Below are 144,179 nucleotides of genomic sequence, written 5' to 3'. Positions count from 1 at the left end.
GGCCCCCAGACCTCACCTGAGAGACGGCAGGCCCCCAGGAGAGGGAGGGGTGTCTCTGCCCCACATTTTCCCATCTCCGTGTCTGCTCAAGGGTCTACTCCACCTGGACAACCCTTTCTTGATTTTTTCTATTGATTTTCCACTTTTCTCTGAAAGTCCAACCCCAGTGCTAATGGTGGATCCCTCCAATAGCTAGGCAAAACTTGACTGCTTGGTTGGAAACACTTTGTCCTGGCCGTGCCCACCTACGACACTCCTTTATTCATCACAAACCTATAGATTGTCTGCCAGGTGCCGGCAGCTTTCCTGGGCTCTGGGGATGTAGCAACACAACATCTCTGTACACAGGGTGGACAAGGTGGCTTGCTGTTCCAGCCCTGGTTTCATCCTGCCCAGAATTCTAGTTAACTGTGTTCCTATTGTTCCATCTGCTAGTCTGTAAGCTCCAGGACCACGGGGCTGTGACCCCCTCATCTCTCTACCACCCCGACACTAGCACAGACTTGGCCAGGGCAGGTGCTTGATCACTGGATTCTGCCCAAAGCCACACACCCATATCCTCACCTCCCAGCCCCACAGACAGTAGCCCCCCCGCACCAGCCTAGCCCGTACCTCCTCGGAGTGTCTCGAAACACTCCTGGCTGACAGGCATGGGGCTGGGCTTGGAGAGTGTGTCAGAGATGACCTCAACGATGCACTTCATCACCTAGGAAGAGAGTGGGGGCAGGTTGGGCCTGGCTTGTATATGGGGCTCAGCCCCTGAGACTCCAGGGCAAATTTCTAATGAGACTATAGGGACATCTGCTTTTGTCTTCAGGAGCCCGTGGATTCCTGTCTCAGGGGCACAGCTCTGCATTCTTAGCCAGACAATAATAGCGATCATAGAAACCCCTTATATGGTGTTTACCACATGCCAGGTGCTCTAATCTTCTGGCCAGCAGCTACCCCTCTAAGGTGGGACATGGTGGGGGTGAGTACCTGGTACCAGGTACCAAGTGTTTCTCTAAAGATGGGGGAGCTGCTCCTGGGCATTAAGGTATGTCTTGCAGAAGTACTTTAGTCTTGCAGATGCCTCAAAAGTCAACTGTCGCCAGGAAGTATTTCTGGACTGCCCAGAGAACAAAGACCTTCCCTGGCTCTACCCTGCCTGAAAAGAAGACTTGGATCACTGTCTCCCAAAACCCATGATGTTGTCACATGCAGGGAGTGACAGCCTCACGGTCTGGCTGTGTTCCCCCATGGGATGAATCCTGTGGCTGGATGTGGGCACACATCAGCTACATCTGGGTGTCCATCCCAGGCCAACAGAAGTCAGATCTCTAAAAGTTTTGTCCAGTGCCCAGCAAGGTGCTGTGGATAACCAGGCAGCTGATAAATGGATCTTTGAAGGTAGTGCCAACTGCAGTGCAGTATCCTAGCTGAGTGATCTTGGACACATGACTTGACCTCTCTGAGCCTCAATTTGCTCATTTGTAAAATGAGAGCGAGAAGACTTTCCCAACTCCCCTCCCAGGGTGATCAGAAACAGATGGGAAAACACTCTACAAAGCGTGAAGTGCCACACACACCAAGGGAGGGATTCACAACTTTCAACCTGCTTCAGCTGCCTAGAGCAGGACAGGAAACCAGGAGGTGTCAGACATGCATCAGGCAATGCTGGTGGGGAGTGAGGGGGTGGCAGGCTGGGTCGATGGGATGCCAAAGCAACCCATCCAACAATTCAGGATGGCAAACTGGCAAACAGGCTCTACAGTAGTCACAGCATCGTAGGATGGAATATTTAGGTCTTTACCAGATGTTATGGTGCTCCTGACCCCAGGCTGCTGGGTAGAGTGTGGGGACTGAAGTGTCTCCCATAAAGGATCTGGGAAGAAGGACCCTGCAGCCTGCACCCTGCATCCCCCTGCATTCGTGGACCTTACACTGGGAATGTCAGATAACCACCAGTCCATGAGGACAGATTTTGGGAGAGAGGAATTGGATATGGATAATAATAATAATAATAAGGAGCTCTGAAGGGAAACTCTGAGGTGCCCATTAACTGAGGACCTGCTATTTGCCAGGTGCCTTACATCTATGATTCCTACTCTCACAACTTCCCTCAAGGGAAATACTATAGATGGGAAGAGGGGAAGCTCAGAGAAGTTAAAGAATTTTGCTAAGACCACACAGTATAAGAGTGGTAGAGGCTTCTATACAGGCTTGTCTGCAAGTAAAACACAGGAAATAAAATTGAGCAAACAGAGGTTGGAATTGCTTTGATATTTTGGGTTGAACCACAGCCTCTCCAGAATGGAAGAAAACAGCTCCTGAGAAGGTGAGGGGTAGAAATTTCTCTGGGTCACAAGTGGGGGTATCCGCAAGCACCAGAGACTGAAAAAACAGCCCCAGCCCAGATGTGAATGAATTCCAAGTATACACCCAACAGAGAGTGTCTCCCTGGCTGCAGAGCCCCCCACTAGTATCTCCTAAGGCCCTTTCCTGAGGGACATCCACCATCAGCCCCAAATGGCGAGGACCCTGGGTGAAGAAGCCATGATCAAGAGTGTTTTCATTGTGAGATCGAGGGCTCTGAGTGCCTAGGGGGTGGGGGTGGGGGTTGCTAGCTGAGCCTTGGGAGGAGGGGAAGATCAAAGAGGGAGGCCAGAGCCAGAGAAGTGAAGACCGTCCTTGCAGATCTGTGGCAGCCACAACCCACAACCACAGGAAGTGCCCCCCTCCAGCAGCTCAGCCTGGGCCTGCCAGATTTGGAGCGTTCAAGGCTATAGCCAGACACCTTGGCCCAGTAGCTAAGGCACAGGCCCCATGGGCAGCATACCCAGCTCGGAGGAAGCTGGGGAAGTCCCCACAGCAGGATGGCAGGGAAATCTAGCGATCTTTGATATCTTCTTTTGCAAGCTGTCCCCAGGCTCAGCAGCCGCAGTGCTGGCTCTTGGCTTTATGCCAGACTCACTCCTGCAGCTGCCCAAAACCTGGCTGTGAGGTGTCCACTGGAGCCTCCTACCCACCATCCCGGGGCATCCCCATACCCCTTCTTACCTCGGTGTCTCCTTTATTCATAGGGCTGTTCACAGGAAGGGCAATGACTGGGAAGAAAAAGAGAGTGCTGGGGTGACTCCTCTGCTCCAAGGGGCGAGCACAGTCCTTCCCTGGCTTGGGTTTACAGGGGACCCATTCACCCCAGTGTCCCCCCAAAACTGCCCCCACCCAATGAGACGCTGGGGTTGATCTTGTTTCCCTTCCCTGGCGGCTGCCCCCACGGGAATGGTCCCCAGCGGCTTCACTGAGCTCCCTAACGCTTCCCTTTGGGAGAGCTCCTGCTGGGGGGGGGGGGCGGGGAGCTGAAGGCTAGTGCCACGAAAACAAGGCCAGCGGCCGAGTGGGACTGGGGTGGAGAAGGAAGCGGGGAGAGGAAGAGAGACCCCAGAGGTGTGGGGAAAGAGACGACGAGGAGGAGGAGGATTGTGAGAGATGATACGGAGAGAAAGAAGTCAAGGGCGGAAAGATGGGGTGAGCAAGAGGAGGGAAGAGAAAGAGGGGAGAGTGGGAGCCAGCAAGGGTTCTCCCATCTCCCCCAGTGACCTTGGCCAGCCATGGCACGGGGCCAGAACTGGCTCAGATGCAGTCGAGATGTCGAGCCCAGATATGGAGTGGGGGCGCCAGGGGTCCTGCGCCGCGGGGTCAGGAGTCAGGCCCAAAGAATCAGGTCTGCGGGTTTGGGGTCGAGGAGGCTCTGCGGGGTCAGCAGGGAGGCGGAGGCGCTGTCCGCGGTGCTGAAAGCTCGCCGCGCCGGAGGGGAGGGACGAGGGGCGCGCGGCGCTGCGTGGGGCCTGGGCCTCAGGGCAGGCGGGAGCGCCGAGGACCGTCTCCCACGAGACCCCGCGCTAGCTCACCTTGCCCGGCGCAGAACAGAAGCGCCAGGACAGCGGCGGAACGCATGGCGATCCCGAGGCGCCGAGCAGCTGGCGGTCTGGGGCCGGGCACGGCAGGCACCCTGGCTAGCTCTGGCTGGACGGGCGGCCTGGGGACGGGTTGTGGCGGCGCTGGCGCGGATTGGGGGCGGAGGTCTCAGCTTTCCAGTCTGCGTCCTCCTGCCTGTCCACCCACCAGCCTCTCTTCACTGGGCTCTGGTACTGCAGGAATTTATATACCCCCGGCCCCGGAAATGACGTCATCGGGACCGCCCCTGCCCCCTTTTCCCCACCCCTCTGGGGGTCTGGCTGCAGCTCGCTCCGCCCTCAGTCTCACGCCTCTCGCTTCTGGTCTCCGCCTCTCATCGCTCTTGGGTCTGGCTGCGAGGCGGTTATCTGGCTTCCAGGAGGTGGCAAGGGGCCTCGGCGGACCCTCCACCCCTCGAAGGTTCCACCGACTTGCTGTCTGTGGACAAATCATTCCCAGTCTTTGGGCCGCGTGTTCCTCCGATGTACACTGAGGTCCCTACCAGCTCTAGAGCGCCACTTCACGCTCCTGAGGTTCCCTCTGCGGGGACGCCCCTCCCCTGATAGAGTCTGGAGGCTTGCTCACCGCTCAGGGCTCCCTCAAATATCTCGGGAGTCCTAGAGAGGCCTCCCGGCCCCCTGTTTGAGGAAGGCCTTCCTCTCTCTGACAACCCAGTTTTGTGCCTTCACAATTTATAATGGTGTATGTATGTATTTACTTGAAAATGTTTGGTCACCATTGCTTTCACAGCGCTGAGTTCGGCAGCTGGCAGAGTAAACACATTTAATAGAGAACTGTTGAAGGTACTGACAGAAAGGCCAAGCCAGGGATGAATGAGTGAATCCTGGGCTCTGGCCCTTGTTGGACAGCTCTCATGGGGGTGGGGGTGAGGCGAGGCAGGAATGGGGGACAGCTCTTTGTATCAAACCAAAACAGGAGTTGTAAATTGGACTCATTAGCCCTAGTTCAGTCCGGTAGGATCACCTTCTTGCTGCTGGTAACCCGCTGTGTCTCACGTCTCTTTGAGTGTTCTCAACATCTGGGTGTTTTGTGTGTCAGGTTGGTTTCTTGGTTTGTGTCCCTCTGCCCTGGGGCCACATTGCTGCTCCCAACCTGGATGACACATTGGAAACCCTTTGCCACCTGACCCCAGTGTCGTAGTGAACCTGGTATCTGGGCTAGAGTTTGGCACCAGTTGGCATTGTCCAGAGCCGCCTTCTTCCTGCGATGCTCTCCCCACAACTGCTCCTGCTATTTCCTACTTCCTGCCCCACCTGTGCCCACTCCTGCCCCTAAAGGAAGACCTGACAGGAGTTCAGAGGGCACTGAAATGATCCTTTTCATGTATTTATTCTTTCATTCAGCCACTATTTGTTTAGCACCTACTATGTGCTTAGAACATCCTAGAACTGCACTCAGCTATTCTAGGTGCTGAGGATACGGCAGTGAACAAACAAAGTTCTGATTCTTATGGAGTTTACATTCTAAAGTGCGAAGACAGGCAACGAATAGTAAAGAGGTGAAATACACAGTTGTCAGGTGGGGACAAGGGCTATGGACAAAAATGAAGCAGGGAAGGGGGGTGAGTGTGTTGGGGAGGGACAGGGCTATGTTTCAAATGGGGTGGGTCTGAGAAGTCTTGACCAAGGAGGTGATGTTTCAGCAAAGATCTGAAGGTGATGAGGAAGGAGGTTGCATGTGTCCAGGGGCAGGGGGCTCCAGGTAGAGGGAATGGCAAGTGCAAATGTCCGGTGGAGGGAATGTGTCTGGCACGTTCAAGGAGTAGCAAGGAGATAGGGTGAAAGGAATCTGGAAAATATAGCTGAATAGTAACACACAGTCCAACTCAAAAACTTGGAAAATGCACAGAAATGCAGGAAAATGCCATACCGGCACCCCCCAGAGATAAGCATCAATGATTTTAAAGTATATACAGTATTCTGTAGTCTTTGTTGAGGTGGCTCCCTTGGTAAAGGGCAGTTCCCAGCAAAAGACCTCAGCTGAGCACTGACAGATTACATGCACCAGGCCCTTCTGATATGGGGTCACCCTGAATGGCGGCAGATTCCTCTCCAGAGCCCGATCATACAGACTGAGTATAGCCATCCACCACGATCTATTGTGTGCCCCAATTAGTTTTACTAATGTACAGATAGATTTCCTGGTTTGCTTGCTCGTCTGTTTTTGTTTCTGTTCTTGCTATTTTAAAAAACAGTTGTATACACATACCTCTGTGGCATTTGCAATTATTTCATGTAATAGTAGGTGAATTTCTCCAAGAAAATGGATATTTTTAAGACTCTTGGTACGCACTGTCCAACTGCCATGAAGAAAGTTGAACCACTTCCCAAGCTGAGTGGATTTCTCTCAAGGGAAATTTCTGAGCCCCCGCCACCCTTCCAAGGGCCTGAGTTCTCCAGGAGCCTGATCCTGTTGACTCCATGAAGCTGGGCATAGCCAGCCAGGAAAACTGTCCCAGACTAGGCTTCTAAAATGACAATGCCAGTAACTAGTATTTGCACTATGCTTTATACCTCTTCCAAATGTTCATCGTTGAGCCCTTATGGCACCTTGAGGCCTAAAGTAGAACAGAAGTGTTGTTTGTTTTGTTTTGTTTTTAAAGATTTTATTTATTTATTTGAGAGAGAGTGAGCAAGAGCACAATTGGGGGAAGGGGCAGAGGGAGAGGGAGAAGCAGACTCCCTGCTAAGCAGGGAGCCCTACGTGGGACACAATCCCAGGACCCCGGGATCTTGACCTGAGCTGAAGGCAGATGACACTTAACTGGCTGAGCCACCCAGGTGCCCCGAACGGAAGTTTTGATCCTACTTTGCAGATTTGGAAAAGGAGACCCCAGATGTTAAAGTGAACCTACCAAGTGAACGGTAAAGTTGGGCCTAGAGCTTGTTTTGCCCAAATGCTTATGATTCCCCATCTCATGATTTCTCACATACTGTTAGCTCTCCTGGAATGCCTCCCAATCACCATCCCACTCCCTCCTCTGTGGCCTGACAAACTCTTCCTTACCTTTTAGGACCTGAAATAATTTCTCCCTCCTCTCTGCCTCCACAACACTTATCACAGAAGGCTGAAATTTTTGTCTTTAGATCCTTCTGTCTCATTGCACTTTGAGCTTCATGGTGTTTGGTCTGCATCCTGCTCATCTTGTGGTATCAGCTCCTGGCCTGGTGCCGGGCATGTGGTAGGCACAATGAAGAATTAAAGAAGGAAAAAACTCCCATCCCATGATCTCATCTTTGGGCTTTGGGCTGGATTAGTTAGGTAAGGATACGCTGCTGGGAAAAAAAAAAAGGACCCCAAAATACAGTGGAGTAAAACAGGATCTCGTTTCTGTCACATACAACAGCCCAGAAGTACACAGTGGTGTGGTTCTGCCATTGTCAATGTGAGATTTCTGTCTTTGATACCAAGGTAGCCTACTTCAGTTCCCGATATCTCTCTACCGTGGCAAAGGGGGCAAAGGGTAGATGGAGGCCAAGCAGCTTCTTTGTAAGGGTATGACACAGAACTTGCCTGATCACTTCTCACAACCCCATTGGCTAGACCTCAGGCACGTGGACATACCTTGTTGAAAGGGAGGCTGGGGAGCCATTGGGAGTGGTTCTGATTACTAAAAGAAGAGGGAATACTGGAGGACAATTAATATTCTGTACTACACAACCCAGGGGGATGATGATAAAAACTAACCCTTGTTGAAAACTTGCTAAGAACCAGGCACTGTCCTAAGAGTTTTACATTAACAGCCCTATGAGGTAGGTGCCATTATTATACTTGCTTACAGATGGAGTTCTGTAAGAGAAGTAAGCCTGTCTACAGGTAACCTCCAAGGTGGCCCAAGGGGACATAGGTGGGACACTGACATCTGCTCCAGGGCTTTATATGTGTTATTTCATTTCATCTTTACAATGAACTTGTGGCTAAGTTATCAGTATCTCTCTTCGTCATATGCAGAGGCCAAAGCTCGGAGAGATGGAGTGACTCTCTCAAGGTCACATAGCTAGGAAATGGTAGAGTCTGGGGGGCCAGCCATCTGTCTCTCATCACTCTCTGCTCCCCTTCCTAGGCCCCAAGCCTTCTACTAGCATATTCTAACAGATCCCCATCAGCCACCCCCATCCAAAAAATATTACCTTCAGGTTTTCTTGGACTTCTCATTGACAATAGATGTTTTTGCAACTTTAAGTGGGTGAGGCTCGGAGGAAGCTTATTTTTATTGCTGTAAGTGTACACATACAATCTCCATCAAAGTCATGTCCTTGCTTTGTATATTCAGCTTTGGGACAAGTTCCTTAGCCCCCATTTCTAATCAGGTCACTGCCCCTGAGCTCCTCTTATCTTGACATTCTGGAGCTACCTCTGGTTATAACAAATACCTCTCCTCCAGGACTCATGGCCTGGTCCTTATTTTTTGCCCCCAGACAAATGTTCTTACTGTGACTCACTCCTACTGAAATGCAAAGACCTGGGACAGAAAGCCAAGATGTGGTTAACTCTTCATTAATTATGCAGGAAGAGGGAATCAGAAGAATATGATATGCTCCAAAGGTGGGCTTAGCAGCCCAACTTAGAATCATGTTTGAGTTCCAATGGTTTGGGCTCCAGCGGCATAGGTAGTTCTCAACCTACTCCCTGCTCACTGGTTCCCCTTGACAGTTTCCCAGATCTGCTGCCAAATTTTGATTCATGCATCAAATGTGTTTTGGTTATAGCTAAGTATATACAGGCATACCTTGGAGCTATTGTGGGTTCAGTTCCAGACCACTGCAATAAAGTGAGTCAATGAAGTTTTTGGTTTTCCAATGCATATAAAAGTTATGTTTGCACTGTACTGTAGTCTATTAAGGATTCAATAGCATTCTGTCTAAAAAAAGAAAACCCATGTATATACCTTAATTAAAAAATACTTCATTGCTAAAAAGTGTTGACCATCATCTGAGGTTTCAGCAAGCAGTGGAGGGTCTTGCCTTGATGTCGATGCCTATGACTGATAAGGGTGGTGGTTGCTGAAGGTTGGGGTGGCTGGGGCGATTTCTTAAAATAAGAGTGAAGTTTGTCTCATCAATTGCCTCTTCCTTTCATGAATAATTTCTCTGTAGCACGTGATGTTGTCTGGTAGCATTTTACCCAGAGTAGAACTTCTTTCAAAATTGGATTCAAGCTTGGAAGCAAGATGGCGGAGGAGTAGGAGACCTAGATTTTGTCTGGTCTCAGGAATTCAGCTGAAAAGGGATCAAACCATTCTGAACACCTACGAACTCAACAGGAGATCTAAGAGGAGCAACAATTGTCTGAACAGAGAAGCGACCACTTACTGGAAGGTAGGACATGCGGAGAAGTGAATCTGAGGCGATATTCGGGAGGATAGACGGCGGGGGAGGGGGCCTCCATCGGCCGCTTCTGGCAAGTGATAGAGCCGGAGCACAAAATCGCAACTTTTAGAAGTTGGCTCCGCTGAGGGACGTCGCTGCAGTGGCTAAGCGGGGGGTGGAATCCTCCCGGGACAGTGTGGTCTCAGGACCCTTGGGGTCACAGAAAGACCGGGGGTGCCTGAGTGCGGCAGAGCTCCCGGGTATCGGAGCGGGGAAGCCGGCTGCAGAGACGGAGCCGAGGCGCGCGGGCTCTCAGCTCGGGGTTGCCATAAACTGTGATCCGCGGCCCAGTCGGGCCACTGCTCCTCCAGCAGGGACCCAACAAGCGGCAGAGCCGGGGAGACTCCCCTTCCTCCCCCGGGAGGAGCGGCGCGGGAGCACACCGCAGGGATCTGCTGGGTTTGCAGACTCCACACGGGGTCGGGTGCCAGAGATAGAAACGCTTGGTCACAGGCCGGGTGAGCATGGAGTGCGGCCAGAGACCAGGGAGACGGGAGTGACTGCTTTTCTCTGGGGGCGCACTGAGGAGCGGGGCCCCGAGTTCTCAGCTCCTCCGGGTGGAGATTGGGAGGCCACCATTTTCGCCGTGGTCCTCCAGAGCTGTGCCGAGAGCTTGCAGGGAACAAAAGCTCCTGAGAGCAAACCCGAGCAGCTTGCTTAGCCCGGACCGACAAGGGCGGGGCAATTCAGCCTCGGCAAAGACCTTTGGAAACCACGGCAACAGGCCCCTCCCCCAAAGATCAGTACGAACAGCCAGCAAGCCAAGAGCAAGTTTACCAATCAAGGAGAACGGGAGAACTCCAGCGCTAAGGGAATATTGCACATAGAATTCATGGCTTTTTTTTTTTTTTTACCATGATTCATTAGTTCATCAAAGTTAATTTTTTTGACTGTCTTTTTTTAATTTTTCTTTTTCCCTTTTTCAACCAACATCTTATGGATCCCTTTTTTTAAAAAAAAAAACATTTTTTATTTTTCATTTTTAGAGTCAAATTTTATCCCTTCATAGTAGTTACCCTTATTTTTGGCATATATATATAAGTTGTTCTCTCTTTAAAATTTTGAGATACAGTTTCTTCTAACAGATCAAAATATACCCTAAATCACTAGTGTATGGCTTTGTTCTAGTCTCCTGCCTGATCACATTCTCTCCCTTTTTTCTTTTTTCTTTTTTTAATCTTCTTTCTTTTTTCAAACAACTTATCTTAAATTCCTTTTATAAAATTTTTTATAATTTTCATCTTTACAGTCATCTTCCATCCCTTCATTGTATCAACCCTTATTTTGTACATATATGTCTTTCTTCCTTTAAAATTTTAGGAGGCACTTTTTTCTAACAGACCGAAATACGCCCCAAATCTAGTGTGTGGCACTGATCTATGCACTAGCCTGATCGTATTTGATCATATTCTGCTTTTTTTGTATTGTTCTGTTTTTTTTTTTACCTTTTTTTCTTTTTTTTTTCTCTTTCTTTTTTCTTTCTTTCCCTTTCTTTTCCCCTGGTTTCAGGTCTTTTCTGATTTGTATACAGTATATTTGCTGGGGACGTTGTTAACCTGTTAGCATTTTGTTCTCTCATTCATCTATTCTCCTCTGGACAAAATGACAAGATGAAAAAAATCACCTCAGCAAAAAGAACAAGAGGTAGTACCGTCAGCCAGGGACCTACTCAATACGGACATTAGTACGATGTTGGACCTAGAGTTCAGAATCATGACTTTAAAGATATTAGCTGGGCTTGAAAAAAGCATGGAAGTTATTAGAGAAACCCTTTCTGGAGAAATAAAAGAACTAAAATCTAACCAAGTTGAAATCAAAAAGGTTATTGATGAGGTGCAATCAAAAATGGGGGCACTAACTGCTAGGATAAATGAGGCAGAAGAGAGAATCAGTGATATAGAAGACCAAATGATGGAAAATAAAGAGGCTGAGAAAAAGAGAGAGAAACAACTACAGGATCGTGAGGGCAGAATTCGAGAGATAAGCGATACGATAAGATGAAACAACATTAGAATAATTGGGATCCCAGAAGAAGAAGAAAGAGAGAGAGGGGCAGAAGGTATATTGGAGCAAATAATAGCAGAGAACTTCCCTAATGTGAGGAAGGAAACAGGCATCAAAATCCAGGAGGCACAGAGAACCCCTCTCAAAATCAATAAAAATAGGTCAACACCCAGACATCTAATGGTAAAACTTACGAGTTTCAGAGACAAAGAGAAAATCCTGAAAGCAGCTCGGGAGAACAGATATGTAACCTACAATGGTAGAAATATTAGATTGGCAACAGACCTAACCACAGAGACCTGGCAGGCCAGAAAGGACTGGCAAGATATTTTCAGAGCACTAAACGAGAAAAATATGCAGCCGAGAATACTATATCCAGCTAGGCTGTCATTGAAAAGAGAAGGAGAGATAAAAAGCTTCCAGAACAAACAAAAACGAAAGGAATTTGCAAACACGAAACCAGCCCTCCACGAAATATTGAAAGGGATCCTCTAAGCAAAGAGAGAGCCTAAAAGCAGCATAGATCAGAAAGGAACACAGACAATATACAGTAACAGTCACCTTACAGGCAATACAATGGCACTAAATTCATACCTTTCGATAGTTACCCTGAATGTAAATGGGCTAAATGCCCCAATCAAAAGACACAGGCTATCAGTTTGGATTAAAAAACAAGACCCATCCATATGCTGTCTGCAAGAGACTCATTTTAGACCCAAAGACACCCCCAGATTGAAAGTGAGGGGGTGGAAAACCATTTACCATGCTAATGGACACCAAAAGAAAGCTGGGGTGGCAATCCTTATATCAGACAAACTAGATTTTAAAACAAAGACTGTAATAAGAGATGAGGAAGGACACTATATCCTACTTAAAGGGTCTATCCAACAAGAAGATCTAACAATTGTAAATATCTATGCCCCGAACATGGGAGCAGCCAATTATATAAGGCAATTAATAACAAAAGCGAAGAAACACATTGACAACAATACAATAATAGTGGGGGACTTTAACACCCCCCTGACTGAAATGGACAGATCATCTAAGCAAAAGATCAACAAGGAAATAAAGACTTTAAATGACACACTGGACCAAATGGACTTCACAGGCATATTCAGAACATTCCATCCCAAAGTAACAGAATACACATTCTTCTCTAGCACCCATGAACATTCTCCAGAATTGATCACATCCTAGGTCACAAATCAGGTCTCAACCGGTACCAAAAGATTGGGATTATTCCCTGCATATTTTCAGACCACAATGCTTTGAAACTAGAACTCAATCACAAGAGGAAAGTCGGAAAGAACTCAAATACATGGAGGCTAAAGAGCATCCTACTGAAGAATGAATGGGTCAACCAGGAAATTAAAGAAGAATTAAAAAAATTCAGGAAACCAATGAAAATGAAAACACAACTGTTCAAAATCTTTGGGATACAGCAAAGGTAGTCCTGAGAGGAAAGTATATAGCAATATAAGCCTTTCTCAAGAAACAAGAAAGGTCTCAAATACACAACCTAACCCTACACCTAAAGGAGCTGGAGAAAGAACAGCAAATAAAGCCTAAACCCAGCAGGAGAAGAGAAATAATAAAGATCAGAGCGGAAATCAATGAACTAGAAACCAAAAGAACAGTAGAACAGATCAACGAAACGAGGAGCTGGTTCATTGAAAGAATTAACAAGATTGATAAACCCCTGGCCAGACTTATCAAAAAGAAAAGAGAAATGACCCAAATCAACACAATCATGAATGAAAGAGGAGAGATCACAACCAACACCAAAGAAATACAAACAATTCTAAGAACATATTATGAGCAACTCTATGCCAGCAAATTAGATAACCTGGAAGAAATGGGTGCATTCCTAGAGATGTATCAACTACCAAAATTGAACCAGGAAGAAATAGAAAACCTGAACAGACCTATAGCCACTAAGGAAATTGAAGCAGTCATCAAAAATCTCCCAAGAAACAAAAGCCCAGGGCCAGATGTCTTCCCAGGGGAATTCTATCAGACATTTAAAGAAGAATTAATACCTATTCTTCTGAAACTGTTCCAAAAAATAGAAATGGAAGGAAACTTCCAAACTCATTTTATGAGGCCAGCATTACCTTGATCCCAAAACCAGACAAAGACCCCATCAAAAAGGAGAATTACAGACCAATATCCTTGATGAACATGGATGCAAAAATTCTCACCAAAATACTAGCCAATAGGATCCAACAGTACATTAAAAGGATTATTCACCACGACCAAGTGGGATTTATCCCTGGGCTGCAAGGATGGTTCAACATCCGCAAATCAATCAACGTGATACAATACATTAACAAAAGAAAGAACAAGAATCATATGATCCTCTCAATAGATGCAGAGAAAGCATTTGAGAAAGTACAGCATCCTTTCTTGATCAAAATTCTTCAGAGTATAAGGATAGAGGGTACATACCTCAATATCATAAAAGCCATCTATGAAAAACCTACAGCGAATATCATTCTCAATGGGGAAAAGCTGAGAGCTTTTTCCCTAAGGTCAGGAATGTGGCAGGGATGTCCACTATCACCACTGCTATTCAACATAGTATTAGAAGTCCTAGCCACAGCAATCAGACAACAAAAAGAAATCAAAGGCATCCAAATCAGCAAAGAGGAAGTCAAACTCTCACTCTTTGCAGATGATATGATACTGTATGTGGAAAACCCAAAAGACTCCACCCCAAAACTGCTAGAACTCATACAGGAATTCAGTAAAGTAGCAGGAGATAAAATCAACACCCAGAAATCAGTGGCATTCCTATACACCAACAACAAGACAGAAGAGAGACAAATCAAGGAGTCGATCCCATTTACAATTGCACCCAAAACCATAAGATACCTAGGAATAAATTTCACCAAAGAGGCAAAGGATCTGTACTCAGAAAACTATAAAATACTCAGGAAAGAAATTGAGGAAGACACAAAGAAATGGAAAAACGTTCCATGCTCATGGATTGGGAGAACCAACATTGTGAAGATGTCAATGCTACCTAGAGCCATCTACACATTCAATGCAATCCCCATCAAAATACCATCCACTTTTTTCAAAGAAATGGAAAAAATAATCCTAAAATTTGTATGGAACCAGAAAAGACCCCGAATAGCCAGAGGAATGTTGAAAAAGAAAAGCAAAGCTGGCGGCATCACAATCCCGGACTTCCAGCTCTATTACAAAGCTGTCATCATTAAGACAGTATGGTACTGGCACAAAAACAGACACATAAATCAATGGAACAGAATCGAGAGCCCAGAAATGGACCCTCAATTCTATGGTCAACTAACCTTTGACAAAGCAGGAAAGAATGTCCAATGGCAAAAAGACAGTCTCTTCAACACATGGTGTTGGGAAAATTGGACAGCCACATGCAGAAGAATGAAACTGGACCATTTCCTTACACCACACACAAAAATAGACTCCAAGTGGTTGAAAGACCTAAACGTGAGACAGGAGTCCATCCAAATCCTAAAGGAGAACACAGACAGCAACCTCTTTGACCTCAGCCGCAGCAACTTCTTCCTAGAAACGTCGCCAAAGGCAAGGGAAGCAAGGGCAAAAATGAACTATTGGGATTTCATCAAGATAAAAAGCTTTTGCACAGCAAAAGAAACAGTCCACAAAACCAAAAGACAACCAACAGAATGGGGGAAAATATTTGCAAATGACATATCAGATAAAGGGCTAGTATCCAAAATCTATAAAGAACTTATCAAACTCAACACCCAAAGAACAAATAATCCAATCAAGAAATGGGCAGAAGACATGAACAGACATTTTTCCAAAGAAGACATCCAAATGGCCAACAGACACATGAAAAAGTGCTCCACATCGCTCGGCATCAGGGAAATCCAAATCAAAACCTCAATGAGATACCACCTCACACCAGTCAGAATGGCTAAAATTAACAAGTCAGGAAACGACAGATGTTGGCGGGGATGTGGAGAAAGGGGAACCCTCCTACACTGTTGGTGGGAATGCAAGCTGGTGCAGCCACTCTGGAAAACAGTATGGAGGTTCCTCAAACAGTTGAAAATAGAGCTACCCTACGATCCAGCAATTGCACTACTGGGTATTTACCCCAAAGATACAAATGTCGGGATCCGAAGGGGTACGTGCACTCCAATGTTTATAGCAGCAATGTCCACAATAGCCAAACTGTGGAAAGAGCCAAGATGTCCATTGACAGATGAATGGATAAAGAAGATGTGGTAGATATACACAATGGAATATTATGCAGCCATCAAAAGGAATGAGATCTTGCCATTTGCAACGACGTGGATGGAACTGGAGGGTGTTATGCTGAGTGAAATAAGTCAATCAGAGAAAGACATGTATCATATGACCTCACTGATATGAGGAATTCTTAATCTCAGGAAACAAACAGAGTGTTGCTGGAGTGGTGGGGGGTGGGAGGGATGGGGTGGCTGGGTGATAGACATTGGGGAGGGTACGTGCTATGGTGAGCGCTGTGAATTGTGCAAGACTGTTGAATCACAGATCTGTACTTCTGAAACAAATAATGCAACATGTGTTAAGAAAAAAGAAAAAGAAGAAGATAGCAGGAGGGGAAGAATGAAGGGGAGTAAGTCAGAGGGGGAGATGAACCATAGAGACGATGGACTCTTAAAAACAAACTGAGGGTTCTATAGGGGAGGGGGGTAGGGGGATGGGTTAGCCTGGCGATGGGTATTAAAGAGGGCACAGTCTGCGTGGAGCACTGGGTGTTATGTACAAACAATGAATCATGGAACACTACATCAAAAACTAATGATGTAATATATGATGATTAACAACAATAAAAAATTTAAAAAAACTGGATTCAATCCTCTCAAACCCTGCCGCTGCTTTATCAACTAAATTTATGTAATATTCTAAATCAATTCTTGTCATTTCAACAGTCTTCACAGCCTCTTCACCAGGAGTACATTCCATTGCAAAAAATCACTTTCTTGGGCACCTGGCTGGCTCAGTCAGAGAAGCATGCCACTCTTGATCTCGGGGTTGTGAGTTTGAGCCCCATGTTGGGTGTACAGATTGCTAAAAAATAAATAAATAAACTTTTAAAAATTACTTTCTTTGCTCCTCCATAAGAATCAACTCCTCATCCATTACAGTTTTTTTTTAAGATTTTTTTTATTTATTTATTTGAGAGAGAGAGAGAGAGAATGAGAGAGAGCACGAGAGGGAAGAGGGTCAGAGGGAGAAGCAGACTCCCCGCTGAGCAGGGAGCCCGATGCGGGACTCGATCCCAGGACCCCAGGATCATGACCTGAGCCGAAGGCAGTCGCTTAACCAACTGAGCCACCCAGGCGCCCCCATTACAGTTTTATCATGAGATTTAAGTAAGTCAAATTCCACTTGTAATTCTAATTCTCTTGCTCTTTCTGTCACATCTGCAGTTTCTTCCTCCACTGAGGTCTTGAACCCCTCAAAATCATCCATGGGGGTTGGAATCCACTTTTTTCCAAACTCCTGTGAATGTTGATATTTTGATCTCTCCTGGTGAATCATGAATGTTCTTAATGGCACCTCAAATGGTGAATCTTTTCTGGAAGGTTTTCAGTTTACTTTGCCCCAATCCATCAGTGGAATCCCTATCTATGGCAACTCTAGCCTTCTGTCATGTATTTCTTAAATAATAAGACTTGAAAGTCAAAATTTCTCCTTGACCCATGGGCTACAGAATAGATGTTATGTTAGCAGGCATGAAAACAACATTCATCTCATTGCACACCTCCATCAGAGCTGTGGGTGTCCAGGTGCATTGTCAATGAGCAGTAATATTTTGAAAATAACAACAACAACTTTTTTTTTCCTGAGCAGTGAGTCTCAACAATAGGCTTAAAATATTCAGTAACACCTTGTTGTAAAGAGATGTGCAGTCTCCTAGGCTTTGCTGTTCCATTTATAAAGCATAAGCAGAGCAGATTTAGCATGATTCTTAAGGGCCCTATGATTTTTGGAATGGTAAGTAAGCATTGACTTGAACTTAAAGTCATCTGTTGCGTTAGCCCCTAAAAGAGTCAGCCTGTCTTTTGAAGCTTGGAAGCCAGCAATTGACTTCTCTTATCTAGCTATGCAAGTCCCAGATGGCATCTTCTTCCAATAAAGGCTGTTTTCATCTACACTGAAAATCTGTTGTTCAGTGTAGCCACCTTCATTAATTATTATAGCTAGATCTTCTGGATAACTTGCTACAGCTTCTACATTAGCACTTGCTGCTTCACCTTGTACTTTTATGTTATAGAGATGGCTTCTTTCCTTAAACCTCCTAAACCAACCTCTGCTAGCTTCAGACTTTTCTTCTGTGGCTGCCTCACCTCTCTGAGACTTCACAGAACTGAAGAGAGTTAGGGCCTTGCTGTGGATCAGGCTTTGGCTTAAAGGAATGTTGTGGCTGCTTTGATCTTCCACCCAGACCACTAAAACTTTCTCCATATCAGCGATAGGCTGATTTTGCTGTCTCATCATTCATGTGTTCACTGAAGTAGTACTTTTAATTTCCTTCACTAACTTTTCCTTTGCATTCCTAACTTGGCTGTTTGGCACAAGAGACCTAGCTTTGGTCTATCTCAGCTTTTGACGTGACTTCCTCACTGAGCTTAATCATTTCTAGCTTTTGATTTAAAGTGAGTGACGTGCAACGCTTCCTTTCACTTGAACACTTAGAGGCCATGGTAGGGTTCGTAATTGGCTATTGGTTAGCAATTAGTTTCAATATTGTTGTGCATCTCAAAGAATAGGGAGGCCTGAGGAGAGGGAGAGAGATGGGGGAATGGCTGGTCAGAGGAGCAGTAGAACACACAGCATTTATGCATCCAGTTTGCCATCTTGTGTGGGTGTGGTTTGTGGTGCCCCAAAACAATTACTATAGAAACACCAAAGATCACTGACCACAGATGACCATAACAAATATAACAGTAATGGAAAAACTTGAAATATTGCAAGAATTACCAAAATGTGACACAGAGACATGAAGTGAGCCAATGTTGTTGAAAAGTTGTGCCAGTAGACTTACTTGACATTGTAGGTTTGCCACAAAGCTTCAATCTGTAAAATATGCAGTATCCGCAGAAGTGCAATAATGCAGAGCACAATAAAACAAGATATGTCTGTATAGTGTCTTGGTGTTTTATGTCAGGTGAAGCATTGTGCCGTGGGTGGTGGGAGCTGTTGCTCACTGAGAGGAGGAAGTGAGGGGCAGAACACAGTCAGGAAGTCTTTGCCTTTTGAAGACAGCATGGATTAGATTGCTCAACATCCATCCCAACCCTCTTTCTGGTGGGCAGAAGTAGGAAAGTGAAAAACTACATTTCCCAGACTGCCTTGCAGCTAAGGACCTGGAAGTGATTTTGAGTCCACTAATCAGAGGTACTTGCACAGGAACTAGAGTTGGAGTCATGTGTGGGGAGAGAGAAGGTGCAGAGCAATCATGTTGCCAGTGTGGACTTGGGAGAGGTGGGTGGGTCTGGTGACAGCATCCCTATTGGCAGGCAGTTTCCTGATCCTGGCAGGAGTACCAGTGGCAGCTCAATTCTGAGGTGTGGCTTTGCAAGCTGTTTCTGGAAACAGCTGACCAAAGTTGATCCTCTACGGTCAACTTCTTCAGTTCTTCCCACGATCGTGTAAGCCATTTAACATTCTGTTTACTGCAGCCGAACCCCAACTGAAACAAGGAAATGTCCTGTGAGGGCAGTGAGCACTTTGACAATAAACAGCAACACTGGGGTGAGCGTGGCCAGGTGTATTTACAGATCCTCTTGTCACTGTGTCAAAGGAAAGGGACTGGTCAATGCCAGGCACTATTTATTTCCATAACCCAGACAACACTGTTCAAATTCATTCAAACTGGGGCACCTGGGTGGCTCACTGAGCGTCCGACTCTTGATTTTGGCTCAGGTCATGATCTCAGGGTCATGAGATCGAGCCCAGGGTGAGGCTCCGTGCTCAGCGTGGAGTCTGCTTAAGTCTGCTTAGGATTTTCTCTCCCTCTGCCCCTCCCCCACTCACACTTTCTCTCTCTCTCTCTCTCTCTCTCTCTCTCTCTATATATATATATATATATATATAAATTAATTAATTAAATCTTTTTTAAAAAGGGGGCACCTGAGTGGCTTAGTTGTTAAGCGTCTGCCTTTGGCTCTGGTCATGATCCTGGGGTCCTGGGATCGAGCCCTGCGTTGGGCTCCCTGCTCCGTTGAAAGCCTGCTTCTCCCTCTCCCACTCCCCCTGCTTGTGTTCCCTCTCTGGCTGTGTCTCTCTGTCAAACAAATAAATAAAATCTTAAAAAAAAAAATCTTAAAAAAACCCCACAAATTCATTCAAACTACAGGCTTTATAAAAGGATGCCAGGCCTTCAGGATGTCATCATGGGGGTAGAAATCTCCTGGTTAGTGGGGAGTTTTTTGAATAACTGCCTTAGAATGATCAATTTCCCAGTCTGTAAGAAACTCAGTGAATGATACCAGTGTGGCCTAGAATCTAGTACCATTCGTGAGTTTCAGAGATGGCAAAGGACTTACCCAAGGTCACATAGCAAGTTGTAAAAGCCAGAACTGGTTCTCTGATTCTAACTGAAAGTTTCCACTGCTCCAGTGAATGCCAAAGGAATGAAGAAACGATGACAGAGGTATGGGACTAGCAGCCAAAATAGTACCCCTGACTCCAGAGTCCAAGGGCCAACCTGGGGGTGGGGGCAGAGAGGGAAGAGTGGAGAAGGTAGATTTGGACAGTATAAACCACGCTGAAATGCTTTTTATTTATTATTATTATTTTTTTAATTTAAATTCAGCTAACCAACATAGAGTTCATCATTAGTTTCAGATGTAGAGTTCATTTATTCATCAGTTTCATATAATACCCAGTGCTCATCAACGCTTTAAAAAAAAAAAAAACCACTCTTTGGTCAAATGCATAGACAAAAAACAGAATGGCGGTTTCCAGGAGGAGTGGGGAGAGGTGAATGGGGAGTTACTGCTTAATGGGACAAGCATTTCTGCTGGGGAAGATGAAAAGGTTCTGGGAATGGATGGTGGTGATCTTTGCCCAACAGTGTACTTAATACCTCTGAACTGTACGCTAAAAAATGCTTGAAATGGTAAATTTAGGTTATGTATATTTTACCACAATTTTTTTAAAAAGCACTCTCTCTGCCCACTAACGTGTGATGGTGTTGGCTGCAGAAGGCTGTCTGCTAACCTGAAGGGTGGAGGGCAGGGGACAGAACAGTGTCCCGGTCTCACTGTGGGACAGAGGCTGTCCATCCAACTGGCACATGTGGGAGCACTCCAGGCACTAAGCCGGGACAATAGGAGTCCCGCTGGGGGTGCACACCAGGGAGGGGCACCAGAGCCTCCCCCAGAGCTGCTCTCCCAGGATGCTAAGGTGGTTCCCACAGACATGTGGCTCCCCGGAGTGCTGATACCAAGAGAGACCCCAGAGGAGGCCCCATCTGTGCCCACTGGGGGCTGCAGGCTCAGAGCTGGCTGGAGCCCCTGGCTGCTTCCCAAGCGAGCCGCGTCCAACTAGGAGGCTCAGCCTGAGTTCTGCCTGTGTCTCTGGGACCTTTCATGATCCTAGCCCACCTCCCACCCCTCCTGCTGCCAGGATCTACCCTCAGTGCCCACAGCCTTTTAATAGACACTCCGAAGGCTTCTCTGCTCACATTCACCAGACGCCGAAAGCTCAGGGGTTTGCCCTCTGCCACCCAGTGTCAGATGTTCATTTAGAAATACCCCCACTTCCTCATCCCTGGGTAGGATCATTCTGAGGAGAGGTTTCTGGTACCATTTCCCTGTGGCTCCCTGAGGAATTAAGCTCTGTTCTCAGAGCGGTGTCTGGCTTCATCTCCCACACTTTATTAACTTCATCTTTTCTCCTCTCCCCTCCTCCTTCCATTCCATCTTCCTCCCCTCACCCCCAGCCAGGGATTCCTGATAAACCATGTGTTCTCACATCCTTGACTCAGGGAACCCAAGCCAAGAAGCTCGCCCCCACTGGCTCTGTCTGGGGTGTGGGTTGCCTGACAGCCTCCAGATCTCTCTATGGTCCTTGGTCCTAAGCCACATGGAGCTCAGTGCCTTCCAAGCCTCGCCCCTTCCTGGGCCTTGATAGATTTTCCTCCATGTCTGGTTCTGGGACTTGATCCTTCTTTGCGTTAATTTGCGAGGTGGCTCCTTGGACTCCTGTCTTAGTTGGGAAGTGTCTTGGCAGTTCTAGGCCACATCAGGGCCTGTGGCCAGGTGAGGCCCAAATGGTGAGGATGGGCCAAGGCCAGAATCTACCGGGTTGGGGAAATCCACTGCAGCGATGGAATGAGGAGGTGGGGAGAGCCCTGGGCTCCAGGGTCAATGAGACATAGAGTCTACCCTGGAGCTACCATTGACTTGCTGAGTGACCCTGGCTAGCCACTTTTCCACTCTGTGCCTCAGTGTCCCCACCTGAAACCTGGCTCTGAGGACACAGGGCACAGCTGTGCTCAAAGAGTATAAATTAAATCTGAACCATAGTAGCGGCCCTTTGGCATGTATTGACTGCTTTACTCTTCACAGAGGTGTGACACATTTGCTATCATTATCCTCATCAGTAGATTAGGAGGCAGAGGTTAGGAGAGGTTGCCGAAACTGCCTAATGCCACACAGCCTAATCAATGGCAGAGTTAGAATCTGACCTCAGGCTATAGTGTGAAAAGCCGTAATGTGGCAGTTTATTGATTTTAGAGGAAGAGGGTAAATACTAATATTGTCTGACAAAAGAGGAATTTGAGACTCAGAGATGAACGGTGGCTTGTCCCGAGTTGCATGGGAGGGCTGTGTGGGAGCCAAGCTCTCCTGGTACCCAGCCTTGGGTTCCTGGACAAGGCTGCTTTCCTCTGGCGGTCCCCCGTAGTGGGGCTGTATGGGGATGGCTGCCCCAGGCCTTTCCCAAGGGGGCTCAGTTACCTCGTGCAGGCACATTCTGGCCTCTCTGGACCCAGCCTCTTTCCTACCAGTTCCACCAGACTTGTCAGGGGGAGGCATTGGGAAGGTGAGACATTCCTCCATTCGATGTTTATTGAGTGCCTCCTGTATTCCAGGTTCTGTTGTCAATGCTCAGAATACGCCAGTGAAGAAAACAGGAAAGACCCCTGCCTTCTTGGAGCTCGTCTAGGCTCGGGAGCAACAAACAATACGCCATAATAAACAAGTACATTATATAGTAGGTTAGAAGGTGCTGATGCTGTGGGAAAAAAGGAGAAGCAGAGCAGGGTAAGGGACTTGGGAATAGGGTGGGAGGGTGTGGCCTCAGCAAAGAGGTGGTCAGGGTGGGCCTCAATGACATGATAACTTGAGTAAGGATTTGAAGGGGTTGGGGGAGAGAGCCATTGAATATCTGGGAGAAGAACATACCAGGTGAATGAACAGCCAGTGCAAAGGCCCTGGGGCAGGAGTATACCGGACAGGTCCGTGGCAGATCAAAAAGGCCCAGGTGGCTGAAAGAGAGTGAGCAAGCAGAGGGTAGTTGGAAATGAGACAATATTGGGCCAGATGATACAGGGCCTTATGGGCCTTGGTGAAGACTTTGGCCTTTACTTTGAGGAAAACAGGAGTCGCTGGGAGAAGATGGGAGGTGGTGGGATGCTCAAGGGCATTGTATGGTTGTGTGCATCAAACCGAGCTAGCTCCCGGCAGCCCCAACACCACACTCCATCCCCAGGGCCCTGCAGAGATGCTTCTGAGCCAGGCGGCAGGGAGAGGAGAAGAGAAAGCCATCGCCATCACTTGCCCATGGTGGCCAGACACGTCCCTGTTGATGAGCATCAGCTCCCCGGGAGGGACCGGCTGCTCCTCTGGCTAGTGCTCAGGACATCTCCATTTGGGAAGTCCCTGACAGGGGGTCCTTGGGAGCAGCTTTCTGCCTGTACCTCCGGGAAAGTGGCAGCTGCTTATCTGATGGGGGGGCCCAGGGCACTGGACAGCCGAGTCAACACACCCTCGGCCCTGCTTACAAAATCACATTTTCCAAACACTCAGCTCCTCCAAGCCCCTTATCAGGCCTCCAGGTGGCAAAGCCCTGTTGCTGGGCAATGTTGTTTTATCTGCAAGGTCTGCCCGGAGGCCAGTACGAGGTGATTTCATTAGATCCTCTCCCATCTGTCTCTGCAAACATCCCCAGGGGCCTCCAATTAAGGTATTGCTTTTCTTCTTTGGCAAATGTTTGTTTTAATCTAACAAAGCGGTTTACAGGCCTGGGAGATGGTAGCAGAGGTGAGGGGAGGGTGTGTGGGCACCAAGCCCCGGACGCTGAGGCTAGCTCACTCAGAGCACGAGGCACAGCAGGAAGGATTGAAGGACCAGGCCTGGCCTAACTCAGATGGAAGAGGTCTTCACTGTGGTCCACCTCCTTCCCAGGGCCATCTTGCCACAGGAGTCCCACAGGGGTGCCTCACTCCTGAGCACGATGTCTTCTAGGGAGACACCCTTGGGTCAGAAACTCCTGTATCCAAGAGGGACATCACCGGGAAGGTGGGTCTGCAGAGGCTCCACAGAAAAGGTGCTCGGCAAGAATTACTTAGCAATGTGCAAGCTCCAAGGCCATGCCGAGCAGACCAGGCCATTGGGAACTAGGCTCTGGGGGGAGAGAAGGCTGAGCGTGAGGCCCAGGGCAGAGAAGACAGGGGCTGGTCTGACCGCTTGGCCAAGGCACTGGGGAAGACAGGAGGTGGAAGGCACCCCTGCCCTAAGAACAGGGTCAAAGCAACACAGTGGGGCTTCTAGGATGGGGCCAGGTAGCCAGGACTCGGAGGGAGAGAGGACCCCTTGCCCAGGCACCCTCCCAGCCCCCAAAAGCCTGGCTTTCAGGGCCTTCCAGGGAAGAGTCATCAGTGATTTCAGGGTGATCCTTGTCCCCAGAGCGCCTCGCCAGCCGGGAGAAGCAGCTTAGGCTGGTCAGAGGAGCTGCCCTTCACACCAAGAAGACCTGGGCTCCGATCCTGACTTTACCCTGTATGGCTGTGTCACCTGGCAACAGGCACTTAACCTTTCTGAGCTTGTTTCTTAGTTTATTAAATGACCAAAAATAATCTGTGCGATTTCTATGAATTTAACTGAGAGAATTCATTTGCCAACAGTTGTCAGCACTTACTATGGCTGGGGCAGCTCAGGGGTGCTGATAAAAGGACAGAAAGCCCAGTACAGTTCCTGGGCGCTCAGCATGTGTGAGCATCCCTCCCATGTCCCAGGTGGCCGTCAGAGCTCCCTCCCTTCCCTCTCTCCTCCCTCAGGCTCTGTCCTCTGGTGAAGCATTTGTTTGTGTGGTTTCATGTTGCAGCTGACTGGCTGACCGAAGCCTTAGCATCATCAGGGCTGGGAAGCTCAACTTCCGGGGGACTCTCAGTTTTCCCATCTGTAAAATGGTGATGTTGGTAATACCTACTTCCCAGGGCTCTTGTGAGGGTTCATGGAGTTTCTTTGTCAGGTGTTTTCACACAGGGCTTGGCCTAAAGTGAGTGCCAAGTCGATGTCAGCACCTACCTGTTATCGTAGAAACTTTAGGATGTACTTTTCCTTCAGGTGATTGAGTAGCTCCGATGTCTAGGGCAGTGGAGCTCCCCACAGCTGTGTCTAGGGTCCCACAAAGTTGAACACTGGAAAAGGGATATTGTGGTGTGTGTGGGGGGGGTGCCCTGGAGACCTGAGGGCATGCTGATTCTGCTTCCACAGAGGGGGAGGTAGTGAGCTGATCCCCCCACCCTCAGACCCCTGACATGTCGGGGGCACAGGCCAAGGTGTCTTTGGGGGAGCTCTGGCCTAGAGAGATAAAGAGGGAGATCCTACATGTGTGGGTCCTGCAAGGCAGCACGTGAGTTTCTTACCTTCTCCAAATGCATGGCTCAGTTGGCTGAGCAGCCTTCTCCCCTAGAGAACTGGCTGTTCTCTTACCCAGCTCAGAGACTGAGCAGAACCGTTTCTCCTCGTGCCTTCCCGTCCTGCAGGAGCCCAGGGAATCCTGAGCCACATGGGGCTTAATCATGGACCTTCCTCCTTACCAAGACCTAAGGTGCTCCAGGTGCTGACTGGTGTCCTCAGCTTCGTTCACCTGCACAAGGAGACTTCTCTTCCTTCTCATTCCATTATCAGTGCTCCATCCTTGTGGTCAAAGCTCTGCTCCCTCCACTTTCACCTCCAGCAGGAGGTACCAGGCATTTGGCTTTCTCGGTCATTTACTCTGCAGTGGGGGGGTGGGGGTGGGGATCCATGCCAGTAGGGTGACAGATACCAAGCACGCATAGAGATGAGGAGGTATTACTCAGGGGAAAAGGAACTATGAAAAAAATATGAGATTCTGCCACAGTTTTACCTTCCAGAAAAGTGAGGAATTCACACTCTCAGAATGGTGCCTTCATATTTCTTTGGTTTTTCTCTCTTATTCCACTCCCCTCCCCCCACCGCTGACTGCTTCAGCCACAACAGTCCTGACACTTGTCCACCTTCCCTGTGTCATATGTAGGTGTCATGCATACTGCTGCCTCCATACCTGTTTTATACATCTGCTTTCCAGGAATGCTTTTTCTTGCCTCTTGGTCTTCCCCAGCCTTTAAGCCTCAGATCAACTCCACTCAATGCCTTTCACCCCAGGGTTTTTGACCAGCCCCACCCACCCAGATCTCTATCCACAGAGATCTTTAGCCTTTACTATCAGCAACAGTGTTTGACCATTATCAAATATTATCCTGGGCATTAACCTTAATGCAAATATTCTGTCTGCTCAACTAGATTTCAAGGCTTTTGAGGAGAAGAAGGACATTGTTTCACACCATCCCCAACCCTGCATTCATAGGAACAAGATCTATGTTTTTTCATGGAGTGAAAACAGCTTAACCTAAACGTGAGGAAGCTGGCAGAATTTCTGACAAAGTAGAAGACCGGTTGGGGAGACATTTGGGGAGATAGGTGCTTCCTGGACCCCATATCTGTGTGTGTCGCACTATGAATAGTATTCACCCTGGATCCTCATGTACAGGCAGGTGAATTCAAATGATGTTTCACAAACTCTCTGGTTTACTTGACCGCTGTGGATGGGAGGCAGTGCCAACCAAGCTCAGAGGCACAGATGGTAAGATCAAGTGCTGCTGTCCGTGGTCCTGAATCATCACCTCCCACCAGAAATCCCAGGATGCTGGGTAGAGAACTTGTCCAACATGTCCTAGGGGTCATAGCCGAAAGATCTTATTTTTTTTTTCAAGCTTACTTAAACTTTTTATATTATGACAAAATCATTGGAATCATGGTTGTGTTTATCAATCGATGAAGTTGATTTATCTCATGGCATTTTACCTTATTTCTAACGGTTAGATGCTTTCTACATCTGAGAAAATGGAGGGTGGGGGAGTCATTTGTCTACTGTATCAAGTCTCTCAAAACTATATTTTTAAGATTAAGAATGCTCATTATTCATGGGAACTAATGCACTCCCACCTTTTTGCTTCCTTTTAGAGACATTGTTTCAACTCTACCTCATACTGACTGACCTTGGCCAGGTCCATTCACCTATCTGGACCTCAATTTTTTTCCTTTACAAATAGTTGAAGTGATGAGGGGGTTGGAATTGATTATATGAGAGATACCTTTCTTTGTTGAAATGATAGCTCCTGAGTCACTGGCCCTGTCTCTCACATCTCTGTGAAACCTTCTTCTCAAGCCCTTTAAAATAAACAAGAAGATCTAGGACATTTCCCACATCAAACCCAAAAGACAGTTTTTTGTGGGTGGACTCACTTCCCATTGCTAAGAATAATGTGAAGGCTCTTCCAATGATACCATCTTAGAAGGACATCCAAAACACCCAGGCTTCTGTTCTTATACAGAGGTGACTTTAACCATATCTCAGCTTCCTCTGGTGGAAATCATGTAGGTGAGAAGGATTTGGACCCTAATGTAAATGATGCACTTTATTCTGTGCATGCTAGCTCTTCCAGAGAAGATCTGTGCTTACCTAGGAGGTTTTAGAGACGACCAAAAAAAAAAAGGCCTACTGTTTTGGCCTCTGAAACAGAGAACCTCCCAGCTTAGAGCGAGGGTCTCAGAGGCCTTCAGCTGCTGTCATACCCCTGATAAGGGCATCGGAAGAAGCCAAGCACCACTGCTCCCAGTCCTCTTGGCTCCTGTCTCCAGGAGAAGTGGTTCAGGACAGTGGTTACACGATGCTCTCTCAGGTCTGGACCATCTCTAGACTACTTAACCACCTCAACCCTAGAGATCTTATTCTTGAGGCATTGAATGCTAATAAATATTAAATGCCAAAGGGGACACAGGACGATGATACTGAGAAGCTAGAGAATGTTTACCAGAGGTGATAGCTGAGGCTCAAATGCATTTGTCCCAGAATCACAGGCTGCAAATGTCCTTGGGAAGTCACCTTGTGTCCCCCACAGCCTCTCTAATAGCAGAAAGGGAGAACAAATGATGCACACAGAGAACTTCAGGGGTCCCCAAGCCCTGCCTTGCCTCCTAACTGAGAAAGAAACCCTGGTGCTGGACAGGGGGCCTGGGAACCTAGGTGCTTCTCTGAGCAGAGTTCACTATGCAATGAGATATCACCACACACCTACTAGAATGTCTAAGATTAGAAAGACTAATGGTACCAAGTGTTTGTGACAAGGTGGAGGAACTTGAACTCATACATGGCTGCTGGGAATGTAAAATGATACAATTACTTTGGAAGCAACTTGTCAGGTTTTCAAAAATTTAACGTAAACCTACAATATGATCCAGCCAATCCACTTCTAGGTATTTACTCCAGAGAAATGAAAGCATTCAACACTTGTATGTGAATATTCATAGCAGCTTTATTTGTAATAGCCCCAAACTGGAAACAACCCAAGTATCTACCAACAGATAAATGAATAGAAGGGTTGTACTGTATCCATATCAAGGGCTATGACTTAACAATAAAAAGAAATAAACTATTGCCATACCAACAATACGGATGGATGAATCTCAAAATAGAGGCCAGACAAAAAGAGTACACACTATATAATTTCATTTATATCAAATTCTAGGGCATGCAAATGAATCTATAGTGACAGAAGGCAGATCAGTGGTTTCCTGGATTGGGGAGGAGGGAACATGAAGGAGATGAGGGGGATGGCAGATCACAAAGGGTCAAGAGAAAATTTGGGGAGGTGATGGGTGTGGTCACTATCTTCATTGTGCGGATGGCATCGTGGGTGTATGCATATGTCAAAACTCACCAGATTGTATATTTTAAATATGTGCAAATGTATGTCAATGAAGCTGTTTTTAAAAAAGAAGCTGCCCTAAGAATACAGAACACACGGAGACTACATGGAGCTGTGGATGTCTTCCAGTCCCAAGCCGACTTGATTTTCATGGGGGCAAGAGTTATTGTCCTCATCTGACAGGAGGAGCCCAGTGAAGGGCCTAGGACCCAGAGAGGTTAAATGCTGGGCCTGAGGTCATGCAGCAAGTCTGGAACGGACACCTCCTTCTGGCCCCCCTTCCTCTTCCAGATCCAGTGCTTTTTCTGCGGGGCACTGGCTGTGCTCCTGGCTTCGCATGCCCTGAGCCGAGGGACAGGGTGTCCCTGCCACCTGAAGATATAATCTCCCCTCCCCACCATGCTCCTCCCCTGATAGCTGTCCCTTAGCTTGGCTTGTGCTTGCAGCCAGGAGACTGGCTTAATTTGCAGAGAGAGGCCATGGTTACAGCATCTCCCCGGGGAAGTAATAAAGAGGAGAATGAGATAAGGGACAAATGCAGTTACTTAATGATGCTGTTATCGGTGGCAGAGAAGGACACAGGCCAGGCTGATGAGTCCTGCCACTGTTCCAGCATCCTGGAGAAGCTGACAGGGCCACGCAGCCCAGGAGAGTGCCCCGGGACAAGGGGTCATAGTTAGGGGGTGGAAGGGATGGGGGTGGGTAGGTGTCAGGGGGGGAGGTGGGGATGGGGTTGTCAGGCTGGGCCAAGCACCCATTTGGTTTCTGTCCCTGTGTTCTCCCCTGACCCTGAGGATCCACACAGTGCTTGGGGTCAGAGGCGGAGAAGGACCCTGAAAGAGCTGAAATAGCGTCAGCTTTGTGCATGGACAGACCTGGACCTGTGAAATGGGGGTAACAGTTGTCCCTGCCTCACGCAATAATGGCCTGTCCCGTAAGGCTGGGTCACTGTGCTTCCCCCTCCCTTGCTGTCATTTTGGTTTATTTTCTCCTCATACTGTGCACAGCAAAGATAGGACAGTGGAGAAAGAAGGAGTTGCTGGCCCTTGAGAGTGGGAGCCTGAGGTTGTAGAGAAATTCAGGAGGACACATTTGCGGAGAGCTTGCTGCGTCCCAGGCACTGGCCTGAGCACCTCGCAGGCTTGATCCCATTTAATCCCCACAACGAGCCCGTGAAATATTTACTGTCACACCACATTCCCAGCAAGGACATCGAGACCTCTCTAGATTGTCCCTTGCCCAAGGTCACAGAAAGGAGAAAGAGGCATTGGTGGCCCTCGAGCTCTGACTCTCAAGTTTATGGCCTTGTGGATGAAGTTCGCTACTGGGTTTCTGGGGTCTTCCCTTTTCTGACTTCTGCCCTCCCGGGACAGGAGGAGGCTGGGAGAGTGGCCCTGGCTAGGGTCCAGGTTCGGGTGCTCTCTGCCCGTCTTCATGACCTCGGGTATGCGCACCGCACACTACAGTTTACAAACTCTCCCATCACTTACACCATTAGTGGTTTTGATGTCCCTAGGAGAGGAGAGGGCTGCTACCATCCCCACTCCCTAGAACCTTGGATGAGATGGTGTGGCTCCCTTCCCAGGGGCAAATGGCTCTATACACATTGGACCACTTTTATTGTACAACAGCCCTGCGAGGTAAATATCATTAGGCTCAATTAATAGATGCTGAAACTGAGTTCCAGAGAAATTAAATAACTTGCCTAAGCTCACAAAGCTAGAGAGTGGCTGGGCTGATATCTCCCCCCAGGTTTGATGGACCCCCAAATCCAAGCTCTTCATCACTTTGAACTTGAATTTGAACGAGGCCCAATTCTGTTTCAGTGAACAGTGTTAATCATCCTAGCATCTAATCTAGTCGATCTCAGAGGTGATCATTAACTCCTGCTTTCCCCAGCCCCGCCGGGGGGTGGGGAGGCTCTGAGGTCCTTTAATAAAGGCCCAGTCCTGCCATTTTCTGAGCCAGTCAAATGATGTTCATTCATCTGTTCCTTTAGCAAAATGCATGAGCTCTTGTGTCCCAGCCACCACGCCGACGCTGGTTTCTGAACATGTCACGGGCCCTGCTTGGAAGAGTTCGGTGCCTGGTGAGGGGGGAGATGAACAATGGGGGTGAGGAACCTGCCCTCCTCATGGGTTGCAAAGTGCACAAGCCCCACGTGGACCTTGGTGTACTCAGTGCAGAGGAAAACTGCCTCATCTGAGCCTTGCCATTCAGCAGTTTCCATGGATACCGGATCACAATAACTAATTAGACCAAATCAAGTGCAAATTAAGTGTCTATTTCAATCTTTGATGTCATCTCCTTCCAACCTTTTATCCACTTGCATTGATTTCAGTCATTCATTCAGCACTAACAGAATACCTGTAAGGTTCTCTGCCTGAACAAATGAGTTAATAATAATCATGGAACCGCCACCCAAAATCACTAGCCCTCCCCGAGCCTTTCTCACGTGGTAGGCACTGTTCTAAGTACTTCACATATATATATATATATATGTTTTTCATTAGAGATGAGGATGGGATGATGTATTTTATTTTATTTTAATTCCAATATAGTTAGTATTATCTTAGTTTCAGCACTTCACATGTATTAATTCATTTCCCCCACAACAGCCCGATGAGGAAGGTACTGTTACAATCCCTGTACAGGATGAGAAGACAGAAAGGGTAAGGATTTTGCCCAGTAAGAATGGCATTGGGCAGATATGTCATTGTAGGATTTCTGGGTGATTCGAATATAACCAGATCGAGGAGTTAAGACCCTCCCCCAGGGCAGGCCACCTCTTCTCCGAGGTCCCGGATTCTAGCATCAATCTTCACATCCTTGTGCCTTTTATGTGCAGCTCCATGAAAATAAGCACAGGCCCACAGGCTGCCTCCGAGGCACAGGCTAGCGGCACTAAACACTCAGAATCGAAGTGTGCGGGCCCTGCCCCGTGGCTCTTAGGATAAGAGGAGATCTCTGAGAAACTTTGGGGGTGGATACGTGACTCCTTCCCCCTCCCCCCCGCCCCGTCCCGGCCTCTACCCACACCCAGCACACCCTTTCCCTCATATGGAAGGTAGGAGCTGAGCCACATGGGGATGTCATGGGGTTTGAGCAGGGGAGGGAGCCACGATAGCCCATTTCTCATCCAGAGGCAGTAGAAGTTAGGGGTTGGAGTAGGAAGGTCCTCACTGCTGAAGTAAGGGTGGGCTAGATCCATCTGTTACAGTATCACTATGCCCTGGGGACAAGAAGGTCTTTCTCCACCACCTGTCCAACCCCAGGGGTCAGCTCCCTTCCGAAGCCTGCCCTAACTCTCCAGCCTTCACTGACCTCTCAGACCTTTTTGACCATGTCACAGACTCCAAAGGAACCCCACAGATCACCTTGATGGGAAAACCAAGATCAGCCTAAGGGCACTTTGGCCCTGACTTTCACTCCCTGACTCCTTTGGATACCCTACAAAACCTTCTGCACTTTTCCAGGGACACGTCCTGGTCATGTGGTCACTCCACCTGCCTGCTTTTATCCTGTTCCTTCATATGCTCATGGAGCCATATTGAGAGAGTAGAGGTCTTTCTATGGGTGTCCCCAGCTGGAGTGCTGCTTCTGGGTTTCTTCCAAAAATATGGGATCAGAGGAACTTTGGACTAGAAGTGCCCTGCTACAAGTCTGGGGTCCAGTGCTTTGCAGGGCAAGACCGAGAACTTACCTCTGACTTTAGGTACAGTGGCTGCTGAGCCTAGCTCTGGCGAGGTAAGGATCACGGACAACCCCTACTGCTGCTCTGGGCGCAGCACCAACAGTATTCTGGTCTCTATGTCAGCCTTGGCCAATGTGCAGTGAATGGTGGTGTCAAGACCTGAACTCAGAGCATCTGCTTCCAAGCCTGGGACTATTGCTTCTGCACCCAGTTGCCTCTTGCCATGGAATGTTCTTGGAGAGACTGGAGGCTTTAAAGACAGGGGTGGTGTCTTCTCTCTCTCCCGAAAGTCCTGGACGGGCTGACCATAGGTGCTGCTCTAAGAGACCTGTTTCTGCGTCACACTTTCCAGGCTTCCCATGCCAGCGAGGAGCCCGCCTCCCTGGTACCTCTGCCTGCCCGCCTTCTTGTTCCCGTGCCCAAGTCAGTTAGCACCACAGTGCTGCTGTTTTCCCTCATTGTTTCCCTGTGGAGGAGTTACCTCCTTCCAGATCGGGAAAGGAGGTTAGAAGAAAATAACTCAGTAGCTGTCCTGAGACGCGCTCGCTTCCAATGCAGGGCTGTTTGTGCCGATGGCTCTTCCTTCAGCATCGATGGTGGATGCTGCTGGTGTCCTTAGTCCCTCTGTCCCTGTCAGACAGCAGCTGCAGCCCTGTCCCCGGTGAACTGTGGGAAACTTATTTCTCCAGGAATGGCCCTCCAAGGGCCCCCCACTGCCCTCCCCACAGCGGGGGACAGTGGTCAGTGGCTACGTGCTCTAGCCTCCCATCACTAGGATGGTTCCGAGGTGCATTTGACACCATTCCTCAGGGGTCCCTGGCGGGATGGAGCCCCAGCTGCCCATGCTGGTGACTGACTCACTAATGCACATATGGTTGGCATTCCCTGCTTCCTTGTCTTGCTCTCTTGCTCTCTCACTGTGGCCCCTTGGGCTCACCACCAAGTAAACCTTCTGCACCCAAGTCCTTGTCTCAGGCTCTGCTTGAGGGAGAAGCCAAACTTAGACCAAAATGTGAGCCAGGCTGGTGGAGGGCATGAGAAGGAAGGCCAAGCCCTGGCTTAGGAGCTAGAGACCCGATTCTGATCCTACATCACAGCTAGTGGGTTGAACACATAAATGAAGGAGGGAAGGAATAATGTGGGTATCACTTCGCCGACTTCGCCGATTTGGAAACATGGTTGGCATTTGTAGGGCACACCAATTTCTGGATTTACACCATCATCCTCTGATGATACCAGCCCTGCTCTTGGATTAAGTGTGACCGTGTGACTTTCTTTGCTCAACGAAATGGGAGCAGGGAGCAGAAGTGATGTGTTTAACTCTGGATGAAAGCAGTTCAGAGCCAGAGATTCCCTGTTTCCTTCCCTGCTCTGGCCAACCCTGAAGCCATGTGTTGAGAAGGGAGTGCCTGAAGATTCAAGCAGCTTGATTATGGAGTCACCTCATGGGGGACCGTGACCCTGGAGGAGCCCAGACTGGAAATGGATTGTGTGTGTGAAATAAACATTGGTAGTTTCGAGCCAGAGATTTTGAGGATACTTGTTACTGCAGCATGACCTAGCTCTTCCGGACTGACACAACCACGCCCCAAGGGCACTGATGGCAGAGCTGGGGGCCTGGAACCCAGGCACTTCCTCTCCGTCCAGGCAACTCCTGTCCCCAGTAGAGGCCTCTACTCATTTCCCCACTTCTGGAAGCAAGGCAGTGTGGCCAAAGAGGTGGCCACTTCCATTCTATTCCCCTTGGCCAATCTCAAGTGAGCCCCTTAAAGGTTCTGTTCCTAATCTGCCACCTGGCCTTGGGTTCCCCATTTACACTGAGAAGAGGCAGGATGAGGTCGGCAGCTCAGAAGCTCTTCTGCAGAGCCCCTGTGTCCACAGAAATGTTGCGAGTTGGGGCTGGTGGATGGTGGCAGTGCTCCTTGTCTTCCTCCTTCAAACAGAACAGCTCCTGTCATGTCTGTTTTGCATTTGGGGGTTTTCACATTAGAGAGGATCCATTTCACTGCAGACGTCTGAATTTGTCAATTCCCAACCAACTCTCCAAACGAGAAATTCCAGGGCCCTCATCCCTGACTCCCAGCCATCCCATAAATGCTTAGCTCTCCGGTGTGAACAATCCAAAGAAGACACTTGCTGTGGACCCGGCCTGTGTGTCCAGGGTGTGTGAGCCGCCGGATCCCTGCATGGTTCCTGGTGGGTCAGCCAAACACAGAGCTTCGCTTTGTGCTGTCGGCCCCACCCCCTCACCACCTGCAGTGTCAAGAACTCTGGGACCAGGGAGGGGTCTGGAGACCTGGTTTCTATCCCCAGCTCCACCACCCTCTTACTGAGCGACTCAGTTTCCTTTTCTGTAAAAGAAAATAGCCAACCGTCGTGAGCCAGGCCAGCACCGCGCTCAGCAGGTCGCATGCCAGGATTAAGAATGTGCCGCGGGAGGGTGGAAGAGGGAAGGATGGGGGCCTGTGCCTGCAGGGGAAAAGTCAGAGGGCAGGAGAGAGCTGGCTCCAAAACTCCATGAGACTCTAGCAGGGAGGATGGGGGAGACATCATTTTCCATCATGGCCATTACCATTACAGTACAATGTTGTCTGTTTATTTAGAATGTCAGCCCCATGCGGACAAGCGGGTACCTTGTCTGTCTTGTTCACTGCCATGGTGAGAGCAGAAGTGGTACATTCAATGTTTATTGAATGATTAAACTTATCCGGTGTGGCTTCCAAAGGCTGAAAGTTCCAGGGAGGCCACTGATTCCTCTCTGCCTCCCCACAGCCAACAGCCCTGTTCATCCCTCCTTCCTCTGCCCTGAATCAGCCACTTCCTCTCTAACTGGAGTCCGAGTCAGACTTCCTGCTGCTCAGGGTGGCACCTTAGATGCTTCTAATCAGGGCCGATGGAAAGTGGGTGATTAATTAGCTGGGGAGGCTGGAAGTGGGTGGATGCTGAGCTGGGCTGAGCAGAGAAACAAAAGGAATTTATCCCCAGAAAAGGAACAACTCCCCCATCCCATTCCATACCCTTCATCCAGCACGATGAGCTCTGAGCTGTTGGCTGCGGCAGTCCTTATGTTGACACCAGCAGGAGGTGGGGGTGAATTAGGACTCGCTGCAATTTTAAGATAAATTCAAGGTAGGACATGGAGGGTGCTCTCAGGCTAGGGGAAGGTTTTCCTGCTTTGACCTAGAGAGGCAAGCAATACTGGGCTGATTCCACAACTGGGAGGAGGAAACTCCAAAGCCACAGCCATCTATGGTTGTATTACTAGAAGTCTATCACCCACACAAGGGAGGTGATAGTCCATGATGGCCAGACTAACCAAGCCCTTGCTTTACTCCCCTCCTGGGGACTGGAGACGTGGTCCCAAGCCTAGGACCTTCCAGCTGGATCTGCATAGAATCAGTGTGCCAGAGCCAAAAGGCTTTGCAGTCTGGCGGGGATGGTGTTCAGATCCTGCCCCTATCCCTCATAGCTGTCTGGCACTTCCTGAATTTTACTTTCTAAATGTGTAAAAATGTTGCCAGTAATACCGCTTGTTGCAAAGATTAAGTGAGGTACTATAGATAGATAAAGAGTCTAGCCTGGTGCCTGGCATTTGCTCCGCAAATGTCCGTTGCCTCCCCCAACCCTGCCACTCTGTGCCAGCCTCACTCTCCACCCACAGCCTGCCTGCTATCCTCCACCGAATGGCCTTGAAGGGCCCATCCATAAGATGGATACTGAGTCAGGATGGAATTCATCATGTCCACAGACTTAATCTCATTTGACCCTCCCACTAGCACCGAGGTAGGAATTATCTGCAATTTATAGTTGCAGAGAGTGAGGTTCTGCTTGGCCTGAGATCCTACAGCTGGTGAGTGGTGGGGCTGGGATCCTATTTCTGACTCAGGAGACTGTATCTATAGCTGTGCTGCAAACCTCTGTTTGGAAGGTTCAGCAAAGTACCACGGAGGGTGTTATTAGCTCTGGAGAATCCAGGAGGACTTCTTGGAGGAGGTGACACTTGAGCAGAGATCTAAAGAATAAAGGGGAGTTCAGTTGGCAGATGAGATTGAGAAATTAAATTTCTGTTGGAGTGCACAGCCCCAGCCCAGTGGCGGAGTAGAAGTAGGAGGGGGCAGAATGCTGGGTGCCAGGCAGAGGGGAGAGGCAGAGGAAGGAAGACTGGTAGCAGGCAGATCACTTGGGAGCCCGTTACTGTAATCTGGAGAGAAGGGATGATGGCTTGGAGCAGGGTGGAGGTGGTGAAACAGAGAGTTGTAGGGGATCTGGGGGCTTGTTGGGGGTCAGGGTGTGGCTAGGGGTGGGGAGGATTGGGGGATGAAATAAGGATTCAGACTCAGGTGACCGAGTGGATGGTGCTGCCTATTGCTGCAATGGAAAAGGCTTGAGATAAATGAGGGCAGTGCTGGCCACAGTGAGGTACGGGCCAGTGGCCCTGGTCCAGGTGGGGGTGTCCAGAGGTGCCGGATGAGCACTCACAAAGTATTGATGCTGAAGGCAAGTGGAGGGTGGAGGATGGAAGCTGGAGGACACTGGGGTATGAGGGACGGGGGAGGAGAGCCCCACAGGTATGTTGGGCCCCTCTGCTCTCCTGACCCCGCAGAGGCACCTCTGGCACCAACATTCCTTCCAGTTCAGAGTCCGGGAGACACCGGTCCTGCTGACCCTCAGCCCCTCTCCCCTGCGCAACCCCCTGACTCATGATTTTGCACTTTTGGGAGCCTGGGGTTCTGTAAACCTCAATCGGCCCGTGCCAACAGCCAACTCCACCCCGTTCTTCCAAGTCACATGACCTAATTATAGGCTAAGTCCTCCCTTAGATTTTTTTCATTTGCTTCAGCTCACGAGTTAAGTTTCTGTCTTTCGTAGCAGGATTCTCACTAATACATTCCCTAAGGCTGATGTCTCTTGGGTGTCATTCTTGAGTCATAATGCGAGAGCTTTGTTTGTTTTAAAGATTTTTCCAGAATCACTCAGACACTTACAGTCCTCAAGCTACCCTAGTTTTCCTGGGTGTATTCTGTTAGTATTAGTTATTTATAACTGTATAACTAATTACCTTGAAATGTAGGGAGGCTTAAAACAATCATAAATGTTTATTATCTCACAGTTCCTGAGGGTGAGGAAATCTGAATATTAGCTGCATGGTTTTGGCTCAGGCACTCTTGTGAGGTTGTAGGCAAGATGTGGACCAGGGTTGCAGCCTCCTCCAAAGCCTCGAATGGGGTGGAGGGGCCCCTCCAAGGTGGCTCACTCACATTAGCGGAAGATTGGTCCTGGCTGTTGGCAAGAGGCTTCAGTGCCTTACTCCATGGGCTTCTCCATAGGGCTGTTTGAGTGTCCTCATGACACAGTAGCTGGCTTCCCCCAGAGAGAATGATCCAATACCATGCCAGGTCGATAATATCTTTTATGACCTGACCTCAGAGCTCCCTCCCTGTCACTTCTGCAATATCCTATTGGCCACCGAGGTCAGCCTTAGGTAGCATAGGGAGGACTATACAAGGGTGTGAATGCCGGGAGGCAAGGATTTGGGGGGGGCTATCTTGAAGAGTGCAGAACTGGGCCACCTGTGGCTGTGCCTAGGGCACCTTCCTAGCAGCCCTGCCGTCCAGGAGAGAAAGGTTCAGCCACTCTACTCTGCATGAGTCAGTCTCATCCAGAGGGAAGTAACTGCCATGCGGGGTTCCCTCAACTCCTCACCCAGAGCTAGGGGCCAGCAGGACCCTGAGAAGAGACACCCTCAGGCCCACCAGCCCAAACCACACCACGCTGATGGCTCATCTGCTTCTCTGCTGCATTCCTGGAGTGCAGAAGCCTTGGTGATGCCATCGAGGGAGTATTACTATAACGGCGGCAAGTTCTTTGATTTTCTTCGCTGGCAGAGGTGTCATGAGTGATGACATGTGTCCGACCAGAGGGGTGGGGTTAGAGTCACATGTGAGGGGACATGGGCCAAAGTCACTGTTTCCAACCCAGAGCTACTCCTACCAACAAAGGTGAAGGACCCAGGACTGTTTTAAAAATCTCATTAAAAAAAAAAGTGGTGTAGGAGGGAACAGGGACTGTAGAACAGACAGGTTCAAACCTTGGCTTTGACACTGGTGGGCAGATGTTTGTGGTCAGCAGGATTGCATAGTCTGATCCTCAGTTTCCGCAACTGTAAATGGGGATAATAATAGTGCTTGCTTCTAGTTAAATGAGAAGATGTGTGTGAAAGTCCCCGCACACGCCTGACACCGAGGTGATTTCCTTATATGGACGGTTGTTACACTTGTGCCCACGAGAAGGACAGGGAGCTTGAATCCTACATAGCAGGGAGGGCAGGATGGGAACTTAGTGAAGCCGTTCTGCTGACGGGCTTCTTCCCCTCTCCTGCGCACACCCAGGGGCTGCAGGGTTGGGGGGGGGTCCTTGTCTCCTCCCTCAGTGCCCCCCATCCCACTCCATCTCTGCAGCCTCCTGGGTCTCTCTGCTCTTTCCTATGCCCTTCCAGAGCCCATGCAGGCCCTCAAGTCCCTCTCCCCAGTGGGTGCCAGGGCTCCCGGCTCGCCAACAGTCCTTCTACTTTGTGGAGGGAGAGGTGATAAATTATAGATTTTTTTTTTCTGCCTTTCCCCTGCTCAAAATCCTTCAATGTATCCACCTGGTGGAAGGCAAGCCTCTCCCTGGGGAAGCTCTACAAAATTCCCAGGCTGTGGGGTGGAGGAGGGTGGGTTGGGGCCTTTTTCAAACTCCACCTGCCCCTCAGAGATTCTGATCTTCCACATACCTGTCCTCTTGATACCCTAGTACTAGTTGGAACGGATCCTGTATACATTATAGATAAACTGTACAGGGTAACACTCTCAAATTCCTAAGCCTCTTGCTCAAGAATGCGTGAGATTCACCTCAGGCCGGGACATGGGCTACTCTATGCATCTCTGCTGCCCTGCCCGTTACAGCCTGGTACAGGGGACCTTTCTAGCAAACGCTTGCTGACGGCCTGGAGTAGCTTTGGAAGGGAATCCTAGAAAGGCTGAGTCCTTGGTTTCCATTTCTCTGGGCAGTCAGGACAGGAGGCTGGGCTGGAGGAAACCAGGGGGACTCTGTCCTCACAACAGGTTGGGGTGGGGGCGTTGCTTGGGCTGGGGTCTTTGGGGACAGCAGGGGGCTTGGGCGATGCTTGTTACCTAGACCCAGGGCCTGAGCGGCTCTGGGCTCCCGGGGTAGGGTGGAGGCTGCTGTTTGCTCTGGCCTTCACTGATTCCCCCCTCACAGGTTGCCTGGCAACCATTGTTCATTTCATCGCCATTGACTTTGAAAATAAAAATCAATTTCCTTCATGACGTGAGCCAGAGGGCCATATTAACCCACAAGTTCAAACAGTCCAATTTTATTGCTCAGAGATTATGAATACGGATGTACACAGAGCATCATTTATAATAAGAAAAGTGTTTTGGAGGGGCTGAACCTAAATGTCTGTCAGAGGGGTGTGATTCAGTTAAGGCCCCTTCTCACCACAGAATATTCTTCAGCTAATAAAAAGCAGTGATGGGGATGCTGGTGCGCCAACAGGGGAATATTCTCACAGTGTAAGGGAGAAATCGCAAGCTGGTTCCAGAACAGTGTGTGGTGTATTGCCATTTTTATTGAATAAAAAAAGTGTGTGTGGGCGCACACATGTGCCCATCAATGAAAACATTCTGGGAAGGACACACAGCAAAATGTAAATAATGATTTTCTCTGGGGAATGGGATTGTAAGTAATTTTAATTTTCTTTCTATCTTTCTGTATTACTTGATTTAAAACATAAAAAAAGCGTGGGTTGCTTTTTCAATTTGCAAAAACACAGATATCATTTCTTTTTCAAATAGAGAATTCCAACTCTGGGAGCCAGGGGCCAGGCGGGGGCCCAGCAGGAGAGCAGGAGGAAGGAAGGAGACCACACTTCCCCGGGGGGCAACAAGAGTCCTCCTAAGTAGTGAGCTCCCCTCTCTGGTCTCTGGGGCTGCTCAGGTGGAAGCTGCATGTTGAGGAGGGGACCCCCTGTGATGGGGGTGGCTGCACCAGGTGCCTTCTAGGTTCTAGGAGGTGGGGAAGTTTGTGCGCCCTTGCTGTGACGGAGGGAGAGGCAGAGCGTGGACATCAGGCTGAGACCAGCCGGACCAGGGGCAGGGGCAGCAGAGGGGCCCACCTCCTGTGACCACTCCTCTTTTTCACCCTCTCTCCAGGCTGGTGTCCCCTCAGACTCCCTCTTAGCTTCACACTCTCCGTCCTTCCAGATGTTCTCATTCCTGCCCATGGCTTCAAACACCTCCTGGACACAGACCACGCCCTCCTCTCTACACCTGAGCCCATCCTCCAGGCTGTCCCCTCTTCCTAAAAGCTATGCTTGATCATGTCACCCTCTTGTCAATAACTTTCCCTGGCCTCCTCCCATCTGCAAAGAAGGGATGCAGGTCCTATAAACCTGGTTCCAGTGCAAGCTCTCCCCACTTCCATGCATCTTTGCCTTTGCCTAAGATTCCTCCCGCTCTTGCCACGGGCCACCCTTCCTTTGTCTACAAGGCAAACTCCTATTTTTCCTTTAAGACCCAGCCCAGATACCGACGTCCCCTAGGAAGCCTTCCTAAATTCTCTAGGCATTTCATATTGTTTGCTCTCATACTTATTTGTACATTCCTGATGACAGTACTTTCACCATGCCACCATTACTGATATTGACTTATCTGGGTCCTATTATTAGCTTGTGAGCCGTTGAGGTCAGATGGCTTTTCTGTCCCAGGTGCCAGCTCTGGGTCAGCACATGGGGACCCTCAGGAAGTGCTGGTGGGATGGACAGGGTGGTGCAAGGGAGGGAGGTTGGATGGATGGATGGATGGATGGACGGGTGGGTTGGTGGACGGATGGGTGGATGGGTGGATGGGTGGGTGGATGGATGGATGGGTGGGTGGGTGGATGGATGGATGGGTGGGTGGGTGGGTGGGTGGATGGGTGGATGGATGGGTGGATAAGTGGGTAAGTGAGTGGATGGACTGATGGATGAGTGGGTGGATGGATGGTTGGTGGGTGGATGGTTGGATGGTGGGTGAGTATGTGAGTGTGTGGGTGAGTAGGTGAGTGGGCGGTAGGATGGATAATGATTGCATTGTTCCTTTCAATATATGAACATATAATTTCTCCCATCTTGAAAACAAAACCTCAAAAAAAATACAAAACCATCCCTCAATCCCATCCTCCGTCCATCCACCTTGACTTCTTTCTCTCCCCTTCTCTCACCTGCATCCACTTGCCAGAATCCCATTGGCTCTACCTTCAGAACGTATTTAGAATCCAGCCACGCTGTCTTACCTTCTCCACAGCCACTCTGACTCAAGGCATCCCCAGCTCTTGCCTGTGACCCTTCCTCCCACTATAGTCCTTAACACTTCCTGTCTATTCTCAACCCAACAGCCAAAGTGATTCTCTTAAAACTTAACTCAGATCATGTCATTTCTCTCTGCAAAACCTTCCAATGACCTCTTATCTCTTTCAAAGCTGAGGTCCTCACCATGGCCTTTGAAGCCCTATGTGATCTGTGCCTCCCCCACCCACATTACTTCTCTGACCTCATCCTTCTAGACTTTCCTTGCTGCCTCCATACATTTCCCCAAACTTGTCAGGTTCACTCCTGCTCACAGAATTTGCACTTATATTTCCTTCTGCCTGGAATACAATGTTCCCAGATACCCACCTGCTCATTCCTTCACCTCCTTAGGTCTGACTCAAATATTACCTTCTTAGTGAGGCCTTTCCCGGTCACCCTTAATACTGAAGCCCTCCCCTCCCCTTCCCAGCATCACTGTTCTCCATAGCACGGACCACAGCTGTCACACTTTATAGCTTACTCACCTATTTATATATTGCTATCTCCCTCCATTAGAATATTAGCTTCACGAGGGTAAAGGGTTGGAGTTTTTGCTCCCTTCTGTATCTTTGGTGCCTAGAACTGGACACAGCACACAGTAGGCTCCTTATAAATGTGGTTGAATGAATAATCTTTTGGATGAGGAAGCAGAAGTACAGAGAGCTCATCAGTGGTCACCCCAGTCCAACATGATCATATGAAATGATGTTTGTGAGTGAATGTTCTCTAAACTATAAATATTGATGACTGTCATTTTCCCCTCACTCTTAAGAATTAACATCCCAGGGGATCCTCGGTGGCTCAGTCAGTTAAGCATCTGACTCTTGATTTTGGCTCAAGTCATGATCTCAGGGTCGTGAGATTGAGCCCTGTGTGGGGCTCCGGGCGTGGAGCCTGCTTAGGATTCTTTTTCCCTCTCCCTCTGCCCCCACCCCCCGTGTGAGTGCACATGTTCTCTCTCTTTCTTTAAAAAAAAAAAGAAAGAAAAAGAAAAAAGAATTAACATCCCAGAGGGCAGGAAATGAAATGAAGACCTTAGAGATCAGCTAGTCTGACTCATTACTTTACAGGTGAAAGATGAGAGATACTTAGGTTTTGGGATCCTGAGTCACTTCCAGGCTCATTATTGGATGGCTTTGGACAAAGCAGTTTGGGCTGACCTCTCAGACACTGGCTCCTCCCTGTAAGGAGCAGAGTCAGCAAGGCATCCCACCGTCCTTCAATTCCTGCATCCTTCCAGCCCTCCATTCATCCCTCCATTCACCCATCCTTCCAACCCTCACTCCTCCTTCTGTCCATTTATCCTTCCTTCTCTCCATCTATGCATTCTTCCTTCCATCCATCTATCCTTCCAACCATCACTCATCTTTCTGTCCATTATCCACCCATCCTTTCATTCTGTATCCATTCGTCCTTTCTTCTTTCCATCTCCAGCTCATCCATCCTTCCCTGCATCTACTTATCCTCCAAACTTTTATTCACCCATTTCCCAAAGCATTCATCCAAAATCCACTCCTTTTCCCAACTGTTCACCCTTCCGTACAGCCATCATTCCACACAGATTCGTCTCCTAAGGGTCTGCCATGCTCCTGGCCCCGGCCTTGCAGTTGGGGACACAGAGATCAGCAAGACATCTCCTCTCCTAGGGCTGTTGACAGCCTTGAGGGAGGGGGAGTAGAGAGAGTGTGGGAAAGCACCCAGCAGAGCTCTTGGTATGCGTCAGTACTTAGAATCTGGAGCTCTGTCTATGAATAAGTATCTCACTAGAAGTCTCTCACTGGTAAGTCAGGGAGCTGGCGCCAGCACCCAAGCTTTGAGTGAATGTTCTTTTCACCGCCCCCATGCTATCTCTTTCTTGAGACTAGCCTGACCATTGTCACCTGTGGGGAGAAAATGCTAAGGGGGGAAATGCCGGGGCCAAGGCCTCATGCAGTGATGACACCATGCTGGTCATCTTCACGGTGACCCAGGACACCAGTGAGCTCCGCCCAGGGAACAGTCAGGGGGCAGGACAGCAGGCTGGGTGCCAGCAGGCAGGAGGCTCCACAGTGGGAGGGAACAGATCATTTATTAGTCATACAGGCCAGCCAAGCTTTTCACATTAAGCCCCTTTATCTCCTTACAATTGCGTCTGATCAAGCAATAGAAAGCAATTTGGTTAAGTGGTGAATTTAATCACGCTGCAGCCATTCAGAAACCACTTAACGCCTTCGCCTGCAATCATGTTCTGCTTACTTGGAAAGCACACTTCTTCAAACGCAGGGCTTTCGGGCTCTCAGCTCCCCGGTCTGCAGGGTGATACAAACTACAGAATGTCCGTAGCGCTGAAAGGCAGCTTCAGGGATCTTCCTGGGTCAGCACTTTCTTCTTGAAGAGATGAGAGAGTGGGAACGTGGGCGAGTCTCGTTCCTCATGTCTTCTTCTCGAGGGTCCCCCCGGGCCCTCTGAAAGCCCAGAGAGGTGAACTCCCCTCACCTGGGCTCAAGTCCTGAACTTGAATCATAACCATATCTTCGCAGACTGCTTCTGTTAATTAAACATTTTCCGTTCTAGGACTCAGCCTCCTGAGTCTTCTTCCATTTTATCTTCTAATCTCTGCAGCTGGCTCCCTCCCTACCCCTCCGCCCCTAAGTTCAAGCCCGCATAACTTTGTGCCAGGGTCACTGCGGCCCTGCCCCGCCTCTATGATCACTCAGTCCCCAATCTTGATGTCCTCTATTTCTCTGCCACATCACTGCCTGAGAGGTCTTTCTAAAGAGCAGATCTGGCCAAATCTCTCCCCTGCTGAAACCCCAGTGACTCCCATCACCCCCCTCAGCTCTGGAGGAGCCTCAAATGGTGGAGAAGTGTCAGTGACCGGGGAGGCACCGAATCTGCCTTTCTGTCAGATTTACTCTAGAACTCAGCTCCTTGGTTCACAGCATAGTGCGCAGCCCTCATCCTGCCCCTCCTTGGCACAGAATCCTTCCTCGCCACCCACTCCCTGCAGGATAAAATCTAAGGGTGTTGGTCCAACATTCAAAACTCTTCACTGTTCAACCCTGCCTTGTCTTCCCTCCCACCTGATGGACCCACTCACCATTTCCCAAACAAAATATGCACTTTCAGATTTAGCAAGCCTCCTTCTGTCTCAGGGTCTTTGCATATGCTCTTCTTCCCTCTTCCCCCAAACCCAGTCCCTTGCCCTGGCCCTTGTCTAACTCTTCTCACATTTATCTCACATAACTGGCCGCCTCTCACATTTTAGGTGTCAGCTTCAGGATTATCCCCTCATAGAGGTTGTCCTGGATCAGCTTCATGTAAGGCCAAACGCTGAGTGGGGAGACATGGGTGAGGGATTGACTGAGGAAGCGCCGGTATGGGGAAGCAAGACTGAAGGGAGTCGGGGAAGCAGGGCAGGCAAAGGGGATTTGCCAAATGAGTGTGTGATCTCTGGTCTGATCCCCACAACCCCTCACCTGGGAGTCCTGGAGAGTAAACTACAGCTTGGAGTTTTCCTTGACTCCAAGCGAGGGGTCTGGGCTCTTGTATTCCTGCACTTCAGTCAGTGGCCAGGAACCCCCAGCCCCTGAGGGAGGGACCTAAACCCCAGACACTTCCTGCTCCAATGGCCAGAGGAAAGTTTCTCTGAAGAACCTGAGGGAGGGCTGTTTGCGTGGGGCCCGAGAAGGAGAGCAGAGTTGGAGGACGGGCCACAGAACGGGCTGATGGGGGCACAATGTCTGCCCCAGAAGCCATCCTCAACCACCCATTCAGAGGGAGTCTTTCCCCATATTCACAGTCTCAGCCCTTCTGTCGTTCTTTGCTACAAAACACCACTTGTGTCTCATTTTCTTGTTTCTTTGCCTGTTTTTGGTCTCTCTCCTCCTGGAGGATGTGAGGGCCTGGAAGACAGGGACCCTGTCTGTCTTGTCCACCATTTCATCTTTAGTGCTCAGCGTACTGCTTGGCATTAGTTTGTGTGAATGGGCAGTTGTGGAGTGAACGAATGAATGGATGGATGAATGAACAGACACAGCCAGTAAGTGATAAAACCCAAATTCAGGGCTCCAAGCCCAACTCTTTCCACTCAAGAAATCCAAAACCGAGTGAAACAATGGCCAGGAAAAGAACTGGCCAAGTTATAAAAAAAAAGGTTTTCATCTCAGACGTTTTAATGGATGAATTCTTTCAAACTGTCAAAGGACAAATAATCCTAAGGAACATAGATACTTTGGGGGGACATAGAAAAATATAGAAAGCTACATTATTTTACAAAGCCAACAAAACCCTGGATAACATCTAAGGTAGACAGAGCAAAAACTATAGACAGGTCATGAATACAGACAAAACTATACTCATTCACTCCCTCTCCCTTAATAATAGACTCCTGATTTTTAGTTGAGCACATGGATATCTGGAATAAATGTCTACCTTCCTCAGCAGTTAGGATTCAACTGTATATTAAGAGAGTAATATGACATAACCAGGTGGGATTTATCCTAATGATGGAAATCTTCCAATAAAGTGTAGCAAGTATTATATAAATCATGCAAGAAAAAGCATACAATTATTCCAGTAGATACTCCAAAAGCCTTCAGTGAAGTTCAAGCCTTTATTTTAGAATCTCTAAAAATTAAGTCTGTAAGGAGATTGCCTTAACATGATAAAGAGTAAGTATCTCAACTTTTGTGATGGAACACTCGAGGAATTCCCATGAAAATCAAGATTAAAATAAAGTGATCTCAGTCACTGTATCAAGTATGAAGCTTATGAATTAAAGTGGCAAGAAAAATAATATCTTAAATGAGATAGAAATTTTCCTCTCAGACAATTTCCTACGTTCCTCTGGACGTAGGAAATGCAGAGGAACTCCCTTGTCATTTGGGCACAGAATTTCTTCTTTTTTCCCCACCATCCTAGAGTTTCCCCTCCATCCTAGGTCTTTATTAGTTTCCTTGTGGCTGTAAAAAACTGCCCTAAGCTCCCTGGCTTCAATCAACGCCACTGTATTATCTGACCGGTCCTGGGGCTCCGAAGTACTCGGGAGTCTCCCTGGGCTAAAATCAAGGTGTTGGCGGGGCCGTGGCCATGTTCCCAGAGCAGCCAAGCTTGAGGGGATCATTCCTCTCCTTCGCACTCCAGCTTCCAGAGGCCGCCCGGGGTTCCTTGGCTCTTGGCCGTATCATTCCCACTGGTGTTTTCACATTGTTTTTCTCAGCCAGACTCTCTTGCCTTCCTCTTCCCCTTCTAAGGACCCTTGTTGATTACACTGGGCCCGTCCCAATCACCGCAGATGATCTCCCCATCTCAAGATCTTCAGCTCCATCCGATCCGCAAAATGCGTTTTGCCATGAAACCAATACACTCACAAGTCATTTCCGAGAGCAAGTTATTTGTTTGCATGTAACCATGTTTACCAATTTATTTGATGAAGATTTCTTCTTCGAGCTCTCAGACCTGAGTGGGAAAGCGCAGTTCCTTGGGCCGACCTCATCTTTATAAATAATAATACTATTGAGTGTTTACTCTGCATTGGGCTCTGTGCTAAAGGCACTATCTTATTTAACCCCATGGCCCTGGTGAGGGAAGCTCAGAGAGGGAGGGCAATTTGCTCCTTTCCACGCAGATATATGACAGGGTGGGGATTTAGGAGCATGTGCCTAACTCCCGGATGCCAGGGGAGAGAAGGAGCTCATCTGCAGCCGGTGGTGGCCGAGCCGGACTTGAACCCAGACCTCCGGACCCCCGTCTGTGTTCTACGGGTGCTGAGGCCGGCTGCATGGAAGTGGGTCCTGCTTTATGCAGCTCTGCTGTAACCCAGTCCTTCCCTACCGGCCTGAGGGTGGCTCTTGCCTGTGCCGACTGTCCCTGTAGGTTCTGTTAAATAGCAGCTCCCCCTAGCGCACTGAGATTGAGTATTGCGCTAGGTTGATTATTAAAGTGGAGGGGGAAAAGAACAGAGAGAGATGGGAGGAGGTAGGCTGAGAGAAGAAAGGAAGAAAAACCCTGTATCACTCTATCTAGGAGCTGGGAACAGTGCAGGAGGACATCTGCTGGAGCCATCTCTGGAGTTATCAAAGCAAGGAGCCAGCATCCCCTGGGGGCCTTGGGGACACACGTTCCAGTGGACGTGACCAGAAGGCAGGCGGATCTAATCACCATCGGAAATCTGCAAACGGGGCCAGCTTCCCAGCCCCACCCCTGGGCGTCCCGTGCAGGGTCTGGCTGTGTGGGGAGCAGGGGTGTCCCGGTACCAGGGGAACAAGCTGCCTTCAGTTCCCAGGTTGGAGCAGGGGCCGAGCTCCTCACTGCCAACCAGAGATGCCCCGTCGAGGCCTTGCTACCTGATTCCAGAAAGTCAGCACGGCAGAGGAGGCCTGAGACCCTAGGTCGGGCTCCCCTGCTGAGGCCCAGAGAGGCGCGGGTCCCACCCCAAACTGCCTACCCAGTGGCAGGTGAGGAACAGAGTTGGGGTTGTATTGTCCCAATCTCTTTCATCATTTCGAACCCTTTCTAAACCCTATTTAAGGGCAATTCATAGGGACTGAGAGAAGCATCTTGGATGCAGCCTGTCTTCAGTCGTCAAAACACCTCTAGGTCTAATCCCCAGTTTACGGGAAATACGGGAGAAGAAGGAACACAAGATGACAGTCCAAAAATGCCATCAGATAAATGCAAAACGCAGAACCTCTGCAGGACAAATGACCCAGTTTCTTCCCCAAATGAATTGCAAGGGGGAGACAGAGGGAGGCCTGATATAGGGACTTAAAGACACATGGGCCCCATGCAATGCCTCCACCTCCTTTGGGGCCTGATTTGAACAAACCAGCTATAGAAAAAAAAAAAGAGCATTTAAACATTGACTAGACATTTTCATGATATTAAGAGATCATTGTTATGTTTTAGGTGTCATATTAGGATGATGTGAGAAACAAAGGGACCTCATCTTCTGTAAACTCAAACTTGCGTGTTTACAGGAGACATTGTAGGATGTTGGAAGTCTATTCTATACTAATGCAGGAGGGGTGCGGGGAGCCCAGATATGACAATAACTGGGGTTTCATTATCCTATATCTTCTAACTTTACGTATTTAAATTTTCCCTCATTAGGAAACATTAGACCCAAGAGAAAGAAAAAAAAATGTGATTTAGAGTCAGACCCTGCATATTGAAGACGTTTCTTTTTCCTATGGTTTCCTTTTTATGAGCGCACAAAAGAGTGAGGACTGATGGATAAAATCCACACACAAAATGACACAAAGGGTAAGTGTCATGGCGGCATTGGCTGTGGCCCCCCTGTTGGTGTCTCAGCGGCTATGAGACTCAGCCCTTTGCTGGCTCTGGGGCGTGGAAACAGTCTTGGCTGCGTTAAGGGGCTCGACAGGTTCAGCGGGAGAAGCCCAGGGTGGGTCCAGCCGGCAGCACGCCCTGGGGGCTTTCCATTGCGCACAAGCCCTTCCCCCGGGGTTCTCCAGGGACACGGCCTGCCCTCAGGTGCCAAGAACCCGCTGCAGCAGACACTGATCCATAGCGGCCATGGAGGCCACTGACACTCAGCAGGTGGCTTCTCGGAAACAAAGCCAGGGCTGGCTGAGGGTCAGATCCCGCAGGAAATGTCAAACCCAAACTCAAACAGGAATCGTGTTCATCCTCCGCAGAGTTTGAAAGGATGGACGAAGTGTCCTTGCTTGGATCAGACAACTGTGCTATTTCAAAACCCTGGCCAAAAGGCTGATTGGGGTGGCAGGGCGGGGGGGGGGGCAGGGAGGGGACAGGGGGCAACAGGTCACCCCTTTTTCCAGGCCAGGATCTGCTTGTGAAAGATCATGTCTATTTCCTAGGGTTCTGCTGCTCTAAATCCACGAGAGAGGGGGACGCCCCGACGGGCACAAGAGAGGGGGACAGCAGGTGGTACGCGAGAGGAGGTACGCGAGTGAACAACGAGCGTGCGCAGAAACATGCAGCTTTGCCAGAAAGCACAGAGACGAAAATCATGACAGGATATCATTTGGATCCTGGCGTGGGGGTTGGGGGGCACACACTACTGTGGAGGACATTACTGAAACGATAGGTAAATTTTGGATTTTATTTATTTATTTGTCAGAGAGAGAGGGAGAGACAGAGAGCAAGCGCAAGCAGGGGGAGTGGCAGGCAGAGGGAGAAAGCAGGCTCGCTGCGTAGCAAGGAGCCCGATGTGGGACTCGATCCTGAGACACTGGGATTAATAACCTGAGTGAAGGCAGCCGCCTAACCGACTGAGCCACTCAGCCGTCCCATGATAGGTAAATTTTGAATATGATTTAGAACATAATATTTTATCAAGGCTAAACTGATTTAGATTTATTTAGATTTAAAAGATTTACTTATTTATTTTAGAGAGAGAGAGCGAAAACGAGCGGGAAGGGCAGAGGGAGAGAGAGAGAGAATTCCAAGCAGACTCCATGCTGGTCGCAGAGCCTCAAACAATTTTTTGGTAATTGTTTCTCTGCTTTACGCCATTTCAACTTACGGAAGGTTGCATAGCCACGCCCCACTTTCAGATAGGGGGGGGGCGGGGAAAGCCTGTATATCAAAAAGTTTTTTTTTTTTTTTAAGTGGGAAAAAAAAAAAGCTTACAATGCTCAGTGCTGCAGGGAGCGGGGGCATGGAAACTCTTGTCCTGCCCTAGGGAGAGCAAACCAGCATGTGTAATCTGGAGGATTAAGCGAGAAAGAGCACAACTTTTGACCCAGACCTTCTGCTTCCAGGCAGTAAGCCCCAAAACATAAGCATAGGTGTGTATGAAGATCAAAGTACAAAGATTTTTACTGAAGCCTTAAGTGTTCAACAATTGGTGAACCAAACGATGTACATTCACAGAATGGAAAGCTTTGTAGTCACTTAGATGATCCTGTGAAACACTATGTAATCACGAGGAGAGGTGTTCGCAACACGTTAAGTGGGAAAAAAAGGTTCCAAGATATTATGTTTAGTGCAAATCATTATGTTGGGTAACAGTCAAAACCAAACCAAACCCCGAGTGTGTGTGTGTCAGTGTGAGTGTGTGAGCGTATGGGTGTGTGTCTCCATGTAAAGCTCCTTGAGGTCAGGAATCAAGTCGTATTTATTATTGTATTCCCTGTGCCTGGGACAATGCCCAACACCCAGTAAGCAGTAGTCAGAGTTTAGTGAATGAATTAATAGCTGTAGTAAAAGGGGCCAGAAGATGTACTTCAAAATGTCCATAACGGTATTTCTAGGTGGGGGGAATATAGGTGACCTTCATTTTCTTCTATCTGTCTGCACAGTCTAAATGTTCTACATTGAACATCGATCAGTTTTCTGTAAATTATTTAAAACAATACATGTAATTATTTAAAAACAATTGTGAATTATTCCGAACAATAAATACAATTATTTAAAACAGTAAATACAGGGCGCCTGGGTGGCTCTGTCAGTTAAGTGCCTGCCTTCAGCTCAGGTCATGATCTCCGGGTCCTGGGATCGAGTTCCGCATTGGGCTCCCTGCTCAGTTGGGAGTCTGCTACTCCCTCTCCCTCTGCCCCTCCCCCCTGCTCGTGCGTGCACGTTCTGTCTCCTAAGTAAATAAAATCTTTTTTTTTAATCTTAAAAATAAATAAATAAAACAGTAAATACAAACTGGAAAAAAGTTGCTTTCATCTCAGGGCCCTTGGATACAGGATCTCTCTGGGAAAAGGGTCAAGGTTATGGAAATTACTCCAACCAAACTTCACAGTGTATCAGTATTCTCAAATCCCAGTGGCAAGGAGGTGGGAAGGGCTGCAATTTGAGGCAAGTCATTGGACCTCTCGGTGGCCCCTGGTTTCTCCCCTGTGGGGAGGGTGAGGGTGTGTGTGGTGTCTAGCACAGAGCTATGCCTTCAGCGTCCCTCCAAGCAGCTATGGACCCAGGGAGCTTTGGCAGGGGTGGGGAGCAGATGAAGATTATTGTCCCCTGGAAGATGAGGAGTCTGAGGTCCTGAGGCTGGAATCTGAGGCCCAGGGGAACCTGGCTTTCATTGCATCAATGCCTACACCCCCATGCCTGATAGCCAGCAACCCTCCTGAGCCTTGCTCTCACTCTGCCTAATGGACCTGCCCTAGGAGAAAGCAAGACTTGTAAGTGCTCCCTGTCCGGTGAGCGTCCCTAGAAGAGCGACTGTCCCCACAGAATGATAAACATCTGCTCTAAATTGGCAGAGACTTGTCACCTCTCTGAACCAAGGGATGAGTCCAAGCCGACCTCTCCCCAGCACAAGGGCCTGCCCAGATCTGTTGGGAAGACACACAGCCTGTGGTTTTTGCTGCTTGCAAGGTGGTTGTTGACAAATCCCAGGCTTTGTTTTTCATGAAAAGCAAAGTGAGGCCTTTTAAAAAATTAAAACTTCATTCTTTAGAGCAATTTTAATTTGCAGAGAACTGAGCAGAGAGTACAGGGGCTCCCACAGAGCTCCGGCCTCCACCGTCTCCCAGAGTCTCCCCCAGTAACACCTCACGTCACTGGGGTCCATTTGGTATGATCCATGAGCCACTGTTGTGACCTCATTTGTACCCGAAGCCCACTGTTTACAGTTTCTTTTCTTGTCATTGTGGTAAAACACACATCACACAGAATTTATCATTTTAACCATTTTTAAGTGTGCAGCGAAGAGGCACCAAGGACTTTTCACACTGCTGGGCCACCATCACTACCGTCTAACTCCCAAATCGAAACTCTGTGCCCACAAAACAGTGGCTGGCCCTCCCCACCTCCGGCCCCGCATAAGGTTCGCGTCTGCTGGTGAATCATTCCTGGGGTTCACACAACCCGTGTGTTTGGACAAACATGGAAGGACCTGTAGCCCTTGTGACACATCACAAAGACTGGTTTTGCTGCCCTAAACCTTGCCTGGGCCCCACCTAGTCATACCCCTCATCTTGCCTATCCCCTGGCAACCATGAAACTTTTCACCATCCCTGGGATTTTGCCTTTTCCAGAAAGGCATATAATTGCAATTGTACAGTGTGTAACTTTTTCAGAGTGGCTTCTGCAACTCAACACATGCATTTAAGGGTCCTGGTGGCACGAGAGCTCATTTCCTTTTAGCCCCGGATACTATTCTGTTGTCTGGATGCACCCCAGTTTGTTTATCCCCAAATGAATTTTTCATGATAAAAAAAAAATTGTATGCTGACTTTTGGAAATGGCGAAAAACCAAGAGAGAAGGGAGAAAAACAATCCCCATGTCATCCTATGCCTGGAAACCACTCTGTTAGCATTCCACTGTGTGTGTGTGTGCGTGCGTGTGTGTGTGTGTGTGTGTGTGTACAGACGTCTTTTTAGGTTTGACATAGCATGGTGCATAACATTTTTATTCCTCTTTTCCCCCATTAATTATAAATTAGCTCTCTTCACGTTGCAAGTGGTCTACAAGCATCTTTTCTTGTGCATTGTTCGAAGAGTCTGCAGTATTTCCCCTTGACTGGGGGTGTCACAATTTCTTAATCATGCCTCTGTGTCTCAACTTGTTATGGTTTTCAATTTTGTGCTGATGTTAATAAGTCTATCTTGAGCTGTTGGTGCTTAAATAATTGTATAGGTTTACCCCCCACTTGCTAAGAAGTGGAGTTGCTAAGTCAGAGAGTTTGAACATCTTTAAGATATCCCAGAGGTTTCCTTCTTCTTCTTTTTTTTTTTTTAGTGCATTTTTAATTGTGATTAAAAACCCATAACAATCTGTACTTCTGAAACAAATAACGCAACATATTTTAAGAAAAAAGAAAAAGAAGAAAATAACAGGAGAGGAAGAAAAGGGGAGTATGTCAGAGGGGGAGACGAACCATGAGAGATGATGGACTCTGAAAAACAAACTGAGGGTTCTAGAGGGGAGGGGGGAGGGGGATGGGTTAGCCTGGTGATGGGTATTGAGGAGGGCACGTTCTGCATGGAGCACTGGGTGTTATGAACAAACAATGAATCATGGAACACTGCACCAAAAACTAATGATGTAATATATGGTGATTAACATAACAATAAAAAAATAAAAAAAAAAACCATAACATTTGGGACACCTGGCTGGCTCTGTCGGTGGAGCTTGGGACTCTTGAAATCGGAGTTGTAACTTTGAGCCCCATGTTGGGTGTAGAGATTACTTAAAGATAAAGTCTTAAAAAAACATAAAAGTTACCATCTTAATTTCTAAGTGTACAGTTCAATAGTGTTAAGTATATGTTCATTGTTGTGAGAAAATCTCCAGAACCTTTTCATCCTGCAGATCTAAAACTCCACCCACTGAACAACAGCTCCCCATTCCTCCTGCTCCCTAGCCCCTGGAAACCACCAATCTACTCTCTGTCTCTATGAGTTTGATTACCTTAGACACTACATAGAAGTGGAATCACACAGTATTTGATTTTGTGACTGGCTTATTTCACTTAGCATCACATCCTCAAGATTCATTCATGTTGTTCCTTTTTAAGGCTGGATAATATTCTCTTGTATATGGATACAGGGCATTTCGCTTATCCATTCATTCGACGGTGAACATTTGGGTGGACCCTTACCTCTTAGCTATTGTGAATAATGCTGCTATGAATAAATAGCAATGAACATATGGACAATATCTGTTTGAGTCCCTGCTTTTAATTCTTTCGCATTTATGCCCAGAAGTGGGACTGCTAGATCAGATTTTTAATTTCTGGAGGAACCTCCATCCTGTTTGCCATAGTGGTTACACCGGTTACATTCCCAGCAACTGTGTTAATCCTTCTGATTTCTCCACATCCTTGTCAACACTTGCTCTTTTCTGTTTTTGTTTTAAATTTCTTTTAAGAGCCCCAAAGGGGTCATCTGGTCAGTGGCTCCCAAAGGTCATGACTTCCTTTCTTTTTCCTTAAGATTTTATTTATGTATCTGCGAGAGAGAGGGACAGAGCACAAGCAGGGGGAGCCGCCGGCAGAGGGAGAAGCAGGCTCCCTGCTGAGCAGGGAGCCCGAAGCGGGGCTCTATCCCAGGATCCTGGGATCATGACCTGAGCTGAAGGCAGACGCTTAACTGACTGAGCCACCCAGGCGACCTAGACTTATTTTTTATTTTTATTATTTTTTTAGATTTTATTTTTTAGAGCCATTTTAGGTTCATAGCAAAATTGAGCCAAAGATACAGAGATTTCCCACAGATGCCCTCCCCCCACATGCACAGCCACCCCCACTATCAACACCTCCGCAGAGTGGTGCGCTGATTACAGTTGATGAACCTACATTGGCAGGTCGTCGCCGAAGCCCAGTGTTTACATTAGGATTCACTCTTGGTGGTGTCCACTCTGTGGTTTGGACAAATGTAAAATGACATGCATCCATCATGATAGTATGATCCAGAAGAGTTTCAGTGCCTTAAAGAAATGCTTTATTATTTGGGGGGAAAGAAAGGCAAGAATTAAAACAGTGCACTTGACCCTTGAAAAACACGGGGATTAGGGAAGCTGACCCCGCCCCCATGTGGTCAAGAATGCGTGTATAACTTTTGACTCCTCAAAAACCTAACTACTAATAGCCTACTGTTGACCAGAAGCCTTGCTGATAATGAACAGTCGATTAACGCATACTTTGGATGTTACATGTATTATATACTGTATTCTTATAATAAAGTAACCTAGATGTTATTAAGAAAATAATAAACACATTTGTAGTACTGTATTTATCGAAAAAAATCCATGTATAAGCGGACCCGCACATTTCAAACCCATGTTGTTTAAAGGTCAACATGTATATGCTAACATTTGTGGTTTTTTTTGAAGTGGGAGACAGAGTACATATTTGGATTTGCTTGCGTGTGCAGAACACAGCTTCTGGAAAGGCCCCACAGAACCTGGTGACAGCAGTTCCTTGTCTACCCTTGCGTGGGGACAGGTGGGGGACTCAGCAGATGGGAGTCAGGGGGTGGGGGAGAGGAAAACTTCAGTTTGTCTTTTCATGTGCTTTGATGGTAGAACCACGTGAATATATTACCTATTTAGAACTTAAATAAATACAGTGTAACAATTTTAATAATCTGCTTTTCCATTTTATTGTAATTCAGAGTTGAAATATGCCCCATCCAGGCTTCTGATGTTGACTCCCTGAGCTGAAAGTTGCCATCTAAAGGCAGAGCCACTCAGGGCTCGAGCTGCCGTGTGACCTCCACGTGCCCAGGGTGGCTGGGCCACAGTCCCTTGCAGGACTCCTGTCCCCGTCTGGCCTACATCCGGCCCACTATGCCTGGGCAAGCCCCAGCCCTCCATCTGCTGCCCGAACAGGCAAGCTGCTCCCCCACTTCCTGCCAACTGAGCATCCTAATTACACGTTAAAACTAATTGCCTGTGACCAGAATCTTCCACAGTCATAGACGTTAACCAAAGTCACGCCTAACGAGCCTCACCGTTAATTATCTGTGCTTGCTGCTCCAGGATTTAATTAAGCCTTGGCAGGAAAGAGCAATCCACATAGGATGAGGGGGGAAAGAGAGCTTGCAGCAATGCCCTCTTCCCATCAGGTGGTCTGGCAAAGCTGCTCCAATTCCTCCTCCCAGACCTCCGGGATTTTCCCAGGGAACAGGCAGAGATACTGAGGAAGGGAGCTTGCATTTGTCCAGTGCTGGCTGTATGCCAGGCAGAACCAGACGCCGTTGCACACTCATCTAATCCCCGCAGTCACTGTGGAAGCTGGGGCTGCACTTGATGGGTGAGGAGACAGAGGCTCGGAGAGTCCCGATCACTTGCCCGGCAATTGGCAGAGCCAGGTCTGAGTTGCGAGCTCAAACATTTCCACGACTCACTGGAGGAATGGTTGGAGGAATGGTCGTCATCATATATTTTATTCTAACCTTGAACTTGTGTCGTGTTTTTTCTTTCTCCAAAGAAATCCCAAGCATTGTTTCATCTTAGTCCCACATTCGTTTGTTAAGAAAACAAAAAGTTGGGGCGCCTGGGTGGCTCAGTCAGTGAAGCGTCTGCCTTCGGCTCAGGTCGTGATCCCAGGGTCCTGGGATGGAGCCCGGCATCGGGGTCCCTGCTCATCGGGGAGTCCGCTTCTCCCTCTCCTTCTTCCCCTCCCTCTGTTCATGTGTTCTCCCTCTCTCTCTCTCACACGCTCTCTCTCTCAAATAAATAAAATCTTTTAAAAAAATAAATAAAACAAAAAGCTAAAGTAGCTGAAACCTACAGAGAGTGTGACGCACACCAGCCACATACCCAGGCCTCATGCTCCCAGTGTCATGGCAGGAAGGCAATGGAATGGTGGGTAACAGGGTGGCCCTGCGCCCCGACTGCCTGGTTCCCGTCCCGGCTCCATTACTAGCGGTGATGCGACCTTGGTCAGGATACTTGTCCTCTCCACCAATGGTGCCTACCTGTTGGGAGATTATAAGGACTAAATGATATTCACATCTACCCCTTAGTACGGGGCATGGCGCCTGGGGGCTGTCACTGTGTCCTCAGCCTTCTTCCTTTAGAGTCACACCTCACTAGCTTGTCGTTTTTCCTTCAAAGCCACTTCGATTGTAAAAACTGGGCCCAGTGATTCATGATTCCCTGCCCTGCCTTTTGCAACGTGACAAGAACATCAACAGCATTCACTTGGTTGCTCTTTTCCTGAGTCTTCCTGCTAACATGATCTGATTTTATAAAACACATTCAAATAATAAATATGAAAAATGTTCTTTCTGACTATACTCAACCTGACCAATAATCAAAGAAACAAATGCTCAACCAATGAGATACCGTGCTCTCTGTTGGACTTCTAGAACTGTTCTCTCTCCCTTTTTTTTTTTTTAAGATTTGTTTTTATTTGAAATAGTGAGAGAGAGAGGAAGAGCAGAGGGAGAGGGACAAGCAGACTCAGCACTGTGTGTAGAGCCTGACGCGGGGTTTGATCCCAGGACCCGGGGATCATGACCTGAGCCAAAGGCAGACGCTTAACCGACTGAGCCACCCAGGCGCCCCATCTGTCTTTTTTATTCTAACATTGCTGGTGAGAGTGCACCAGGAATTGGATTCACATCTGGTGGGTGGGTAAGCTGACACTCTCTGGTGGGCAATCAGCCAACTTGCAGAGAGAGTCTGAAAAGTGTCTCTACCCTTTTACCTAGTAATTCCACTCTAGGATATATTCTCAGCCACTCATTCTCAACTCAAATATGTATACACACACAGAGCTTTCCATCACTATGTTATTTTGAGTGGTGAAAGGATTCTTTCTCTCCAAAACACCCAGAATGAACAGAATGGTTAAGTTGTAGTCCAACCACCCAGTGGAAAGCTAATGAAGCAATTTAAAATGGTGGTTAGCAATTTAAAAAATTGTTATGGAAGATCCTAATGTTGAGATTGTTGCTTCTAAATCCTATCCATTGAAAAGAACCAAGGGGATTTTTGCAGAAATGGCTGATTACAGATCCAGGGCAGGGAAAGTCCCAGGTTAGACTGGCATATCTTGGTGTGCCACAAAGCAAAGAACTGCTCCACAATGAACGAGGGCAGGTGGACAGGACATGGGAGCTGGCTGAGAGGGGCTCCCGCCAGCCAAGTCTGGGGCAATCTAAATACCAACAGGTAGAGTGATGAGAGTGGATTTTATCACACTGAATGAAAAACAAAAAGAATCCATAAGTACATAGTGATCAGATTAAAAAAGAGAAGTGGAGGGAAATAAAATGGCCAGCTAACAATGGCAGAAAAAGGATGAGAGATTGAGAAAAATCACCATTCTGCAATATAAAAATTCAGACAAGTATTGTCAGTACGTTTAATTAAAAACCACTGTTGGGGGATAGGACATTTCCATGGTCTCAAGGTACCACCTCACAAAACAGTTATTACCAAAAAAGGGGGGAAATATGTCTTTATGATGGAGAGGAACCATTTTAACCAAGTGATCAAATATAGCATCACCAACATTGCGTGCCTCAATGACATAACACCACCGATACAGTATTCTTCCGCAAAATATTAAACCTGAATCCAATCATGAGGAAACAGACAAATCCATACTAAAGGTAACTGGCCCATACTCTTCAAAATATCAGTGCACCAAAAACAAAATATATATATACATATATGTAATCAGTGCACAAAGGACAAATGAAGGGGAGGGGAGAGCTGTTTTAGATTAAAGGGATTGAAGAGATAGGTTAATCTGGTGCAATCTTGGATTGGATCCTGGATCAGAAAAAAACTTACAAAACAGCTTACAAAGAACATTTTCTGGACTCAGAAAAATGTGAACAGGAACTGGATATTAGGGAATATCTTTGCACAATGTTAAGTTTCTTGGATGTGTTAATGGTATTGTTAAATAGGACACTTTCTTCCTGGATCCCAGCTGAGATATCCCGGGATGAAGTGTCGTGAGGTCTGCAATTTACTTTGTCGTTCAGAACAAAAACAGGTAACAGGTGGGACAAAGTGTTAACAGTGAGGGGATCTTGGTGAAGGGCATGTGGATATTCATTGTGTTACTTCTTCAACTTACCTGTGAGTTTAACATGTTCTGTGCTGATTTTTAGCAACATTGGCAAAAATTGCACGGCAGGTATTTATGACAATATTGTTAGATACTGTTGGGACATCAAAGTATTATATAAAGTTGCATAGACATGTACATATACAAATATGCAGGTACCCACGGTGAACGGTCATTACTTTTATCATTCAGCTTCCATTCCACCTGCTGCAACTAGCAGCACCCTTATTTACTTTTGGAGCTCACCCCTCCCTCTCTTGGTTCATGAGGTTTGGATGTGGGCCTATAAACCACAGCCATCTATCCCTGGGGATCGGTGGGCACATGTCTTCAGTTAGTCCAACCAGAGCCAATGGACATCAACCCCAGGGCTTTTGCTGGACCTATATGGTAAAAGGAGTACTCTTTTTCATAGAGGTTGTCCAGCTGATGGGATGTGTTGTGATCTTTGTATGGGGAGTAGCTTCCTGTGAATCAAGCTGACACTAAAGAAGAACTAAAAAGATACCAGTTTACAGTGTCTGAGTACCTGGATTTAAATGTGCCTGAAGTTAGGCGAACCTGTTGATTTCCTTGTTGCTTATACCAGTTTGAGCTGGTGTCTGTTGCTTGCACCCAAGGAGTCCCGACCACTACAGTATGGAAATGCATAGAAAAGTATACTAGCTTTCTATCCCAATATAACCAATTACCACAAGTCTAGTGGCTTAAAACAACACACGCTCATTGTCTCACAATTTCTGTGGGTTAGGAGTCTGGGCACAGTTTAGTGGGGTGCTCTGTTCTGGGTCTTACAAAGCTACAGTTGAGATGTTGGCCAGGGTTATGGTCTCAACTGGAGACTTGCCTGGGGAAAGAATGTACTTCCAATCTCCTTCAGCTTGTTGTCAGAATTCATTTCCTTGAGGTTGTACCACTGGGGGCCCCGGGTTTTTGCTGGCTGTTGGCTGGACATTGCCCACAGTCACTTGTGGGCTTCCCAACAGGCACAGCCACTCATTTCATCACCAACAAGGAGAATCCAGCCTGCTAAAAGACTCTTATATAATGTAATGTAATCACAAGGCTGACATCCTATCACTTTTGCCATGTAATGTAACCAAATCAAGAGGGTGACATCCCATCACCTTTGCCATATTCTATTGGTTAGAAGCAAGTCATGAGTCCCACCTGCACTTGTGAGGAAGGGATTACCCAAAACCATAGGCAGCAGGAGGTGAGAAATCACTGGAGATCAGCTTAGGGTCTGTCTGCCACAAAGGGGGTGAGGAGAATCCACTTAACAAGTGCCACATACCATTAAACAGTTCTTTACTATTTATGAGCACTAAAGCATCATGTGTATTAACCCATTTCTTCCAAATTTCACAGTGGTTGTCACTGGAAAGGGGCTGGATGGGGAGATGCTGAAAGGACACCAGAATGTTCTGTATACATTGGTGCTTGGGGTTTTTGCAATGAGCACGGATTCATTGAAAACAATGATTTCAACTATACACACTATTTCTCCACTTCTGGATCTTTCTGCATATACACAAGGGGTGAGGGGAAAGACTGGAAGGAAACAGGCCAAACTGTGAAGACTTATTAGTTTGGAGTGGTGGGCCTATGGGTGAATGATGTTTTCTTCTTTATAGTTTTCTGTTTCTCACTATTAAAGGAATATTATTCTAATGATCAGGGGGAAAAGCCCAAGTGATGTGAATGGTTTTTAGATCCAATTTTACAGTTAAAAATAACGCAAACCCTCTTTGTTTACCTTTTGCTGAAAGGCAATTTCCTGCTTAGGTGGCTGATGGAGTGTCTGCTCCTGGAGCTCGGAGAAATAAATCAGATGGCAGCAGGGAACACACACCTGCTTCCTCTCACAGATAAAGAACAATTAACTCTCATCAGAACATATCTGGCTTTGCCCCAGGACTAAGTGTTATTTGAAAAAATATGGCAGATTTTCTCTGGCAACTAAAAGCTCTTGGAAGGTTCTAGCCAAGATGGGAAATGGAAGACTCGGTACCAGACAGATTTGGTAAGGGGACATGTTCAGTGACCAAAGAGTTTAACCCCATGGCTGTATGAAAACAAACAAGCAAAAGATTCTATTTGATCTTATGTTTGTAACTACTTGGAGGACCTTTTGACAGGTCTCCGAACTCATTTGCTTGAAGGTAGAATGAGAGAATTGAATATGGAGGACCTTCTATCAGAGCCAACTGACCAGACCACCCCTGTGGTCAAAACCAATAAAACACAAACACCCAAAGTTGGGGCTAAGCTTGCTGCAACAAGGGAGAATATGGCTCAGGAGCCCATCCATAGGGGAGATGAGAGGGGCTTTTCAAGGGCTTGGGCTTGTGTTGGATGATGGTGAGGGCATGAAAGAATCAGAGCAGTTCTGGGTTTGGATGGTCTCAAGAAGCAGGGGTGATTTGGTGACTGAGTAGCTCAGTGATTGTCTAGAAGGGGAGTTAAAATGGGGTCTGAGTTAGTATGTGATACAGAAGCAATGGCTCAGAGAGGAACAGTGCTTGTCTGAAGAGGGGAGGTTTAGTCATTTTTGTGCTCCCAAGAGTGGCCTTGTCACCATCTTGCTCTAGGAAATATGGTCAACTGGTTGTCGGCAGGGTTGTTTCCTACTTTCTCAGTCCATCCCAACTTTAAAACAAACACACCGCCCAACCAAAAAAACTAACATTTGAATACATCTTCAACTTAGGAAATGCTCTTTTTACCTATGGGGAAATTCTGTGTGATTCTTTCCCATGTCTCCATTCTTAAAGATGTGGGAACTGAAGTCAGAGATGTTTAGTGGCTTGGCCACAGCCAGGTAAGCAAGCCGGAAAGTAACAGCATCCAATTCTTAGCTTCGTATTTCTTCGTTGTCATACATCACTGTTCCTCCTTTGTCCTAGTTTCTGAAATTGCACCCGTTCTGGAAATCGGCCACGCACCCTCCAAGGCTCTGAAGACACCACTGACACAAGACAGGAGTACCAAGCGTGGAGTTCAGCTAGAGTGATGGAAAGTGAAGAGGCAGCTCCGTTCCGCACCAGTGTGATGAGTAGGAACTGCAGTGTGCTACGGGAGCTTGTAACCGGCGCAGGTGGCGGGGGGGGGGGGACCATGGATGTCTGTTGCCACTGTAACAAATGACCACAAATGTAGTGGCTTAAAACATACAAATGACTTTTTACAGTTCCAGAGGTCAGAAGTCTGAAAGGGGTCTCACTGGGCTAATATCAAGGCCTTGGCAGAGCTGCATTGCTCTGTGCAGTCTCGAGGGGAGACTCCGTTTCCTTGCTTCTCCGGCTTGGAGAGGTCGCTTGCGTTCCTCGGCTCATGGCTCTTTCCCTATCTGCAAAGCCAGCAACTGAACTCCTCTGACTTCTGCTTCTGCCACCACATCTCCGTCCGACTCTTCTGCCTTCTCTTTCCATCTTCTAAGGCCCGATGTAGGATTGCTGCGTAATTTAAGATAATCCCCCCGTGTCATGATCCTTAACTTACTTGAGTCTGCAATGTCCCCTTTGCCATAACGTATTCACAGGTTTCAGGGATTAGGACATGGGCATCTTTGGGGGGCCATTATCCTGTCCACTATAGGCAACCAACCTCCATCTCTTTTCTTTTTTGGAAGGGAGAGGGAGGGAGGTGTTTAGACTTCGTAGAGAAAGTGGCATTTAAGCTGATGGCAGGAGGGACAGGGGGTAGGAAGGCAAGTGTCGTAAGCACAGGGGAGGTCTGGAGATGGAGAGGAGGCATGGTGCATTGGTGGGTACATGTCAGCAATCACTAGGTTATGTTCCCCAACAACCAGCCTCCCAAGTCTCAGGGTCCCACAGAAGCAAAGACTTACTGCTCATTTAAGCTACATGTCCCCCGTGGACACACTCCATGTCTGACTGTGCTCCATGTCATCATTCTAGGACCTAGGCTGAAAGAGCAGCGCCTATCGGGGACATGCTGGGCTCACGGCAGAAGAACGAGGAGGGGCAAAACCACATGGTGATGCTCAAAGCTCCTGCTTTGGGATGACACATATCCCCTCCACTCACATTTCACCAGCCAAAGAAGTCAGTTTATAAGGCCAGGACTGACATCGGTGGGACAGGAAGTAAAATCCTCTCAAGGGAAGGGGCTGTGAATAATTGGGGAGGATTGAACTGAAACGGTCCCAAGAGACCGGAGGGCAGAATAAGATGTGTGATGGGGCTTGAAGCTCAGAGGCGGTGAGGACCAGACCATGCATGGCTCCGATGTGCATCAGTTTCCCTTGTTGGGGTGCAGGCTCCACAAGGGCAGGAGCTGGGTCTCTGCCTTATGGTCCAGCCCCGTGTCTCCCAGCCTTTTCTGTCCTCATCACTCCCTCCATGAAATCTCAGTGCCAGGTTGCCTGGTATGCACGGCATGCACACCTGGGCTTTACATACGCAAACGGTATTTTTGCCCTCCTAAGAACCGATTTTCACCCCCTCGGTGAGCTTCCAAAAATTGAACCTGAGTATCTTTCTGCTTTCAGAAGTCTTCTCCACTGTCTTTTGGGAAGGTCCATTAAGCATGACTGAAATTTCCCTGATGATTAAAGCTCTTTACTATGCGCAGCTAGGACCAGCAGTATCCCCGGGTCACCTTTTGGTTTTGTATTTTAAATACTTATGGACTTTCTCCTTTTGGGGAAGCCCTGGCAATCTGCCCAGTCTGAGCCCTCAGCACTGTCAACGTACCCAGCTAGTTAGTTGCTCTTCTTTGGTCTGGTTTTAGGAACCAGACGCACTGCATGAACGGGACAGATGCTGAGCGAAGGTCTTGGAGCACTAGAGGAAACGTGCAGGAGCTTGGTGCTCTGCCTGATGCAGCCAGTGAAGTTCAGTGAACGTCAACTCAAGGCCAGTGATGGGCCAGGAATTGGTCTAGGCACCGAGGATACAACAGCGGATAAAAACGGGCAGTCCTCGCCCTCTGGGGATCAGAGATGTCCAAAGACATTGGGGTTTCTGAGGTCTGACCGTGCGACAGCGGTGGTGCCAGGAAGTGAGTCATCCTGCGCTTGGTCAGTCAAACCGGGGAACGTTTGTCTTCAGCTGTACTCTTGGATTTCATTTCATTTTTGTTTGTTCTTGACTTGAACAAACATGAAGAGTTAACAGTGAATGTGGAGACCGAGAAGTTATGGGGGAATGCACAAATTCACTGACCTGGTATTCTTTGTAACTACATAGAAAATGTAGTCACCCGCCTCAGGTTCAGCCTGTCTTCACCGCAGCAAAATGGAATCTATACTATTCATCATTTGCATCTGGAGCAACTGTAGCCTGTGGATTTCTAAAATACAGATTTTTTGAAGTTTGAACATTTAGAAAAGAAATTTAAAGGAATTGGTGGTTCAAGGTCAGAGGCGGCTACTAAGGAGAAACAAAAGGCTTTCACATTCCAAGCCCTCACCTCGGGCTATAGGTCGCTACCACACCGGCCACACTGCTCTCTTCCCTCCTTCTGCTCCAGCCACCTTGGCCTCCCCGGCCTCCCCAAGCCTGCTTCCATTCCAGACGCTTTGCCCTTGCGTAAGCTATGTCCAGGAAGCCCAGTGGGTTGTGCACGGCCCACCCCTGCACTCAGGCCCCGTGCCAGGGCCACTGCTGCAGAGGACTCCCCGGTCCCTTCCCCTACCTCTCTCTCTACCTTCACATTGTTCTTCCCAGCATTTATTATCAAGCGTCATGTTACGCATACGTTTGGTCTGCCTTCCCACTTAAAGGTAAGCCCCACCAGGGCAGAGACTTGTTCCCTGCTACTCCCAGTTCCTAGAAGGGACCAGCACACAAGGCACTCATAATTTGAATTACTCTGTAGCCTGATTATAGCTTAAAACTTGACCACTCACTTTTTTCTTTGAGACATCTTCTATGAATAAGGCTTCTGAAGGTAACATACTCGACGCTGACATGTTCTTATAAGAAAAAAAAAACTTACTTATTTTGAGGTGTTTGTGTGTTTCAGTCTTAGAAGTGTGAAGTTCATTTATTCTGTGTTCTTCTCACTCAGGAAAGAGTTAATAGGAATACTAGTTAAACATGTTCAGCATAACCACTAGGACATTTTTCCTCAATCATTTCTTTCCTCTGACCAATCGCAGCCTAAAGAGCCTGCCTTGGGCCGTCAGTCCCTGACTATGCCCTTTGGCTTTAACAGTTCTTTCCTTCTACTTCCATCCTACCAAGGTGCCCAAACGGGCCTTTTCCAATACAGTCGGCCTCTTGCCACAGACAGCTAGCACCCCGTGAGGCATATTCGAGTAGTTTGGGTTTTTGCCTCCACAGGGTGAGTTGGATTCTTAAGGCTTCTTAAGCTGAGGCTGGACTGCCCAGCCGCAGACAGCCTATATCCCCTCCTCCACCAAACAGGCCGTTTAACATGTGTTTACAAAACCCATGCTTTTCCTTTGATGGTTTTGTTTTGTAGCAACCAAAATGGTAGCTTTTGGTAAGCACAAAGTTTAGAGAAAGAGAAATATTCTTATAATAATAAAACAATCTTATTTTCTAATTGATAGGTATGAATACAAAGCAGTATAAGAGTTCTGATAATATATGTTAACACACATATATATAATGTATGTATATTATACACTCTATGTATTATATATATATGTGTGTATATATATATATAATGTCTTTAAATGAATACACTGGAGAGAAAAGGAAAACGATTGGCTCTCATGCAATCCTTTTAATTAGGTCAAGGTTTCGTGCTGAGGATAAATGAAAGGGAACACTTTTTAAAATTCCCCAGTTGTTAGTGGCTAAGAATACTGAAACTGAAACTCGGTTAAAAAGTAACTGTAGAAAAATAATCTTGGAAACACTTTGTCAAACTATTTCCAAAGCCAAGAAAGTGCAAAGACTGAAAAAAGATTTAAAGGCACCCTACAAAAGCCAGGACACGCAGAGATGGGAGGTCGGACAGGACATGATGATGAAGCATGTGCTGTTTTCCATTTTAAGTTACGTAACCTGGTTTTAATCATTTTCCAGAAATTTTTCCAAATTAGAAGAGAGGAAAAATCACCTCAAAAAGATATCAGTAAGACTAAACTTTTACTTTATCCTGTTTGAGATCAACCCTGGCCTCACAGCTCCACTCTGACAGGCCATCACACCCGAGTAAGAACGGTGACATAAACTCGCAGACTGAATAATGCGTCTCTACCCCTAATCTCTCATCTCTACTTTTAGCTGATGTGGCATTTCTGCCTTTTTCATTCACGCTAAGTTAAGAAAAAGCTCAAGCCTACATCAGATGACCTTCAAAACTTCATTTTCTGATGAAAAATAAGAAACACATACATTTCCTAGGGTATCAAAACTTTTGAAGAATGTATAGGTCAATTAAAGTCATAGTACAGATGTCATTAAGAACAGAAACTCTGGTCGGGTTTTCAGTTGGGCACCAGCAGACGTCTTCAACAACATTCCTCAAAGGAAGAACTACACCCCTGCCCAAGATCTACATGTATTAAAATCACACGTGAAGAAAGACCACCAGTAATCAGAGTACAAAATAAGAATTCAGACATGTGGAGGAAAAGGAAAGCCAAAAGAGACATTATACTGAACTTAAAGCAAAGAAAACGTCTCTTTTCAGAGAATAACTCTGCAATGTCTTTGCACTGGAGTGTCTTAGAAGCGCAAAGGTTGACAAAACAGATTTCATTCCTAGATGCTACAGGCAGGGTTGTCTTGAGCTAACCCCAGGTACAGGCTAGAGAAAAGGAAAGAGGACAGTGAATGGGTGCGCAGGAAGCAGAGGAAGGTGGCACAGTGGGGACGGGAGGAAGACATGCACACAACGCAGCAGGGGCAAAGTGCCAGGAAGCACTTACACGTGACGCCACTGCTGATTTCTGCTCTACTCACTACAGTTTGTTTGGAAAGGTCCTATTTAATGGGGATGAGAAACTATTACTTTAAAAAAGAAAAAGGCACAGTAAATTTTATTTATGTGTTTATACGAAAACTTATACCAATCTTTAACGTGTAAGAAGTAAATCCATATTTGCAAAGCTAATATAAATATAAAAGCAGACTGAATTATCAAAAAGAAAACATTTTATTTGTATCACTAAATACAATTAGTTTCCCTGATTATAACCCATAATGCGTGTCACCTAAAATAGGATGGTCTGTACAGAGGTGAATAAACCCAGGTCTATGTGTACACAAATATACACTGAACCTCTGACTTCAGAAAAAGCAGAGCTGAGCTTATTAAATTATTGTCTGTCTGTTTTAGAAATTCTTACCATTTGAAGGAAATGAGAGGAAGATTTAGGTAGCAGAGTACTTGTATAATAACTTAACGAGTTAAAAGCTTGTAGTGATGAAATAACCTTGTGCACCGTTCTCAGCAATTTCAGGCAACAGGTCCTTTTGCAGATCCCAAGTGTGAAAAAAGACAACCAATCACTGAAGTAACTGGGTTCAGTTCATTTGCCATGTGGTTGGTCATGGTGCATTTCTGGTGTATAAGTCAACAGAACAATCATGACCCATAGGTGAAGCAAAGCCTAAAGAAAGAAAAAACAATTTACAGATTAGCCAATAAATCAATCTTCACCAAAGGCCCGCTGTGTCGTACCCTGAGGGCGGGAATCGTGTCTTGTCTTTGCAGTCCTGGGGTTAGCACTGGGTCTCTGCAACCTTGCAAGGGCCCAGTACCTGTTTACTGGATAAATAATGAAGAAACAAACATGCAAACAAACGAGCTAAGTGCAATGGAGGGTAACGGTTTGGATACCTATACGATTCTCAGTTGAGAATTATCAAAGTCTTTAGCACATTCATAACATGCATGGGTACACATAAATCACCGATCAGGTGATTATAATGCAGAGTAGATGCCAGGATTAAAATTGCTAGATATACATAAGGTTGGTTGCAAAGGCTTTTTAGAACAGAGTCATGGTGGGTGTTTTTGCAAAAGGGTTTAGCCATGATTTCCCATCTTCCCATGATGGGAAGACATTCCTGACAGGAATAATATGTCAGGCTTCAGAGGCTGATTTAGGGTCTAGCACAGGACCTACAGTGAGGGACGTGCCCTAGCTCCCTCACGGCAGCGCTATGACACATGGCGCAGGTGTTCTTTATCATCTCCAAAACCGGGAATCCACCTGTGTGGCGCCTATTCTAAATTCTTGATGCTGTTCAATTTGTTTCTTTTCCTCTCTCCATTCCTCACTTCTTAAAAAAACTTTTTATTCAAAGGAGTAACTCTTCCCTCTAGTGGATCACAGAGAAATTTCTTTCTAAGTAAGCTTTTTTCTTTTTCAGGAAGACTGCTTGTCTTAACTGAACTCAACTAGACGTCCTCAGAACAGTTAGAAGACTTTTTACGGTCAAAGGACACATGAAACAGTATCCTAGTCCATGGTGACCATTGTATTAGAGCTAAGAAATTGGAAAAAATGAAAATCAGCCTTGAGATCCTTTCAGAATATAAAGCAAAACACACGAAAATAGTAAAAAAATAATCAAAGAAACTTTACATCAACATAAAAATGAAATCAATTGTTTTGCACCACATTTTTGTCATTAGAGGGCCTCAGAAGTGGAGGGAACTATTAAACTGCATTACAGGTAAATTTATTGTAGGACAAGACTTTGAGCAATTTATATTTTAGATGTAATAACTATAACTCTACTTGCATCCTTGAGGGAAAAAAAGTTTTAATGACCATAAATGAGTTCTATTTTCTTTCAAAACTAATTACTGGACTTTTAGTCAAAATGATCAGTAGCTGAAAAAAACTTGTTAAAAATCAAGTGTAGCATTATTTTTTCAAATAAATTTACTTACCATATATATAATTACAAAAACTCGTGCTATGGGGTATCTTCGGAGAAAAATTCCCAGGCGGATGCTGCGCAAATGGAGGTTGCGGGGGGAGGGGAGAGAAAACAGTTACACTCAAAGCACATCTTCCTGTGGTCAGAGCTAATGATGCTTTTTAGCATTTCTCTCATTTAAACTATTTATGTGGCCACTACTGTAAAAATCATTTTACACTAGATTGTTAAATGACTACTTGAAATAACCATATGGAAACATCATGGTAAATACTTTCTCTACTGTTTGTGGCTTGACTGTTAAATACAATCTATTTCCCTTAATTCTTCAGCTACAACTATAGGAGGCAAGCTCTCTAAATAATTTTTCTTTTAGAGACCAAAGAAGTTAGAAGAAAGAGATAAGGCAAGCGTCAACACAGGAATGGGAAAAAGAGTCTGTTTGGTTAACACTTGCAATAGCTAATCTGGAAGCTGGTGCACGGACACATGCTTCTAAAAGACTCAGAACTATAGAAACTCAAGTAAACACTTAAGTAAATGTGGAAGAACATCAAGTCCAGACCTGACTACTCATGCCTCTTTGCAACATTTTTTCCCAGTCAAGATAGATACACATACAGGCAAAATACACCTTTCTTCTAGGCCTTTCTGCTTCTTTCACCGTCATCAGAATAATGCCTTGTATCTAGTTTCTCTAAAAATTATAATATAGGTTGAATAAATGAATAGTTGAAATAAATGTGCTTAATAATCTGGACACAACGACTATGGCATCTTTGGTCCATGGCCTCAAGAACCTAAGCAAATCATCCTCTTGATTTTTAACACCACAACTCTATTCTGACACAAAAAGAAAAGACGGCTCTATTTTGCAACAATTCATTACAACCGCGTTTAATTATAAACACTAAGAAGCAAAAGAGTTTAGTGGATTATTTAAACATGAAGTTTATCAAGGCAAACATACACTGTTAAAACATTTTCTTCAAAAAAAAAAAAACATTTTCTTCATAAGGTGCATGTCTGCTAGTATAAAGTTATAAATATACAACAACATGTATACAAATTATACATTACCTATATAGTACATATAAAGTATATATTAAAATGAATACTGTTCACTTGTACATACTGGCATCTTTTATTCTCATCACATGGTAAAGTAATGAAAGAAAATATTCCAAGGATGCATTTACATGAGATAGAGGTTTTCTCACTGAAATTTAGTAAGAGTTTACTATAGAAAGAAGAGAAATGTGGTTAGGGAGCAAGATGGCGGAGGAGTAGGAGACCTGGTCTCAGGAATTCAGCTGGATAGGGATCAAACCATTCTGAACACATACGCACTCAACAGGAGATTGAAGAAAAGAATAGCAACAACTCTCTGAACAGAAAAGCGACCGCCTTCTGGAAGGTAGGACGTGCGGAGAAGTGAATCTGAGGCGATATTCGGGAAGATAGACAGCGGGGGACCGCTTCTGGCAAGTGATAGAGCCGCGGAGCACAAAATCGGAACTTTTAGAAGTCGGTTCTGCTGAGGGACGTCGCTCCAGTGGCTACGCGGGGGTGGAAACCTCGTGGGACAGTGTGTTCTCAGGACCCTCGGGGTCACAGAAAGACCGGGGGTGCCCGAGTGTGGCAGAGCTCCCAGGTATCAGAGCAGGGAAGCCGGCTGCAGAAACGAAGCTGAGGCGCGGGCTCTCAGCTCGGGGTTGCCATAAACGTGATCCACCGCACAGTCGGGCCACTGCTCCTCCAGCAGGGACCCAACAAGCGGCAGATCTGGGGAGACTCCCCTTCCTCCCCCGGGAGGAGCGGTGCAGAAGCGCATCGCAGGGATCTGCTGGGTTTGGAGACTCCACACCAAGTCGGGTGCCAGAGATAGAAACGCTGGGTCACAGGCTGGGTGAGCACGGAGTGCAGCCAGAGACCGGGGAGACGGGAGAGATTAACTGCTTTTCTCTGGGGGCTCACTGAGGAACGGGTCCCGAGTTATCGGCTCCTCCGGGGCGGAGATCGGGAGGCCGCCATTTTCACTCTCATCCTCCAAAGCTGTACCGAAAGCTTGCAGGGAACAAAAGCTCCTGAGAGCAAACCCGAGCAGATTACTTAGCCCAGACCGGGCAAGGGAGGGGCACTTCCGCCTCCGGCAAAGACGTTTGGGAACCACGGCAACAGGCCCCTCCCCCAGAAGATCAGCAAGAAGAGCCAGCCAGCTAAGACCAAGTTCACCAATCAATGAGAACAGCAGAACTCCAGAGCTAGGGGCATACTGCACATAGAATCCATGGCTTTTTTACCATGGTTCTTTAGTCTTTCAAAGTTAATGTTTTTTTAACTTTTTTTTTTGAATTTTTCTTTTTCCCTTTTTCAACCAACATCTTATCAATCCCCCTTTTTTTAAAGATTTTATTTATTTGAGAAAGAGACAGAGAGAGCGGAAGAGGGGATAGGGTGAGAGAGAGAAGCAGACTCCCCGCCGAGCAGGGAGCCCGATGCGGGACTCGATCCCAGGACTCCAGGATCATGACCTGAGCCAAAGGCAGTCGCTTAACCAACTGAGCCATGCAGGCGCCCCCTATCAATCCCTTTTTTAAAAAAACATTTTTATTTTTCATTGTTAGAGTCATATTCTATCCCTTCATAGTAGTTACCCTTATTTTTGGCGCATATATATATACACACACACACACATATGTATATATAAGTTGTTCTCTCTTTAAAATTTTGAGATACACTTTCTTCTAACAGATCAAAATATACCCTAAATCTCTACTGTATGGCTTTGTTCTAGTCTCCTGCCTGATCACATTCTCTCCCTTTTTTTCTTTTTTTATTTAAATCCTCTTCTTTCTTTTTTCAAACAACTTATCAATCCTTTATAAAATTTTTTATAATTTTCATCTTTACAGTCATATTCCATCCCTTCATCGTATCAACCCTTATTTTTGTACATATATAAGTTTTTCTTTGTTTAAAATTTTGGGAGGCACCTTCTTCTAACAGAGCAAAATACACCCAAAATCTAGTGTGTGGCACTGATCCAGGCACCAGCCTGATCATATTTGATCATATTCTTTTTTTATTTTTTCCTGTTTTTGTTTGTTTTTATCTTTATCTTTTTCTTTTCTTTCTTTCCTTTCTTTTTCCCCGGCTTCAGGTCTTGTCTGATTTGTTTAGAATATATTTTCTGGGGACGTTGTTAACCTGTTAGCATTTTGTTCTCTCATTCATTTATTCTCCTCTGGACAAAATGACAAGACGGAAAAAATCACCTCAACAAAAAGAACAAGAGGTAGTACCATCTGCCAGGGACCTACTCAATACGGACATTAGTACCATGTCAGACCTAGAGTTCAGAATCATGATTTTAAAAGATACTAGCTGGGCTTGAAAAAAGCATGGAAGTTATTAGAGAAATCCTGTCTGGAGAAATAAAAGAACTAAAATCTAGCCAAGTCGAAATCAAAAAGGCTATTAATGAGGTGCCATCAAAAACGGGGGCGCTAACTACTAGGATAAATGAGGCAGAAGAGAGATTCAGTGATATAGAAGACCAAATGATGGAAAATAAAGCTGAGAAAAAGAGAGATAAACAACTGCTGGATCATGAGGGCAGAATTCGAGACATAAGCGATACCATAGACGAAACAACATTAGAATAATTGGGATCCCAGAAGAAGAAGAAAGAGAGAGGGGCAGAAGGTATATTAGAGCAAATTACAGCAGAGAACGTCCCTAATTTGGGGAAGGAAACAGGCATCAAAATCCAGGAGGCACAGAGAACCCCTCTCAAAATCAATAAAAATAGGTCAACACCCAGACATCTAATAGTAAAACTTACAAGTCTCAGAGACAAAGAGAAAATCCTGAAAGCAGCTCGGGAGAAGAGATATGTAACCTACAATGGTAGAAACATTAGACTGGCAACAGACCTATCCACAGAGACCTGGCAGGCCAGAAAGGACTGGCATGATATTTTCAGAGCACTAAACGAGAAAAATATGCAGCCAAGAATACTATATCCAGCTAGGCTGTCATTGAAAATAGAAGGAGAGATAAAAAGCTTCCAAGACAAACAAAAATGAAAGGAATTTGCAACCCGAAACCAGCCCTCCAAGAAATCTTGAAAGGGGTCCTCTAAGCAAAGAGAGAGCCTAAAAGCAACATAGACCAGAAGGGAGCACAGACAATATACAGTAACAGTCACCTTACAGGCAATACAATGGCACTAAATTCATATCTTTCGATAGTTACCCTGAATGTAAATGGGCTAAATGCCCCAATCAAAAGACACAGGCCATCAGATTGGATTAAAAAACAGGACCCATCGATATGCTGTCTGCAAGAGACTCATTTTAGACCCAAAGACACCCCCAGATTGAAAGTGAGGGGGTGGAAAACCATTTACCATGCTAATGGACACAAAAAGAAAGCTGGGGTGACAATCCTTATATCAGACAAATTAGGTTTTAAACCAAAGACTAAAACAGGTTATGGGCTCTATGTTGTTAGTACTTCCAGAGGTACGTATTCAGTTTTCTTAAATTCCCTTTACAGAAGCCTAATTGTATGGTTTTCATTTCAGGTTGTAAACATTGAAAGTCTGCAGCGGCAGCTCCCGGTTCTGCCAGTTCTCTCTCACTGTCATGTAATCAACTAACTTCGTTTGTGGATTTCAGGGTAAAGTATGCATGTTATTTTTGTGTGTATTTAATCATGAAATTTAATTTTCCACTTATTTGTAATGTTTCTTTTAAATAAAAGTGACTAAATTTGTTGTACTCTGTAAAAAAAAAAAAAAAAAGTCACAAATCCGGTCTCAACCAGTACCAAAAGATTGGGATTATTCCCTGCATATTTTCAGACCACAATGCTTTGAAACTAGAACTCAATCACAAGAGGAAAGTCGGAAAAAACTCAAATACATGGAGGCTAAAGAGCATCCTACTAAAGAATGAATGGGTCAACCAGGAAATTAAAGAAGAACTAAAGTTCAAGGAAAACAATGAAAATGAAAACACAGCTGTTCAAAATCTCTGGGATGCCGCAAAGGCAGTCCTAAGAGGTAAGTATATAGCAATACAAGCCTTTCTCAAGAAACAAGAAAGGTCTCAAATACACAACCTAACCCTACACCTAAAGGAGCTAGAGAAAAAACAGCAAATAAAGCCTAAACCCAGCAGGAAAAGAGAAATTAATAATAAAGATCAGAGCAGAAATCAATGAACTAGAAACCAAAAGAAAAGTAGAACAGATCAACGAAACTAGGAGCTGGTTCTTCGAAAGAATTAACAAGATTGATAAACCCCTAGCCAGACTTATCAAAAAGAAAAATGACCCAAATCAACAAAATCATGAATGAAAGAGGAGAGCTCGCAACCAACACCAAAGAAACACAAACAATTATAAGAACATATTATGAGCAACTATATGCCAGCAAATTAGATAACCTGGAAGAAATGGATGCATTCCTAGGATGTATCAACTACCAAAACTGAACCAGGAAGAAACAGAAAACCTGAACAGACCTATAACCACTAAGGAAATTGAAGCAGTCACCAAAAATCTCCCAACAAAAGCTCAGGGCCAGATGGCTTCCCAGGGGAATTCTACCAAACATTTAAAGAAGAATTAATACCTATTCTTCTGAAACTGTTCCAAAAAACAGAAATGGAAGGAAAACTTCCAAACTCGTTTTATGAGGCCACCATTACCTTGATCCCAAAACCAAAGACCCCATCAGAAAGGAGAATTACAGACCAATATCCCTGATGAACACGGATGTAAAAATTCTCACCAAAATACTAGCCAATAGGATCCAACAGTACATTAAAAGGATTATTCACCACGACCAAGTGGGATTTATCCCTGGGCTGCAAGGTTGGTTCAACATCTGCAAATCAATGTGATACAATACATTAACAAAAGAAAGGACAAGAATCATATGATCCTCTCAATAGATGCAAAAAAAGCATTCGACAAAGTACAACATCCTTTCTTGATCAAAACTCTTCAGAGTATAGGGACAGAGGGTACCTACCTCAATATCATAAAAGTCATCTATGGAAAACCTACAGCGAATATCATTCTCAATGGGGAAAAACTGAGAGCTTTCCCCCTAAAGTCAGGAACGCGACAGGGATGTCCACTATCACCACTGCTATTCAACATAGTACTAGAAATCCTAGTCACAGCAATCAGACAACAAAAAGAAATAAAAGGCCTCCAAATTGGCAAAGAAGAGTCAAACTCTCACTGTTTGCAGATGATATGATACTATATGTGGAAAACCCAAAAGACTGCACACCAAAACTGCTACAACTCATACAGGAATTCAATAAAGTGGCAGGATATAAAATCAATGCACAGAAATCAGTGGCATTCCTATACACCAACAACAAGACAGAAGAAAGAGAAATTAAGGAGTCGATCCCATTTACAATAGCACCCAAAACCGTAAGATACCTAGGAATAAATCTAACCAAAGAGGCAAAGGATCTGTACTCAGAAAACTATAATATACTCATGAAAGAAATTGAGGAAGACACAAAGAAATAGAAAAACGTTCCATGCTCACGGACTGGAAGAACAAACATTGTGAAGATGTCAATGCTACCTAGAGCAATCTACACATTCAATGCAATCCCCATCAAAATACCATCCACTTTTTTCAAAGAAATGGAACAAATAATCCTAAAATTTGTATGGAACCAGGAAAGACCCCGAATAGCCAGAGGAATGTTGAAAAAGAAAAGCAAAGCTGGTGGCATCACAATTCCGGACTTCAAACTCTATTACAAAGCTGTAATCATCAAAACAGTATGGTACTGGCACAAAAACAGACACGTAGATCAATGGAATAGAATAGAGAGCCCAGAAATGGACCCTCAACTCTATGGTCAACTAACCTTTGACAAAGCAGGAAAGAATGTCCAATGGAAAAAAGACAGTCTCTTCAACAAATGGTGTTGGGAAAATTGGACAGCCACATGCAGAAGAATGAAACTGGACCATTTCCTTACACCACACACAAAAATAGACTCAAAATGGTTGAAAGACCTAAATGTGAGACAGGAGTCCATCAACATCCTAAAGGAGAACACAGGCAGCAACCTCTTCGACCTCAGCTGCAGCAACTTCTTCCTAGAAACATCGCCAAAGGCAAGGGAAGCCAGGGCAAAAATGAACTATTGGGACTTCACCAAGATAAAAAGCTTTTGCACAGCAAAAGAAACAGTCCACAAAACCAAAAGACAACCAACAGAATGGGAGAAGGTATTTGCAAATGACATATCAGATAAAGGGCTAGTATCCAAAATCTATAAAGAACTTATCAAACTCAACACCCAAAGAACAAATAATCCAATCAAGAAATGGGCAGAAGACATGAACATTTTTCCAAAGAAGACATCCAAATGGCCAACAGATACATGAAAAAGTGCTCAACATCACTTGGCATCAGGGAAATCCAAATCAAAAGCTCAATGAGATACCACCTCACACCAGTCAGAATGGCTAAAATTAACAAGTCAGGAAACAACAGATGTTGGCGGGGATGCGGTGAAAGGGGAACCCTCCTACACTGTTGGTGGGAATGCAAGCTGGTACAACCACTCTGGAAAACAGTATGGAGGTTCCTTAAAAAGTTGAAAATAGAGCCACCATATGATCCAGCAATTGCACTACTGGGTATTTACCTCAAAGATACAAATGTAGGGATCTGAAGGGGTATGTGCACCCCGATGTTTATAGCAGCAATGTCTACAATAGCCAAACTGTGGAAAGAGCCAAGATGTCCATCAACAGATGAATGGATAAAGAATATGTGGTGTGTATACACACACACACACACACACACACACACACACACACGACACAATGGAATATTATGCAGCCATCAAAAGGAATGAGATCTTGCCATTTGCAACAACGTGGATGGAACTGGAGGGTGTTATGCTGAGCGAAATAAGTCAATCAGAGAAAGACATGTATCATATGACCTCACTGATATGAGGAATTCTTAATCTCAGGAAACAAACTGAGGGTTGCTGGACTGGGGCGGGTGGGAGGGATGGGGTGGCTGGGTGATAGGCATTGGGGAGGGTATGTGCTACGGTGAGCGCTGTGAATTGTGCAAGACTGTTGAATCACAGATCTGTACCTCTGAAACAAATAATGCAATATATGTTAAGAAAAAAAAAAGATAGCAGGAGGAGAAGAATGAAGGGGGTGAAATCAGAGGGGGAGACGAACCATGAGAGATGATGGACCTGGAAAACTAATCTGCGGTGTTTAGGGGGAAGGGGGGCGGGGGGATGGGTTAGCCTGATGCTGGGTATTAAAGAGGGCACGTTCTGCATGGAGCACTGGGTGTTATGCACAAACAATGAATCATGGAACACTACATTAAAAACTAATGATGTAATGCATGGTGATTAACATAACAATTAAAAAATTAAGAAAAAGAAAGAAGAGAAATGATCAGGGTTAATCATCTTCAGTGAGACACAAGCAGTGGCTGACCACATAGAGCAATTTCATGAGACTGAAATATCGTGAGAGGAAGTAGGGAAATGTCACTCTAAATATCAGCTATGCCTGATGAGACTCACTGTGACTGAAGCCACCAGAAATGGTACAAAAAGAGCTGACAATCCCTCACTCATCGTTACTGCCCTTGCTTACCTAAACTGGTCAATTGAACTAGCAGCTTTTCGGACTTTTCCATACATTCCTGCCAGATTTGTTTCTGTATCATTAAAAAGAACAGGAACATTTCGGAGCCGTGTGCCTGTTTAAACAAGAAAATAATGAATTAATGTACAAACACCAAAAGCAATGTCCTAACAAAATTATAGTTGAATATATTATTGTATTACAAATGGAAGAAATTCTCAAGGCCAACTTTCTAAGCATTACACAAAGAAGGTGCAGCCATAAAGAAAAGACAGATAAATTTGATTATATAAAATATTTAAACTTTCATATCCACAAAAATAAAAATTAAAAAACTAAAAAAATCATTTCCCCATGAAGTTAGCAAAAATTGAAGTTTACAAATACCAAGTCCCGCCAAGAGTCAATATTAATGAGCACTTTCTTCCTGTGCTAGCAAGAGTGAGGCGAGACACCCTTTCTACAATGCTGATGACTCCCAGATTTGTATCTCCAGCCCCGACCACCAACTCCAGACTCATCTAATTGTCTGTTTTGTTTCCATCTGGATGTCTAACATCATCTCAAGCTCAGGTGCCCAAAACCATGATTCTGACTTCCTGCCCTCCCTGCCAACCTACTCACCCTGTCTTTTTCCCCATCTCAGTACATGACAACATTGTTCCATCAGCTCAGGCCAAAACCCTTGACTCCTTTCTTTCTCTCAAACTGCACATCCAATCTACCCACTCTCCTTTAAGATGAACCCCTGCAAACCCCAATCTGGTTTTAGCTGCCACCATCCCTCACACACATTAATATGATGGCTCCTCTCTGGTCCCCTGCCTCCACTCAGCTCTCTGCAGTCTATTCTGGACAGCCAGAGGCATCTTGCTAAAATGCAGTCACCCCTCTCCAGATCCTTCAATGGCTTCCTACTTCATTCAGAGTAAAAGTCCGTACACAGGCCAAAACAGTCTCTTCCAAGTTCTCTGAATTTCCCTTTGACTACTCTCCCCCCTCACTCAGTCTTCTTCAGCTGCACTGGCCTCCCTGCTGTTCCTGCAACATGCCAGCACTGCTCCTACCTCTGGGCCTTTGCACCTGCTCTTCTCTTTGCCTGGAAACTCTTCCTGCAGACCTCCTTCTAGTTTACCATCACCTTACCTCCTTTGGGACTTTAATACAGTGCTTTATTTTGTCTTCTTTGGTGTGTGTGATTACTAGTGAGAGTGAACATTTTTCTAATCAGAAATACCATAATTTTCTTCTAGTTTTTCCATGTTTTAATATTTAATTCTTCAATCTGACAAGGATTAATTTTGTGTGCAAGTGAAATGAAGGTTTAACTTTAAACCAATTCCCCCCCAGCTCACCAGCTAGTCTAGCACCACAATGATTCCCTGATTTCTGACATTATTATATGTTTAATTCTTATATATTAATTAGGATCTTTTTCTGGGCTATTTTGTCACAGACTAAAATTTTTTTGTTTTTGTTTTTTAAAGTAAGCTCTAGAGGTGCCTGGGTGGTTTAGTCAGTTAAGTGTCCGACTCTTGATTTCAGCTCAGGTCATGATCTCATGGTTGTTAGATTAAGCCCTGCATCGGGCTCCATGCTCAGTGGGGAGTCTGCTGGAGATTCTTTCTCTTTCTTTCCCTCCCTCCCTCTCTCTCTCTTCCCCTCTAATAAATAAATAAATCTTAAAAAAAAAAAAAGAAAACTGATTTATATGAAAAAGTTAAAAACCAATAAAACATATAAACATATATAGGAAAAAAGCCTGAAAGGAGATATTCCAAAATGTTATCTGACAGGGGAACAGATTATTTGGATGATTTTAGTATCTTTTTGAGATTTCTTTTGACAGCAACCATGTTATCAAAAAAAATAGATAAAATAACAAGTTGTTTTTTAAAAATTTAAAAAAACTTCTATTTATTTTTTTTAAAGATTTTATTTATTTGACAGAGAGAGAGAGCCAAGTAGGGGGAGTGGCAGAAGGAGAGGGAGAAGCAGGCTCCCCACTGAGCAGGGAGCCCAATGAGGGGCTCGATCCCAGGACTGAGATCATGACCTGAGCTAAAGGCAGATGCTTAGCTGACTGAGCCACCTAGGCACCCCTTAAAAAAACTTTTAATTTAAAGCCAAAGAACTGAGAGATTTGCTGAATGACTACTTTGTAGACTTTATGAAGCTCTAAGATTAAATACCTGTTCTGCTGAAACTTATACGGAAATCTTTAACATTTTTCTTGATTATGTATTTTGGGAATCTACAGATTTCTCTATTGACATTACAGAGCATGGATATACTTATATGACTATTAACTATAATATTCATAATTACGAACTAGAAGATTTTTAAAACAAATCTTCCTTTAAGTTTCCCCCAAAGCCCCTTTCTGCCAAATTATCTGCCTTGTCATCAATATCTTGGTCAATGTCCTACATATTTCATTATGATCATTGTTCCTCAGGTCTCCCTTCTCCAAGTCCCATACTTGGAGTCCACTGTCCCATTTGCTAAAGATCATGTCAAACAGTGCATGGCTCAGGCCTCACATCAGGAGAAAAGCAGTGCTTTGCTGGATGGAGCTTCTTTTCAAATAAAAATGGTCTTTCTGTAACTTTTCAAAGTCATGCCTGAATTAGCAAGGTTGGAAATTAAGGCAATGCAATGTTCTTTTCAAATTCCTTTTTTTGTTACCTTCGCCATTGTCAACTCCAGACATATTAATGGAAGACCCATTGTTGCTACTTCCACTGGCAGAGTTCACCTGCTGCTCAAGGCGCTCTAGCTGGAAGACCAGAGAGTTCTTCTCTGTGCTGAGACTCTCCAGCATGGTCTGCTTCTGGATGAGAGTCTCCGTTAGCTGATGGAGTCGGTTTTCTAACTCGGACTGACTACTGTTGCTTAAAGTTTTGTTAGTAAGCTGAAAGGCAAAGTGTTCATAAAATTATTACATAAAGTAAAAGTCATACAACATAGAATCTACATCCCCACATGTAAAGTGTAGCATTATTCAATTTCTCAAAACTTACTGTCTACAGAAGAGATTTTCAAACTGTATTAACAGGCCACAAAATCAATTTGGTGGGTCACGATCCACATTTTAAAATACTGATAGAACAGAATGGGACAGAGAGTACACAGCACACAGTATTTAAGAGTACCATTCTGTGAAACTTCTGTTTAGTGTTGTATTTCTAAGTACATGTGAGTATCGAGACACAAGGCATACTTTACTTCTTACTGTGGCATCATGGTCAAAGATATTTGAAAGCATCAATACACAGGATAGTGTGAACTTCTGGACCGGGATTCAAAACCCTCCATAACTCAGCAGCTGCGGTGCAGTGCAAAGGCCACAAACCGAGGTTTTCACCTCTGCTCGGCAGTTTTCTAGCTATCTGACATTGGACAAATTGCTACACCTCTCTGTACGTGATGTTCAGGGATACTATTCCACTCTAGTGAGTATCAGTATAGTAGTATATCCCACTGAGGTTTTAATTTGCTTCCCCTGATGACTGATGATTTTGAGCACCAACTTATTACATTCGTATTTGGCCACTCGTTTATGGGTCATTGTTGTTTTTGGCAATGTATGAAGATGCTGATCTCTTTTTAAAATTGTATAAATCAACTTCCTTCTATGAGACAAAGGTTTTCCTCTATTCTACTTAGATAAAAAAATCTTTAAGAGATATCCCTCTAAGATTAATTCTTAATTAACAAAAATAGCACAATATCTTATGCTTAGTAGGCACTCAGAAAACATTTAATAAATAAGGAATGTTTAAGGATTAAACCAATTGGTGGTTTATGGTCCTTTCTTTTGACTTTCTGCTAACAAGTCATGTTACCACTTATAAGCACTTCACAAAGGTAGGTGAGGGAAGAATGGAACACTGAAATCAGATGTTCCCAACTCCTACAAAAATTAAAATATTTTAAAATATTTTAAATTATGGACTACTATGAAGTTTGACAACTTAAAAACTAAAATTATTTGACTTTTTATGTTCAAACTAAGTCATCAGCTAACTAAAAAATGAAGAATCAATCTTTATGTAAATTATTTAAATGACCAATGAGCTCATTATTTAGTAAGTCAATAAATATAAGGGATAAAGGACAATGTGAACATAAGGGAGAAAAGGACAAGCTAGAGTTACAGGATAAGTGATGCATGATTTTGTCACAATTAATGATAAGCATTGGTAAATCTGGGTGGTGGGCACATGTTATGTCCTATGTTTTACATTTTCAGAGTTAAAAAGAAGTCTTGGCGCCTTTATGGAAGACCTATCAATTGTCAATAGGAAGATTTATCATTGGGTTTTTCTTAGGAAAGAGAAACGATAATTATGAAACTGGCAATCAGCACAACCACCACTGAAGTTAAAGGTATGAAATTTTGGGGTAAGTCATGTGTCCTCGGATGGCTCTGGCTAGAAGACACTTCTAGATGAAGAAGCCATAGAATAGAGCAAACACAGACTAAAATGGCATTAGATGAAAATTCTGTATCAGATTGAAAGTAACATCTCACTGTTGTAACAGAACTCCGTTGAAAATATGGGAAAAGAAGGTCTTTCTATATCCTTTAAAAAAAATTAGCTTTGCAATGGTATCTTTCCCCAAGTTGTGAACACTCATTCACACCTGATTCCTAAGTTTTTGAATTTCTTCTTCTCGATCTTTAATCCTGCTTTGCAACGTGTTCTTTGTTCGATATAGATCTTCTTCTATGTAGTGGAATTCCTACAAAGTGAGACATGAATAAACAGAAGCTAAATCAGTGTTCCCTATTTCATCCCCAGTACCTACAACAGTTCCTGACACACAGGAGGCACTCAGCCAACATGCGCTGCATCTATACTGAATGAACAAATGAACAGACTTGGAAGGGTCTGATGAACAGTACTCTAGCATGATGTATCAAGTCTTTCCGTGGTCAGAGGTCTTCATTTTTCTTGGGTAGATATGTAGGGATAGAACTGCTGGATCACATAAGTGTTATGTCTAACTTAAAGGGAAAAACTTGCCAAATTGTTTCCTGAACTCGTTTCAAATCCCTGCACCATTTTGCATTCCCACAGCAATATGAGAAAGGTCCGGTTCTTCCACATCCTTCCCAACATTTGGTATCATCAGTCTCAATTAAGTGTAGCTATTCCATGGGGATGTCCTGATATCTCACTGTGGTTTCAATTTGCATTTTTCTAACAATTAATGGTGCTGAGCAGCTCTTCATGTACTTATTTCTATCAGGCAGTATCGTGAACCTGTTTTGTTCTATCATAGATAAAAGAGGAAAAAAGAAATACCTCCGGGTTCACTAACAACTATACAAACATGCTGCTGGTTTGTACAATGGATATGATGAGTCGGTGTCAGCTGGAATTTAAGAGCAAAGTACATGCCAAGGAAGAAAGAATAATTAGTTAACTAAGAATCTTCAAAAGCATTATGCTTGGGGCGCCTGGGTGGCTCAGTCGGTTAAGTGTCTGCCTTTGGCTCAGGTCATGATCCCAGGGTCCTAGGATCGAGCCCCGTGTCGGCTCCCTGCTCCGTGGGAAGCCTGCTTCTCCCTCTCCCACTCCCCCTGCTTGTGTTCCCTCTCTCGCTGTGTCTCTCTCTGTCAAATAAATAAATAAAATCTTAAAAAAAAAAAAAAGCATTATGCTTAACTGTGCAGATAAAGTAAGTAAAGGGAGCTGTATGAAGAAGTAAACAGGAGACAGGATCAAACTGCTAGACTACTTTAGAACATTTAGTTCAACCTGCCTACTTCACAGATGAAAAAAACTGAGATAAGTGAGAACAGAGCAAATGAGGCAGTAATTAGGGTAGGAGAACCGCAATTTATGAAAAGGTCTGCATGATTTCTTTTAAAGCTCTAGGCTAGCACAAAATTTAAGGTTGAAATTACTTAAAATTAATAAAGAGCACCACAGGACTATTTAATCCCAAGATTAAGCACTTGCACCTAGAACATCTGATGACTAAATAAATGGCCTAGAGCTACATTCAGCTGTACTCGCCTCTACTGGACTCATTTTAAAAACGGGCACTGGCAGCAGATGCGGGAAGACTATCTGCCATGGTAAAATGAAAATTATCTCACTAACTATCAAGAACATCAAATTTTTGCCTTTCAATATATAATAGCTCCTGGAATAAATTAAAATGCAATTTCTGGAAGGACAGCCACTTTTATAACTAAATTATCTAAGACAGCTTATGATGTATTCTGCAGGTGGCTACTCAATCGTTTTTCCTACCACTCAGGAAACAGATATAAGTCGTACCTTCGTAATAAAAACAAACATTTCTGATAATAGACCAGTTTCAGAAATGATAAATCCTAATAAAAAAGATCTTGAGAATATAAATACACAAAGCTAAAAATGTCATAAGTGATGCACTGATCATTATAAGAACAGTTTTCTGCAAAATGAAGAGAATAAGATTTTATTGTAAGGATAAAAAAGATCATGTATACTAAGTGCCTATAACAGTGTCATTATTCAGTAAATTACAGATGTTATTAACATAAGATATAGCATCTTGTTCTGAGAATGTGGATGTAAGCATGGTTAACTGTTTTAATAAGAAAACTATTATGTAAATATACTAAGGTAAAATAATTTGGTTTGGGGAGCAGACAACTGCTAACTGAACAAAGAAATGTAATTTTAAACATGATTTGTAAGAACAGTCTATAAATATTTCTCCTCAAACAGAAAGAGCAGTCTAATTACAACACTAATGTTGTATTTATATTTCTATTAAAAAATATTACTGTTGTCCCTAGAAAGTACAAATATAATAAAATGTGAAAATCAACGGATGTTAAGTTATCCATACATACACACTGTGACAAAGAGATATAATAAAACACAGACAAGATCGTAGAAAGAACTCTGGGACAGGCATCCCGGGTTCTATTCTATTCTCTAGTTAACTGTGTGAGGTTAGGCAAGTCTCATAGCCATTCTGTGGCTCTATTTTTAACCTGTGAAATAAACAGTGAGGGGGTAGGTAGTAACAAGACAGGAGGGAACTAGAAGGTCCCATTTACCATCACCACTCCACACCCATTCTGTAAGAATTTCAGTAAGTTGCTTCACTGGAGAGTCTCCTCATAGGACCGTCAGCAAAGCATCTTCCTTGGTAATCATCCAACTAAAATTTTTACCCGCGGGGCACCTGGGTGGCTCTGTTGGTTAAGCGTCTGGTTGTGGTCCCAGAGTCCTGAGATTGAGCCCCATGTCGGGCTCCCTGCTCAGTGGGGAGTCTGCTTCTCCCTCTCCCTCTGCCCCTCTGCCCCTCTCCCTGTTCATGCTCTCTCACTCGCGTGCATGCTCGCTCTCTCTCAAGTAAATAAAATATTTAAAAATAAATAAATAAAATCTTTACCTGCTTCTGTCGCTCCAATTCTGCCTCCAGTTCCTGTTTAGATGCTTTCTGCCCAGCTATTTGGTCTTGCAGATCTTGTAACTGTTCTCTTGCTGATTCTGCTTCACTAACCTGCTGTGCCTCCATATCCTAAAACGATGAGCCTTATATGTGAGAGCAGTCATTAACTGTTCATTTCAGCATTTACCAAGTAATCACTATGCGCCATGAACTAGGCTCAGGAGGCACTAGGGGGAAAAGACGAGTGAGACATGGTCTCAGCCTCAAAGGAGCACATAAACAGACGCTTCACTGTATATATGATATGGCAAATGGTGAGAGAAACGGACAGGACACCGTAGCCGCCACGGCGCATGAACCACGTGGTTGAAAGAGTATGGGTCAACAGTGGCTCATTGGGAAATTATAGCTCTATCCAAAAGCTAACAATTTCCAAAGGAACAGAAATATAACATCAAAAAGATGGCCCCTGGAATTGCAGGTTATAGTTTTTGTGTGTGTGTGTCAAGTAGGAATATAACTTCTCTCTCATATCACCTGAGGTTAGCCTATTACTTCACTTTTAAAGCTTTATTACCATTACCTGTTTTTATATCTTTATTTCTTACTGCTTCACTTAGTGTCATTACTCTCACTTCTTCAAAGTCAAAAACCACCTTCCAGATTTCCTGTGGAATCTACTAGTGGCAAAGAACATGACTCTAGATTTCTATATTTACCCCCTGTATGGGTTAACCATGTGTCCAACCATACAGTACTACAAGAGATTAAAACAGCATCTTAATTTGCTTTTTATCTTTTGGTACACTGTTTTTTATTCATCTATGCAAACTCTGGCATTTCACATACAGTTTGAAAGAACCAACAGATTAATGATACTCCCATATAATAATACCAGTGTGATACTCTATAGTCACAACTTAGTGGATTCAGAGGAAAGCAGCAATAAGTAGAATGGTTTTCCCCTATCCTTGAGTTTTTGGGGTTAGCAGTAGGTAAACTAATCTCTGTCATCATTTTGACTTAATCAGACGAATTCTTGAGAGGCAGACAGTATGAGCAGTGGTTAAGAACACATGTTCTGGAAAAAAAACAAACAAAAACAAAACACATGTTCTGGAAATCAGACAGACTAAGGTTCTAATCCTGACTGCTACTTCACTATAGTTATAGGAAACTACTTTCCTTCTCTGTGACTGAATTTCTTCAAACTGTAAAATGAGAATATACCATCTCCCTTAGAGGATTACAGTAGGGAATAAATGGAAGGCTGTATGCTGAGAGGTTAGTGCAATGCCTGGCAAGTTAAGTGCTTAGCTATTACAGTCATTAACAATTCTCCCATTTTGCTAGATATACTATAATGCTTACTGCAGATTTTATAAGCTTCTTGAGAAATGGTCAATGTTATCAATGATGCTGGGGTAAGGATATTAAATAAAACAAGTCATATTTTCTATAATCTCACCCCAAATACATGGATGAATAAGACAAGGTATGAACAGGATTAGCATCTACTCAGTTTCTAAGTTCACAGGACTGAATTCTTTGGAATTCAAAATTAATTATTAGGGAAAAAAAAAATCCAACCATACAGACTATAAGGATGACAGCCTTGAGGACCAGCTCTTCTACTTTACCAGTAAGAAAGAAATCCAGAAGCAACATTAGCTACTATTTGTTGAGGGCCTAACGCATGTTAGGAACAATGCTTGGCCCTTCGATGCATATCCCTTATCCTCAAGAAAACCTGTGTTTATCTCCACTTTACAGATAAGAAAACTAAGGCTCAGTGAGATGAAGTGTCTCATGCAGGTAACACATCTACTAAGTGCCAAAGACGGGACTTCTCTCCATATCTGATATTCAAGCCCACACTCCAGATAAGAAACCCTACCTTACAACTTCCACATTTTCCTTTGTAGGTCACGCACATCTTACGAACCAACAATTTGCTGAGTTAACACGTTTTTTTTTTCTTTTAAAGAAGGCTTGTCAGCCTGCATTTTACCTTCTCTCGTTCTCAGAGACTCCTCCTATGATATTTAAGTCAAAGACTCCATGTTTAATCTAAACAAAAGGTCCAACTTACTTTTGGATTAAAAACTGCAATTACACATAAACTATAAATCATAAGATTATTCGTGAAACTATAATTAAGGGACTGTCCCTGTGTCTGTTCCAGTATCAGAAAACATCCCAGTTTTATAGACAAGCCCAAATCTCATTTGTGTTTTAACCACTGGATTGTTATAAGATCCATAAATATGAAGATTCTGTCTGGCTCCTTGCCGTAACTCCAAGCCTACACGATGCCTGGCACATGGGAGGCACAGGGTAAGAATTTGTTTAACAATTGCATCTAGTTAGCTACATATGTTTGTTATTCCCAGGACTTCACAGTCCATCGACAGACAGGAAACTGATCGCCTTAAATGCACTGCTACATGGTGACCACTAACACCAGTTCCACACGCCGTCTCACTAACACCCTTCCCCCAAAATACAGACTCTACCGCCGCTCACCTGCCAATTGCTGGGGTCAGTGGCTGGCTGTGCAGCGCAGCCATACCGAATCTTACCTGCAATTCGGATCTCAGCTGGTGTATCTGGCCCATGAGCTTCTGTATTTCCTCCTTTTGCATCTCCTTTTCGTGCCGAAGTTCTTCCAGCTCCATGCTGTTAGCAGTACTGCTATCGAGGCCTTCAAAACCAGATCCTTCCTTTAAGCTGTTAATCAATTTTTCTTTAGACTATTATAAAAAAAGAAATATCTTAAGCAAAACAGAGATTAGCTTGTATACTGAATAACATCAATCTTACACCAACTAAGCCACTATGGAAATAGTCCAATTACATTCTCCATCAAAGAAAGTCCACGTTGGGATAAGAACGCAGCAGGGCCTTCCTGTACACCAGCCTTGGATTTTAGTATCCAGGACTATGTTACTGTTGAAAACTTGTTATTAACAAGATTTCCCTCGTATTTTCTTCTCATCCTTTCTTATGCTTTTTATCTCCATCATATGCTACTCAGCAAACATTTACAGAGCACCTACAATGGGTTTGGCATTATGCTCAGAGTCCCATGCAATGAAGAGGTCTCTCATTTGAGATAGTACCCTCCGCCTTACAAGCTAGAGGGAAGTTACAAGTACCCAGTAGAAGGCAATAAACAAGCTGAGAGAGGCATCTGCAAAGATTACTTGCAGAGTTCCAAAGAGAAGCCACTTACTGGGGAAGAGAAGGCTTTACTTGAAAGCAGCAGTTATGCTGATCCTGAAAAATGGCTAGGATTTTAACAGGTGTGGAGAAAACAGGACAAAGCGTAAAAATGCAAAAGCATTAGGGCGTATAAGAAAGTATTGTTGAGATGCGCTCGGACAGTATGTTAGGACCAATCTGGGGAGGGGGCTTCAGATGCCAGGCTAAAATGTTTGAATTCTATCTGGTGGGCGAAAACAAATAACTAAAAAGTAGACAGGGAAGTGATATGACCACGGATGCATTTTAGGAGGGTTAATCTGGCAGTGGTATAAAGTAGGTGTTCACCAACTATGGCTGATGGGCCAGATCTGGCCTGTGGCCTATTTGTGTATAGCCCCACAAGCTAAGCATGATTTTTACATGTTTAGAGGATGATAAAAAAAATAAAGACAAAGAGTATGCAATGGAGACCACACAGAACCTGCAAAGCCTACAATATGTACTATTTGGCCCTTTACAGAATAAGTTTGCGACCCCTGATGGAAAGGATGAGTTGGAAGAAGAGATTTGATGTGGGAAGACCAGTTTAAGAAGTGCTATAATTATAATTCTAGGCCAGAAGTAAGGACTATCAGCTCTTTCACCTTCAATATGAGTATCTGAGAGGCACTCTCCTCCATCAAAAATAGTTTTTCTTCTCATGTGGTAGAATTACAGGTGACTTCGTCAAACTTCTCTGTATGTTTCATATTTTCTGTAACACACATAATTCTCTCTCTCTCTGCTCCCACATGGCTAATGCCCAGACCTGTGGGCTGAGCTTCAGGCCTCTACTTCTGATTGCCTTCCTGAAACTTTCACCTTGGTGTCACTCGGTGCAGTCAGTTCTGCAAACTCACTGTCACTTGTTCCAGAGTCCATCAGTGCTAGCCGGTTGTCCTTCCTGTGTCTCTGCTGCACTACACGGGGCGTATTGCTCACACCTGAACCCAGAAAACCAGAGTCCTCCTAAGGTCTGCCTGCAGTTTCCCTTCCTCCAGTTGAATCCCTAAGTGTCACACATCCCACCTCCTACATGTCTCTTTGCTGTCCCATCTGCCACCCTCCCTGCCACAAATTAGACCAGGTCCTCATTACTTCACACCGTTAATTCCGATACTCTCCTCTTTACCCTCTCACCATCCTATCCTCACCCATCAACGTCTGCAGCAATTTACTGAGCACCTCCTAAGGGCCTGGCCTGATGCCAACTCTCCCCTCACCTCCTCTGCACCACGACTCTTCACGCTGCTCAGTCTCTCACCTCTCACCCCTACCACCACCTAGGAGATAAAAATCAAAACTCCTCTACACAGGATGCGAGGCCCTCCATGGTCTGAGTTTTCTCTTCCCCCGTCTTAGTCCCTAACCCTTCATGCTCCAGCAGCAGGGAACCAGCTGCCATCCACTAAAGATGCTGTGCTCCCTCAGACCCCCTTTGCTCTGGCACAGCTATTCTATCTGAAATCTCTTCCCTACCACAAGCCTTCTTACTCATCCTTCAAGTTCCTCTTTATACAGCATCTCCAGTCATCCCTGGCAGATTTTAAGGGCTTACTGCATCAATAACTTCATCACATCGATTACCTCAGTGTCCTTCTGCTAACTGAACGCTCTTTTCAGAAAGAAAACACACCCCCAGCATCTACCATAATGCCTCATGAATAGTTAGGTGCTCAATAATAAATTAGAGTGACACAGCAAAAGTAATCAGAAAGAATAGTTTGGAGGAGATGGGTATGCTGTCTCATGAAAGTAGAATCAAAACAGTGCTCACACCCAATAGGAGGCAGGAGATAAAGGAAAAAGGTGGAGTCAAAACGTCATCGTGGTTCAAGCTCTACTGCCTGGGAAGAAGGTATAATATTTACCAAAATTGGAGAACGAAGGAGAAGCTGGTGTGAGCAATGGGGAATCCCACACAGAGAAGCCTGGCAGGCACTCAGAAACCGGGGTCAGGAAGTTAGGCTGGGAGACACGCTGAAGTCACATTGAGGTGACAGACAGAAGCAGAGTGAGTATAGGATAACACCAGGTAAGGAGTGAGAGAGGTCTTGGGACTGAATTTGAGAGAACTCTTCGTCTCTGGAGACTCTGGATCAGTGAAAGAAGACGGAGCGAGAGGGCAGCTCGAGTAGCACCAGAGGCAGGAGTTTAAGAAGGTAGAAGGGCTAACGGTGTCCGATGCTCTACCCACATCAAAGTGGATGGAAATTAAGAAAAGGAAGAAAATACATATTCAGGTCATTAAAGATGTCTGGGAAGACAACTTCAGAAATGTATCAGGGACAGAAATGATACGAAGGAGTTAAGAGTTAACAGCTCTAAAATAAAGACGGCATATTTACAATAATTCTATTAAGTCTGATATCGAAAGAAAGAACAGGGAAATGGATCCAAGTGGTCAAAAAAGACAAAGGATTGTTTTTTCCCTAAGCAGGAGTTCCAAGATCTAGTTTTTGATCTTCCACCCAGCAACCATATGCTCTTGAGTAAGCTGAGCCAGAAAAAGGTGGCAGAGTGGAAGAAACAGAGAGGACAGACTCAGACTCAGGAGGAAAAGCTTACATATGGCAAAGAGGAACCCTCCTAGGGAAAGATGAAAGGTTACCGTTCCCTCAGGAGGCAAAGGACAGAGAAGCCCAAGACTACATGAGATGACACGGGGGAAGCTGGCTGAGGCCGAGACCAGCTGCTCTGAAAAACTCAACGGGGGACCAGCCGGGAAGAATAAAGTGGCTGCTTAACAACAAACGTCGACAGTGCTGTGCTTAAGGTGACGAGTGAAGATCTGAGCTAGCCTGTGGCAGAATGAATTTTAAATAGAAAGAAAAAAAAGCGGCAGGAACAAGGGACATTTCGAACTTTTGTAATATCTCTAAGTGGAGGAAGGCACCTGTAGCGAGCCAACCCAGCCAAACACGAACAAATCCTCTCCCAGATCTATATGGAGTCGAAAAGTGTCTCCCACCTGGCAAATCTTAACATCCAAAAGACATTTCATGCTTACTTGGAGTATTCTAGTAGCTTTTTGCTTGTAGTCAATTAATTCCTGCTTAGAGGACTCCAAGTTGGACTTGTACACTTTGACTTGCTGCTGTAGCTCATCAACTCTCTTCTTCTCCTCCACATATTTTCTTTCCGCCAGAGTGACTGCTTCTGCCAAATTCTGACGTTCCTCTTCCATTTTATTAAGGCGTGCAGCAAACTCACTCTGTGACAAATTTTTATAACATCTTTACATCATTTCCTCTGAAATATATTTTACAACCATCCAATCAGATGTCTTATGGGATTGTTTTTTTTTTTTTTTTTTTTTTTTTTAGCTCAGCGCAACAACATAACAGGGAGGTTAAAAACGAAAACAAACCAAACACTTCATTTGTTAGGAACTGAAGAATAGGGAATCTAAGGTTGTTGGCTCCCAAATATGGCAATGCATCAGAATCAATTAAGGAGTTTATTTTTTATTTTTATTTTTTTAAGGATTTTATTTATTTTGAGAGAAAGAGAGCACAGAGGGAGAAGGAGAGGGAGCAGCAGACTCCTTGCTGAGCAGAGAGCCTGATGCGGGGCTCAGTCCCAGGACGCTGAGATCATGTCCTGAGCCGAAGGCAGACGCTTAACCGACTTGAGCCACCCAGGTGCCCCAATTATGGAGTTTTAAACAAATACAGCCACCCAAAGCTGTCCCCAGGCTTACTGAATTGGAATTTCCAAGACTATGCTTGGAAATGGAAATCTGTTGAAGAAATTTCCAAGGTGAATCTGGTCAGCCTGATACTAGCTGATAAATGAATAAAACAGAAAGTCTATCAGAAAGCAAATAAAAGGGCACCTCGGTGGCTCAGTCGGTTAAGCGTCTGACTCTCGGTTTCAGCTCAGGTCACAATCTCAGGGTCAGGAGCTGAAGCCCCATGTCAGGCTCTGTGCTCAGCACGGAGTCTGCTTAAGTCTCTCTCAAATAAATAAAATAAATCTTAAAAAAAAAAAAAAAAGGCAAACCACAGAGATAAGTAAACAGCTACATTCTTTCTTAATAGCATGACTAATGTTTTCCCTTTATTTCAAATTTTCTAAATGAACTATTCAATATAATTTTTTAGCTTAAGAAACGTCCAAAGCACACTCTAGAAAAACACATGCCTATCACTTACTAGCCTATCTTACTCTGAGAATTATTTATATTTTGCCTTTATTCTCAAAAGTTCCCATCACCAGAACACTCAGAAGGTGAGGCAGAAGTCCGAAAGCATTTATAGTTCACACACCAATAATGAAAGCCACAAACCTTCGACCCAATATTAGCTCCTGTTTTGAATAAAAAGAGCGAGAGGACTATGCTAATGTCTACTAAGCATGTGAAATGTGCCTAATGCAACTAGAACTGAATTTTTCTGTTTATTAACTTTAGTTAATTTTTCTGTTAACTTTAATTAAACATAAAAATACTTAATTCAGGGGCACCTGGGAGGCTCAGTCATTAAGCGTCTGCCTTCGGCTAAGGTCATGGTCCCGGGGTCCTGGGATCGAGCCCCGCATCGGGCTCCCTGCTCGGTGGGAAGCCTGCTTCTCCCTCCCCCACTCCCCCTGCTTGTGTTCCCTCTCTTACTGTGTCTCTCTCTGTCAGATAAATAAATAAAATCTTTCAAAAAAACCCCACTTAATTCAATTAATAGATTCATTGGGATATAATTCACATACTATAGAATTCACCCTTTTACAGTGTATAATTCAGTGGTTTTCAGTGTATTCACAGAGTTAGTTGTACAACCATTACCACTACCTAATATCAAGTACATTTTCACCCCAAAGGGAGATCCTCTACCCACTTTTCCCTTCCTCCTAGCCCCTGGCAATGATTAATCTACTTTCTCTATAGATCTAACTATTCTGGACATTTCATGTAAGTGAAATCATACAATATGTGGCCTTCGGTGTCTGCCTTCTTTCACTTAGCATAATGTCTTACAGGTTCATCCATATTGTAGCATGAATCAGTACTTCATTCCTTTTTACAGCTGAATGATATCACCTTGTAGGCATATACCACACTCTGTTTATCCATTCAGCAACTGATGGATATTTGTATTAGTTCCAGTTTGAGGCTAGTGTGAATAATGCTGCTATGAACATTTGTGTACAATTTTCTGTGTGGACAAATATTTTCAATTCTTTTGGGTATACACCTAGGACACAGCTGCTAGGCCATATGCTAACTCTACACCTCACTTTTTGAGGAACTGTTAGTAGAAAACTTCTGAGTATGTTCAGAACAACTGGGCATGTGAATTATTTTTTCACCTCTAAATTTTAAGAAATCTAAATATAGGTCAAGTATTACATAAGCAAATTTATGACTGAATTAAGTATAAAATATATTTTAAAGTATCAGTTTGCAAAAAAGAATGTAAAATATCTCATTAATGGTTTTTATTATTAACTACATGTTGAAATGATAGTACTTTGATTTTGTTTTTGTTTTTAGGAGCCCAATGCGGGGCTTGAACTCATAACCCTAAGATCAAGAGCTAAGCTGAGATCGAGTCAGATGCTTAACTGACTGAGCCACTCAGGTGCCCCAAAATGACAGTACTTTGGATATACTGTGTTAAATAAAATACATTCATAAGATTTTCAAAAAGTCCACACTAGCTGAGAGTTACTTTCAGGGCTGAACTATTTTCACCTGTTGAAAAGATAGTCTGAACCAGTGGTTCTCAACCTCACTGGCTAATAGATACATGTAAATCGTATAAAACTCAAACACCACTGCTTATGCCCTACCTCACACCATGGGATCGGACTCCCTGGGAGTAGAGACCTGGCATCAGAAAATATTAAAAGCTACACAAGTGATTCTAATGTATAGACAGGGCTAAGAATCACTGAACTAGATGCAAAAAAATTCATTTAAGAGTAAAACTCTACATTTTACGTACAATTTCCTCTGGAAATAAATGAATCAGATTGAACTAGAATCAGAAAAAGCTTAAATAAAAAAATAAACAAGATGCCCCACATCAGTTTTTTCCCTCATTTGGCAGAGTGTTTTATTCGAAAGTTTCTCAGCACCATCTAGTTTTAAGAAAGAGGCCCCAAATCAGTTTTTCACCAAATAATGGTAATGCTGGTTGCACAACAAAATTAAACAAATATCTATCTCTACTGAATATTCTATTTTAATCGTATTCCTTTTTTTAAGGGGTGCTGAGGGGCTGCTCCCCTTTTATGAGTATAACATCCCTCCTCTCTAGGACCATTGTCCAACCTGTGCATCGCCCCTTCAAATACCATCTCAGAAGAAAAGCCCCCACATTTCCGGCCAATGCCTTGTTGATCATAGAGAACGTTGACGTTTATTTTAATTGTATCCTAATACATAAGATTAAGTAAATTTAGCAAAAATTAAGCTAAATTTTCAAATACTTGGTTTCTGTCACAGAAACAGATTTTTCTGAAATACACTGCAGAATTTTCTTAAAGAGTAAACGTGTTATAAAACAGCATAAACGCATTCCTCCTTTCTAACCTGCATTTGTTTACAGCTCTCCTGCTCTCTCTTCCGGGCGGCGTCCGCCTCATGCAGTCTCTCCTGAAGAGTTTGCAGAGCTTGGTTCTGCAGGCTGCTACCTTCGCTGTGATCCTGCATTATTCTGAAAGAAAAGACATCACTTGAAAGGACTTATTTCCACAGTGTACAAGGTGGAATAATTTTTAAAGCATTGGCTTGACAGCACAAAACAGATGATGACTGGGGTGCCTAGGTGGTGCGGTCAGTTAGGCGTCTGACTCCTGGTTTTGGCTCAGGTCGTGATCTCGGGGTCCTAATATCGAGCCCCGTGTTGGGCTCCACGTTCAGCACAGAGTCTGCCTGAGATTCTCTCTCTCCCTCTGCCCCTTCCCCCACCCCTCTCTCTCTAAAATTAAAAAAAAAAAAAAAAAAGACGGTTTGACTAAAATATCCTTAAAGAAATATTTTTGCCTTTTAATGGAATGTAACCTGTATTTTCAGGCATCCAAATATAAGCACACACCACATATCATTATATGTCAAAAAATTAAGGACACTATATTCTTCAAATATTTTTAAATTCAGAATTTGCTAACAATGCATCTCAAGGTTCAAATAATAAATCAACTTTTAATCGCACGCATTTACAACAGTACCGAAAGATAAATTTTCCCTCTCTAAATTTCAAAAGCTAAGTTTTCATAAGGTAGTATACACCACCACAGTGTTTATCATTACTTGCATGGGGAAGAATCTTTCTAGTTCCCTTTCTCATGATCACTAGGATGAGCTACCGTGATTTCTCAGTCTGCAAGGCTTCCAGGGCTTCAGTGCGTGTGGTCAGGAGCTGGTCGGCTTCCTGCAGCCTCACTTTCAGCACAGCCAACTGCGAGTCCTTGGCAGCCACCGCTGCAGTCAGGTCATCTACTTGGGCTCGCAGCTCTCGGGTTATTCGATCACTCTTTGAATGGTCAACATTCCACTTTTCAACTCTTGCTCTTGCTTTGGTTAATTCTTAAAAAAAAAAAAAAGAGAGGGAGAGAGAGAGAGAGAGATTTCTTCTCTTCAAGCAGACACACTTTTCTGAGAGCACACAGAGACTCTCCTCTGTATCCCTGTAGTACTTTCTGCCAAAATTAAGAGTTTACAAATAGCTTCAAATCATTTGCTTCAAATGGGATACCCACTTCTCAAGGCCAACATTCACATCTACATCACGGTTAATAGGTTGGAAAGGGCACGATGCTAGCTGCTCTCTACAAAAAAAAATTTTTGAGACCTATCATAAAGTATTTGGGAGCCCACCCCAGTATACACCAGAGTTCAGAACACTAGAGAAGTCAGTGGATTTGTTGGGCTCTGCTAGAGACGGGAAGAATGCAAATACAAATCAAGGGTAGATGGTATACACCCTGGTATAAGACCAAAACAAACAAAATCAAAATCCATAGATAAACACAGGAAAGAATCTGTTTCTCTTGATTACTGTAGCAGAAAGATTTTATTTTTTAAACCTAGAACACTGGTGCAGAAAGAGCAATGCAGTGCAGATTTCCACACCCTCATGTATCTATAACAGCAACTTACAGGCAAAAAATAATAATTTTTTTTTTAATATTGAAGCAAACTCTACAGGGTCTCAGAAAAAGCTCTATTTCTAGGTCTTTATTAGTCTGGTAAAGCAAAGCTTTTTCTGAAATCAGTCCAACAAGCCCTAAACTTTCTTCCTCTTTCACTCTTCTGGGCCTCCATCCATGTCTTGGCAAAACTTTTCCCACTGTCCCCGCCCTCCTTTCTAATCACTGCCAGGACCCAAGGCAGAGACTTCTTCTCCCTTTTGTTTTCCCTCAGCCACACTTACATTAAGACTAACATATTCCTCCATCACCTCATTCATGAGATTATTTACTTTTAAATTACCCATTTCTGAGGAATCCAAGAGTTTTCTACTCTAGGGCCACTTCACTGCATATTTCAAGAGTGTATTATTCAAACTGAATTCCGTGGTCACTTTACATCTCCTGGAGCAGTCCAATACTGTGACCTTGTCTACTGGTATCTGCTCCTTTGTTTAATCCCACCTTTGGTTCATGAACAGTTCCCCGTGAAGGTTCAGAAGAGAGCAAATGAACCAGATGATTACTAATGTTCTAAGTATTAAATTTCATGACTCCTAAGGAATGACCAAACAAAGGCAATGTTCTGTTTCAGACTGGTAGGAGGATGACTGGTTCTATTTCTAAATCTGGGCCCTATATTTCTATGAAAACACGATTTTGTAAGTCTCGTGTTTTGTTAAGTTCCGATGTACTCAAGTTTTCAGTTTATTTTTGAAATGTTAAATTCTTAATCCTCCACAACTTAAATAAGACTCTACCTTCTTGAGTTTCCTTGGATCTTTGGAGTAATGAGGCCATTTCTTGATTTAAAGACTGAACTTCATTTCTCAACAGTTGATTCTCCAATCGAAGATTAGACAGTTCATGTGATTTGCCATCGTGGGTAGGTGTTGGGTTGTGGTCAGTGCAGGCAGCACTTGATACCTTTTCCTTTGAAGAATCCTCTGGAACTTCATGGCCAGAATCTGAATTATTAGACGTTACTGTAAAAAAAGGAAAACATTTTTGTTACACTGGAACACTCACTACATACACATTAGTTGCTTACTTTGGTAGAATGCCTTTTGGCTCAAGTTGACTGCTATAGCTAAAATATCATAAAAAAGTAAACTTAAATTCTCAAGAGATTTCCTTCTGATGAAATTTCATTTTCCTACATGGAGGCCATAGATCTCTAAGGATCTCAAAATTTGGATACACTGAATGGATGGTGATAAAGAACAGACACAAGAATACAGTTCTGGAAAGAAGAAAAACAAGAGATAATCTAAGCAGTTCAGATTAGGTAAAAAGGGTTTCAGTCCCCCTTTGTCTCCAAAGCATTTTCTTAAAAAAAGATGAAAGTCTCAAAAGTGAAAATACTAGAAAGGCACAAAAGAACAGCTGTGGGTTTCAAGGCAAAAAAAGTAATAATAGGTCAGAGCCATTTGTTACATACGAAACTGGAATCTAAAATGCCTTACACAAAGAGACTCATAAATTCAGATTCATCTTGTTTTTGGACTAAATGTGATCCAAATGCAGTTTTTAGAAGATTTTATTTATTTATTTGGCAGAGAGAGAGAGAGAGAGAGCACAAGCAGGGTGGAGCGGCAGGCAGGGGGAAAGGAAGAAGCAGGCTCCGCTGAGCAGAGAGCCCAACATGGGGCTCAATCCCAGGATCATGACCTGAGCCGAAGGCAGACGCTTCACCAACTGAGCCATCCAGGTGTCCGCCCAAATGCATTTTTTACTTACTCTAAAAAAAATAAGGTATGTGCTAAAAAGTGAAGTGTATCTAAATGATAAAATGCACTAAGTAACTGTATGGGCAAAAAAATTGACACTTCACAAAGGAAGATAAACAAATGATCAATAATCTTATGAAAAGGTTCTCAACATCTTCAGTAATCCAGGAAATGCAAATTAAAACCACAATGAGAACTAATACACACCTGCTACAATGGCTAAAATTAAAAGGACAACACCAAATGCAGACAAAGACGTGGAGCAGCCAGAACTCTCATAGATTACTGGTGGGAGTACAAAATGGTATAACCACTGTGGGAAAAGGTTTCACAGTCTTTTATGAAATTAAGTATGTACCTACCATTTTGCCCAGTGATTCCCCTCCCAGGTTTTCATTTCCAAGAGAAATGAAAACATTTCCCCACAAATAGACAAGTACAAAAATGTTCATAGCAGCTTTATTTACAATAACCCAGAACTGGAAACAATCCACTGTCCATAAAAGAGAATGGATCAATTGTGGTGTATCTCCAGGAGAATACTACAAAATAAAAAAGAACTATTGATATACCCAATAACATGGATGAATCTCACTAACAAGGTGAGTAAAAGAAGTCAGGTAAGAGAGTGTACATACTACATGATTCCATTTATATGAAACTTTAGGACAAAAACTAAGGTAAAAAAAATCAGAGCAGTAGTTAAGCGGGGAAATGGGATGCAAAGATTAACTGGAGAGGGACATGAGGGAAAGAAGTGTTATCATAAAAGTGTGGGTTACACAGGTATAGCCATTTATCTGTATAGCTAAGATTTGTGCATTTGAACATACAGAAAAAATTATGAGAAATGGAAATTTGAATAATGACTAGGCACTAGATGATACTAAGGAATTATTGCATTTTTAGGGTGATGATGGTATGAATGTTTCTAAAGCTTGCATTTTGGGGCACCTGGGTGGCTCAGGTGGTTAAGCATCTGACTTTGGCTCAGATCATGATCTCAGGGTCCTGGGATCAAGCTTGGGCTCTCTGCTTAGCGGGGAGTCTGCCAGTCCCTCTCCCTCTGCCCCTCCCCCTGCTTGTACTCTCCGTGTCTCTCTCAAATAAATAAAATCTTTAAAAAAAAAATAAAGCTTGCATTTTTTTAGGATAATAAAATGAAATATTTCTAGAAGAAATGATAAGAGATCTGTGATTTGCTGCAAAATAATTCTGTGGAGGGTAGAGGTAGAGGGATGGAAAATGGGAGGTATAAATAAAACAAGAATGGCCGTGTTGATTAATATAGCCAGACAATAGGTAATATTGGAGGGAGTCATCAAAATCTACTTTGATATGTTTGAAATTTCCAAAACAAAAATTTTTCAAAAGAAATAAAGTATATATCCAATAAAGTAGTATTTAGAAGGACATTTATAGTCTTTAATATTTACATTAAAAATGAAAGGAAGAAAATTAGAGTTTTCTATCCACCTGAAAGGTTATAAAAACAGCAGAATAAACCCCAAAGCGGAAATTAACAATAAACACCAGAAATTAACAAAATAGAAAAGAAACTTGCTAGAGAGAATTAAAGTGGTATTCAGAGGGACATATCATCAACATTATGCCAATAAATTTTTAGATGGGGGCACCTGGGTGGCTCAGTCGTTAAGCATCTGCCTTTGGCTCAGGTCATGAGCCCAGAGTCCTGGGATCGAGCCCCACATCTGGCTCCCTCCTCAGCGGGAAGCCTGCTTCTCCCTCTCCCACTCCCCCTGCTTGTGTTCCCTCTCTGTGTCTCTCTCTGTCAAATAAATAAATAAAATCTTAAAAAAAAATAAAATAAATTTTTAAATGTATACTACATTGAAACCTACCAAATTGTATACTTATGTATAATTTATTATGTCAGTTATACTTCATTAACACTATTTGAAAAAAAGGCATTTAGCACAGTGCCAGATATTGATATTTTCCTGGTAGTATCTGTGATCAAGCTTTGGTTTCTGCAGGGTTAATATGAATGATTAGGGTCCAATTCGACTTGTTTCAGCTGTGACACTTTCATTACTTCCTGAAATGAAGTAAAATAAATATAATCCCCCAAAGTGTACATAGCATAGACAAATTCTTTTCTTAGGAAAAAATGTAACTCACCAAAAACAGAGGAAATGGAAAGCCAATGCAATCAACAGTTAAAATCTTCCATTAAGAATACCCAAAGGGCCCGGGGTGGCTGTCTGCCTTCAGTTCGGGTCATGATCCCCGGGTCCTGGAACCTAGCCCCACGTTGAGCTCCCTCTCAGCGGGGACTCTGCTTGTCCTTCTCCCTCTGTCTCCCCCTGCCAGCTTGTGCTCTCTCTCGCTCGCACTCTCTCAAATAAATAAAATCTTAAAATAAAAAATAATAATAATAATAACCCAGACCCTGGGGCGCCTGGGTGGCTCAGTTGGTAAGCAACTGCCTTCGGCTCGGGTCATGATCCTGGAGTCCCGGGATCGAGTCCCACATCGGGCTCCCTGCTCAGCGGGGAGTCTGCTTCTCCCTCTGACCCTCTTCCCTCTCATGCTCTCTATCTCTCATTCTCTCTCTCTCAAATAAATAAATAAAATCTTAAAAAAAAAAATAATAACCCAGACCCTGATGGTTTTACCAGCGAGTTCCAGCAAACAATCAGGGAATAAATAATCTTACATCAAATAATTAAGACAACAGAAAAGGAGGGAGCATTTTGTAAATCGTTTTATAAGGCTAACATAACTGTAATACCGAAACCTAACAATATTACAGATTAATCTTGCTTATGAAATAAATGCAGGGCGCCTGGGTGGCTCAGTTGGTTAAGCGACTGCCTTCGGCTCAGGTCATGATCCTGGAGTCCCGGGATCGAGTCCCACATCGGGCTCCCTGCTCAGCGGGGAGTCTGCTTCTCCCTCTGATCCTCTTCCCTCTCGTGCTCTCTGTCTCTCGCTCTCTCTCTCTTAAATAAATAAATAAAATCTTTAAAAAAAAAAAAAAGAAATAAATGCAAAAATCCTAACCAGAATATCAGCAAACTGAAAGTTAAGTTTGGTTTTAGGTTATAAAAGTCAATACTAAAGAACAAAAATCATATATAAAAAACATACGATATCTCATACTAACAGGAAAAAAAGCTGCTAAAATTCAACAGAAAAACTCAAACTAGATATATAAACATTCTTCACCTGATAAAAAGTACCTATGAAAAACCTAACACAAACACTGTATTTGGTGAAACAGTCAAAGCCTTCTATTTAAGACGATACAAAATTGGTTTTCTGTCCAAGCCAATGCAGTGAGGCAAAGAAAAGATTTTTTTAAAAAGATAAAAGAGTTAAGAAAACAAATTGTCATTATCCACAGATACTGTATTGTTGAAAATCTAAATGAATGTACAGAAAAATATGAAGATTAAGAGCTATGTAGGTTGCTGTGTGTCAAAAGAAAGCAAAAATTTATGGGGTGCCTGGGTGGCTCAGTTGGTTAAGCGGCTGCCTTTGGCTCAGGTCATGATCCCAGGGTCCTGAGATCGAGCCCCGCATCGGGCTCCCTGCTCAGCAGAGAGCCTGCTTCTCCCTTTCCCTCTGCCTGCTGCTCTGCCTACTTGTGCTCTCTCTCTCTGTCAAATAAATAAATAAAAAATATCTTAAAAAAAAAAAGAAAGCAAAAATTTTAAAAAGATACCATCTATAAGTTTCAAAAAAATATAATCTGACAGAGTATGCAAGACCTTCATGGAGAAAATAATAAAATCTTAATGAAAGACATTTAAAAATTGAATTGAGATTATACCATGTTAGAATAGGTGAAAAACCTCAGTATTGTAAAAACGCTGATTCTCACTCAACTAACTGTCCATACAGAAGCAATGGACTCCCAATAAAAAGACCAACAGAATTTTTGTGAAACGTGGCAAATTCTAAAATGAATATGGATGTACAAAAAAAAAAAATCCAAGAACAGCCAAAACATTCTGGAAGGATCAGGTAGGAGAGATTGCTCTAGGAGATATCAAAACACTATAAAACTACACAGGTAGTGTGGCACTGGCACAAAAACCACCCAATGAAACAGAATTAAGTGCCCAGAAACAGAATGATGTATAGATGGATGCTTGATAATATGCCAGGGGTGATATTGCAGATTGATAGGGAAAAGGAAATATTTTCTTTTTCTTCTTTTTGTAAAGATTTTATTTATTTATGTGACAGAGAGAGACACAGCAAGAGAAGGAACACAAGCAAGGGGAGCAAAAGAGGGAGAAGCAGGCTTTCCGTCTAGCAGGGAGCCCAAAGCGGGGCTCGGGGATCATGACCTGAGCCGAAGGCAGATGCTTAACTACTAAGCCACCCAGGTGCCCAGAAAAGGAAATATTTTCAATGAATGATGCTAGATGCTGAGATAACAGATTTCCAATCCCTCTTCTTTTTCACCTGGAAAACTTCTACTCATTCTTTAAGACCCAGCTCAAATTACAGACCCTCTGTGAATCCTTACCTGAAGATAAGAGAGTATACATACTACATGGTTCCATTTAAATGAAGTTTTAGGACAAAAACTAGGTGAAAAAAAATCAGAACCGTGGTAGTTGGGGAAATGGGGAGGAAAGACTTTCCCATATGGGAAAAAACGGAACTAGATGCCTACCTCACACCATTCATTAAAAAAAATCAAAATTTTAAATAACCATATAGATATGAAAGGTAAAACTATAAAACCCTTAGAAGATAATATAGGAAAATATCCTAATGATCTTAGGATAGGGAAAATTTTTCCAAGACACAAGAAAACATACTATCAAGAAAAGATTGATAAATGCATCTACATTAAGAACTCTATTGAGACACCGTAGAGGGAGGTGGGGGGAAAAAACCAAGGTAAAACTGGAAGAGGTGTAGAAAGAGTTACCATCTGGAATACATAAAGAATATCTATAAATCAATAATAAATATAAAAAATGATCCATTGGAAAAAATTAATCAAAAGACTGAACAGGCACTTCCCAGAAGATGAAGCCTGAATAGTTAAAATATTTGAAAAGATGCTCAACCTCATTAGTAATGAGAAAAGTAAAATATAACAAACTTTTCCACACCTGATTAACAAAACATAAAAAAGTTTTTGAAAATATCCAACCTTGGTGAGAATGCAGAGCAAAAAGAATATTAACCACAGTTGGTCAAGTATAAATTGGTACAACGTCTTCAGAAAACTAGTGTACTTGAACACTGTCACACCCTACAACTCAGCAATTCCATTTAAAGACATTTCTAGGCATCCTAGGGCACTGGTTCTCAACCTAGGGTGATTTTGCTCCCCAAGGGACATTTGGCAATAAAGAAAAACATTTTTAGTTGTCACAATTGGGGATGTCATTGGCATCCAACGGGTTAAGAGGCCAGGGATGCTGAACATCCTACAAAGGACAGGACAGCCTCCCACAACAAAGATTTATTCCACCCAAAATGTCAATAGTCCCAAGATTGAGAGACCTTGCCCTAGAGAAACAAAACTTAATCACTATAAGTCCCATGTATTAACTGGTTCTAACTCATTTCCCTGTCAACCAGGTTTCCTTTGATCCAACCTTTACAATTAAATCTAAGTGGTTTTCCCTAAAAGCAGAAAATACTGTCAACTTTCTTTGAAAGACCTCTATTAGCATCACATTACTGGGTCACTTACATAGGCCTAGCAATCACTTGGAGAACAACAAAAAATAACATGCCATGGCTCCTTCCCCAGAAAAACCTTATTCAAGAAGTCTGGGGAGGCACTCAATGATTCATTTTTTATTAATCACACAAGTACTTTCAATGCAGGTTGTTCAGGGACCACTCTTTAAGAAAGAATGTTCACAAATAATAGGTTTAAATATGTAAACAGAGGCAAAGGCAGCTCCCAACTTTCTTTGCTAGTTTCATTTTCTTCACTGCTGTCCATCTCATATGCACTGTTCCCAGGACACTCTACCAAACTTTTAAAGAATCTCTGCATTGAATGCTGTCTCCAACCCTTCTTTTTCACCTGGAAAACTTCTACTCTTTCTTTAAGACCCAGCTCAAATTACAGACCCCCTATGAATCCTTACCTGAATACCTTAGACAATTGTTACTTTCTCCTTCATGCCTCCACAATACTCTAACCATATCTCAATCGTTATATTTACTAAACTATATACTAATATACTATACGTAAATTATCTGTTTACGTGTCTGTCTCACCCACCAGACCCTGTTGAGAGAAACTGAGGAGTATGAACAGCTACTGCATGATCTGGTCTTGAATACCCCAAACACTTGTCTCTTTACCACTTTATCTCGAAGATACAAGACATATTTTTATTCACCAACAGCCAAGACTGTGGGAGAAGCTGTAACATTTAAGAAAATAACAAGCTTCCATTAATCATCAACTTTATAAAGAATCTCTGCAAGAACCTATCATGTATATCGCTACTTTAAAATAGTTAGTAAGGGGATGCCTGGGTGGCTCAGTTGGTTAAGCATCTGCCTTCAGCCCAGGTCATGATCCTAGGGTCCTGGGATCGAGTCCTGCGTCGGGCTCCTTGCTCAGCAGGGAGCATCTAGCATCTGCCTGCTGTTCCCCCCTGTTCATGCTCTCTCTCTCTCTCTCTCTGATAAATAAATAAAAGCTTTAAAATGGTTAGTAGGTACTTGAATTAGCCACATTACCGTGTTAACCTCATTTTTGCGGGTGAGAAGATATACACGTAGAGGTAATTTCATGGCAAATTAAACAATTGAACACCAGAATTCTAAACTGTTACTTCACCACCAGGTCAATGCCTTCAACCCTTTAACTTGGATTGAGGTTCGGTCTCTCAGCTTTACTTCTGAGGGATGCAAGGGGGAAAGAAAAACACACAAAAAAATCCTCACAATCCATAATATATGTGAAGTACAGCCTCCTATTTTATAATCCCAGAAAGAAATGAAATGAGATAGTCCCAAATCCCAAACTAAACTGTTTTCTTTCAGATTTCAAAACTGTCCTTTTTTATTTTAAAATATCTCAAAAAACCATTCTGGACAGAACATCTTAGATGGGGCGCCTGGGTGGCTCAGATGGTTAAGCATCTGCCTTCGGCTCAGGTCATGATCCCGGGATCCTGGGATCGAGTCCCGCATCGGGCTCCCTGCTCCTTGGGAGCCTGCTTCTCCCTCTGCTTCTCTCTCTCTCTCTCTCTCCCTCTGTCTCTCATGAATAAATAAATAAAATCTTTAAAAAAAAAAAAAAAGAACTTCTTAGATGTTAGGCTGGGTAAAGTTACCCAACAGACAGCATTTAAAGGTCCCTATTGTAACTGTATACTGACTAATAGCATGCCACGTCGTCTCCCTCGTTTATACCACACGTTTCAGAGACTGCCTTTACACCAGTGGGGAAAGGTAACAAAACAGAGGATGGGAAACACTACCAAACCTTTAGACTAGGATAACACATCCAATTTGCTTAACTCTAAAAGAAACAGAGGGCTGATTAACTACCATCGCTGTGGCTCCCAGGATTTTCCTCAATGGTTTTGATGGCAGTTATGCTGGTGTTCACAGAACTGACACCTGCTGTCCGAGAACTCTGAAGGACAGGTGTTTTGCTCCTTTCTTTTTTGATTTCCACCCTCCCAGTGGGTTCCTTCTGTGAACTGTTAAGAAAGTCAAACAGCAGCTCATCATCAGGTTCTGACTTTTTTCTTCGAACAAACTGGGATGAAGGCCTAGGAACAGATGCGTTTTCAACAGGATGGAAAGCCTCCGCTGATGTCCTAGATCCTCCTTTTACATTTGCAGTGCCAGCTAAGATAGTGGCTTTCTGATTTCCTAGGTTATCAGCTGCTGAGGAAATATATGTAGCTTTGGATCCAGTCTGGTAAGTCAAGTCCGTATTTTGCTGAAGTTCAGGATAGTCAGCATTTTTGTTATATGTGATGTTGCTGCTGTTCTCTTTTCTACTGAGAGCTGTTGCAGCCCCTTGATCAACTCGATTTAAAAGATCTTCTGCCTTTCCAGCAAGATCAGCAAACCAAGACATGATGGTAGCAGAATAATCCTATTGGTGAACCTGTAAAAAGGACATAAAGGGATCAGTATGGCAGAACAGCAGAGCATAGCAGTTAAGACCAGGCTCTTGAGTCACATGGTCCTGGACTGAAAGCCTAACTCTGCCTCTTACTATGTAACCTTGAGCAAACTACTTCACTGAAAGTGAGAAGCTTTATCTAGAAAATGAGAAAAATAAATGTATTTACATTATAGGACAGTTTAAAGATGAAATAATATATATAAAAAACTCTGCAAAATGCCTGACACACAGCAGACACTCATTTTAGTAGTTGCTATTAGCATAATAATTACACCTATCACTACTGTTTAGCAAAAACATTCAAATAGCAAATCATCAATATGGCACAACCGCAGTACAGCCAAATAAAAACAATTCCCTGGAGTTTGCTTCAAGGTGCTAAAACTTGAAACTTCTGATACTAAATCCATCTTCATGTTAAAATGCAGCACAATTATGGATAATTTAGGTGTGCACATATATAATCTGTGTAAAGTACACCTACAATAATTTAAATACTGAGTACCCACTATGTGCACATTGGCTAAGTTCAGAATTTTTTTAAAAAATGACTGCATAGCCATTCATCTGATAAATAGACCTGAGTACTTTTGGTGTGCCAGAATGAATCAGAATGATGAAGTAATTAGTCCTTATAGATATAGAAGTGTACTATATAAAAAAGTCAACAACCATTTCCTGAATGTGCACATTGTTCCTTTTGCCTGGAATGCTCTTTCACTGTTAACTCTTTCTCGTTCTAGTCTCCACTTGAATGTCATCGGCTCCAGAACACAGCTCTTTCTTTCCATCTAGATTGGGTTGTATCATTCTGGGTTCATATGCTATGCTTTCCCCTCACAACCCTTCATGTTTTATATGGTTTTCTTCTGTCTCATTACCTTTATCACACATAATTTTCACAACCACATTATGTGGTTAGTAGTAATTATCTTTTTTCCACAAATGGGGAAAAGATTTAGAAAGATCCCCAAGTTTAGATGGCAGCTGAGCAACTCAAATCTAAGTCAGCCAAACCCACTTTTTTTTAACCCCTGCCTTTCCCATCTAGCCTCTCAGGATCTGAATAACCTCATGAAGAAATTCACCCTCTAAACCTGCTCCTTACAAAATGGGACTATTACATGCCTGCGTATTTCACAGTTTATGTGTCATCGAATGAAAATGGAGGTGCAATGCTCTGTAACATAAAACTCCCTACAGATGTAAAGTATTATTCTCAAACAGACATTGGTGGTGATTGGGCGGCAACACTCTTATTAATCACCTATATCTCGCCTCCCATTTTAAAGTTAATAGGGCTTTAAAACAAAACTTCGTGCCTTAATACTGATTACCCAATTTAAATACAAACATGGATCCTTGGCACTTGCTCCAGTGACAAACTCCAGCGGACTTCAGAGGTACAGTGCCCTCAAGTAATTTCTCAAGCACTGCCCCCAGGAAATGACCCACACGGCGGTGAAGAGAGGGTGACAGTGCGTGGCATGGGGAGGGGTCCGCAGACAGCAGTGGCAGGACCTGCTTCGAAGGCCAAGTGTCAACACAGGGGAAGAGAGGCTGGGGTCAGCCGGTGGGTCCCAGGGAGTCTGTCATCAGTGGATCCCAGGTAGCCGAGTTACAGACCCCCACTTCGCTCCCTACCCCCCTCGCAGAGCCTCTGGAGCGGGAGGAGCGGCCAAACCAGGCTGGGGCGGGAGAAGGGAGGAGAGCGGAAGGCACTAAACAACACCTGCGGAGCTCACCTGCTCCCTCTCTAAGCCCCCCCTCCCCCAAAGCTGAGAGACCAGAGTCTCCGCGGAGGGGAGACCAGCCCCTCGCCTAAGGCCGTTAACGCACCAGGCGGACCCGTCCGGCCTACAGGACTCACGCTGCCGCCTCACCTGAGGACTCTAGAGCGGGTGCACCGCTGTCTTGTCGCCCTCCTGGGCCGCCCCCCACCTCAGCAGCCGAGAGGGCCCGGCTGAGTAAACCTGGTCCCGGCCCCGCCGCGGCCCCGCTACTCTTCCGGGAGACGTGGAAGGGTGGCGAGGACCCCAAAACAGAGTGGCTTTCGAGTTGCCTGAGCGGCCCGGACCAACAGCAGCCACCTGGAAGCGACTCAGGCGGCGGCGCCGGCGGCTGCGGGGGCCTCGCTCCTGGCCACGCCCTTCTTCCGCCTGGTGCGTGTGACGTAGCTCTTTTCCCGTGGAGGCGGCCGGCTCGCGGCCGGCAGAACACTGTAGGCCACGCCCACCAAGGGGGCGGGACCCCGCTGCCGGGCGCGAGGGTGACAGGCGGTGCCCCGCCCCCAAGGAATTGTAGGTCAGAGTTGGGCGGGGAGTGAGACCCAAGTGGACCCGACAGCCTTCACCTTTCCTTCTTCCTCCTTCGCCTGCCAGTTTTACGGATGAGAATGCTGAGGACCCAGGGAGATGGGAATACAGAAAACAAGATCCCTGATTTCACGGAGCCTCCTTTCTAGTAGCAGAGACAGATATTAAATAAACCAGTGATGGAGACAGTTTTAAGAGGTGGGGGAAGCGCTTTAAAAATGGTGTGATCAGGGAAGGTCTCTCTGAGGAGGTGACACTTGAGCTGAGACCCAAAAGATGGAAAAGACCTGTAAAGGGTCTTTCTATCCAGCAGTACTGTAGTTATGTTATGCATACAGTTCGTTGAATATTTGAAATTAATCTAAAATCCACATCAGTAATTAAATACTCAGCTCCTACTATGGTGCACAGGATCAGGCTAATTTGGCTCTAATGGCAAGCCTACAACATAGTCCCAGGGATCCCCATTTTCAGGTTGATGAAACTAATGCTCAGGGAGGTTAAGTAACTTGTCTAAGATCATCTGTCTTCATGAGGAGTCCGCATTACTCCAAAGCCTGTGCCCTTAGACTCAGTGTTTTATTTTCTCCAATTGAATATTGGGAGTGATTAGAACTCCTTTTTCTCTTCTCAAGTCGGGTTTTAGCCCAGTTTAGTGAATGGGAAAACTTTCAGCAGCAGCAGGAAGTAATAATAATACTATCTAACAGTTCTTGAGCCCTTATTAAGTGCAGACAACTGTCACACATTGGGCGTGCTTCACCTCATTCCATTCTTAACAACAACTGTAAGGAAGGTGCTGTTATTATCCTGTGATAGGAGGTCTTGTTCCCAACCATTAAGTAGCTCTTCCTGTTAAGGATTATACATCACTACCTGTTGCCAGGCGATTGCAATGCCTCCTATAGGAGTGTCCTTTCCAGCCTCACTGATGTCAAGCTTGACCATGTGACTTGCTCTGGCCTGTGGAATGGGAACAGAAGACCTTCCACCACATCTGAGCAAAAGTGTTAAGAGCCATTCTGTATTTCCATCACTTTCTTGATCTTCTTCCTCTCTCATGAGAATGGCTAGTCCAGATAGGGCTGCTCCCACCCCCTTGGTCCTGGAAGGAAAAAGAAATGCAAAGCAGCCCACATCTAGCAGGTCACAGGAGTGAAAAATAAACCTTTGCTTTTAGATACCACTGAGATTTGGGACTGTATCTTACGCAGCCTTACCTAATGAAGTATGATTAATACATACCCCCCCATTTTACAGGTGAAGACACTGAGATTCAGAGAGGTTTATTTACTTTCCCATGGTCACTGTACAGTACACACTGGATAGCTAGTTTGTGCAAGCATACCCTGAATGCCCATGTTTATCACTATCTTGAAAATGTAGAGATCTTGTCCTCTGACTACATTCCTATCAAGCAGAATGTGCAGCAGAATGTGTTGTTCAGTGTTCAAGGTCAGGACCTGGGGGCAGCCAACCCAGAGTGTCTCCCTTGTAATGAAGAGTGTCCAGGTAGCAGGCCTCAATCTCCTCAGTAACGCTGGTTGTGCAAAGAGGGGAAGGGCCACTGATAATTGCTAAGTTAAAGTTGCTATTATATAAAACTTGCTGCATGTAGATCCCAGCAGTGGATGCTTTATCTGGTCAGCTGCTCCTGGACTCCCCTTACATAAGTTATCCCAGTAAACCAACATCTCAATCACTGTCTCTGGGTTTTTTCTTTGACCTCACCAGACCATCACCCACCTTAGCTTAGAGTCAGCTAGGGTGCAGCTGCATGGGCATGCAGTGTGTTAGTAGTACATCTGGGATTCAAACCAGGTTAGTGTGGCTACAGAGACAATGCTCTTAACCATTGAAGGGGCGAGGATGAAAGAAGTTGAAGCAGAGCCAAAGCTCCATGTCAAATATATTAGCAGTGGGCAGGCCCCCAAAAGAATGTTTCCAGAATTTTCACATATACTCCCTAACAGAGTCAGCATATAGAGATCTGCCACCCTGAAGTCATTGGGGCCAGGCTGGATTAGCCAGAGAAACAGCAGAGCCAAGAGAGAGAGGTTACAACCTTGTCCAGTAGGTAAGAAAATTTGCTTTTTTCTTTTCCCTTCCTCCCTGTCCTCATGCCACCGGAGGAATTAACTCCTTGAAAAAGAGAGGAGAGGAGGCATGTGAGGACCAGATGGAGACCCCAGCCTCCACTCTGTCTCTAGTGCAACCAAGCTAGTCTGCTCCAGGGGCCAGGGAGGAGAACTTTGAATAGAGCTTAAAAATAAAATTTTAGGGATGCCTGGGTGGCTCAGTCGGTTAAGCATCTGCTTCTGGGTCAGGTCATGAACCCAGGGTCCTGGGATCAAGTCCCACATCAAGCTCCCTGCTCAGTGGGGAGCCTGCTTCTTCCCTCTGCCTGCTGCTCCTGCTGCTTGTGCTGTCTCTCTCTCTTTCTCTCTCAATCTGACAAATAATAAAATCTTAAAAAAAATACAATTTTAAACAAACTGGGCTGTATTATGACTTTTGGAATGGGAGAGTGAGGAACTCAGCAAATCCTCTCCCCAAATAGCAACGATGAGACTGGACAAAATTGTGATAAAAAAAAAACAACATTTCAGGCACCTGGGTGGCTCAGTTGTTGAGCGTCTGCCTTCGGCTCAGGTCATGGTCCCAGGGTCCTGGGATGGAGCCCCATATCAGGCTCCCTGCTCCGCGGGAGGCCTGCTTCTCCCTCTCCCACTCCCCCTGCTTGTGTTCCCTCTCTCACTATCTCTCTCTGTCAAATAAATAAATAAAATCTTTAAAAAACAACAACAACAACATTTCGACTTCCTGGAAATCGATCCCAGGCATAACACCAATTAAGAAGCATTTATTCGGGGTGCCTGGGTGGCTCAGTTATTAAGTGTCTGTCTTCGGCTCAGGTCATGATCCTGGGGTCCTGGGATCAAGCCCCATATTGGGCTCCCTGCTCAGCGGGAGGCCTGCTTCTCTCTCCCACTCCCCCTGCTTGTGTTCTCTCTCTCGCTGTGTCTCTCTCTGTTAAATAAATAAATAAAATCTTTTTAAAAATAAAAAAAAGAAGCATTTATTCAAGCAGAGGCTGCTGGGAAGATGGCAGAGTAGGAGGACCATGGGCTCACCTCTTGCCTCGTGGCTACCTAGAGAACACCCACATCTGCATAAATAACCCAGAAAGCAACCCAAAAACTGGCAGAACGGACTCCACAGCCCAAAGTAGACAAGAGGCCACAGTGAAGGAGATCCACCCCCTCCAATCACTCTTGGCAAGATCCCATCAAAGCAGTGCCACAAGCCTGGCAGTGTGTGCACAGCCCAGACGAGGGTCAGCATCACTCCAAAGTGAGTCCTGCTCCAGGGAGAGGGAAGATAACCACACACCAGTCTGACTATGACCCCAGCAGTAGGCTGGAGGCAGGCAGCTGGTCTGACTACAGGCCCCACCCACCAACAAAAGCTTCTCAGGGGACAACACAGGGAAAGTGCCTGCAGTTTGGTGCTACTTCATCTCTGGCAAACACTTGGTCTGACTCAACACAAGTCCAAGGCAGCCCCAGACTGGCCCACTAACACCACAGGCACCAGACTCTGCCCACAACAGGCAGAGAGCCATCGCAGACAACAGGACTGAAGGCAAACACATCCTAGCCACAACGGTAGGACACCCCTATAGCAACACACATAGGAGACACCCCTGAAGCACCACTTTCTGGTGAAAAGGAGACATTGCACTGCAGGACCTCTTCTTCATAAAGCCACTACTTTCAAGGGCAGGAGACATAGCTGACTTTCCTAACACATAGAAACAGACACAAAAATAGACAAAATGAGGAGACAGAGGAATATGTCCCAAATGAAAGCGCGGAACAAAATCAAGAGACCTAAACAAAATGGAGATAATTAATATGTCTGATAGAGAATTTAGAGTAATGCTCATAAAGATACTTGCTAGAATTGAGAAGAGTGCAGGACCTCTTTGAGACCCTCCACCAAGAGATAGGAGATGTAAAAAAGAACCAACTAGAGCTATTGGACTCACTAGATGGAAATAAAAATAGACCACCTGGAATGAATAGCAAACAAGAGGAAGCAGAAGAACAAATCAGCCACCTGGAGGACAGAGTCATGGAAAGTAATCAAGCTGAGCAGATGAGAGGGGGAAAATAAGCAAAATGAGAATAGACCCAGGGAACTCAGTGACACTGTCAAGCATTAACAGTAGCATGACAGGGATCCCAGAAGGAGAAGAGTGAGAAAAGGGGGCAGAAGATTTATTTGAAGAAATAATAACTGAAAATTTCCTGAATTTGGGGAAGGAGAGAGAAATCCAGATCCAGGAGGGACAGAGAACCCCCAACACAACCAACCCAAAGAGGTCTGCACCAAGACACAAAGTAAATAAGATGGCCAAAAGTAGTGATAAAGAGAGAATTTTAAAAGCAGCAAGAGAAAGGGAAGCAGTGACATACAAAAGAAGCCCCATACAACTATCAGTGGGTTTTTCAGCAGAAACTCTGCAGGCCAGAAGAAAGCAGCATGATCAATTCCAACTGCTAAAAGGAAAAAAATTTACAGCCAAGAATACTTTATCCAGCAAGCTTTTCATTTAGAGTAGAAGGAGAGATAGAGTTTCCCAGAAAAACAAAAGTTAAAAGCAAAACCAGCCACATCCCTGTCACATGCCATTGGCCTGTGGGTCCCAAATTCACAGTCCAGCCGCCCTCCTGCCCAAGTCAGCATGCACGGCCTGCCACCTGCTCAATGTCAAGTCAACACGCCTTCACCTGATTGCCAGGGACTCAAACTGGCACTCTTCCCCTCAAATTCCAGCCCCTGTGTTCAAGTTTGTGCGCAAAAGTGGGCATAATTATAACAGCAGAATGAAGCAACCCAAACAATGACACTGTTTATACGGAATATATAATGGATAAAAGGAGTGTGCTAGGCTGAGAACATCTCCAAAAGGCCAACATCAAAGAACAATCATACAGGGCGCCTGGGTGGCTCAGTCATTAAGTGTCTGCCTTCAGCTCAGGTCAGGATCTCAGGGTCCTGGGATGGAGCCCCACGTCTTGTTGGGCCCCCTGCTCAGCAGGAGGTCTGCTTCTCCCTCTGCCTCTTCCCTCTGCTTGTGCTCTCTTTCCCTCTCTCTCAAATAAATAAATAAAATCTTCAAAACACAATTTTAAATAAAAGGAACAATCATACAGCATGATTCTGGTTAGTAAAAGAAACAAACCCGGGAAAAATAAAACAAGATGAAATCAGAGAGGGAGGCAAACCATAAGAGACTCTTAAGCATAGGAAACAAACTGATGGTTGCTGGAGGGGAGGGGGATGGGGGAATGGGGTAACTGGGTGACGGGCATTAAGGAGGGCATGTGATGTAATGAGCACTCGGTGTTCTATGCAACTGATGAATCACTGAACTCTACCTCTGAAACTAATAATACACTAAATGTTAATTAATTGAATTTAAATAAAAAAAGGAAACCCTCCTCCCCAAAAAAAGAGAAGCATTTATTTAAGAAAAGCTACTAAGCTTTGGGTAAGAAGAGTGAGAGTATATAACATTTTAGCCCAGAGCAATTCCCAATCTACCCCTCCAGTTTCATGGAGATTGTCCTACCAGGGCTGGGAAAGCTGGGAAACGAGCAGCTTTGCTGCCTGAGAAGGCGACTTGATTTGGAGCGGAGCCAGAAAATCTTCATGACCGAGGGGAAGCCTCTGTTTGGAATGCCAACATTGCAGCTGCTCGAGGTTGCCATATTGGTTGGGCCAACAACCGATGAGAAGGCTTCCTAGAAATTTAGCAGGGAGATCTCTGCTCAATGAGACAGTTATAATGGACTTTGATAAGCTCCCACATACTTTGGTGGTCTGGGAGGTTGTGTGCAAGGCTGTGTAAGCTCAGGAGACTCTTGAGAGTGCCCTAGTCATCTACTCATCCTGTCTCAACATGAAGCCTTACACAGATACAGAGGAGACACTAGAAAACCCAGTAGAATAAAAGGGCAGTCTTGTAAACTGCTTGACTTCTGAATGACTCATCACGCACAGGGCACAAGAATAAAAGCTGATGTTGGGCGCCTGGGTGGCTCAGTTGGTTAGGCGACTGCCTTCGGCTCGGGTCATGATCCTGGAGTCCCGGGATCGAGTCCCGCATCGGGCTCCCTGCTCGGCAGGGAGTCTGCTTCTCCCTCTGACCCTCTTCCCTCTCGTGCTCTCTATCTCTCATTCTCTCTCTCACAAATAAATAAATAAAATCTTTAAAAAAAAAGAATAAAAGCTGATGTCACGTCAGGAATAATGGAGATGGCAGTGGAAGAGAGAAGGCAGTGGAATGGCATATTGTAAGTGCTGAAGGAGAGAAAAGCTGTCAAACAAGAATTCTCTAATAGAATGATCCCTCAGAAATGAAATCAAGATAAAGACATTCCCAGAGAAACAAACACTGAGAGAATTTGTGGTTAGTAGATCTGCCTTACGAGAAATAAATAATATATAATAATACATATAGTATATAATAAATATTAAAGGAAATCCTGCAACCCGCAGGGAATGATACCAGATGGTAACACGAATCTAAGTGAAGAATTGAACAGAGCTGAATGTTAAATACCAGGACAAGTCTGTTCTAATAACTGAAAGTGGCTGAAAGTTATAGAATCAGACAGATCATCTCAAGGAAACTATCATTCAAAGGAAAAAAATGGGATCTCCTACAAATCAAAAGTAGAGTTGAAGAGAATTAATGGAAAGAAGGGAATTATTTCCTGTTGGTGCCCCCAGTGAGTTGGGACTTCCTAATAAACTGGTTACACTAACATATCAGAGTGTTTGCCTCCCCCAGCAGTAAAAATGTAAGATCCACGTGGGGGGTGACTCCCCTTCTGTGTCTCCCACTTGACTGGCATCCCACAGCTGCTATATTCTTTCTTCCACCCTATGCTGCTCCTTCATAGCATTTACACAAGTGTGATTACATGAAGGAAGACAGGGACTCTCTTTCTTGTCTGTGGCTCTATTAGCAGAGCTTAGGAAAGTACAAGGCATGGGCAGATGCTCTGACATATTGAGTAATGAATGAATGATAATGTACAATGAATTGAGACAGCATGGTAAAAACGCAGAAATTGGATGATCTGGATTCTTATTTGGCTGTCAATTAGTTTCAAGTGCCTTAATCTCTCTGACCCTCAATTTTTTTTAAAAGATTTTATTTATTTATTCATGAGAGACAGAGAGAGACAGAGAGAGACAGAGAGGCAGAGGGAGAAGCAGGCTCCCAAGGGGCAGGGAGCCTGATGCGGCGCTCGATTCCAGGACTTGATCCCAGGACTCTGGGATCATGGCCTGAGCCGAAGGCAGACGTTTAACCATCTGAGCCACCCAGGTGCCCTCTCTGACCCTCAATTTTATCAGAAAAAAAAAGAATATAATGAACTAGAATATATTTAGGCTGAAAGTAAGAAAACCTTGGTTCTGATCATAGTTCTAGTTCCTAGCTGTGTGAACATGGGCAAACCGCCCCACTTCCTAGGCCTCATTTATGAAATGAATAGTTGAACCAGGATTAGTGGTCATAAATTTGCAATCTCAATTAATTACTTCTGTTTTATTTGCTTTGTTTTGGCCACAGCCAAATGTTTAATTTTAAAAACCCACAAACATACACTCATATTGTGTTGGCAAGAGTGTGGAGAAATAGGGGCACTTGGGTGGCTCAGTTGGTTAAGTGTCTGCCTTCGGCTCAGGTCATGATCCCATAATCCCAGGATCGAGTCCCAGGATGGAGTCCTGCATCAGGCTCCCTGCTTAGTGGGGAGTCTGCTTCTCCCTCTGACCCTCCCCCCTTCTTGTGCTCGCTCTCTCTCTCATTCTCTCTATCTCAAATAAATAAACAAAATCTTAAAAAAAAAGTGTGGAGAAATAGACATTCTTATGTATTATTAGTAGAAATGTAAATTGATACAACCTCTATGGGGGGCAATGTAGAAAGTATACAGAAATTTAAAATGTACAAGCCCCTTGCTAAGTTTGATATCCACATGGGAAAAAAACGAATCTTACCCCCTTGCTATAGACTGAATGTTTGGGTACCCCCAAAATTCATTTATTGAAATTCTAATCCCTAATGTGATGGTATTTCGGGTTGGGGCCTTTAAGAGGTGATTATGGCCTCGAGAGAAAGCCCTCATAAATGGGACTATTGACCTTATAAAACAGTCCCCAGAGAGATCCCCTGCCCCTTCCACCATTAAGGTTATAGTGAGAAGACAGCTGTCTATGAACTAGCAGCAGGTTCTCACCAGACACTGAATCTGCTAGTGCTTTGATCTTAGACTTTCCAGGCTTCAGTACCATCGGTAATAAATTTCTGTTATTTACTTATTTATTTATTTTTAAAGATTTTATTTATTTATTTGAGAGAGAGACAGAGAGAGCAAGGGGGGGCCGGGCGCCAGGGAGAAGCAGACTCCCCACTGAGGGGATGTCTCTGCTCAGCGGGGAGTCTGCTTCTCCCTCCACCTCTGCCCCCCTCACTTCGTGCTCACTCTCTCTCACTCTGTCTCAAATAAATAAATAAAATCTTTTTTAAAAAAGAAAAAAGAAAATAGCAAGTACTGATGAATTCTTGGAGCTGCTAAAATTCACAGGCATTTCTGACAAGAGTGTAAGTGGTAGAACCACTTTGGAAAATCGGGATCTATTAAAACTAAATATAGGCCTGTCACCAGCTAGCCCCCAAGACCTGACCTTAATGCCCACCTGCTTGTATTCACTTCCCTTTGTCTTATATTTTTCCTTAAGCTCTTCTTTCCAGCTTACCTCTAAACTCAGGCAGTGAAACCTGAAACACCCCTCAGGTGATAGTGACTATTTGACAAGACCTCCGGCTGGCCCAGACCACCCAGAGCTTTTGAGCTAAACCACTGACTGACTCACTCACACCTATGCAGGTGGACCATCGAGTGACCCCTGGAATGACCTACAATTACCTTTACCTCCTATTTATAATACTAAAATCTCCACCCAAGGAGGAGCCTCAGACCCATTTACATAACATACAATGTGTATATAGGCGTGTTTTCTTAAGGCGCATGCACAACCTTATGCTTGTCTCTACATACGATGACAAGGATTTCCTATCTAAATGTTCATCCTTTTTTTTTTTAAGATTTTATTTATTTATTTGAGAGAGAGAGAATGAGAGATAGCACGAGAGGGAAGAGGGTCATAGGGAGAAGCAGACTCCCCGCCGAGCAGGGAGCCCGATGCGGGACTCGATCCCGGGACTCCAGGATCATGACCTGAGCCGAAGGCAGTTGCTTAACCAACTGAGCCAAATGTTCATCCTAATCCTAAACAAGAGGTACCCATTCACCTTCTCTCGGGGAGTCACGGCTTTGGAAGCTATTCCCTGTGACGTCCTTATTTGCTGCAAGTGAAGTTTACTTTGTGTGACCACTCCACCTGGTGTATCTGGGACTCACCAAAGAAAGAACTCACGTTGGTCCAGTTACAGGTCTGGTCTATAACCGGGCAAAAAGCCAGTACAATAAAAACCAAGAGACTGTAACTACATGCAACATGGATGGATCAGACTGAGTTAAAGCCATAGTGTTGAGTTAAAAGAAGCCAGTTCAAAAGACTACATATTTACAATTCCATTTACATGAAGGTGAAGGACACATAGAGCTAAACTATGATTATAGAAGTTAAATAATTGTAGTTACCTTGGAGGAGGGGGGCAGATATTGACTAGAAGTGGTCACAGTGGAGGCTTCTAGGGTGCTCATAATGTTCTCCATCTTGAGTTTGGTGTTGATAGGAGGTGTGGATACATATGTAAAATTGCATTAAGTATATACTTAACATTTGTTAATTTTTTTTACATCTATGTTATATCTTAATTAAAACAATTAAAAAATACACACTCTCTTTAAGAAGGCAATTCCACTTTTAGGAAATTATACTACAGCTAAGCTTACACATAGGGAAAATGACATATACAAAGTTATTAACTACAGGGTTGCTTATATAATAGCAAATACTGGAAATGAGTTAAATGTTCCTTGATTTAAGCATCTTGGTACATTCAACCAATGGAATGTTATGCAGCTGTTTAAAAAAACCACAGAAGCTCTTATGTAGAGATAGGAAATGAGCTCCGACATCTGAACAGTCGATGTTAAGCTAAAAAAAAAAAAAAGGGAAAAAAATGGTGTTCATATATGCTATCATTTGTGTAAAATATCATTTATGGGTAGAGTCTATCTCTTGAGGGGCGCTTTCTTAGCCTCCTGGGAGGAAACTTGATTGGGTATCAGGGGTGAGAGGGGGGTTGATTCTTCAATGAACCCTCTTCTGTATGTACCCTTTGCACTCTGTACCATGAGAATCTATTATTTTTTGAAAATAAATAACATTAATTTTCTTAAACATTGAATACCCTAGGAGGCTAAATGTATTCCCCATGTCCTTGTGGTCCTGCCTCTTGGAATCAAATTATATTCCTCATTTCCATCACCTGCCCAGCTGGTGTAGGCATCCCTTAGGAATTATGTGACCCTCATTTGAAGATTCCACGTTCCTTCAGCTCTTGGGTTCTGTGGTTATACTTCCTGGTTGAACAGATCTGAAGAATGAAATTTGTGCATTTTTATCTTCCAGCAGTAGGAGGCACTGACTACTTATAATATACATATGTATGTTTGTATGTATGTATATTCTATCTGGATCGACAGGCCAAAGGGGTATTGCTGTATCCTTTTGTTTATGGATTACAGCATGCAATCTTTCCATGAACTGACCCTGAATGATGCACAGGAACTTCATATTCCCATACTAGTTTGGAAGTTCCTCTGGATGGGGCAGACCAATTCTGTGTTTTCCATGTCATCTAGAATGCTATGCTGCTCCGAGCCCCTGATGAAACCTCCTAGGCCCCCATCCATGCCACTCCTTAGCCCATCTTTGTCCTTGCTGAGAGGTCCCTAGCCCCCATATGACCCCATATTGGCAGTGAGGCTGGGTAGAAAAGAGGCTGTGTGTCCTGGAAACAGCCCATGCCTGGGCATCGACAAATAGCATTCTGTGCCTTGCTTTGGCGTCATGGACAGCTCCCTTGATCTCTCAGGGCCTCCTCAATTTCTTCATCTATAAAATGGGTCATTAGTGGTTTTTAACATTATGTGAGTGATCATTATGCAGAGAATTCTTTCTTTAAAGGAAATCTTACGTCTATGCCCCATATATAAAATGTGTCACAGTGGAGCAGTCTTGATTGAGGATTGTGGATGAATAGCGTAGGCGTGGGGAAGAGGGTAAGCAGAGCCCCACCCAATCATTCCCCACACCCCATCAAGAGATAGTTCAGAGGAATCCCAAAGGAGTTAAATGTGTTTGCCCTCAGTCCCTTCCAGCTCTGAGATGCTGGGATTCGGTGGACTCAGGTGAAACTTTCTCCCTCCCTCAGTGAAATAGAAGAATCTAAATTAAAGGCCTTTCCAAGAATAAAGGTTATTACCAGAGATAAATGTTATTGGAGTGACCTATGTGTATGGCAGGGCAAACATCTAATTACCTAATGTCTGCTTTTTTTTTACTGCCTTATGAGGCGCATTCCTTCCCTTGAAGCCTCAGACCCCTGCCCTTTTCTTCTTCCTTCAGGATGGACATACAGACCTCATTTTGCCTGACCATCTTTGGAATTCCCATGTCGGTGTGGATTCCCCATACATATGAAATTAAATTTTTCTCCTGTCCATTTCTCATGTCAAGTGGATTCTTAGCTTAGCTAGAAGGACCCTGTAGGAGACAGGAATTCTTGCTCCCCAACAGAACTGAATCGTGTGCCCCCCTGAGTTCATATATTGAAACCCTGACCTCCAATGTGACCGAATTTGGAGATAGAGCCTATAGGAAGGTTGTTAAGTGAAGTCATGAGAGTGGGGCCCTGTTAAATAGGGTTAGTCCCCTGTTAGGAGAAGATACCAGAGAGCTCTCCCCTCCCCACCAAGTAGGAACACAGTGAGAAGCCTGCCATCCCTGTTTCTCATCCAAGGTTCACCTGCTGAATTTAGCATCCATCGATGTTTCATGCCTGAATTAATGACTGTCAAATGATGATTTTATGATTCCATCACTCCTCTCACATTCATTAGGTAACATTCTGCTGCAGGAAGTGCTTCTCCTCACTCATCCGTTCATTTGTGGATATCAATATAGACTCATGGATTCCTGTGTCATTCAATGGAGCACCATCTGTCACTCCCACTAACTGTGGTGGTGTTCAAATTGTCCTAGTATCCGGCTTCTTTGTCCCATTGGCATGTCACTCTCAAGAGAACACTTCCTTGATTTCTGATACCACAGCATGTTTCAGATTTATTGTATACTTCCCGTGCCTCACTCCTAGAATCAGTAACTTCTCCAAGGGTCCCTTGTTCACTTGGCTAGAAAAAAAAATGGCATTTAGAAACCAAGATCTGAGTGCTGGGTTTGTTCGTTGTTACTTGCTGTCTCATTCTATAGCTATCTTTTATTTTGAGGAACAGGAGTTCAGCAATACCTCCAATGCCAATCCAACATCACAGGTTCATTCTAGATTTTTCCCTTATAAGATTTGGAACTCCCGGGCACCTGGGTGGCTCTGTCGGTTAAGCATCTGCCTTTGGCTCGGGTCATGATCCCTGCCTTTGGCTCGGGTCATGATCCCTGCCTTTGGCTCGGGTCATGATCCCAGGGTCCTGGGATAGAGTCCCACATCAGGCTCCTTGCTCAGCGGGAAGCCTGCTTCTCCCTCTGCCTGCCACTCTCCCTGCTTGTGCTCTCTCTCATAAATAAATAAATAAATAAATAAAATCAATCTTTAAAAAAAAATAAAGGTGTTACTTAAAAAAGATAGAGGTAACCAGGCATGAGGTGCTTCCTAAAGAAACATTCTCCTCAAAAATTAGAATCTGAATCTTATTAAGCCTTCAGGGAGGAACATGTTAACACCATAGAGATATAATAAGCAAAATCCAAAATGAGAGACTCTATAGGACAAATTGCTTTCCTCAACAAACACAGTTGAAAATAAAAATCAGAAACTATGACAAAAACAAGGAGAGACAGAAACAGAGAGACCTATAGATTCATATGTATCTAGGTATGGATCTTACTTGGATATTGTTTCAAACAAACAAAAAGAAAAAGAAATAATGGGAAATTTGAACAATGGCTGGATTTGGGTGATATTAAGGAATTATTTATTTAGGGTGATAATAGTGCTAAGATTGCTTTTATTTTTTTTCTTTAGAGAGAGAGAAAGAAAGAAAGTGTGAGTGGGGGAGGGGGCAAAAGGAGAGGAAAAGAGAGAGAGAACCTTAAGCAGGCTCCACACTCAGTGCAGAGCCCAATGTGGCGCTTGATTCCACAGCCCTGAGATCATGACCTGAGCCGAAATAAGAGTCGGATGCTTAACCGCCTGAGCCACCTTGGCGCTCCAAGATTATGTTTTCAAGAGTTCTTTTGTGTTGGTGAGATAGTTCTGTATCTTGAAATCTTGATTTTGGTGGTGGTTACATGAATCTATACATGTGATAAAGTTACTCCTTCCCTGAATAATATAAGGGAAAGTAAGGGGCCCCAGGAGTTTATTCACATAAAGTCTCCCTAAGAGAATGAGCTTTGAATGTATTCGTGTACTCTGCATAAGTTTTCATTGAGTCAGGGCCTGTCCACTCATCTATGAATACATAAAGGTGTCTGGGGTCTTCTTCTTAAATACAGTGCTTTGTTAGCCATTTACCGCTTCCTGTTTTGATTTTTTTAGCTGCTCAGTCAGCAGTTTCTCATTTAACCAAGTGCTTTACTGGAGAGAAAGAAGGAAAAAGAGGAACTCCGGCCTCCTGTTAACTAGTTTTATTTTTTGAATTCATGTTAATTATTGTCTCTGTGTTCTGCTGAACATCACAAGCCAGCCTTACTATTTATGCAATTCAGCCCTGGTTTGGGGAAGTCATGGGTTCTTCGATACCTGCCAAAGATAACAGTGGCTTTTGCCAATGTCTTTTTATGCTCACTTGGGGGCTGAAGATAGACGATGTGAAAAGAGATAATACTGATAGCATTTCTTTGATTAATGAACCCTAAAATTAAAAAAGAAGTTTTGGTTGAGAGAGGAAGTATAAGAAAATGAAACAAGGTGATACTGGGAACTTGATTCGGCAAGTGATTTTGAGGGCATGACCTGAGATCAGCCCATTTAGTCCGAAGTCTTAGACTCTTTCACCTGTTGCAACATCTAGAGAGGCATCTGGGCTGAAAAAACAGAAGAGCCGTGTTCTTACTTGGTGGCCAACTTGCTGCATACTCTTAGGTGTCATGTTTCCTTCAGTATCTCAGTTTCTTTGATTGCAAAACCAGGGTCCTGGACCATATCACCTCCAAAGTTATTCCAGTTCCAAAATTTTATACCCAAGTTCATAAAAGGGTCTTCATCTATTCTGGAAAGATCACCAGAAGTTTGAACCAGAGGTCTCTTCTGGTCAGCTCCCATTCATTTATTTATTTGGTATTCAGCCAACATTTGCTAGGTGCTTAAGAATGTTTGAGGGCCGGGGCGCCTGGGTGGCTCAGTTGTTGAGTGTCTGCCTTTGGCTCAGGTCATGATCCCAGGGTACTGGGATCGAGTCCCGCATCGGGCTCCCTGCTCTGCGGGAAGCCTGCATCTCCCTCTCCCACTCTACCTGCTTGTGTTCCCTCTCTCGCTGTCTCTCTGTCAAATAAATAAATAAAATCTTTAAAAAAAAAAAGAATGTTTTGAGGGACTGGATTAAAACACATAACACATTGCTGTCCGTGGACTAAGCAGTGATTTCTGAGCCAGATGTGCTGGAAGGGACCAGAACTGCCACGAGCTTTTTGGAGCTCCAACGTCTTCCACAGCTAAGAGCTTGGGCAAAGCATTCTTCTCAAAGATAATTCTCTAAGGAGGGGATTTTCTTGAAGCCTTTAGCGTGAGCTCTAAGGGAAACTTGGTCTTAGGAACTTGGAAATTTTAGGGTGCTTTGGTGGCTCAGTCGCTCTGCCTTTGGCTCAGGGCATGATCTCAGGGTCCTGGGATCGAGCCCCAAGTCAGGCTTCCTGCTCAGCTTCTTCCTCTGCCTCTCCCCCTGCTTGTGCTCTCTCTTTCTCTCTCTCTCTCTCAAATAAATAAAATCTTTAAAAAAATTTTTAAAAAAGAACTTAGAAATTTTAATTGGGTTGCCGGAAGGAAGAAAACATCTTTTGAAAGGTTTAAGTAGATTTTTCATTTCACCTCTAGGACAGGTTATTATTATTCCTTGGTTTGGGGAAGACCACATGAGTAATGATAAGAGTAAATTATTCTGTGTAGTACTTCCCATATGCCAGATGTTATACTAAGTCCCACTCAACTAATTCATTTAATCCTCATAACAGAATGCAAGGGTGGTATTTTTATTAACTTGATTTTATAGACAGGGCAGCTGAGGAAAGCACAACCTGGAAGAACTTACTCAGGATGGCATACAATAAGTAGTAGAGCTGGATTTGAACCATTACACCTGGCAAATTGTGCTCTTAAGCCCATCCACCAATGTGTCCCTAAATGAGTCTGTAACATAAAAGTGAAGCTAGGATTACCTTACTGATCCAGTGTGTTGGTTTCCTATGGCTGCTGTACCATTAACGTGACCGTTTAAAATAACAAAAACTTATTCTCTGATAGTTCTGAAGGTCAGGAGTCCAAAATGGGTCTCACTGGTTTAAAATCAAGGTGTTGGCAGGATTACATTCTTCCTGGAGGCCCTAGGAGGCAACTCCTTGCCTTTTCCAGAGGCTGCCTTCACTCCCTGACTCATGGCTCCCCCCATCTTCAATAGCCAGCAGTAGCCAGACGAGTCTTTCTCATGCTGCATGAGACACTTTTGTCTTTTATCTCCCCTTTTCCTTTATAATGACCCTGTGATTACATTGGGGCCACTTTAATAATCCAAAATAATTTCCTCATTTTAAGATCCTTAATCATGCCTGCAAAGTTTCTTGCTACATAAGGACGTACCCAGACCTGGGAGTGTGGGTGGGAATGGGGAGTGACTACAAATGAGCATAAGGGATCTTTTGGGGGTGATGGAAATGTTCTAAAATTAGATTGTGGGGATGGTTGCACAACTCTATACATTTGCTCTAAATTATGGAATTGTGCACTTGAATGAATTGAAGGGCGCCTGGGTGGCTCAGTTGGTTAAGTGCCTCACTCTTGATCTCAGTTCAGGTCTTGATCTCAGGGTTGTGAGTTCAAGCCTGGTGATGGGCTCCACGCCCATCGTGGAGTCTACTTAAAAAAAAAAAAGAATGGTTTGATATGCAGATTATATCTCAATAAAGCTGTTTTTTTTTTTAATGAGGAAGATAGAACCAGTACACAGTACTTATGCTGAAGTCTCTTTACTTAACGAGGACTGTCTTTCATCCTGAGATGATTTTTTCCCCTACTTTTTTAAGTTAATATATCTTTCCTTTCTGAAAATGATGTGATGAAAATGGCAGTAATAAGTTTTTTCATTATCCTTCCTTATAAAGTAAAAAGTAAGCACCCTGTGTCAATTCTTTTTTTTTTAAGATTTATTTATTTATTTATTATTATTTTTTTTAAAGATTTTATTTATTTACTTGAGAGAGAGAGAGAGAGAGAGAGAGAGAGAGCAGGGTCAGAGGGAGAAGCAGACTCCCCGCTGAGCAGGGAGTCCGATGTGGGACTCGATCCCGGGACTCCAGGATCATGACCTGAGCCGAAGGCAGTCGCTTAACCAACTGAGCCACCCAGGCGCCCAAGATTTATTTATTTTAGAGAGAGAAAGTGCGTGAGCAAGGGGAGGGGCAGCAGGAGAGAGAGAGAAGCCCCAAGCCGACTCCCTGCTGAGCATGGAGCCCAACACGGGGCTTGATCCCAGGACCCTGAGATCACATGATCTGAGCGGAAATTGAGTCTGCCGCTTAACCCACTGAACCACCCAGGCACCCCTAACACCCTGTGTCAATTCTTGAATGTTTGTAAAAACATTCTGATCTGTGAAATCCAAGAGTTTGGGAAGCCCTGGACCAGCTGATCTGTTAAAGTAGTAGGAAGAGGTCTGAGGGATCATTGAATTCAACTCTCTCATTTTCAAGATGAGAAAGTATTGAAGGGCTATGGCGGTGGAACCCCCTCTGCAAGGTTGCCCAGCCAGCTTCTGGGTCCTTCGTTTGTTTCCACTCTTACTGCATCCCCCACCAGGTGCCTTTTGATTCTGGAAGTCTAAGAACTCTTTGTCAATCTGCCCATCAGCACACAGTAAGGTATGACATTCTGGGCAGGTCAACATGTTGAGAGGCTTTGCCAAGGACACAGTTTAAAGGAAATGCTTGACTCCACTGAGTGGATTCATCTGAGTAAGTCACCTGACCCAGACCAGTCCACAGCATCACATGACAGTCAAAGGTCCTGAAGTGCATCTGCCAAATGACTAAGAAGTGCTTACTGGCCCAAAGGAGATGTTGACTGTCTGTGCTGTTAACTAAGGGCACTTCCCCAAGACACACAGCAGAGTGCGACATGTGACTTGTAACCCCTGGGGATGGACGCCAACATGACATTTTCAGTTTCACTCTTGCTTCTGAAAATATACTGCAAAGGCACCTATGAAAATCTCCGGACTCCCAAGGGTCAAGGCACTTGGGGAATGTAAAGATGAATCAGGTATTTCTGTCTTTATCTTTTTATTTACACCCAGTCTTGCTCCTGAAAGGACTGGAGGCAGTTTTGAAGGATGCATAAAATACAGGGAGCATTAATGAGATGGAGAGTGATACTGAAGTTATGTAAATATGGAAGTCCTATTCTGACCTGAAACCCAATTTTTTATTAAAAATGTCTATGGAAAATATTCAGCTAAAATGTGTATACCAGGGTGGCTGGGTGGCTCAGTTGGTTAACCTCTGTCTTCGGCTCAGGTCATGATCCCTGGATCAAGCCCTGTGACTGGCTCCTTGCTCGGGGCAGGGAGTCTGCCCCTCCCTCTGCCTCTGCCCTTCCCCCACCCTGGCTCATGCTCTCTCTTGCTCTCTCAAATAAATAAAATCTTTAAAAAAAAATAAAATCTGTACGCCTCTTAGCTCTATAGCACAAACTTTAAAAAGTAAGAATTTTATTATAATTTATATACCACAAAAATCACTCTTTTAAAGTGTAAACTGGCTTTTAGTATTTCACAGTTGTGCCTCCATCACCAATACTTAATTTTACAACCATCTCCCAAAAGAAAACTACATGTTAATTGTCACTCCCCATTTTCTCTCAGCCCCTGGCAACCACTATTTTCTGACTCTACGGATTTGCCTAGTGGACATTTCTTATAAATGGAATGAGGCAATATGGCCTTCTGTAATTGGCTCTTTTCACTTACAGTGTTTTCAAGCTTCTTCCGTGTTGAGTAAAACACTTTTAAAAAATATAAATAAATCAAGAGAGTGAAAAGACAAGCCATAGACTGGGAGAAAATATGTGCAAAAGACATATTTGATAAAGGACTTATCCAAAATACACAAAGAACTCTTCACATCGTTTTCTCAGCAATGAGAAAATGAGCAGCACAATAAAGAAAAGAATGGCCAAGGGCCACCTGGCTGGCTCAGTGGGTGGGGCATACGACTCTTAATCTCGGGGTTGTGGGTTCAAGCCCCACACTGGGTGTGGAGATTACTTAAAAATAAAATCTTTAAAAAAATGGTTAAAAGACCTGGACAGACACCTCACTAAAGGAGATATAGGGATGGTATATAATCATATAAAAAAGATGTTCAGTATTATGTGTCACTAGGGAATTGTAAATTAAAACAATGAGATACTGCTACACGCCTGTTGGAACGGCCTTAAGCACAAACACTAACGGCACCACGTACTTGTGAGGAGGTAGGAGAGACTGCTCGTTCATTGCTGGAGAGGATGCAGGATGGAACAGGTACAGCCACTTTGGAAGACACTGTAGCACTTTCTTTCAAAACTAAACATACTCCTGCCATAGGATGCAGCAATCGCGTTCCTTGGTAATACCGCTGCGTGAAATCTGCATGTGGATGTTTACAGCAACTTTATTCATAACTGCCAAACCTGGAAACAACCAGTATGTCCTTGAGTAGATGAATGGATAAACTAACTGTGGTCCATCCAGGCCATGGAAATAGTATTCAGCACTAAAAAGAAATGAGCTATCAGACTGTAAAAAACACATGGAAGAAATGTAAATGCATAGTACTAAGTGAAAGAAGCCATTCTGGGGTGTCTGGCTGGCTCAGTCGGTGGAGCGTGTGTGACTCTTGATCTGGGGGTTGTGAGTTCAAGCCCCACGTTGGGTGTAGAGATTACTTAAAAAAAAAAAAAAAGAAGAAGCAGCAGCCAGGAGTGTGAAAGGGCTACATACCAGAGGATCCCAACTACATGACATTCTGGAAAAGGCAAAACTATTATAGAGACAGTAAAAAAGATCAGTGGTTGCCAGGGGTTAGAGGAGGGAAGGGATGAATAGGCAGAGTACAGAGGATTTTTAGGGCAGTGAAACTAGTCTGTTTGATACTGAAATGGTGGATACATGTCATTATACATTTGTCAAAATCCGTAGAAGGTACAACACCAAAAGTGAAGCCCAGTGTGGACTGTGCACTTTGGGTGATGATGATGTATCAGTGTGGGGTCACTGATAGTAATAAACGGACCAAAATGTGGATAGTTGGGGAGGCTGTATGCATGTGGGGGATAGGGGACATATATAGAGACTCTCTGTACTTTCTGCTCAATTTTGCTGTGAACCTAAAACCGCTCTAAAAAAATAAAGTCTATTAAAGGAAAATAAGCAGAATAGTACAACCAGAAAACTATTATATATACCTGACTTTAGTATCACATGTAAGTTGTGATGGTCCCAGTGTAGTGGGTAACTCTTGGCGCCCTGCTCCGTTCCCACTCTGCCATTGGCTGAGGGAAGCTGTCCCCTGCCAGGAGAGGCCTGGGAAGTCACACTCTTCATGGCCAATGACTGGCTGATGTGGGAATGAACAAGCTCAGTCCTCTTGCCTCTGGGTAGAAAAACCTCTGATGGTACAGTCGTGCTTCATTCAGGGCTCTTGATGGGATCGGGCTGAGGTGCGCTTCTTCCTGAACCCACATCTTTGCAGAGCCTCTTCCTTTGCTCTGTCCCCATCCTCCACGCTCCAAGTTTGTCCCCAGAGTGTGCCCTCTACAGCTTATTAGCACAAGAATCGTCTCTCAGGCTTTGCTTCTAGGAAACTAATTTATGACAATTCCTAGGGACATCCCTGTCTTCCTAGGATATTCTGATGGAAGGTCATCTTAAAAGGGTCATGTAATTCATTGTCCACAGTGTTGCCTGCCACAAACAAGAGGACTTTACATATTTTTTCCGCATTCAAGGCACGCGCCTGAGATACACAGCATTGCACCGGAACCTGACTTTACAAAATCAAGTCTTTTCTTCCCAGGCACACATTTTTACATTAAAAGAGTAACTTTAGGGGTGGAGGAGAATTAAAAGTAAAAGAAGAGAGAACAGTGGTGGTGACATACAATGTGGCCAGAAATGAATCTGAAAAAGTGTGGGTTTCCTTTGGGTGGGCCACAGATTTTGCCATAAGCCTTGTAATTACACACACACACACACACACACACACACACACTCACCCCTGCTCATTTATACAATTCACAGTGTCTTCTACTTAGGAACCAACTGTATTTTTTTCAAAGATTTTATTTATTTATTTGAGAGAGAGAGAATGAGAGATAGCACGAGAGGGAAGAGGGTCAGAGGGAGAAGCAGACTCCCCGCTGAGCAGGGAGCCCGATGTGGGACTCGATCCCGGAACTCCGGGATCATGACCTGAGCCGAAGGCAGTCGCCTAACCAACTGAGCCACCCAGGCGCCCAGGAACCAACTGTATTAAGGCCAGTCAGAATTTCTGCCTTGGTCCTTCTGAAAAGCATACCCCACCAGGTAATGAAACACAACCGTGACAGTAAACTTGGGGGAAAAAAGTCCCAGCTCAGCTTGATTCTTGAGCCCCGCTCTCTGGGCTTACTTCCCTTCCAAACTTTGGGCCGCCTATTTACTTTCTCTGAGCCTTCATTTCTTTTCATCTGTAAAATGGGAATAGTAATAGTCCTATTGCATAGACGTTATTAATTAATTAATCCCTTATTGAGAACTAAGTGATAAAATAATAGTCTGCTAACAGGTCTTGAGTGAGGGTTAAGAAAACATAAAAGCTTTAATGCTAAAGGGGAAAAAGACATTTAAAAATTGGGCTTCTGAGGTCCTTGACTTTATTATTTTTTAAAGATTTTATTTATTTGAGAGAGAGAGAGAGAGAGCACAAGGGGGGTGGGCAGAGGGAGAGGGAGAAGCAGGCTCCCTGCTGGGACTCTGGGGTCATGACCCCGAGGTGAAGGCAGACGCTTAACCGACTGAGCCACCCAGGCGCCCTAGTCCTTGACTTTAAACCTGTTTCTGATTACCTTAGAACCTCTTCCTCCTCTATCATTGCCTGGCATTTACTGAGTCCTCACCAGACCTCTGGAGAAGGCTCACGTGCCTCTCGCTAAATCTGCTTTAGGGTGAAAGTGCATGTTGGCAACACAACCTTCTTCTTCCCCTCTCCCAAAGGCGAGACTGTGCAGGCCTGCCTGGGTGTTCTGGAACAGAGCTTAGAATACAAACCTTACCTCGTTCTGTTTTCTTTCTTAGTAGGGTTATACAATCACACAGTTATCCTCCGATGGGCAGGAAATACTGTGTTCCTCTATTTCCTTCCATACTGTGTTCTTCAATTTGCTTTCTGGATGGTGCTGAGGGATCTTATATGGTAAAGGGCAGGGAAAGGAAGACAGCTTAAGGTTGTCAATTAGAAGCATCTCAGGGATACCTGGGCCCCCCGAGAACCACATAATAAATAAACAGTGCACTCCTGCACTATTGTCTGGCTCTGCCACTTATCAGCTGTGTCACCTTGAGCATGTTAGTTAATCTCTCCAGCCTCAGTTTTTTCATCTATATAATGGGCTAATAAAAATATCCACTATATAGGGCCACTCCTCCTGGGGTTATTACAAGGATTAAAAGAATATGTGTAAAGCCCTTAGACCACAGCTGGTATCTGCTAAGAAAATAAAAATCACCCAACTAAATAAACATCAAGTACAATGTCACAAGAGAAATAAATATAGAATACAGTGCTGGATGTCAAGAGAAAGAGAACCAGGTAAGAGGACAGAGAGTGATAGATGGAACCCTGGAGGGAGAGTCGGGGGTGGTGGTAGGGCTGTCTACTCTATTTAATATTCAGGGAAGCCTTTCTGAGAGAATGACATTTGAGTAGAGACTGAATTAAGTGAGGAAATACCTCAATCAATACACAAAAATCAGTTTCAAGTGGATTAAAGACCCCAAACGAAGTGCCATTATAAACCTATCAGATTGGTAAAAAGTTGGACAGCGGTAAGTCTTGGTGGGGTCGTGGAGCAAATGAGACTTGCATCCCTGACTGGTGGGAATGTAAAGTGGGACAACCTGTTTAGAAACTGGTTTGGGGGGGGCGCCTGGGTGGCTCAGTCGGTTAAGCGTCTGCCTTCGGCTCAGGTCGTGATCCCCGGGTCCAGGGATCAAGCCCCGCATCGGGCTCCCTGATCTGCAGGACGTCTGATTCTCCCTCTCTCTCTGACCGCCACTCTGCTTGTGCACTCTCTCTCTCTTTCTCAAATAAATAAATAAAATCTTTAAAAAAGATAGAAGCTGGTTTGGGTTTGTAAAGAAAAGTAGAAATGTCACTTACCCCGTGTATTCCTAGGCATTTACCTAAGAGAAACTCATGTATGTGTGCACCAGGATACCTGAGTAATAACATTCATATCAGCATTGCTCCAGACCTGGAAACAACCCAAACGTCTATTAACAGTAGAAGGATGAGGGCGCCTTGGGTGGCTCAGTCGGTCAAGTGTCTGCCTTCGGCTCAGCTCATGATCCCGGGGTCCTGGGACTGAGTCCTGAATCCTGCTCCCTGCTCAGCGAGGAGTCTGCTTCTCCCTCTGCCCCTCCCCACCATTCCTGCTTTCTCTCTCTCAAATAAATAAATAAAATCTAAAAAACCCCACAAAAAACAGGAAGGATGAATTGTGATGATACCATACAGCATAAATGATGCAATGCAAATGAATGAACTACTTCTGTTAGCAGCCACATGGAGGATTGCCATAGTGTTTACTACAAGCCGTAAGGCATATAAGTGAAATAAGTCAGACAAGAAAGACAAGTACCATATGATTTCACTTATGTGTGGAATCTAAAAAAACAAAATAAACGAACAAAGGAACAAAACAACAACAAACAAACTGATGGCTCCGAGAGGGGAGGGGAGTGGAGGGAAGGGCGAGACAGATGAAGGGGATTAAGAGGTACAGATCTAGTTATAAAATAAATAAGTCACAGAGATGAAAAGCACAGCATGGGGAATAGAGATAACAATTTGGAATAATGCGACTACGCTTATTGTGGTGAGCACTGAGTAATGCATAGAATTACTGAATCAATAGACAACATAAAATTGTATGTTAATTACACTTCAATGAAAAAGAGCATTATGTAATGCACAGAATTGTTGAATCAATTTGCTATATACTTGAAGCTAATATAACATTGTATTTCAACTGTACCTCAATAATAAACATTTTTAAGTAAAGAAGCAAGGCATAGAAGAACAGTATGATCCCAATCATGTAAATTCCAAACTAGGTGAAATCAAACTATACTGTTTAAAGATACAGACTTAGATGCCAACCACACAAAGAAATGCAAAGAAATAGTGGTGATAAGGACAGGGTCAGTCTCTGGGGGGGCAGAGACTGCATGCTTTTTAAATATTTAATTTTTTTATTTGACAGAGAGAGAGACAGCAAGAGAAGGAACACAAGCAGGGGGGAGTGAGAGAGGGAGAAGCAGGCTTCCTGAAGAGCAGGGAGCCCGATGTGGGGCTCGATCCCAGAACCCCGGGATCATGACCTGAACCAAAGGCAGACGCTTAACGACTGAGCCACCCAGGCGCCCATATACATACATGTTTTTATGCACTTTTCTGTGCACTTGTTATATTTCACAATACAAATAAGAAAATAAATAAGTTTGGGAATTCAGTGGGAAGAGTGTTTCAGGCAGAGGGAAGAGCCAATGAAGAGTTTGTGGTAGGGATGAGATTGCCATGTTTGGTGTCACCAGGGAGCCAATGTGGCTGGCGAGGAGTGAGCAAGTGGGCAGGTGGTAGAAGATGAGGTCAGAGACGGAGCTGGGGAGCCAGGTCACGGAGGGCTTCATAGGCCATGGTAAGGTGTGGTTAGGATAGAAAGGTGCTCTAAAAGTGTTAAGATTTAAAAGTGTCATTGGTCTGGCTGCTGCGTAGAGGACAGGTTGCAAGATGGTTATAAGACTAAACTAGAAATGCAATGGGGATGAATAAAGATGAAAATGAACAATTATTGAGCAGCTACTATGATGTACCTTCATCTTCATCAGCAATGGATCTTAACCACCAGCCAGAGAAAACTCCTTTTGAAGGGCTCCTATGATTAGAGTAGGCTCAACTGCCCAGATGATCTCTCTTTTGCCCCGTAATGTTACAGGATTTCCTTCTTCTTCAGTGCCCAGGGTTCCTGGTCACGCCACTTGAAGAAGGAAGAAGTAGACAAGATGAAGAGTGGTGGACAGCAAATTTTCCTGAGCTATAGTAAAGTGATAGTACAAAGTTCCCAAAGAGGGAGGCCAGCCTGGGGGGTTGCCCCCGTAGTTTCTAAGTCTAGAGGTTTTTATGGGCTCATTGGCAATGCTGTTTTAATCTGATTAACCCTCCCTATGCCTGTCATCCAGTCAGGTTTTTGTCATCTATCACTTGGCAAAGGGTGGAAGGCTCCTTTCAGGGTGGTGTAAAATTCTTTTAAGGGTGGTTTCCTCTTAGGGCGGGGCCCTTGTCCCTGCCCACCTTTCTTCCGACTATCCTTCATCGATAACATAATCATAGGAGTGATATGTAATCTGTTAAAAAAGCAAAAATTCAACTGGGTAAATTTAAAGATTGAATTGGCTTTATTCAGTGATTCATGAATTAGGCAGCATCCTGCTAGCAAGTAGAAAGGGGATCAGAAGAGCTGTATAAAATGGAAGACCAGGTGGCTCAGTCAGTTAAGCATCTGCCCTCGGCTCAGGTCATGATCTCAGGGTCCTGGGCTCCAGCCCCACCTGGGGTTCCCTGCTCAGCAGGCAGTCTGCCCCTCCCTCTCCTTCTGCCCCCGCCTTCTGCCTCCCCTTCCCCGGCTCCTTTCCCCTCCCCCTGCTCTTGTACACGCACGGCGTGAGCTCTCTCTCTCTCTCTCTCTCTCAAATAAATAAATAAAATCTTTTAAAAAATGGAAGACTTACAGGCAGAGATGGGTGGGACACGGATGTTATTAGCAAAAGAAAAGAAAGGGCTGTTTCAGGCAAGATTACTTTTCTTGGAGGGCTGGAGTGTGGGTGGGAGGAAGCGCAGGGGTCTATCATGCAGATTACCTTCTTATTAAGTGTCAATCAGGAAATTCCAGACTGGTTTATAATTCTATTCCTGGGAGATGCTGAAGCTGCAATCAGGTTACGTAGGAAGTCTTGGTTTTCTACGTGGGGCTTAGCATAAGTGACTCTATTTTGGGCCTGCTGTACCACTTTAATATATCATATTCAGGTTTCACCCATCCTGCAGGAGGAGATTACACATGCGTGAGGGGTCTTGGGGGGCCATTCTAAGAATACTGCCTACCTGTTAATAAATAAATGCTTAGTGGTTGCTTGGAAATCCTTCAAAAACAACCAGGAAGAGATGGTGCCCCTCCTCTCCCCCTCCCCTGAGTTTAGGACCACAGCAATCTTTATCGTGCCATCTCGTGCCAGGATGTCATCTCTCAGGAGCTGCGTGACTGGAAGAGGAAGGATGTGCCAGGAAGAGGGACTCGCATAGGGCCAAGACAGGGAGGCCACGAGGGCCGGAGTGGAGTGAGTCTTGTGACAGGAAGTGAGGTCATGGGAATAAGCTGGAGTCAGCGGATGTTAGCCTGGTAGGATTTTATTCAAGGAAGGAGGGAATGGTTTTTAGGATGATGAAAAGTTTTAGAAGTAGATTCGTTGCACAATAATGTGAACATAATTAATGCTACTAAACTGTACGTGTAAACGTGGTTTAAGTGGCACAATCTGGGGGCCTGTCCTGGACACCTTTCATTTTCAAAGCTGGTCTCCGTGTGCGTTTGAGTCTGACTGACTTCTGGCTGAACGTTCCTCTCTTTACATTCCCTGCCCACAAATACAACCTACCCCAAACTTTCAATGCGCTCGCCTATAGTTTGCAACAGTCGCTTGTCTCAAATTGCAATTCCTCTGCTCTTCCCAAATAAACTCCTCCTTTTTGAGCTTGCCTCAGTTTACCCCTTTATTTAGATCAACAATATTACATATTTCAGTTGAAATATTTTCTTTTTTTTTAAATTTTATTTATTTATTTCACAGAGAGAGAGAGAGCAAGAGCAGGAACACAAGCAGGGGGAGTGGGAGAAGGAGAAGCAGGCTTCCCGCCGAGCAGGGAGCCTGACGTGGGGCTCGATCCCAGGACCCTGGGATCACGACCTGAGCTGAAGGCAGATGCTTAACAGCTGAGCCACCCAGGTGCCCTTCAGTTGAAATATTTTCATACAAAAGGTCAGTCTGTGGTGGGGACAGTTGACTGTAGGGATCCTTAGGGCTCGAGTTAGTGCCTAGCACTTCTCATGCACTCAAGAAATAGCTGACACCTGACGAGAATCTGTTCTGAGTTCGTTCATTATGGATCAATTCGTTTGAACTTTACAACAACCCTATGAAACACAGATAAGTGAAGAGATTGTCCAGGACCCCACAGCCAGGAAGTGTCAGAGATGGAGTTGAAATCCAGGATGTCTGGAGAGCGTCCATGCCTTTGACCATTATTATCAAACAGAATGAATGAATGATTGAATGAATGTTGAGTCCTGAGAACCAATGGTTCTCACTATGGTGGAAGGGGCGGGGTGTGCATGCAGATTTTGCCCCTCCTTCCCCCAGGAGGCTTTTGGCAATGTCTGGGGACATTTTTGGTTGTCAGAACTTGAGGGAAGGGTGCTCCTGGCATCTGGTGGGTAGCTGCCCAGGGATGCTGATGCTGCTAGACATCCTACGAGGTACAGGACAGCCCCCCAACCTCCCTCACGCAACAAAGAACTACCCGGCCTCCAAGTGTTGCTTGGAGGTGCAGAAACCTGCTCTAAACTTAACCAATTTCTTTTCCTACTCTCTCCAGCGCTTATTGCTTTATAATCTGAACCTCTCACTTAGTCTCTCGCTATTAGATAGACAAAGACGGAATCTGAAATGGCTCCTCAGTGCTCTTATCTCTGGTGGCTGAGTTATCTGCCACCATCTTGTGGTATCACACATTTTTATCTGGCTTGAGCCTCACTAACCTCTGAGCCCCATACTGTGACTTTCCTGGTAAGAATTTCACTGGGGGGCGCCTGGGTGGCTCAGTTGGTTAAGCGACTGCCTTCGGCTCAGGTCATGATCCTGGAGTCCCGGGATCGAGTCCCGCATCGGGCTCCCTGCTCAGCAGGGTGTCTGCTTCTCCCTTGGACCCTCCCCCATCTCATGCTCTCTCTCTCCATCTCATTCTCTCTCTCAAATAAATAAATAAAATCTTTAAAAAAAAAAAAGAATTTCACTGGGGACATTTGGGGGGGTGTCCTCATGCCTATATGTTTACAGGGAGCCTGCCACCCTCCTGCCACCCTGGGGTTTTTTCTGGTGCCTTGGCTCCTGGCCCTCCCACTGGTGCTGCCCTTCCCACACCATGCCACCAATCCCATTCCGTGTGTAGTCTCAGAGCACAGGCAGTGCCCAAGGTCAGAGATTCCTATCTTCCTTTTCTCATCATGCTCTTAGCCCAGCAGGGAGATGCTATTCATGCGGCACTTACTAGATGCTAAGCACTGTGTTTCCTTCAATTTACCGAGAGATGTAGGTGCTGTTCTATTTTACAGTTGAGGAAACCCAGGCACTGAGAAATTAAGTAACTTGCTCAGGTCCCACAGCTTGTATGTGCTGGAGCTGGGATCAGAATCCAGGTAGCTTGATGGCAGAACCCACCATGTGCACCCACTTCTCCCTCCAGGCCCCTCTCATCTCAGCCTCCTCCTTGTGGCTGGCCTAGGCTAGCCACCTTGCAGTCTCTTCTAAGGCTCTCCTGACCATTACCATGGGAACTCCCTGCCAACTCCCAGCCACCCACTGGTCCTCAATTTTCAGCCCCCTTCTCTCGTCCCATACTCTCGGCTCTCAGCTCACGGTGCTGCTGAGGGAGGCTGAGGGGGCTGTCCCTGGACCTCATTTGCCTAAACATGCCTGGCATCAGGCCACCACTTCTGTTCCATTTCACCTGTGAAAACCTAACCAAAGGCCACCATTTATTCTGGGTGAATTGAGGGAGTGGTTAAGGACACCCTGTTCCTCTCTTACTAGACAGTGAATTCCCAAGGGGAAAGAACAGACTCCCATTTCTCTCGGGGCACCTGGGTGGCTTTGTCAGTTAAGTGTCCGACTCTTGATTTCAGCTCAGGTCATGATCTCAGGGTTGTGAGACTGAGCCCCATTTGGGGCTCTGCACTGAGTGTGGAGCCTGCTTGAGATTTTCTCTCTCCCTCTGCCCCTCCAACACTGCCCCCCCATGCTCTCTCTCTTCTCTCTCTCTCTTAAAAAAAAAAAAAAGAATCCAATTTCTCTCAATAATAAGCTGCACTTGGCACATAAGGGACATCCACTAAATGTGTTCTTGAATAAATGGTTGAATGAACTCCTACCACTCCCCACTGAGGAAGACTGTGAAAGTGTACTGGTCATGAGACTTCGCCTTGGACTTGGACAGACACGGGTCTGAAGAAGACTACGGTCACTTCCCAGCTAAGAGTGTGGAGAACTTAACTCAGGGTTGGCAACCTTTTTCTGTAAATGGTCAGACAGTGAATATTTTCGATTTTGTGGGCCAAAATCTTGTCTCTTGTATAAGTACTCAACTCTACCTTGTTGGTAAAAACAGCCAGAGATAATACCAAAACCCGTGGGCATGGCTGCATTCCCACAGACTTTATTTACAAAAATAGGGAGCAGGCTCTGGGCAGTATGCTCTCGCTTGACTTACTGTAAAAAAAAAAAAAAAAGATTATAAAAGAAGATCAAGTGAGACAACCTGTGAATGCAGCCCTTACATCTTACACTTGATGTGCTTGGGTAGGACTGCAATCAACGGCACTCAGTTCAATTTACTGTGCTCTACCACACGGCACAGGTACGTATAAAGTTTCCCCATTTCCCTGTGAGATAATAATACCAAAAACACTTGAAAAATAGCATTGCCTAGGGATGAAGAGGACAAGATTCTGAGCTAGACAGACTGCCTGGGTGTGGGTTCTGGCCCCGCCACTTCAGAGCTAATGCAGTCTTCAGAAGATTAATTTACTTTCCACGGCTGAACCTCCCTCAGTCGTCCTAACTGTAAAGCAGGGACCAAAATAAGAGTGCCTATTTCTCATAAGGTTGTCTCGAGGATTAAATGGACCTGCACATTCGATCACCGGGGGACCCTTAAAGATTCCGAGACCCAGAACATGTGCAGAACAAGGAACTCAACCAACGTCTGGGCCGACACTGGGGCATCAGGATTTTTGTTTCCCTAGATGATCCCAAAGTGCGACAAGTTCGGAAACCCAGTGGGTTAAAGTGCCCCGCGCGCTAGTTTTGATCCTTCGGTGGACACTTCTGGAACTGCTGCGTTTCCAGGCAAGCCCCACGTAGCCCGGGCCCCCTTCACCGCTCAAGGTTCTCCCAGGACCCGCGGGCTGTGGGCCCAGAAGCCGCGGCTCTTGCATGCTGGGACTTGTAGGACCTCTGGCTCGCCGGCCCCGCCTCGCTCCTTCTCCCATTGGCTTCTGCAGACGCCCGCCCCGAAGTTCCACCAATCAACGCAGCGCCCTAGGCCATTAAAGCCTGGAGCCGGGTGAGGCTCCGCAATCACTGCAGGGCGGGCGTCCCCAGGTGTCGCGTCTGAGGCTGCGCGTCGCGAGGAATTCCCACGGTCCTGCCGCCCCGCGCCACCGCCGCGGTCTTCTGCCACAGGTAACCGCGAGCCCCAGCCGGGGATCCGGGCCAGGCCCCACGTCCCGGCCCAGGGCTGCCTGTGCGCCGCGGCTCTGGGCCTCACCCGCGGGATTTTCGGCTCCCGCGGCCCTGAGTAATCCGCTTCTCACCCTGCGGAAGAGCATTTCGGGAAACGGTGAATCCCAAGGGAAATGCTGCGACCTCTCAGCCCGCCCTCCCGAGGGGTGGTCGTGGGCTGCTGGCGGCTCTCTTCCATTGGCGCGAACTCGGGCTGGAAGCCCAGGCGCTTCCTCCAAGCTCAGGGGGAAACGGGGGCGGGGAGAGGGAATTGGCTAAGGTCCCACCGCCGGGGGCGTGCGGGGCAGGGTCCGGCGCTTGGTTCCAACCTTCACAGCCTAGGAGCAGTTTAGGCTCTAGGTGCTTGTAATGTGGAGGATTGCACCCATTTCCACCCAGTTCTCCGTAGCCAAGGGGAAAAGCAGGTGACTACAACAGCCGAAATACCCAAACGTGTAAAAACATCCCTTCTGAGAAGTTAGGGATGCTCTAGTTCTCAGAGGCTTGAGCTGGTGGGACTCATAGGGTGATTCACTTCAAGCGTGAAAGTGAAATTTGATTAGGTCCCCTGCCCCTAAACTATTAGAGGGGAGGTTATATGTACATGGGAATTGTAGAATGCCAAGAATTGTAGAATCTGGGGCCTGGAAGAAGGAACTTTGTATCATGGGCTTCGTTTTATAGATGAAAATAAATGCCCAGAGTTTGAGATTTGCCCTGTGGTAGGTAGAGAGTGGAGGAGCTCAGCTTTTTTACTGTAGGGTTCCATTCGTTAGCAAACGTTCATTGAGCCTTACTCATTGAGCTGGGTTTTTTTTGTAAAGGGGAGAGGCAGTCAATAGAGAATCATTTCAGTTACAGGTTTGCACAGGGGCAGCATCTAACCCTGTTGGAAGCATCTAATCCTTATTTGTGGGAAGAGGTAGAACTTTGCAGAGAAGCGCCTCAATGGAGTTTGAGGGATCGGAGGAGCTAGTGTGATGAAGGAAGAATGTTTCACCTGGAAAACAGCATGGTGAAGGCATGGAAAGAGCCACGATTTTGGACCACGGTCTTGGAGCCTGGTTGGAACAAGGGATTTCATGTGGGTGGTGAATTTCATGAGCTCTGTTTCATAAGAATAGAGTGGTACATCTTGCAGGGCCTTCTGTGCTGCTGTGAGAGATTTAGATTTTGTCCTCCCTTTGCGTTCAATATGCTGCCTACAAGATCAAATCCCAAGGACACTTGATGTCCTTAAAGATTAAGGGTACCATTGGGGGCAACTGGGTGGCTCAGTCGATTAAGCTTCTGCCTTTGGCTCAGGTCATGATCCCAGGGTCCTGGGATCCAGCCCCACATCAGGCTCCCTGCTCAGCGGGGAGCCTGCTTCTCCCTCTCCCTCTGCCTGCCGCTCCCGCTGCTTGAGCTCTCTCTCTGTCAAATAAAATCTTTTAAAACAATGAGTGTGTATATCTTAAGATCAAGTGGTTCCACTTCTAGAAAGTAACCTAGAGAAACAGAGACATTTGTTTGCAAGGAGAGGAGTATTAGGGTGTTTACTGCAACGTTATTTATAATGATAAATTTTTTTTAATTTTTTTTTAAAGATTTTATTTATTTATTCATGAGAGACAGAGAGAGAGAGAGAGAGAGAGAGAGAGGCAGAGGGAGAAGCAGGCTCCCAAGGAGCAGGGAGCCCGATGCGGGACTCGATCCCAGGACCCTGGGATCATGACCTGAGCTGAAGGCAGACGCTTAACCATCTGAGCCACCCAGGCGCCCTATAATGATAAATTTTTGAAACCGCCTAAATGTCCCTTAGAAGGGAATGTTTACAAAGTGGACATATATGTTTTAAAAGTGTAATAAAGTGAATGAAAAGAAATGCTAACTTATGCAGCTCTTTCTGCCCATGGGTCCTGTCCCCATGCTTTAATAAAATCACCTTTTTGCACAAAAAAAAGAAGAAAGAAAGAAAAAGAAATGTTAACTTATGATCATGGTTATCTTCTGGTGGTGGGGAGAATGGGATGGGGCATGGGAAGGAATTTCCTCTAATATTGTATTTGTTTTATGGGGAGAGAGTTCTCAGATTTGCAAAATATTAACAGTTCATGGGCTTGATGAGAGGTAACAGGTGTTTTACATTGTACTTAGTACATTTCTATAATGTTTACCTTTCAATTTCTTGACTATAACTTATAACAAAATTTAGCTTAATTCACATCTAGCTAGAAAAGTCATTCAGTCATTGGGGGAAAATATTACAAACTACATTGAAACCAGATTTCAAAAATAGTAATTGTGGTAAAAGGGATTCAAGTGTCAGATAACTGTGAAAATAAAAATGTGGAAAAACTGTTTACCACTGGGCAAATTTTACTTTGCTAGATTCCAAAATTCTTCTAACCATTAGGAGATTTTAAAAGTGTTTATTGATTGTGTCTGTTTGGAAATATGATTTAGTTACTTATGCTTTTTGTAATGTTAAAAACAATTGTAGGGGCGCCTGGGTGGCTCAGTCGTTAAGCGTCTGCCTTCGGCTCAGGTCATGATCCCAGGGTCCTGGGATCGAGCCCCGCATCGGGCTCCCTGCTCCGCGGGGAAGCCTGCTTCTCCCTCTCCCACTCCCCCTGCTTGTGTTCCCTCTCTCGCTGTGTCTCTCTCTGTCAAATAAACAAAATCTTAAAAAAAAAAAAAAAAAACAATTGTAAAAAGATTTATTTATTTATTTGAGAAAGAGTGAGGGGGAGGGGCAGAGGAGAGACTCTTCAAGCAGACTCCCCCTGAGTGTGGAGCCCAACCCCCCCCCCCCGGGGGGCTTAATCCCATGATCCATGAGATCATGACTTGAGTTGAAACTAAGAGTCAGTGCTTAATTGAGCCACCCAGGCACCCCAAAAGATAATTTTTAAAAAAGGTAAAGTCATCACTCGATACAGGTATAAAAGTGAGCAAGTACTAAAGATTACATTTAACTTATAATGAGGAAATGTAGTGTGATGGTTGCAGCCAGATCAAAGGAGACTCCAGGGTCAGAAATAATGAAATGAATGGGCAAATGGCAGGCAAAACTGGCGTCTTTCTACAACCGGAAATCAACCCAGCCTCCACTTTATGGAATTCATTTGTATGTCTTTAGGTAAGAATTGTTTGCATTGCGGTTACCCAGTTTACAGAGATGTAAAGAAAAAAATTGCATAGAGTCAGAATTAGGTAACCTTAAAGGCCATGCTCTAATCTAGAATCCAGTTTGCCCCTGAATCAGAAATTTTCCCTGTAGGAAAAATATTGATTAACCTTAATAAAATAGTTTTCATTTGAGATAAGAGCTAGTTGGATTTTGTTTTATTTATTTTGTTTTTCCTTTTTTTTTTAATTTTTAAAATTTATTTTTGTGAGAAAGAGAGTGCGCATGGGCGGGGGGGTAGAGAGAGAAGCAGACTCCCCGCTGAGCAGGGACCTGGACGTGGGATTCCATCCCAGGACCCTGGGATCATGACCTGAGCCGAAGGCAAACACTTAACTGACTGAACCACCCAGGTGCCCCTGGATTTTGTGTTAATCTCACTTGTAAAACAGGAAGTTAAAAGGTTTGAGAACTGAATCTGCCCTTAATAATTCAGTTCTACCATCTCATTGCACAGACAATTAAGGCCCAGAGAGGGAAGGGTCTCCCCTGACTTAGTAGCTGTGTGTCCTGTGTTAGAGAAATTGCACTAAACACTAAACACTTGTTAAAAACAGCAAGACAGGTTTTATTCCAGCAATTACATTAGGGACAGATACTTCAGTGTAGGTCTGAGTTCAACTCCAAATACAGCAAGGATAGTTGGGATTTATGGGCAGGCTGAGAGGGTCAGTGGATGGAAAATTACAAGGGACCTTGATTAGGTATCAAAGGTGGGCTATTCTCGTGGGATTCTTGGTAAACTGAACTTAGCAGGCCAAGACCTACTTGAGATGGGGGCTCAGAGGAGCTTGACTCAGTTCGGTCAAGGAGGGGTCCTTCTCATCTCTCCTTGGCTCTCTTGCATGTGGTCAGTCAGGGTCCACTCACGTTGATCTTATTGTAAGCCCCTGGAGAGTAAGGAGCAGGATCAAAGACCTTCAGGTTTGGAAGGCTGTCTTCAGATGTCATTGTCTAGTTAGCTGCTTTGCTCGGCTTTGATGATTCCCTGTTTCCAACCCAGAGCCAGTAGCAAATCAGGACTGGCAGTGAGAGTTCACACCTGAGGGTAGTTAAAATATAGGCTTTGGTGTCAGACCTTGGTTTGAACTTGACTTTGATAGTCCTGTGATTGGGGCCTCATTACTTGTATTGCTGGTGACAGTTTATCTAGAATGGGCATTCTGTCCCAAACCTCTCAAATGAATTGAACCTCACTTGCTAGCATACTTCTTTAAGTCAAATGGAGTCCTTTAATGGAATTACTGACCTTGTGTAGCCCTGTAGCCTGAGAGGGATGCAGGACCAATGGCAACAGCGGAGGACTTGTCATTGGAGGCTGGCAAAATTCATTCGTAAAGGGTTGGCCGTTGATCTTGGCTTGTGTGGTTCAGGTTTTCCTTTGAAGGGCTCTTCTAAGAGGAGAACTCTTTATACACATTGCCCACAAGTGCCTTAAAATAGTAGGGTGGCAAAGAGCCTGGTTGGAGGGTGGGTGGTGACCTGCTGGAGGAAGGGTTTGGGCCCTGAGGGGGGCATGTTGTGTGCCCACTTTTGGTTACCCGGTCTCGCAGACCTTCACATGAACAACTCTTTGTGACAAGCGAGGGGGTGTAGTAGAAAAAGCAGTCTCTGGAGCAGATCTGTGTGTCAGCCCCAGCAGTTACCAGCACGTTTCTCTCTGCCCAGCCTCTTTTTTCTCAGCTCCGTGAACAGAGCGATGAGGCTGGCTTACAGGCTTCTGTGAGGATTGTGTGAAGCGTACATTGCATGGCTTATTGCGGAAGCCCACTCTGCCGCCCCGTGCAGCATATCAACACGTGTCGTTGTGGGGGACACCTTTTCTCCCCTGGTTAGGGTCACACCTGTCTGTCATTTTCTCCCCACAAATGGTTAGCAGACTCTGCATACATTCTTTACAGCCCCCTTGGAGATCTTTCCACTCTCGGCACATCGAGATCCACCTTGCTCTTCTTAAAGGCTCCACAGGGTCCCATCATAAGGGTGTACCGTGACTGATTTAGCTAGACAGCCCTCTGTCCAGATGACCATGTATATTGCTTCCAGCATTTTGCTGTTAGA

At 44.7% G+C, this 144,179-nt stretch overlaps 3 protein-coding genes and 1 long non-coding RNA gene across 5 annotated transcripts in view; 1 reads left to right on the top strand and 3 right to left on the bottom strand.

Annotated features, from left to right (window-relative positions):
• CHGA (chromogranin A) overlaps positions 1-4,128 on the bottom strand; it is a 12,527-nt gene extending 8,399 nt beyond the window's left edge. Inside the window, exons 1-3 of the mRNA XM_073895803.1 lie at positions 3,894-4,128; positions 3,040-3,086; positions 613-706 (exon numbers count right to left, since the gene is read on the bottom strand). Of these exons, the coding sequence (XP_073751904.1) occupies positions 613-706; positions 3,040-3,086; positions 3,894-3,939 (187 nt within the window). The 5' untranslated portion in view covers positions 3,940-4,128. The remainder of the gene's footprint in view (positions 1-612; positions 707-3,039; positions 3,087-3,893) is intronic.
• Positions 4,129-54,757: 50,629 nt separating this feature from the next.
• Positions 54,758-65,641, bottom strand: LOC112822078 (uncharacterized). The gene is made up of 3 exons (XR_012379142.1): positions 63,844-65,641; positions 60,882-63,053; positions 54,758-57,011 (listed from the first exon to the last, which is right to left on the bottom strand). It is a non-coding gene; the product is annotated as an uncharacterized lncRNA (long non-coding RNA).
• Positions 65,642-67,206: 1,565 nt separating this feature from the next.
• GOLGA5 (golgin A5) lies at positions 67,207-108,345 on the bottom strand. Of its 2 annotated transcripts, XM_073895801.1 has the most exons (13): positions 108,156-108,344; positions 105,678-106,251; positions 97,194-97,418; positions 95,611-95,830; positions 94,835-94,958; positions 91,313-91,516; positions 87,639-87,809; positions 85,057-85,185; positions 82,297-82,395; positions 80,335-80,560; positions 77,656-77,761; positions 68,975-69,038; positions 67,207-67,682 (listed from the first exon to the last, which is right to left on the bottom strand). In XM_073895801.1, exons 2-13 carry the CDS (start codon positions 106,219-106,221, stop codon positions 67,602-67,604), a joined length of 2,193 nt encoding a protein of 730 aa, XP_073751902.1. In that variant the 5' UTR covers positions 106,222-106,251; positions 108,156-108,344; the 3' UTR covers positions 67,207-67,601. The 2 variants fall into 2 exon arrangements, with proteins under 2 accessions (XP_073751902.1, XP_073751903.1); XM_073895802.1 differs by lacking the exon at positions 68,975-69,038 and having other exon boundaries at positions 108,156-108,345.
• A 30,431-nt stretch (positions 108,346-138,776) lies between these two features.
• The window catches only part of LGMN (legumain), a 33,166-nt gene continuing 27,763 nt past the window's right edge, over positions 138,777-144,179 (top strand). Inside the window, exon 1 of the mRNA XM_025869441.2 lies at positions 138,777-138,907. The gene's annotated coding sequence lies outside the window, so the exon portion shown is untranslated. The remainder of the gene's footprint in view (positions 138,908-144,179) is intronic.

Source organism: Callorhinus ursinus, unplaced genomic scaffold, assembly GCF_003265705.2.
Source record: "Callorhinus ursinus isolate GAN/ISIS: 27379988/994484 unplaced genomic scaffold, GSC_fseal_2.0 scaffold8, whole genome shotgun sequence".
Taxonomy (NCBI): Eukaryota; Metazoa; Chordata; class Mammalia; order Carnivora; family Otariidae; genus Callorhinus; species Callorhinus ursinus.
Note: the sequence above shows the minus strand (reverse complement) of the source record. Positions and strands in the feature narration are given on the sequence as shown.

Bases quoted from the DNA above. Each gene is read 5' to 3' on its own strand.
- GOLGA5 (XM_073895801.1), bottom strand. From the start codon at position 106,221: ATGTCTTGGTTTGCTGATCTTGCTGGAAAGGCAGAAGATCTTTTAAAT. The intron at 91,517-94,834 runs GTTAGAAAGGAG...AATTTGTCACAG, and splicing joins AGAGCTGTAAACAAATGCAG to AGTGAGTTTGCTGCACGCCT. The intron at 80,561-82,296 runs GTGTGAATGAGT...TTTGCCTTTCAG, and splicing joins TTCAAAAACTTAGGAATCAG to CTTACTAACAAAACTTTAAG.